The sequence below is a fragment of the Zingiber officinale genome, chromosome 11B, assembly GCF_018446385.1.
Source record: "Zingiber officinale cultivar Zhangliang chromosome 11B, Zo_v1.1, whole genome shotgun sequence".
Lineage (NCBI taxonomy): Eukaryota > Viridiplantae > Streptophyta > Magnoliopsida > Zingiberales > Zingiberaceae > Zingiber > Zingiber officinale.
This window is the reverse complement of record NC_056007.1, coordinates 32,651,345-32,795,523: the sequence shown is the minus strand read 5'-3', so window position 1 is coordinate 32,795,523 and position 144,179 is coordinate 32,651,345. Positions and strand designations below refer to the sequence as shown.

Genomic DNA, 144,179 nt, shown 5'->3' with positions numbered 1-144,179 from the left:
GAATTACAGAACTAACTTGGTAAGAGTATTAAGATACTTTGATCAGATCGAGGTGGAGAATACCTTAGCCATGAGTTTCGTGACTATCTAGCTAACTGTGGGATTCTATCCCAACTCACTCCTCCTGGAACACCACAGTGGAATGGTGTATCCGAAACGAGGAATCGTACCCTATTAGATATGGTACGGTCTATGATGAGTCACACAGATCTTCCTACTTTTCTTTGGGGCTATGCTCTAGACACGGCAGCTTTTATACTCAACCGAGTTCCATCCAAGGTCATGATAAAGACACCATATAGGATATGGACTGGGAGAGATGCCCAGGTGTCTTTCATGAGGATTTGGAGTTGTGAGGCTTACGTTCGACGTCAAGTCTCAGACAAGTTAGGACCCAAATCCGACAAGTGCTACTTTATTGGATATCTCAAGGAAACTAAGGGATATTACTTCTACATTCCCAGTCAGCACAAGGTAGTTATGGCAAAGAGTGGGGTCTTTCTAGAAAGGGACTTTGTTTCTAGAAAGACTAGTGGGAGTACGTTCGATCTTGAAGAAGTTCAAGATGCGGACCATAGCACTGAAGCCTCGATGGAAGTTGAACTGGAACCACAAAGTGTTGTGGATGATGTTGTTCCACAAGGAGTTGAGGAACAACAACCAGTTCAAGTAGACATACCTCTTCGCAGGTCTGATAGGGTACGTCATCAGCCTGAGAGATACTCATTTCTCTTGTCTAACCATGATGACGTTGTGCTCATAGAGGATGAGCCTACCACCTATCAGGAAGATGTGATGAGACCAGATTCCGAGAAATGGCTAGAGGCTATGAGATCCGAAATGGAATCCATGTACACCAACCAAGTATGGACTTTGGTTAATCCACCTGAAGGGGTAAAACCCATTGGGTGTAAGTGGGTCTTTAAGAGAAAGGCTGACATGGATGGACTTATCTATAAGGGTCGCTTGGTAGCTAAAGGTTTCAAGCAAATTCATAGTATTGACTATGATGAAACCTTTTCTCCAGTAGCGATGTTTAAGTCCATTCGGATCATGCTTGCTATTGCAGCATGTTGGTTGCTACTCGGAAAACCTAGAGGTTCCACTGTACAAAAATTTTGTACAAAAGTCTGAACCTTTTCCTAGCTACCATGTGTTCTTTTAAATTAAATTTTGGATCACCTGCGGAACTTAACACGTTTGATCCAAAACTTAATCTATTTGTTCTTTAAGGTTTATACTTGGATCTCCTGCGGAACTTAACACGTTTGATCCAAATCACCTAAGTTATTAATTCCATTAAATATTAATTTCCATAATTGGTTCCCAGTACTGACGTGGCGAGGCACATGGCCTTCTTGGATATGGGAACAACCACCACCGACTAGACAAAACCTTTTATGGAAAGCTAATATTTAATTTCCTAAAATAACTTTAGGTCAACCAAAAAGAACAATCAAATCACAAGGAAAATAAAAATAAAAGAACACAACTTCGAAAACATATTCGAAATACTAGAATCGTAAGCCTCTTGTATTTGGTATTATTTCCATAAATAACTAGCATGATGCGGAAAGGAAAAATTACTAGTTATACCTTCTAAAAAGACCTCTTGATCTTCTACCGTATTCCTCTTCTAACCTCGGATGTTGTTGTTGGAGTAACGATCTTCCGAGATGAGAACCACCAAGCACCTTCTTCTTCCTTGCATGTTTCGGTCACCACAATTCTCCAAGAGAAGTAGAGGTCCGGCCACCACCACCAAGCTCCAAGGGATGCAAGAAACAAAACCACCTTTCTCTCCTTCTTCTCTTAGCTAGAACCGGCCACCATCAAGAGCTCCAAGAGAGGTTGCCGCCGACCATAAGAAGAAGAGAAGAGGAAGAAGCTAGGGCCGGCCACCAAGGAGGAAAAGAGAGGAGAAGAATAATAGAGTTGATCACCCGTGAAGGCACCTCTACCCCCTCTTTTATAATCCTTGGTCTTGACAAATAAGGAAATTTTAATAAAAAATTCCTTAATTCTTTTTTCATAAAAAGAAAAATTATTTTAATTAAAAACAATTTTCTTCTTTTAATAATAATGGCCGACCACTTCTAATTCCAAACAAGGAAAATTTAATTCACACAAGAATTAAAACTTCCTAATTTGTTTCTAGAAATTTATAAAAATTTCTCCAATAATTTTTCCCTTCATGATTGGTTAATAAAAAGGAAATTTTATAAATTAAAATCTTTCTTCTAAACATGTGGATAATTTCCAAAGGAAAGTTATCTCTAAAAATTAAAATCTCTTTTCAATCTACAAATAAGGAAAGATATCAAATTTTTTCTTAATCTTTTGTAGAAACTAATAAAAGAGAATATTTAATTTTAAACTTCTTTTAAATTATTATCATGGTCAAAAGGAAAGTTTTCTTAAAAATAAAATCTCCTTTCAATCTACAAATAAGGAAAGATTTCAAATCTTTTCTTAATCTTTTGTAGAAAGCTTTAAAAGGAAAGATTTAATTTTTAAACTCTCTTTTAAAACTATGATATCCACATAAGAAATAATTTTAATAAAAATCCTTTTTAATATGATGTGGCCGACCACCTAAACTTGGGCTCCAAGCTATTAGCCGACCATAAGGCCAACCTTAGCTTGGGTTCCAAGCTAGCTTGGCCGGCCCTATTGGTTGGGTAAGAAGGTGGGTATGTGGTGGATATAAATCTCTATATACAAGAGGCTACGATAGGGACCGAGAGGAGGAATTGGTTTTGGTCTCCCGATGAAATTAAGCTTCCCGTGTTCGCCCCGAACACACAACTTAATTCCATCAATAATAATTCATTCCACTAAAGAACTATTATTGAACTACCGCACCAATCCCAAATTACATTTTGGGCTCCTTCTTATTATGAGTGTGTTAGTCTCCGTGTGTTTAAGATGTCAAATGTCCACTAATTAAGCGAGTTACTGACAACTCATTTAATTAATATCTTAGTCCAAGAGTAGTACCACTCAACCTTATCGTCATGTCGGACTTAGTCCACCTGCAGGGTTTAACATGACAATCCTTATGAGCTCCTCTTGAGGACATTCTCAACCTAGATCACTAGGACACAGTTTCCTTCTATAATCAACAATACACACTATAAGTGATATCATTTCCCAACTTATCGGGCTTATTGATTCATCGAACTAAATCTCACCCATTGATAAATTAAAGAAATAAATATCAAATATATGTGCTTGTTATTATATTAGGATTAAGAGCACACACTTCCATAATAACTGAGGTCTTTGTTTCTTTATAAAGTCAGTATAAAAGAAACGACCTTTAATGGTCCTACTCAATACACTCTAAGTGTACTAGTGTAATTATATAGTTAAGATAAACTAATACCTAATTACACTACGACCTTCCAATGGTTTGTTCCTTTCCATTATGGTCGTGAGTTACTGTTTATAATTTATAAGGTACTGATAACATGATCCTCTGTGTGTGACACCACACACCATGTTATCTACAATATAAATTAATTGAACAACTACATTTATCATAAATGTAGACATTTGACCAATGTGATTCTTATTTCTAGATAAATGTTTATACCAAAAGCTAGGCTTTTAGTATACACTCTAACACAGCATACCATGACTATGAGATATGGCAGATGGATGTCAAAACCGCGTTTCTGAATGGAAACCTGCTCGAGGATGTGTACATGACACAACCTGAGGGTTTTGTAGATCCACAGCATACTGGCAGAATATGCAAGCTATATAGGTCCATTTATGGACTAAAGCAAGCTTCTCGGAGCTGGAATCTTCGATTCGATGATGCAATCAAACAGTTTGGTTTCATCAAGAATGAAGATGAACCTTGTGTCTACAAGAAGGTTATAGGGGACATAGTTATCTTCCTCATATTGTATGTGAATGACATACTACTCATTGGGAAAGACATCCCTTTGCTACAGTCTGTCAAGACATGGCTAGGGACATGTTTCTCACTGAAGGACTTAGGTGAGGCATCCCGCATTCTTGACATACAGATCTATAGAGATAGATCTAAGAGATTGCTTGGACTAAGTCAGAGTATATATATTGATAAGGTACTCCTTCGGTTTACCATGCAGAACTCCAAGAAGGGATTTCTGCCGATGCCACATGGCGTGAGTCTTTCGAAGACTCAAGGTCCCTCTTCTAGAGAGGAGAGAGACCGCATGGGGCAGATCCCTTATGCCTCAGCCATAGGATCTATCATGTACGCCATGCTATGTACTCGTCCTGATGTCTCGTATGCTTTGAGCATGACGAGCAGATACCAGTCAGATCTAGGTGAAATTCACTAGATAACGGTCAAGAATATTCTTAAGTACTTGAGAAGGACTAAAGAATATTTCTTGATATATGGAGGCAATGACGAGCTAGCTGTAAAGGGTTACAGTGATGCTAGCTTCCAGACTGATCAGGATGATTATCGATCGCAGTCAGGGTTCGTGCTTTGCATTAATGGTGGTGCTGTGAGCTGGAAGAGTTCGAAGCAGGACACAGTCGCTGATTCTACGACAGAGGCCGAGTACATTACTGCATCAGAAGCAGCAAAGGAGACAGTTTGGATCCGTAAGTTCATTACTAAGCTTGGGATGGTTCCTAGCATAGCAGATCCTATTGATCTCTATTGTGATAACAATAGAGCAATTGCGCGGGCTAAGGAACCTCACTCACACCAGCGGACCAAACACATACTACGGTAATTCCATCTCATTCGAGAGATTATCGATTAAGGAGATGTGAAGATTTGCAGAGTACCCACAGAAGCTAATGTCGCAGATCCCTTGACCAAGGCTTTGGCACAGAGAAAGCATGATGGTCACACTAGGTCATTGGGCCTTAGAGCCTATACTGATTGGCACTAGTGCTAGTGGGAGATTATTAGTTAGAGCCCTAGAGTCAATCATATGATGATTGTTGTATGGACTCGATGTATCATATTCCTATATATTAATAAAAGCATTTCTTTATGGTTATTATACTTACTTGTATTGGTGCCAAATAACTAAGTATAATAGCGTCCTTAAGTAGAAGGTTCTTATCTATATCAATCAATTGGTTGAATTGATAGTGAGATGATATAGAGAACACTACTCTTAATCATTCCTAGTCAAGTATTAACATTCAGGGACAATGTTAATGCGATGAGACTAGCATGTAGGTCAACTCGATTACTTGATCTCACAAGTCATGGATATAGAGATATCAAGTTGACACATGGGTATGCATTGGAGAATGTATATTGAATGACCCGCCATGAGAAAGTATTATGGATCGTTATATGAGTGTCATATACTTTCTCATGTGACTATTAGTATGACTATCAGTCCTTGGACCTGAAGTCACCATAGTTCCCTACATAAGGAGTTGCATACTTTGGCTTCGTCAAACATCACCCGTAACTAGGTGGACTATAAAAGCGATTACTGGGTATGTAACAAATGCGGAGGAATGTGAGTGATGTAGATGGGATATATTCCTCCTATATAATGGGAGTGACATCATGATTCTTGATATAGTAAGACCACTAAGTGCATGGTCATGCCCAAATAAGTCAATATGAGATATTGAGCTCATTTGATTAGAGTGAGTCTACTTGGGGTTCAAGACATAGATTGATTAGAGGATGACACGGTCTATACCTCAATTAATCAATCTAGATATCAAGGATAGAAGGACATTGTCACATATTGTGAGAGTCACAATTAGTAGTCACAATGGTGATGTTGGATCTCAACATTCTTGTAACTTGGTTTGTAATGATGTGTTGCTAAATACCGCTCATTACTTATGTTTCTAAATGGGTTTAGGAGCATTGCCAACGTTACAAGAACTTATAGGATCACACACAAAGGGCAATTAGATGTAGATTAGGTTCATATGATGAACCAAGAGGATTAGGTTCATATGATGAACCAAATTGGATTAAGTGTAATCCAAATTAGATTAATTGAGTAAGACTCGATTAAGTTAGACTTGAGTTAGACTCAAGTGAGGCTAGACTTGAGTTAGACTCAAGTGAGACTTAATGATGATATTCATTAAACTTTGAATTCAATTATAAATGGTGACATTCATTGAATTATGAATTCAATTTGAATATTAGATTCAAATTTCGATTCAAATTATGAAGAGAAGAGGAGTTTCAAAATGGTCATTTAATGAAGAATGAATATTCATTAAATACTCATTAAGACTCATTAATGAGGCTCATTAATGGAGTTAATGAGCATTAAGTATTTTCATTAGATGAAAATACTTAAGTCATTTTACTCTTATTTTTTATTATGAACGGATCATCATTATTTTTCCTTTCTTCTAGTTCTCTCCCTCCCTCCATTGCCGAGCCACCCAAGAGTGCTAGCACACTCTAAGTGGTTGTTCTCCACCCATTGTCCGTGTGGATACGTATAGAGGAGTGTACGCTTGACACTCTCGAGATCCAGCAAACTTTTGGACGAGCGGGATAAGCGAAGGGCTTTGCAATAAGGGTAACGCTTCTTATTCATGTAGATCTAAGGTAGATCTAGGTTAGAAACATGTACATGATTTATTTTATGTATCTTCGCACGGACCCATGGCAAGACTTCGAGGTTTCCGCAACGCAAAAAGCGGTTTTTACGGTTCGAAGGTTCCAATAGGAAGATCGTACCGGTTCCACTATACAAAAATTTGTACAAGTCCTGAACCTTTCCTAACAACCTATTGTGTTCTTTAGAAATTAAATTCGAAATCGCAAACGGAACTTAACATTATTGATTCCAAATTTAACTTATTTGTTCTTAATGGTTTAGACTTGGATCGCAAACGATGCTTAACATTATTGATCTAAATCCACCTATGTTATAAATTCAAGTAAATATTAATTTCTATAATTGGCTTCCAGGACTGCATGGCGAGGCACTAGGCCTTCTTGGGTATGGGATTATCCACCACCGCCTAGACAAAGCCTTTTAAAGAAACCTAATATTTAATTTCCTTATATAACTCTAGGTTTAACCAAAAGGAATAATCGAATCACAAATTCGAAAAAACAAAACAAAAGAAACACAACTTCGAATATCTAATCTGAAAATCTAGAATCACTTGCCTCTTATGTTTGGAATTCATACAAAGAAAACTAGTATGATGTGGAAAACAATTACTAGTTATACATTTCTTTGTAAGCAATAACCTCTTGATCTTCTACCATATTCCTCTTCTTATCTCGGACGTTGTGTGGACAATGATCTACCGAGATGAGAACCACCAACACTTTCCTTGCAAGATTCGGCCAGCAACCTTCAAGCTCCAAAGGGACGCAAGAGCAAAGCCTCCTTTCTCTCCTTCTTCTCCTAGCTAGAACCGGCCACCAAGGACTCCTCTTGTGTTGATGCCGCCAACCACCAAGAACGAAGAGAAAAGGGGAAGAGCAAGGAGCTTATGGCCGGCCACCACCAAGGAAGAGAGGAGAGGAAAATAGAATAGAGTTGTGTCTCATGAAGGCACCCCCTCTCTCTTTTTTATAATCCTTGGTCTTGGCAAATAAGGAAAATTTAAATAAAAACTTCCTTATTTTCTTTGCCATGAAAAGAAAATTTTAATTGATTAAAAATAATTTCCTTTTCATAAATTAAGTGGTCGGCCACCTCATAGCTTCAAGGAAGGAAAGTTTTAATAACACAAGAATTAAAACTTCCTAATTTGCTTCCAAAATTTTAATAAAAATTTCTCTAATAATTTTTTCCTTCATGGTTGGTTATAAAAGGAAAATTTATAAATTAAAATCTCTCTATTAAAATATGTGGATGATTTCTAAAAAGAAAAGTTTTCTCTAAAATTAAAATCTTCCTTTCAATCTACAAATAAGGAAAGATATCAAATATTTTCTTAATCTTTTGTAGAAACTTATAAAAGGAAATATTTAATTTTAAAACTCTCTTTTAAATCATGAACATGGTTACAAAAAAGGAAAATTTTATCAAAAATTAAAATCTTCCTTTTAACTACAAATAAAGAAAGATATCAAATCTTTCACTTAATCTTTTGTAGAAAGCTATAAAAGGAAAGATTTAAATTTTAAACTCTTTCTTTTAAAATCATGATATCCACATAAGAAAAGATTTAAAATAAAATCCTTTTATATTTATTAGGGCTGGCCACAACAAGCTTGGACTCCAAGCTATGGTCGACCCCCTCATCTTGACTCAACCCTTGGCTTGGCCGGCTCAAGCTTGGACTCCAAGCTTGCTTGGGCGACCACCTAAGGGTGGGTAGGAGGTGGGTATACGGTAGGTATAATTCTCTATATATAAGAGGCTACGATAGGGACCGAGAGGAGGAATTGATTTTGGTCTCCCGATGAAAATAAGCTTCCCGTGTTGGCCCGAACACCCAACTTAATTTCATCAATAATAATTCATACCACTAAAGAATTATTATTGAACTACCGCACTAATCCCAAATTACATTTTGGGCTCCTTCTTATTATGAGTGTGTTAGTCTCCCTGTGTTTAAGATGTCGAATGTCCACTAATTAAATGAGATACTAACAACTCTCTTTAATTAATATCTTAGTCCAAGAGTAGTACCACTCAACCTTATTGTCATGTCAGACTAAGTCCACCTGCAGGATTTAACATGACAAACCTTATGAGCTCCTCTTGGGGACATTGTCAACCTAGATTACTAGAACACAGTTTCCTTCTATAATCAACAACACACACTATAAGTAATATCATTTCCCAACTTATCGGGCCTTTTGATTTATCGAGCTAAATCTCACCCTTTGATAAGTTAAAGAAATTAATACTAAATATATGTGCTTGTTATTATATTAGGATTAAGAGCACACACTTCCATAATAACTAAGGTCTTGTTCTTTTATTAAGTCAGCACAAAAAGAACTTACCTTAAATGGTCCTGCTCAATACACTCAGAGTGTACTAGTGTAATTTTATAGTTAAGATAAACTAATATTAAATTACACTACGACTATTTCAATGGTTTGTTCCTATCCATCTTAGTCAAGAGCTACTGTTTATAATTTATAAAGAACTAATAACATGATCTTCTGCGTGTGACACCACACACCATGTTATCTACAATATAAATTAATTGAACAACTATACTTAGCATGTAGACATTTTTGACCAATGTGATTCTTTATTTCAAAATAAATGTTTACAAAAGCTAGACTTTTAATATACACTCTAACATCCATATCACCAAGGTGCACCTTCCTTTCCGGAAGCTCAAACTTAAGAACTCCAAAGTTAAGTGTGCTTGGCTTAGAAAAATTTGAGGATGGGTGACCTCTTGGGAAGTTTTCCAAGGTGCGTGCGAGTGAGGACAAAGCACGCTGAAAGGACCTCCGGTGGTCTGTGGAGCTAGTCGTCAACCCGATGGACAATTCTAGTGGTGTTCCCGGTTCGGTCCGGGTGGAGCCCGCCCAGGCCAGGGCATTATAGTTATTGATGCAGCAGGTCAGAATTTCAATCCCGACATGTATGGTACAAGTTCTAGTTATCCTCCACCAGTTGAACAAATGTTTACTACTAATACATCACCTTTGGAGGAGGTAGATGTCACGCCCCAGAGGAGTTCCTGTCCGAAGAAATTTCGACATAACCTCCCCTGTACGGGTGACAATCTGAAGTATTTCTACAGGCATAATATTCCTCAGCCACAGGCGGCTGGAATAATAACAACAAATAAAAACAATCACCACGCAGTTTATATAGATATTCAACCTCTGGCTGTCACAAAACCAACACAACGGAAAATGACAGAAACCAAATACAACCAAACACAAAACTGCTAGTCGGCTAGGCTTACACAACCAACAACATAACACCCGGAAACAAAACCAGAACACAAATCGAAATACAGAAATTTCATATACCAAGATAAAATAACAGAAAGGCAGCGATATGTCTTCTGATGTGACGCGGGGACCAGCAAACAGGATGCTCCAAGCGACACCATAAATAACCTAGTACCTGAAAAAGATAGTGTCCACGGGGGTGAGTTCAACAACTCAGCGAATACCAATAGACATGCCTAGTAAGATATATCTAACAGCAATATACATGGAATACAGCTTCCGAATAATATATAGGAAATATACAAAACTGAAAAGTAACCAAGGAAGCTGTACTCACCAGGAACTCCTATCCTGAACTAAAGGGTCATCAAACCGATACGCAATATGTCTCCTGTATGTATGTCAAACAAATGCATCCACCAAAATGCAGCATATAAGTGCAACAAACACAAACAAATAAATGCAATCAATGCATGTGATGACCGTGCACTCTAACATCACTGCACCTGAACAGTGACCGAGTGGACGGAATGCTGTCGGAGTACTCCTGTCCTCTGACCCCAAATCATAAATGGGGGAGCTCAAAGCTCTCATCTCCCGGTACACGATGACGGGGAGGAAATCTCTGCCGGCTACCACGCTGAGTCACCTGACCAACGGAGCCAAACAGAGTCCACCATCTGCCGGCTGCCACGCTGCTACACTAAATGCCAAACAGAGCGGAACTGTCTGCCGGCTACCACGCTGAGTCATATGACCAACGGAGCCAAACAGCAGAACCGCCACACACCTGCCTGATATACCACTAAACCATGAGTGGGGGTGTGTGCAGTACATGTAACTGGCGATGGGTTCAACTATAGTGGAGCCGACAATCGCACAGCATGCAATCATGATGCATGACTGTTGGGTTCTTCGGGCCACGAAAACCGCTTTTTCGCGTCGCGGAAACCCCGAAGGACCCAAAGCCGTAGATCCGTGCAAAGATTCGTATACAAAATTCGAAAAACTATTTCTTGTACGAGTTCAAAAACTGATCTACTACTTAGATCTACGAGAAAAATATTTACCCTTGTAGCGATGCCCTTCGCGTTCCCGCTCGTCCAAATGATGCCGGATCTCAAGACCGTCAAGCGCCGGTCCTCTAGAAGTATCCACACGGACACACTAGATGGAGATGACCAAAAACCAAGGTGTGCTAGCACCTATGTGGTTCGGCCAAGGGAGGAGGAGAGGGAGAGGGAGAGCTTGAGAGGAAGAACACACAAGTGAATGAAACACGAATTTCTTCACCCAAAACAAAGTGGCCGGCCACATTTCAAAATTCACATTAATTGCATTAATTGCAATTAATATGAAACCATAAAATCACATTAATTGCATTAATTGCAATTAATATGAAATCATTAAGAGAGTGGCTTTGTCACTTCCATGAGGTGGCACCCATGATGATGTGGAACATCATTATTGGTCCACCTAATGCCAACTCACCAATGAGGTGGCAAAAGGTCAAGTCAAAATTGACCTTTTGTCTTCCTTCTCAAGTCAAGTCAAACTTGACTCAATCTCTACCATGGTGGATCTAATCCAACCATTTGATTCGAGCCAACTTAATATAATGAATCTAATTCATTAAATTAAATTGATTAAATGAGTCAAAATCTAAATTAGACTCATTTAACACATGAATCAACTTGAGTCGAACTCAAGTTAGCCCAATTAGGATTACTCTTAATCCAATTTGATTCATCAAATGAATCTAATCCTCTTGGTTCATCATATGAACCTAATCTCCACCTAATTGTCCTAAGTGTGTGACCCTATAGGTTCTTGTAACGTTGGCAATGCCCTAAACCCATTTAGGAGCATAAGTAATGAGCGGTATCTAGCAACACATCATTACTACCCAAGTTACAAGAATGTCGAGATCCGACATCACCTTGTGACTACCAATTGTGATTACTCACAAAATAATGACAAGTGTCCTTCTATCCTAGACATCTAGATTGATCAATATGAGGCATAGACCGTGTCATCCTCTAATCAATCTAAATCTTGAACTTCAAGTAGACTCACTCGATCAAATGAGCTCAACATCTAATGTTGACTCATTTGGGCATGGTCATGCACTTAGTGGTCTCACTCTATCAAGAATACCGATGTCGCTCCCGTCATATGGGAGGGATAGATTCCATCTACATCACTCACATCCCTCTACATAATTCGTTATATACCCAGTAATCGCCTTTATAGTCCACCCAGTTACGGGTGACGTTTGACGAAACTAAAGTACATAACTCCTTATGTAGGGATCCATGGTGACTTCAGGTCTAAGGACTAATAGTCATACTAATAGCCACATGAGAAAGTATATGACACTCATATAACGATCCATGATACTTTCTCATGGCGGGTCATTTAGTATACATTCTCTAATGCATACCCATGTGTCAGCTTGATATCTCTATATCCATGACTTGTGAGATCAAGTCATCGAGCTGACCTACATGCTAGTCTTATTGCATTAACATTGTCCCTGAATGTTAATACTCGACTAGGAATGATTTAGAGTAGTGTTCCCTATATCATCTCACTATCGATTCAACTAATCGATTGATATAGGTATGAATCTTCTACTCAAGGACGCTATTATACTTAGTTTATTTGACACTAATACAATTAAGTATAATAACCAAACAAATGCCTTTATTAATATACAAGAATATGATATACATGAGTCCATACAATCATCAAATGATTGGCTCTAGGGCTCTAACTAACAATCTCCCACTAGCACTAGTGCCAATCAGTATAAGCTCTAAAGCCTAAAGACCTAATGTGACCATCATGCTTTCTCTGTGCCAAAGCCTTGGTCAAGGGATCTGCAATGTTAGCCTCTCTAGGTACTCTGCAAATCTTCACATCTCCTCTATCGATAATCTCTCGAATGAGATGGAAACGTTGTAGAACTGCTGTGAACTCTGCCAGCTCATAGCACTACCATTCAAGCAAAACACGAACCTCGACTGCGATTTTTTTAATCATCCTGGTCGGTCTGGAAGCTAGCATCACTGTAACTCTTTACAGCTAGCTCATCATCGCCTCCATATATCAAGAAATATTCTTTAGTCCTTCTCAAGTACTTAAGAATATTCTTGACCGCTATCTAGTGACTTTCACCTGGATCTGACTGGTATCTGCACGTCATGCTCATAGCATACGAGACATCAGGTCTAGTACATAACATGACATACATGATAGATCCTATGGCTGTGGAACTACAAAAACCCTCAGGTTGTGTTATGTACACATCCTCGAGTATGTTTCCATTCAGAAACGCGGTTTTTGATATCCATCCGCCATATCTCGGAATCTGGTCTCATCACAGCTTCCTGATAGGTGTTAGGCTTATCCTCTATGAGCACAACGTCATCATGGTCAGACAAGAGAAATGAGTATCTCTCAGGCTGACGACGTACCCTATCAGACCTGCGAAGAGGTATGTCTACTTGAACTGGTTGTTGTTCCTCAACTCCTTGTGGAACAACATCATCCACAACACTTTGTGGTTCCAGATCAATTTTCATCGAGGCATCAGTGCTATTGAACTTCTTCAAGATCGAACGTGCTCCACTAGTCTTTCTAGAAACAAAGTCCCTTTCTAGAAAGACCCCGATCTTTGCCACAACTTGTCTGATGGAATGTAGAAGTAATATCCCTTAGTTTCCTTGGGATATCCGATGAAATAGCACTTGTCGGATTTGGGTCCTAACTTGTCTGAGACTTGACGTCGAACGTAAGCCTCACAACCCCAAATCCTCATGAAAGACACCTGGGCATCTCTCCCAGTCCATATCCTATATGGAGTCTTTATCACGGCCTTTGATGGAACTCGGTTGAGTATGAAAGCTGCCGTGTCTAGAGCATATCCCCATAGATATGTCAGAAGATCTGTGTGACTCATCATAGATCGCACCATATCTAATAAGGTATGATTCCTCCTTTCGGATACACCATTCCACTGTGGTGTTCCAGGAGGAGTGAGTTGAGATAAAATTCCACACTCAGCTAAGTAGTCACGAAACTCATGGCTTAAGTATTCACCACCTCGATCTGATCAAGTACCTTAATACTCTTGCCATGGTTCTGTACTTCATTCTTGAATTCTTTGAACTTTTCAAAGGATTCAGACTTATGTGTCATCAAGTACACATAACCGTATCTACTGAAATCATCAGTAAATGTGATGAAGTACCTATAACCGCCTCTAGCAGCAACATTGAAAGGGCCACATACATCACTATGTATGAGTCCTAACAAATCAGTTGCTCTCTCGCTATGCCCACTAAAGGGCGTCTTGGTCATCTTGCCTCGTAGGCATGACTCGCATATCTCATATGATTCTAAATCAAATGAGTCCAGCAAACCATCCTTATGGAGCTGGGATAAGCGCTTGTCATTTATATGACCTAAGCGACAGTGCCAGAGGTAGGTTTGGTTCAAGTCATTCGACTTGATCCTCTTGGTATTTATGTTATAGACAGGGCTCTCTAGGTCTAGAATGTAGAGTCCGTTTATCAGAGGTGCACTACAATAGAACATATCGTTTAAAAAGACGGAACAACATTTGTTCTTTATTATAAACGAGTATCCTCTCTTGTCCAAACAAGAAACTGATATTATGTTCTTTGTCAAGGCAGGCACATAACAACAATCGTCTAATTCTAGTACTAGCCCAGAGGGCAGAGATAGATGATAAGTTCCTACAGCAATAGCAGCAACTCGTGCTCCATTGCCTATCGTCAATGCTCTGCTATTCCTCAGCGCTTGTACATTAGTACAAATGTGCGAAGCACATCCGGTATCTAATACCCACGATGAAGAAATAGAGAGGTTGACTTCTATAACATTTATACCTGAAGTAGAAATCTTATTTCTCTTCTTCTTAAGATCTTCCAGGTATTCTTTGGAGTTCCTCTTCCAGTTCCTTGCTTGTCCTTGATATAGGTGACAAAGATGTTCAACCATATCGTAAGCGCTCATAAACTCATGTTGCTTCTGAAGCTCAAAGTTCATGGTTGCGAGCATAAGACAAGACACATCTAATGCGTCATCTTGATGCTTCTTATAAGCATCTCGGTCTGCTCGCGTGGCAGTGGCAGGAGGGGCCTCCGGAATGGGCTGCTCCAGAACGTACAGTTTACGTTCTTGGGTGAGAACTATTCTCAGATTCCTGTACCAGTCCAGGAAATTTGCTCCGTTGAGCTTGTCCTTCTTAAGGACAGAACGCAGAGAGAAGAAGTTCGTATTCGACGTCATGGTTATCTACAATAGAAAATTTGCAGAAATAAATATCATATTCTTTTAAATAATCTAATTAGGTCTTTAATTAAATGATGCTCCCACTGAATTCTATAATTCTTGTGGGACAAGATCCACATCATACTAACCCTTGAGTTAGCTTTGGCTAATACGCCCAAGGCTTAGTATGATCGGTAGGTAACGATTACCAATTACATCTCTATGCAACTCTTGTTTATAGAATCAATATCCGCATTTATATTAAAACTCGAGTTAGCTTTGGCTAATACGCCCGAGAGTTAATATAGATGTGATTTTGACCTATCTTTTCCAACCGTTGGAATAATGCCTATAGTTGACTCGATCCAACCGAGTAACTAGGAATACTCAATCTAATTGAGTTTGTATTCACCCATGCGTTGATAGGCGGGACCAAGATTGTCCCTCCGTACCCTACCAAGATAATATGTATTGCTCTGCTTTGGCAGATTCAACAATACATGTGATCGAGGTAGTGATAGGTATCACGGCACGGTTAGGCATTTAGAGTTGGTTCGATCTAGATCTAATCTAATCGAGAAGGATGCATCTTGTGCACGACTTAGATCTAATCTAATCGCAAGGGTGCATCATGTGCACGACTTAGATCTAATCTAATCGTGAAGGCACTAATTAATTAATTAACTATTAAACATGCATCAGATACATAAGCAATTAATTAATTAATCTATTTGTGATTTAGTCATGGCCCTACTACGATCTTCTCAAGCCAATGAGAAGATCGAATGGTCAACCTAGGGTCAACAGCTTCTCCAAGCTCCTCCCTTTGACCACCTTGTGTTGCTCGTGCCCGCCTCGGAACTCCGTCTCGTGTGGACCCTCCACCGCTCCAATTTGTACATTACAATTTGAAACTCGAGTTACATTCGAGTCTAAATCTAATTTACAACAAGAATAAAAGACGAGGCACGACGCGCAGGTCGCGAATAATAAAATAAATACAACACGCTAAAACACATCACGGCACGCAGGCCGTATTATGAATTACAACACAACCAATCATATTGGGTTTTGGGCCATGACTATCACAAAATTAATATATATAATTCAAAATTATATATTTTCTTATTTTCTGTAATTTTAAAAATAATTTTTTACAATTTTACAAGTAAAATTTCCCGACGGTCCCGTTTAGCGGTTTCGGGCGCAATCGCGGAACGGATCCCCTTGCGGGGCCCAGGGGTCCCGCCCCTACCCGCGATCTAACCTTTGCGATCCAACAGCGCCTAAACCCGCTGTCCCAAAACGATTTGGGCCGAGACATTACCGTTTCGGAAAAATCTTCCCGACGGGTTCGTTTTTAGCGATTTCGGGTGCGATCGCGGAGCAAATCCCCTTGCGGGGTTAGGGGCAGCGCCCCTACCCACGATCTAACCATCGTGAGTTGCTCCGTTGCGATCTAAAGGCACCCGAGTCCGCTGTCCCAAAAGATTTTGGGTCGAAACGAAGCCGTTTGGGAAAATTCTTCCCGATAGCCGAAGCCTACAAGTGCTGAGACACTTGTGCTTCGCCTATAAGGAAAAATTACCCATAAAAACATAAAAATTGAATTTTTACAGAAAATCACAGAAGCTTTTTGTTTTCCAAAAACCAAAAACTAACTCGTACAAGTCTTTGCACGTGGCTCTGATACCACTGTTGGGTTCTTCGGGCCACGAAAACCGCTTTTTCGCGTCGCGGAAACCCCGAAGGACCCAAAGCCGTAGATCCGTGCAAAGATTCGTATACAAAATTCGAAAAACTATTTCTTGTACGAGTTCAAAAACTGATCTACTACTTAGATCTACGAGAAAAATGTTTACCCTTGTAGCGATGCCCTTCGCGTTCCCGCTCGTCCAAATGATGCCGGATCTCAAGACCGTCAAGCGCCGGTCCTCTAGAAGTATCCAAACGGACACACTAGATGGAGATGACCAAAAACCAAGGTGTGCTAGCACCTATATGGTTCGGCCAAGGGAGGAGGAGAGGGAGAGGGAGAGCTTGAGAGGAAGAACACACAAGTGAATGAAACACGAATTTCTTCACCCAAAACAAAGTGGCCGGCCACATTTCAAAATTCACATTAATTGCATTAATTGCAATTAATATGAAACCATAAAATCACATTAATTGCATTAATTGCAATTAATATGAAACCATTAAGAGAGTGGCTTTGTCACTTCCATGAGGTGGCACCCATGATGATGTGGAACATCATTATTGGTCCACCTAATGCCAACTCACCAATGAGGTGGCAAAAGGTCAAGTCAAAATTGACCTTTGGTCTTCCTTCTCAAGTCAAGTCAAACTTGACTCAATCTCTACCATGGTGGATCTAATCCAACCATTTGATTCGAGCCAACTTAATATAATGAATCTAATTCATTAAATTAAATTGATTAAATGAGTCAAAATCTAAATTAGACTCATTTAACACATGAATCAACTTGAGTCGAACTCAAGTTAGCCCAATTAGGATTACTCTTAATCCAATTTGATTCATCAAATGAATCTAATCCTCTTGGTTCATCATATGAACCTAATCTCCATCTAATTGTCCTAAGTGTGTGACCCTATAGGTTCTTGTAACGTTGGCAATGCCCTAAACCCATTTAGGAGCATAAGTAATGAGCGGTATCTAGCAACACATCATTACTACCCAAGTTACAAGAATGTCGAGATCCGACATCACCTTGTGACTACCAATTGTGATTACTCACAAAATAATGACAAGTGTCCTTCTATCCTAGACATCTAGATTGATCAATATGAGGCATAGACCGTGTCATCCTCTAATCAATCTAAATCTTGAACTTCAAGTAGACTCACTCGATCAAATGAGCTCAACATCTAATGTTGACTCATTTGGGCATGGCCATGCACTTAGTGGTCTCACTCTATCAAGAATACCGATGTCGCTCCCGTCATATGGGAGGGATAGATTCCATCTACATCACTCACATCATTCCGCATAATTCGTTATATACCCAGTAATCGCCTTTATAGTCCACCCAGTTACGGGTGACGTTTGACGAAACTAAAGTACATAACTCCTTATGTAGGGATCCATGGTGACTTCAGGTCTAAGGACTAATAGTCATACTAATAGCCACATGAGAAAGTATATGACACTCATATAACGATCCATGATACTTTCTCATGGCGGGTCATTCAGTATACATTCTCTAATGCATACCCATGTGTCAGCTTGATATCTCTATATCCATGACTTGTGAGATCAAGTCATCGAGCTGACCTACATGCTAGTCTTATTGCATTAACATTGTCCCTGAATGTTAATACTCGGCTAGGAATGATTTAGAGTAGTGTTCCCTATATCATCTCACTATCGATTCAACTAATCGATTGATATAGGTATGAACCTTCTACTCAAGGACGCTATTATACTTAGTTTATTTGACACTAATACAATTAAGTATAATAACCAAACAAATGCCTTTATTAATATACAAGAATATGATATACATGAGTCCATACAATCATCAAATGATTGGCTCTAGGGCTCTAACTAACAATGACACTAAGCATAGCAAAACTGATCAACATAACCATATCCATTATACAAAATGAGTACTGGAAAATCGATGGTCACATACCAAGACCTAGAGTACACAGGTCAGATAGAACATCAAAAACCTATGTCCTGAACATAATAAGTATGGAATATCCTGATCAGCATAGAAAAATCCATATATACATAATATGGGTACCACAGTATCAGTGGGTCAAATCCACGGATCTAGGGTATACAGGTCCTCTATGGTATAACAACCTAGATCCTAAACATATCCCCCTTCCATAGCATATGTTCCAACAATATGCACAGATCAAAGCCACAAGGTCTAGGTACACGAATCATATATGATATACCAATAGAAATACACAATCCAGGCATGACATAAAAACCTAAGTATTAGATAATTTGGATACACATGCCAGAAACAAAAATCCAGAGCCTAATCCTAACCTCAGTAAAGCATGGTATGTCACTCTAGAAACTGAGATACTCATGTTAATAAGTTAATCATGGCAACAAATCACGAGATATAAGCACGGATACATCACAGGCGACAAACCTAACATGCTATGGATATCAAACAGTGGCATACCAAAGGCAAACATGTTCATTGCTTGTAGTTATAAAATACTATGCGTATCCAAATGACAATATCATAAAAGATAAGTCAAGAGGTACCCGCCTTCATACGTATGTCGTATCAACCGTCCTCAATAAGTCCAAGAGATCGCATCCAACTCAAATCCTTCACATCAATTTAATCCAAGAACACATAAACTAAGTCTATAATCCATTAGATTAGACTACACATTTATCAATGCTAACCACTCACCAGAATTGATGGCTCCACCAATGACGTATAGCTGGTATAACTCTCTGCCAGCGTAGATGAAATCACTGTCCCTCCCAAATCTGAGGACTCTACAGTTGCCTCGCGACCGAAACATCCTCCTGTCGATAACAGTGGTCAACACTAAGAGAAATTACTGCCCAACCAAACCATAAACTCTAAATTAGCAATCCTACACCCAATCATCACAATACTGAGATGAGATGCACAATCACAACTGAAATTTAGCAGTAAAATAATCTCCCTTACCACTTCAACCACTGCTAGGGCACGGTACAACAAAATGGGACCACAGGAACGACTTGGATGCTCTGCTTCTGTCCACGACCCGAAGAAGAAGATCTGTGGTCGGAGAGAACTGTAATTCCAGTGACTGTCCTAGAGGAGAGCAGCAACCGCGACCGTTAGTGAAGAATCAGAAGGAGAAAATGGGCTTGGTGGTGGCTGTCAGCATCGGAGTGGGGCGTCGGCTGAGGCTAGGGCAGAGGAGCGGCGGCGGCTGTGAACCCAAACTAGGGCACGGCGAGAGATCAACCAAATGGAGAAGAGGGTTTGGCAGAACCCTACGCCCACAATTAGGGCTCGCGGCCACCGGCGCTAGGGCAAAAAGGAAGGCCGGTGGCACTGCTCAGAAGTGCTTTACATTGCTGGCGGCAGGGGGAATGGGCTCAGACCTCACCGCGGCTAGGGCTTCGGCTTGGAGGTAGTTTCCGGCCGAGAGGGGCGACGGCGCATCCCGACCTCAGTGGCGGAGACAGAGAAGAAGAAAGGAAGAGAGAGGGAGGAGATGCTCAGCCGCCTACTCTCTGTTCCTTGGTGTCGCCGGCGTCGGGCAGAGAAGAGTGAGGCAGCAATGATTGCGGCGCCGATTAGGGCACATGTGAGAGGAAGAGAAGGCGCGCGCGCGCGGGGGGGGGGGGTGTGGGAAGGCTTGGGGTCACGACGACAGATGAGGAGAAAAACAAAATAAAGAAAAAGAAAACTAAAAGGAAAAATAATTCTTTTCCTTACTTAAATGGGGTAGCCTAAACAGGCTTTTCCCGGGCCCCGTTAACTCATTCGTACGAGTTCCGAAAAATTCTCGAAAAATTTCTAAAATTTCTGAAAAATTCCCTTATTAATATTTCTCTATTTTCCTGTATTTTACATTCTCCTCCACTAATAAAAATTTGATCCCCAAATTTCGTTATCTACCATCAGCTAGTACTAACAACAGGTAAAGTGTATATATTCTGAACGGTAAACTAAATCACATACCTCAAGTGAAAAGGTGGGGATATCGAGCTCGGATCGTATCCTCAAGCTCCCAAGTAGCCTCCTCGTCTAAATGATGCTGCCGTCCGACTTTAACCAGCCGGATAGTCTTGTTCCGCAACTAATGCTCCTTCCGGTCCAAAATTCGTACCGGAATCGGCTCATATGAAATGTCAGGCTGAACTGGAACTGGAATATCAGCCAGCACACGCGTCGGGTCGGGCACATATCTCCGCAACATAGATACGGGGAATACATCGTGGACTCCTGCCAGGGACGGTGGTAGTGCCAACCGGTAAGCTACCACTCCAACCCTTTCCAAGATCTGGAAAGGTCCAATGTATCGCAGAGTTAACTTACCTCTGAGGCCAATCTCTTCACCCCTTTCGTGGGTGAAACTCGTAGAAATACATGGTCGCCAATAGAGAACGCTAGGGATCTATGTCTCCAATCAGCATAACACTTCTGGCGATCCTGTGTCTCTAACATCCTCCGTCTGATAATACGGACCAACTCTGCCTCATGCTGAGCTCTATGAGGTCTCAACAACTGGGCCTTCCCAACCTCATCCTAGAGGATGGGTGTCCAACAAGATCTACCATACAACGCTTCAAACGGTGTCACCCGGATAGCCGAATGAAAGCTGTTACTGTAGACGAACTCTACCAATGGTAAATAATTATCCCAACTGCCTCCAAAATCATATACACAAGACCTCTGCAAGTCCTCTAGCGTCTGAATGGTCCGCTCTAACTGTCCATCTGTCCGTGGATGGAAAGCTGTACTGAATCGGAGCTGTGTGCCCAAGGCCTGCTGTAGACTCTGCCAGAAACGAGACGTGAACCGGGGTCTCTAACCGAAATGATAGTCAAAGGAACACCAAGTAATCTGATGATCTCCCGACAATACAGATCTACCAATCGATCCAGGGAATCAGTCCTCCGGATCGCTAAGAAGTGCGTTGATTTGGTTAATCGATCGACGATAACCCAAATCGCGTCATGCCTCGTCGTGTCCTCGACAATCCTACCACAAAGTCCATGGTAATGTATTCTCATCCCTACTCAGGAACAAGAATCCGCTGAAACAATCCGGCAGGTATTTAATGCTCAACCTTCACCTGCTAACAAACAAGATAGCTAGCTATAAATTTCGCGATGTCTTCCTTCATACCGTTCCACCAACAAGAACGTTACAAATCTTGATACATACAGGTCCCGCCTGGATGGATCGCAAATCGAGATCGATGAGCCTCCTGAAGTAGCTCCTATAAGACCGGATGAGACTGAGGTACGCATAATCTGCCTCGGAAGTATACAACACCCTCCTCGTCTCGTGTGAACTCGGTCCGTTGCCCGGAAGCTGTCTGGCTACTAATGAACTGCAAGTCCTGATCACCAGCCTATACCTCTCGGATCCTCGTCCTGATCGACGACTGAACAACCATGGTAACCAGAGTATCCTGCTCTGTCTGTCCTTACCCCTCAAGGCCCAACTCGGAAAAACCTTGAATCAAGTCTGTGACCACAACTCGGTGGCAAGCTAAAGTCCCTCTCGACTTCCCGCTAAGTGCATCGGCAACCACATTAGCTCTCCCCGGGTGATAGCTAATGCTACAATCATAATCCTTCAGGAAGTTCATCCATCTCCCTGTTGGAGATTAAGTTCCTTCTAAGTAACCAAATATTTGAGACTCTTATGGTCAGTGAGAATCTCAAATGTAACGCCATATAAAACAATGTCGCCAAATCTTCATGGCAAAAATAATGGCGACTAGCTCCAGATCATGTACAGGGTAGTTCTTCTCATGCTCCTTCAACCGACGAGAAGCATAGGAGACTACTCTATCGTGCTGCATCAGAACAGCGCTCAAACCCTGAATAGATGCGTCGGTGTAGAGGACATATCCATCCTCTCCAGAAGGTAAAACCAAAATCGGAGCCGACATTAGTCTCCGCTTCAGCTCCTAGAAGCTGGTCTTGCAATCCTCAGTCCAAGTGAACTTTACGCCTTTCCTGGTCAGGCGGTAAGTAGCATAGCAATCCGTGAGAAACCCTCAACGTATCTCCGGAAATATCGAGCCAAACAAAGGAAGTTGCGAGCCTCTTCTATAGACTCCGTCTACTCCCAACGGTAACAACCTCGATCTCCTGTGGAACCACGGTATACTCCTACTGGTCACCATGTGTCCCACAAAATCTCACAGAAGACAATCCCAAAACGCACTACTGAACTTCGCATATAGATGTTCCCATCGAAACATCTCTAGAACTATGCAAAATGGTGTGCGTGACTCACCGCGGATCCGAAATAGATCACAACATCGTCAACAAAGACAATGGAAACCGATCCAAACATCCTCGAACTACTAGAATCATCGAGTCCCTGAAAACATCTAAGGCACTGTAGCCTATATGGCAAAAATCAAGACACATGACATCCGTATCACAGACATCCCTATCCATAAGATCTCTGATAATAAGTCGGAAATCTAATCACCAACAACATAAATCACCAAGGAAAAGATCCTCTAGTGTGAGAGCAACGCTCCATCACACGAAATACCACAAATGTGGGAGCAACGCTCTACCACAAGAAATCCTCCATATGTGGGAGCAACGCTCCACCACAAATAATCCGAAAATGTATCTGCAATAGATATGGGAGCAATGCTCCGCTATAAGCAATCCGCAATAGGTGGGAGTAACGCTCCACCACAGACAATCCATAACATGTGTGGGAGCAACGCTCCACCACCAACAATACATAAGTGTCCAAGGCACCTAACTATCTTGCTAGAGACTGCACGAGATCTCTCTACCACAGATCACTGTGGTTAGCCTAGGGTATCACAATCCAGTAATCAAATCAAATCCATAGTCAACTATATCATCATCCTAGTGGGTCGGTCACCCACTAATAGGAGAATTAGTTGACAGGGTAATACAACTAATGTCATAATATAGACATTTAACATTCTACATTCTACATTCCACATAAGTAGACTCATCATGATGCTACCAACCATACACCTAACACACGTGCACACACAACATAGGTATGATCAACATAATCCTCTAATTAGTGCACACCCAACATACTCACAATATAGGTGTAAATCACCGTGATATCTCCAACAATACATACCGAACCCGTGTGCATATATCATCGTAGGTAAAATCAACAATACACCTCAAACAACACTCACATGACATATATCCGCCTATGCTAAGAGTATAATCAACATCAATTTCCAATAAAGCATACTAAACCCAGGTGCACTCATATATCAAACATAAGCAACAATATACCCCAGATACCACACCAAACACATCTGCTCATATCACAACTCAGATTAAATCGATAAGATATCTCCAATAAACCAACCAGACCACTCGGGTATAATCTACTAGAAACCCACAACAATCATGACTGGAAAAGTATGCACCCACTACATGCAATTAGACCGTCCATCAAAATGCTCCTACAACCCGTAATAATCGTCTGTACACACTACAGAGATATGCAGAATCAGCATATTTAATCCAATCTACCACACAAATCCTATGCCACCTTCTAAGTTATCCAATTAGGTACATACAGTCTAAAATTAAAGTACCCATGGAACAAGATACATCGATCCTCTATCGACTGACCAAACCGACAATAGTATATGGCTAATTCAGTCCTTTCCCACGTCAGTATAAGCTAGGTACTCGATGTGCTCAAGATATCCAACTAAGCACGAATAACCCAAGATTCAAGCATCTAAAAGTAAAGTAGGTCAATCCCCTACTGATCGGATCAACAAAACTAATCGGTCATCAACTAACTAATCAAGAACAAATAAAGCCTCTACAAGCGTCTAAGGTAAATCATCCCACGACTACCCCAAGTCAATATGTGTAAATCAGTTTTCTATTGACCGATCTAACCATAGTACAATAATCATCTACCGACGAAAACTAACTAAAGTATATCGGTATTCTACTGACTAGTCAACATAAATATGAAGGTACTATCTACTACACACTAATAATAACAGAGGCTGGTATGTGCCTCCATCTCCTAACCAATTAGTAGTAACAGAAGCTAATACTACTAATGGTATGATATGAAAAATCAGCAGAGACTATATTCCTTAATCTCTATTAAGGTCGATCAAGATCAGTGGCTATCCCATCACATATAATATGTGCTACAACAACCAGACAGATACTAATAAAGAATGCTAATACAGATGATAAACTGTAATATAGGGCATATACTAACAGAAAGGTAGGATAACAGTATATACCAACATACCTCCTATAGCTTGGAGATGTCCTGCTGCTGCCAGGTCCCAAAACCCGAAAAGTCACATCGAGAAGACAAAATCACGAAATCCGAAACATCGGAAATAAGACTCATAAACTGTGCTCTGATACCAAATAAATTAGTATCAGATAAATCTCAAAAATCCAGAACACATAGCAAGTATCGTATACCTGCTCTGATACCACTAAATTGTCACACCCCAGAGGAGTACCTGTCCGAAGAAATTTTGACATAACCTCCCCTGTACGGGTGACAATCTGAAGCATTTCTACAGGCATAATATTCCTCAGCCACAGGCGGCTGGAATAATAACAACAAATAAAAACAATCACCACGCAGTTTATATAGATATTCAGCCTCTGGCTATCACAAAACTAACACAACGGAAAATGACAGAAACCAAATACAACCAAACACAAAACTGCTAGCCGGCTAGGCTTACACAACCAACAACATAACACACGGAAACAAAACCAGAACACAAATCAAAATACAGAAATTTCATATACCAAGATAAAACAACAGAAAGGCAGCGATATGTCTTCTGATGTGACGCGGGGACCAGCAAACAGGATGCTCCAAGCGACACCATAAATAACCTAGTACCTGAAAAAGATAGTGTCCACGGGGGTGAGTTCAACAACTCAGCGAATACCAATAGACATGCCTAGTAAGATATATATCTAACAGCAATAAACATGGAATACAGCTTCCGAATAATATATAGGAAATATACAAAACTGAAAAGTAACCAAGGAAGCTGTACTCACCAGGAACTCCTATCCTGAACTAAAGGGTCATCAAACCGATACGCAATATGTCTCCTGTATGTATGTCAAACAAATGCATCCACCAAAATGCAGCATATAAGTGCAGCAAACACAAACAAATAAATGCAATCAATGCATGTGATGACCGTGCACTCTAACATCACTGCACCTGAACAGTGACCGAGTGGACGGAATGCTGTCGGACTACTCCTGTCCTCTGACCCCAAATCATAAATGGGGGAGCTCAATGCTCTCATCTCCCGGTACACGATGACATGGAGGAAATCTCTGCCGGCTACCACGCTGAGTCACCTGACCAACGGAGCCAAACAGAGTCCACCATCTGCCGGCTACCACGCTGCTACACTAAATGCCAACGGAGCCAAACAGAGCGGAACTGTCTGCCGGCTACCACGCTGAGTCATATGACCAACGGAGCCAAACAGCAGAACCGCCACACACCTGCCTGATATACCACTAAACCATGAGTGGGGGTGTGTGCAGTACATGTAACTGGCGATGGGCTCAACCATAGTGGAGCCGATAATCGCACAGCATGCAATCATGATGCATGACACTAAGCATAGCAAAACTGATCAACATAACCATATCCATATATACAAAATGAGTACTGTAAAATCGATGGTCACATACCAAGACCTAGAGTACACAGGTCAGATAGAACAACAAAAACCTATGTCCTGAACATAATAAGTATGGAATATCCTGATCAGCATAGAAAAATCCATATATACATAATATGGGTACCACAGTATCAGTGGGTCAAATCCACGGATCTAGGGTATACAGGTCCTCTATGGTATAACAACCTAGATCCTAAACATATCCCCCTTCCATAGCATATGTTCCAACAATATGCACAAATCAAAGCCACAAGGTCTAGGTACACGAATCATATATGATATACCAATAGAAATACACAATCCAGGCATGGCATAAAAACCTAAGTATTAGATAATTTGGATACACATGCCAGAAACAAAAATCCAGAACCTAATCCTAATCTCAGTAAAGCATGGTATGTCACTCTAGAAACTGAGATACTCATGGCAATAAGATAATCATGGCAACAAATCACGAGATATAAGCACGGATACATCACAGGCGACAAACCTAACATGCTATGGATATCAAACAGTGGCATACCAAAGGCAAACATGTTCATTGCTTGTAGTTATAAAATACTATGCATATCCAAATGACAATATCATAAAAGATAAGTCAAGAGGTACCCGCCTTCATACGCATGTCGTATCAACCGTCCTCAATAAGTCCAAGAGATCGCATCCAACTCAAATCCTTCACATCAATTTAATCCAAGAACACATAAACTAAGTCTATAATCCATTAGATTAGACTACACATTTATCAATGCTAACCACTCACCAGAATTGATGGCTCCACCAATGACGTATAGCTGGTATAACTCTCTGCCAGCGTAGATGAAATCACTGTCCCTCCCAAATCTGAGGACTCTACAGTTGCCTCGCGACCGAAACATCCTCCTGTCGATAACAATGGTCAACACTAAGAGAAATTACTGCCCAACCAAACCATAAACTCTAAATTAGCAATCCCACACCCAATCATCACAATACTGAGATGAGATGCACAATCACAACTGAAATCCAGCAGTAAAATAATCTCCCTTACCACTTCAACCACTGCTAGGGCACGGTACAACAAAACGGGACCACAGGAACGACTTGGATGCTCTGCTTCTATCCACGACCCGAAGAAGAAGATCAGTGGTCGGAGAGAACTCCAATTCCAGTGACTGTCCTAGAGGAGAGCAGCAACCGCGACCGGTAGTGAAGAATCAGAAGGAGAAAATGGGCTTGGTGGTGGCTGTCAACATCGGAGTGGGGCGTCGGCTGAGGCTAGGGCAGAGGAGCGGCGGCGGCTGTGAACCCAAACTAGGGCACGGCGAGAGATCAACCAAATGGAGAAGAGGGTTTGGCAGAACCCTACGCCCACAATTAGGGCTCGCGGCCACCGGCGCTAGGGCAAAAAGGAAGGCCGGTGGCACTGCTCAGAAGTGCTTGACATTGCTGGCGGCAGGGGGAATGGGCTCAGACCTCACCGCGGCTAGGGCTTCGGCTTGGAGGTAGTTTCCGGCCGAGAGGGGCGGCGGCGCATCCGGACCTCAGTGGCGGAGACAGAGAAGAAGAAAGGAAGAGAGAGGGAGGAGATGCTCAGCCGCCTACTCTCTGTTCCTTGGTGTCGCCGGCGTCGGGCAGAGAAGAGTGAGGCGCAGTGATTGCGTCGCCGATTAGGGCACATGTGAGAGGAAGAGAAGGCGCGCGGGGGGGGGGGGGGGAAGGCTTGGGGTCACGGCGACAGATGAGGAGAAAAAAAAAATAAAGAAAAAGAAAACTAAAAGGAAAAATAATTCTTTTCCTTACTTAAATGGGGTAGCCTAAACAGGTTTTTCCCGGGCCCCGTTTACTCGTTCGTACGAGTTCCGAAAAATTCCCGAAAAATTTCTAAAATTTCTGAAAAAAATCCCTTATTAATATTTCTCTATTTTTCGGTATTTTACAATAGAAGTATCAGGTGTTGATGAAACATATATTAAATTTTAAGTGTTGAGTTCTACTGATGAACCATTATGGGCTGGTTGTAACACTCACACAAATTATCTCTCTCCGCAAGACTGTTGAATGTCAAGGCTGAGTTTAATGTGTCGGAAGATTGTTTTAACAAGTTTGTTCAAACTTTTGAAGAGGCATTGTCGTGTGATAATATATTGCCCAATGATTTTTACAATATGAAAAAACTTATTAAAGAATTAGGTCTTCTAGTGGAAAGAATTGATATATGCGGAGATGGTTGTATGCTATATTAGGGAGATGATGCAGATGTAGATGTTTGTAAATTCTGTAATCAAGATAGGTACAAGAGCATCAGAAGAAGTCAACAACGACGTAAATCATACAATCAATTGTTTTATTTGCCTTTAACTTCTAGGTTACAAAGACTTTATGTATCAAAGACAACTGCTGAACATATGACGTGGCATGCAAATCATCATAATTAAGGAACTATTAATTCCTATTAAGGAACTTTATGCAAAGGTTTATTCCTATTGCTTTTAAGGAACTATTACCAAATTTTGAATGGGTATAATTACATAATTAAGTATTTTTCTACACAATATTTGTTCAATTGTTTTGAGACACTCACACATGGAGACGTTAGAGAGAGACATTCCAATTATTTTGTGTAATTTAGAAAGGATATTTCCACCCTTATTTTTTGATTCCATGGCACATCTTTTGGTTCACTTGCCATACGAGGCTAAAGTTGGAGGATCTGTCCATTTCCGATGGATGTATCCATTTGAAAGGTAAAATTTTCATCTGCTATATTTCGACAAATTGAATGCATAAAAATATACTCATTTTATTATATAATTAATCTACTATAATTTATTTTATTGCAATCAGATTCTTTTATCATCTGAAGAAAAAAATCAAAAATAAGGCACGTGTTGAAGCATCTATTGTTAATGCATATATTGTGGAGGAGGTAACAATTTTTGCATCATATTATTGTGAGCCTCATGTTCAAAACAAACAACAAAGACCAGGAAGAAATAATGAAGGTCCAATTGATCCCAATATAAACTCATTCTCAATTTTTAACTTCCTTAGTCGACCAAGTGGACCATGTAAGAAGAGATACTTAACTGGTCAAGAATGACGGGCAGGTTATACATATATTTTACTGAATTGTCCAGAAGTATCGTCATATTATGAGTTAGTATATATGCATATTTCATAAATGGATATAATTTTCATATTCAAGAATATGGAAAGGAAAAGACTACGATGAATAGTGGAGTTTGTGTTAAGTCATCCAATGATGGAGATGCAAGAAATGATTTTTATGGCTTACTGGATGAAATTATAGAGGTAGCATACCCTGACCTAGAAATGCGAGTTATTCTATTCATGTGTCGCTGGTTTGACCCTATCAAAGGGATGAAGGTGCATCCACAATATAATTTGGTTGAAATAAATCATAAGATTGTATAAAAAATATGAACCATTTGTGTTGACACAGCAAGTAATTCAAGTATTCTATGCTTCATATCCTAGTTTGAAACGTGACAAAATTAATTGGTGGGTTGTTTGTAAAACGAATGCACGGAAAAAAATTGAGGAACATTGGGAGGGCATTGCTTATCAACAAGAGAAAATTACTAATACATTTCATATAGAATAATATATTATTCCAACGTTACAAGATCCCACTGGAATAGTGATAAACGTGGATACAACTAGAATTGATGATGATGATGAGGAGGAGGAGGAGGAGGATGAGGAGGAGGGCAATGAATACTTTGAGTTTTTATAATGAGTAAGTTTTGTTATCTTAATATAATAAATTTATGATATTTTCAATTTGCAATTCCCAAAACTCATAACTCAATTAGTTTATTTGTCTCAATTATATACAAAATTGTTTCATTTTTAAATTTATATATCTTATTTGTTAATACTCTGTATTTTTTTATAGATAATTTAGAAGTTATATCTTATCATCTTCTCGGGGGTTCGTGGATTCACTTTTTTCTTAAGAAATATGGTAAGTTTTTTGTTTCATATTATTTATTATGAAACAAATTTATATTAAAATTTTCCTATGTTTGAATTTTCAGAATCTCTTTGGACGTGGTGGTTGCAGACGGAGAGCTCAGCATACAACACCTATAGATACTGTATCTATGCCCCCACTTAATTAGGCAGACACTACAAGACCGTCGCATACACCTTCAACAATACTTTCATGTACACCATCGCCTTCCCCTTCGGCTGTACCTTCGCCGATCAAGTCCCCAGTGGCCTCTTCCATTCCTTCCCGACATTTGATTGCTAAAAGACCAGACACTCGAGAGTCTATAGCCCCTTGTGGAGATTCATAAGTAAATTTAAAATATTTTATTTTTTCAACTTCCATAATTATTTAACATGTTTTTTTGTAAATTATAATAGGTTCGATAATTCTGTCCATGTTATTCACGAGATTAATCGAATCATGAATAACCATTGGAGAAGGGACTCAATGAGTTATACTAGCACTCCAACATCAACTAGAGAGTTATGGTGGAGTGAATTTAGGGTATATTTCATTTGTTTTATATCTTAAATGAAAGTAAATATATAAATAATTATTAGTTTTTCTATTACAACGATCATTCACTTGGGGCATGAGTGATGAGACGGAAATAAGAAGGATTTTCATGAAAAATTGTGGCGATCACATTCGCTATGTACTCAATCATGCGAAGTCAAAGGGGAAAACCCACCATTCATCACTGAGGAAACTGGATAAGGATTATCAATTATTGGGAAATTGAGGAGTTTAAAACAAGAAGTCACCAGAATAAAACAAAGTAATCTTTTAATTCTGGAGATATGTCTGCTACATATGCGGGAGAATCTATCAATATTGATGAGCATAGACGTAGATTGGCAATTTTTTAACACTCCCATTATTTTCTTAATCTATTTAACACTATTTAATTACCTTTAATCATCTTTTTTTAGTCCAAAGAACTAGGAAAGGAGCCTACATTTATAGAAACTTTTACTCACACATTTCAGAAAAATGATAAGACTTGGAGCGGGGACAGGGCTAGAGCAATCAAGGTTTGAATAAATTTTGGATCTAAATTTATAATTTAGCTTCTATTATTAATGTACCCGCTATAACTTTATAGTCTTGTGTTCCTAAATTAATGTTATTATAATTATATTTTATTTTTTATTACAATACAGGAGAAATATGATGAACTAGAGGCAGCACAAAGATATTCTAGTTCTGCTAGTATAGATATGGAGGGGTTTGAACTATCTGTTGGTACTGATTTAAATTTATGGCTACAGGTTAGTGGAGGGTCAAAAAAGGAGGAAAAATATTTGGAATGGGTTCTTTGAGCATAGCCCATAGAGTTGGCCATATATCTTCTTCCTCCTCACAGACCCAGCAAATGAATCACTTGACTGAAGAGGTTTCACAGTTGAAGGAGATTTTAAATGAAAGGGATGAAGAAATGAGACAAATGCGTCTAAATCAGGAATTGATTTTGCGACATTTTCAGTTAATTTCTACTCCAAGTCAGGATCCTCCCGGTGACAGTGATGATGGTGATCATGATGATGGTCATAGTGGTGAATCTTAGTTAATTTATGGTAAGTTTTATATTAGAATTTTTTAGCATGTATTATTATAGTTTTTTTTATATATTTTTATTTTACCTTGATACTTTGCATATTATGCCATGTTTTATATTTTTGATTTGTCTACTATTAATCTATGCAAATTTAGTTATATATATTTCAATACTTTTATTATGTCATAAACATTTGATACATATATTTTTGATTACATGATCTATACATTTTTATTATACTTAATTAAAAGTTTTATTTCATGTATGTTTCATGCAAATAAGAATAAATGATACTTTTTTGCTTTCTACTTCTTTGATATATTATGATAACCATGTATTAGGATACATCATCTCCAAATATTGAAAATTCATATAGTGTGCCACAAAAACTAGATAGTAGAATCATATGCATTCATTATTGAAATTCTTAGGTAAGAGAATATCTGCACTATCAAATGATCAATTGGATGAATAATTTTAAAAGCATAACATAACATGGTGACAAGATGAGGACACAATTGATTTTGACAAGACGTTTAACAAAAGAATATATAGGTGTATAAGAAAAAAAAAATCTTCGGATTGCAATTGTGAATTTTCTTATTTTTGCTGGTATGAACTGATGATATTACTTATTAACGGTGTAAAAATCATTTTATGTTAAAATTCTACAGCCCAACTATTTTACTTCCTCTATATTTATTTGGTTAATCTTTCCTGGATTTCTTGCTACTTCTAGCTATAAAACTCCACTTATGTGAATCCAAAGAGAAAGATATATTAAGAACCCATAACGAATGGAAGAAGAAAGAAAGAAAGAACTAAATCGATAAAATTGATGAAAAGAACCTTGACCCAATTCTTAGGAAAGCATGAACCTTAGTATAGAAGATGGTAGATGCCACAACTTTTGGATGGAGGTTGATAAATCTTCGAACGCCAAAAGAAAATACCTTGATAAGTTCTAATTCAAAGAAGAACCAACAAGTGAGAGCCTCACCGTGTTTAGATTGAAAAATATGTCAAAGATAAATGTGTGGTCATCACCTCCTTTATTTATAACTATAAGGTGACTAAAACCCCTAAAAGGCCAAAAGAAAACCTATTTAGTAAAGACTTATGTAGACTACTTAGTCATTTTAAACTTATGGCTTTATTACAACCCGAATAAAAGTAGAAATTGAGTCTAAATTAAGCCTACATATCCCTACTACATAGACATAAGACTTAAGTGCTAATTAAGCTCATCTAAGGCTGGAATTAGGTTGACTGTGCCGAATGACTTGCTCTTGGTCAAACATTCTTCAATGGTAGCTTTGGCCTTCACATCTTCCATTAGTACATAAAGTGCTTCCTTCATCTTTCTAGCCTTAGCCCTTATAATTGGGCCTCCATTGATGCATAATGGTGTTGGGATTTTCGAGCCGCAAAAATCGCTTTTTGCGTTGCGAAAACCTCGAAATCTCATGCCACCGGATCCGTGAGAAGATTAAAAGAACAAAAATTTTGTGTACTTGTTTTTCTATCCTAGATCTACATGGTTAAGAGATTACCCTTGTAGCGAAGCCCTTCGCGAATACCGCTCGTCCAAAAGTTGTCGGATCTCGAGTGTGTTCAAGTGGACACACCTCTATACGTATCCACACGAACAATAGATATGGAGAAAACACTTAGATTACGTTTAGTTGGGTGTAATGTAATCTAACTTGTAATGTAATCAAATTTGTAATGTAATGTAATGTAATCTTGATTACATTACTACGTTTGGTAATATAATGTATGTAATATTTGATTACAAGGGTGATTATATTCTTTTGTTTGGTATCCATTATTTTTTATAAGGAATGTAATTCATATTATTATAAAATGATAAAAATATCCTGCGACTTCTACCGACGGCCGTTGCATCTCTGTTGGAGCTTGCGTCCGATGATCGATGACGGTCAGCCGGCGACCGACGACCGATGATCGGCGATGACGACGACAACGGCCGGCAATCGACGGAGGCGGCGGCGGCGGTCGGCCGACGACCGGCGGCGGCGGCCGACGACCGGCGGCGGCGGCCGACGACCGGCGGCGGCGACCGACGACCGGCGGCGGCGACCGACGACCGGCGGCGGCGGCCGGCGACCGGCGGCGGCCAGCAGCGACCGGCAGCGGCCAGGGGCGGCGGCCGATGGGCGGTCAGCGACCAACGAGCGGTCGACTAACGTGGGGTATATTCGACATTCAAATTTTGGTTAAATAGTGACCTTGTAATGTAATCGGATTACATAGTATTTACTTTATAATTCAGATTACAAAATTTCACTACATTTTGTAATTGAGATTACATTACATTACAGGTTTAAAGTTAAAACAAACAAAATAATCAGCCTTGTAATGTTATCCTGATTACATTATAAGGCAAATTACATCCTACCAAACGTAGCCTTAGAGTGTGCTAGCACTCTAAAGGTGTTCGGCCAAGGAGGAGGAGAGGGAGAGAAGAAGAAGCAAGGAGGAATAATAATGATCGATAATGAAAATGAGAGTAAAAATGGCTTAAGTATTTTCATCTAATGAAAATACTTAATGCTCATTAACACCATTAATGAGCCTTAATGAGTATTTAATATTTTTCATATGGCCATTTTGAAACTCATTCGAAATTTGAATCTAAAATTCAAATTGAATTCCATTTATCATTGAATTCAAAATTCAATGAATATCATCATTAAGCCTCACTTGAGTCTAACTCAAGTCTAGCCTCACTTGAGTCTAACTCAAGTCTAACTCAATCGAGTCTTACTCAATTAATCTAATTTGGATTACTCTTAATCCAATTTGATTTATCACATGCACCTAATCCTCTAGGTACATCAAATGAACCTAATCTCCATCTAATTGCCCTTTGTGTATGACCCTATAGGTTCTTGTAAAGTTGGCAATGCTCCTAAACTCATTTAGAAGCATAAGTAATGAGTGGTATCTAGCAACACATCATTACTACCCAAGTTACAAGAATGTTGAGATCCAACATCACCTTGTGACTACTAATTGTGACTCTTCACAATATATGACAAGTGTCATTTTATCCTTGACATCTAGATTGATCAATGCGAGGTATAGACCATGTCATCCTCTAATCAATCTAAATCTTGAACTCCAAGTAGACTCACTCTAATCAAATGAGCTTAATATCTCATATTGACTTATTTGGGCATGGTCATGCACTTAGTGGTCTCACTCTATCAAGAATAACGATGTCACTCCCGTTATATAAGAGGATAGATCCCATCTACATCACTCACATCCCTCCGCATAATTTGTTACATACCCAGTAATCGCCTTTATAGTCCACCTAGTTACGGGTGACGTTTGACGAAGCCAAAGTATATAACTCCATATGTAGGGAACCATGGTGACTTCAGGTCCAAGGACTGATAGTCATACTAATAGTCACATGAGAAAGGGAGTCTTGGTCATCTTGCCCAGTAAGCATGACTCGCATGTCTCATATGATTCGAAATCAAATGAGTCCAGCAAACCATCTTTATGGAGCTGAGATAAGCGTTTGTCATTTATATGACCTAAGCGACAGTGCCAGAGATAGGTTTGGTTCATTTCATTTGATTTGAACCTTTTGATATTTATGTTATAGATGAGGTTCTCTAAGTCTAGAATATAGAGTCCGTTCATCAGCGGTGCACTACAATAGAACATATCATTTAAATAAACTGAACAACATTTGTTCTTTATTATAAATGAAAAATCTTTCTTGTCCAAACAAGAAACTGATATAATGTTCTTAGTAAGAGCAGACACATAACAATAATCATCTAATTCTAGTACAAACCTAAAGGGCAGAGATAGAGAATAAGTCCCTACAGCAACAGCAGCAACCCGTGCTCCATTGCCTACGCGTAGGTCCACCTCGCCCTTCGTCAATGCTCTGCTATTTCTCAGCACCTGCACATTAGTACAAATGTTAGAAGCACATCCGGTATCTAATACCCATGATGAAGAAATAGATAGATTGACTTCTATAACATATATACCTGAAGTGGAAGTCTCACTTCTCTTCTTCTTAAGATCTTCCAGGCAGACTTTGCAATTCCTCTTCCAGTGCCCGGTCTGACCGCAGTGGAAGAAGGTAACATCCTTGGTAACCCCTCCTTTAGGTTTCAGTGCCTTGCCTTTGCCCTTGGCTTGGGACTTTCCTTTGCCTTTAGGCTTACCCTTGCCTTTGCCCTTTTGCACCATCAAAATGGTGTTGGGCTTTACCTTCTTGAGGTTCAGCTCAGCAGTTCTTAACATGCTTAGCAGCTCGGGTAGGGGTTTATCAATTTCGTTCATGTTGTAATTCATGACAAATTGACTGTAGCTCTCTGGCAAGGACTGCAAGATCAAGTCAGTGGCCAGCTCTTGGCCAAGGGGAAATCCCAACCTCTGTAGGTTTTCTATGTACCCAATCATCTTGAGTACATATAGACCTACGAGAGTTCCGTCTTGCATCTTGCATTGAAACAGTGCCTTAGAGATCTCGAATCTCTCGTGCCTTGCTTGTCCTTGATATAGTTAACGAAGATGTTCAACCATATCATAAGCACCCATCAACTCGTGTTGCTTCTGAAGCTCAGAGTTCATGGTTGCGAGGATGAGACAGGACATATCTAATACGTCATCTTGATGCTTCTTATAAGCATCTTTGTCTGCTCACGTGGCAGTGGCAGGAGGTGCCGCGGGAATGGGTTGCTCCAGGACATACAGTTTTCGTTCCTGCGTGAGAACAATTCTCAGGTTCCTATACCAGTCCAGGAAGTTAGCTCCATTGAGCTTGTCCTTATCAAGGATAGAACGCAGGGAGAAGGTGTTCGTGTTTGACGACATAGCAATCTACAACAGAAAATGCAGAAAATAAATAATCATATTCCACTAATCATTTAATTAGGCCTTTAACTAAATGATGCTCCCACAGAATTATAAAACTTTTGTAGAATCGAGTCATGGACATGGTCAAACCACACTTATTAGATTCTAGCTATAATTCGTGCGGGCCAAGATCCACATCATACTACGCCTTGAGTTAGCTTTGGCTAAATCGCCCAAGACTTTAGTATAATCGGTAGGTAACTAATTACCAATTACATCTCTATGCAACTCTTGTTTATAGGATCAAGATCCGCATGTATATTAAAACTTGAGTTAGCTTTGGCTAAATCGCCCAAGAGTTAATATAAATGTGATTTGACCTATCTACCAACCACCGGAAAATGCCTATAGTTAAACCCGATCCAATTGAGTTTAACTAGTTTTACTCAATTTAATTGAGTTTGTACTCACCCATGCGTTGATAGGCGGGACCAAGATTGTCCCTCCGCACCCTACCAAGATAATATGCGTTGCTCTGCTTTGGCAGATTCAACAACAACATGTGATCGAGGTAGTGATGGGTATCACGACATGGTAGGCACTTTGAGTTGACGCGATTAAGATCTAATCTAATCGTTGATGTGTATCATATATGCGATTTAGATCTAATCTAATCGTGGTGGCACTAATTAATTACTCTACTCTAGCATGCATCACATACACACACAAGCAATTAAATTGTGATTAGTCATGGCCCTACTACGATCTTCTCAAGCCAATGAGAAGATCGGACAGTCAATCTAAGGTCAACAGCTTCTCCAAGCTCCTCCCTTTGACCGCCGCGTGTTGCTCGCACTCTCTTCGTAACTCCTCCTCGGGTGGACCTTCCACAGCTCCATTTTGTACATTACAAAGATGAAACTCGAGTTACATTCGAGTCTAAATTATTTTACAACAGGAAATAAAATAGATAGGCACGACACGCAGGTCGCGCATCAAATATACAACACGTACAATCACACAAAAATGGCACGCATGCCATATTATGAATTACAACACATGTATCCAATCCAATTGGGGTTTTTGGGCCATGACTATCACAAATACATAAATAATTCTAAATTATGTATTTTATATAAATTTTTGTAATTTTACTACTATTTTTACAATTTTATGAGTTACAATTTCCTGACGGTCCCGTTTAATGATTTTCGGGCGCGATCGCGGGACAACGCCCCTTGCGGAGTTAGGGGCAGCGCCCCTACTCATGAAATGAGTCTCATGAGTGTCCTACTATGATCTTACAGTGCCTTAAGCCGCTGTTCCAAAAATATTTGGGCGAAACCTTGCCGTTTCGGAAGGTTTTTCTCGGTATACGAAGCCTACAAGTGACCAAGCACTTGTTGCTTCGCATCTCCAAGAAAAATACTCATAAAATACATAAAAATCGTAAATTTATAGAAAGTTACAGATCTGTAATTTTTCATAAAAATTAAAATAAAAAATGTACACACTTCGAACGTGGCTCTGATACCACTGTTGGGATTTTCGAGCCGCAAAAACCGCTTTTTGCCTTGCGGAAACCTCAAAATCTCATGCCACTGGATCCGTGCGAAGATTAAAAGAACAAAAATTTCGTGTACTTGTTTTTATATCCTAGATCTACATGGTTAAGAGATTACCCTTGCAGCGAAACCCTTCGTGAATCCCGCTCGTCCAAAAGTTGTCGGATCTCGAGTGTGTTCAAGTGGACACACCTCTATACATAACCACACGAACAATAGAGATGGAGAAAATACTTAGAGTGTGCTAGCACTCTAAAGGTGTTCGGCCAAGGAGGAGGAGAGGGAGAGAAGAAGAAGCAAGGAGGAATAATAATGATCTATAATGAAAATAAGAGTAAAAATGGCTTAAGTATTTTCATTTAAAGAAAATAGTTAATGCTCATTAACACCATTAATGAGCCTCATTAATGAGCTTAATGAGTATTTAATATTCTTCATATGGCCATTTTCAAACTCATTCGAAATTTGAATTTAAAATTCAAATTGAATTCCATTTATCATTGAATTCAAAATTCAATGAATATCATTATTAAGCCTCACTTGAGTCTAACTCAAGTCTAACTCAATCTAATTTGGATTACTCTTAATCTAATTTGGTTCATCACATGAACCTAATTCTCTAGGTACATCAAATGAACCTAATCTCCATCTAATTGCCCTTTGTGTGTGACCCTATAGGTTCTTGTTGTTGGTGCAACCTTAGGTCAAGGTTGACCTGGTTGACCTGACTCGAGTTGACCTGACTCGAGTTGTGTTTTGATGTTTGACGATGTTTGACGAGAAGAGAGTTGTATTCTTGATGTTTGACAAGAATAGATGTTTGGGAGATTGTAGGTGCAACCTTAGGTCAAGGTTGACCTGATTCGGGAAAAGTCCAAGCAGGGAGCTTGGCACGCGAAAAGTCCAAGTATGGAGACTTGGCACTGGAAAAGTCCAAGTACGGAGACTTGGCACGGGGAAAAGTCCAAGCAGGTAGCTTGGCACGCGGAAAGTCCAAGTATGGAGACTTGGCATGGGGAAAGTCCAAACAGGGAGTTTGGCACGGGGAAAAGTCCTGGTGAGTGAAGCCAGGCAGTCGGAGAAGTCCTGGTGAGTGAAGCCAGGCAGTCGGGAAATCCTGGTGAGTGAAGCCAGGTGAAAATCCTAGTGAGTGAAGCTAGGTGAAAGTGAAGTCAGGCAGTGTGAAAGTCCCGGTGAGTGAAGCCAGGTGAAAATCCTGGTGAGTGAAGCTAGGTGAAAATCCTGGTGAGTGAAGCCAGAGTGAAAGTCACAGTGAGTGAAGCCGGGTAAGGGAAAATCCAGATGGATCAAGGGTGATCGGACATCTGGTGTGGAGAAGGTCAAGTAGGTCAAGGGAGTGCCCGGATACTTGACACGAAGAGAAAAGTCCAAGTGGGTCAAAGGGATTGACCGGACACTTGGTGGAGAGTCTTAGCGGGTCAAGGGAGTGACCGGATGGTAAGCATGATGTACCAACAGGTCAAGGTTGACCGGATGTTGGTTCGGGAGACTTGGGACTTGGTTTGGGCAAAACCAAGCTCGATCGATCTGCACCGATCCGATGATACGCTTATGTATCGATCGGTCCGTGATCGATCGATAACAAATGAAGGCAAAGCGACGGTTCGTGAGCTTCGATCGGTCCGGGACCGACAAGATGAAGCTCGATCGCTCACGACCGATCAGGTTGGCTGATCGGTCCATAGACCGATCAGAAATGAATAGAAAGTTGGGCAACTTTCTGAAACATTCGATCGGTCTAGGGACCGATCAGCCAGGCTCGATCGGTCCCAGCATCGATCGGGGTCTGGACCGATCGTGGTGGAGCTCGATCGGTCCACGTCGACCGCTGAGTCACAACGGGTCGCTCCGCCTTCTCCGTTGCTATGCAGGTTCGCAGGTTATAAAAGGAGATCAAGCCTTTGGTGCTAACTCTCTTTTTTCCTTCTTCCTGTCCCTAAGTGTTGCTGTGCTTGAGCTTTGTTGAGCTTCTCCAAAGCTTCGCGTGAGCTTCCGGCTGGATCATCTGCTGTTGTAGGCGCTTGGAGTTGTTGCTTCTTCCAGTCGACAAGAAGGCAAGATTGTTTTTACACTTGTATTGTCTTCTGCTTTCTTGTATTTCTTGTACATTCATCTTGTTGTTGCAAGAGTATTGTGGCGAGGTTTCTCCACCCATAAGGAGTTATTTTTAGCCGGTTTTCCGGGGACTCATCCACCGACGGATTGACTGGACTCGTCCACCTTACGGACACGCCGAGGAGTAGGAGCCCTAATCTCCGAACCTCGTTACATCGATTTGTTTGAGGTTTGTCTTCTTTTCCTTCGTTTCTACGTGTTATTTTCCACTGCGCTAACCTAGTTTGTAGAAACACGACGATTTGGTGTCGGCTATTCACACCCCCCTCTCTAGCCTCCGTACGAAGGATTCTAACAAGTGGTATCAGAGCAAGGTTGCTCTTCGTCGGATTAACACCCGGGGGAGCACAAGCTAGAGAATGGATCGACTCGGAGAAGACATCACGATTCCACCCTTCTACGAGTGCTGCGACTTCGCGTATTGGAAGGTAAGAATGAAGTATTTTCTTATGACTAACCTAGCAAATTGGAATTGTGTACAAGTAGGTTTTATTCCTCCGGTGGATAGAAAGGGAGAACTTCTCAAGAAAAAGAAGTGGACGAAAGAACAAATCCACCAATCCACAATCAACGACAAGGTAACGAAAATCCTTGAATTTTCATTACCTAGTGATATTTTGTGTAAGATAGGAGGATACAACAATGCCAAGGAGTTGTGGAACAACTTGGCAAAGTTTCATGAGGGGAACTCCACTTCAAGCCATGAAGAGGAGTCAAGTGAGCCAAGTAGCTCACATCATGGAGGAGAGGAATTAGAAGTTGAGGGCTTCTCAACATCTAAGGAAGAAGAGGAGGAGAGTTCTTCTTCAAGAATGGAGCAAGAGGAAGAAGCTTCTACCTCCGGAAGGGATGAAGAAGAGAGCATTCATCCATCCTCAACCCTAGGTAACTCAAGCAATTTAAGTTCAAATAAATTGCATATAATGTGCTTTGAGTGTAGGGAATTTGGGCACTACAAGAGCAAATGTCCAAAGAGGATTAGAAAGACTCCACCGGCGCCAAAGGTCAAGGAAGCCGGAGTCCCGACACGCAAGGGCAAGGAACACGTGGTGTGCTTCCAATGCAAGCGAAGGGGACATTATCGGAGTCAATGTCCGAGGGGGAGGCAATCTCACAAGGACAAGAGACCGAGCACGTCGATAGGGGGAGCTAAGGCAAACCCTAAGGTAACATTTAAGGCACATTCTTGCAATAATAATAAGACTCATGCTAGTAGTTTTATTGCAATTGTCAAGAATGATAAGCATGATAATCTTAGGAATCGATATATGTGCTTAGGTGCCAAGCATGTTAGTCTAGGTAAGGACAATGCTAGAAATGATAACACTAGGATTAACTCATCTAAGGTTAAGGAGAACCTAGGTAGAAATCCCAAATCATCTAGACATATGCCTAGAAATACCTCAAGGAATAATGATAAATTAAAACTTGAGGTATTAGAGAAGGAGAATCAAGTCTTGAGGTCAAGACTTGATACTTTGGAAAAGGCTCTTAAGAACTTAGAAAAGTCAACTCTAGGGTCTAAGGGTCAAAAACCCAAGTCAAAAGACAAGAGAGGTTTGGGTCACAAACCTAAGTCCCAAGTGGTCAAGCCCACTTATCATAATGTTCCATTCGATTATGGAACAAAATCTAGGGCTAGGAAGACCACCACCAAGGTCACAAGGGGAGTCACCCCTAGAGTTGATCTTGATGAGTCCCAAATGACCAAGGCTTTAAAGCCTAAGAGGGTCATTAGGAGGGTTGCTAGGGAAGTTATCCCTAGTGAATATTTAGTGAACCCAATGAGCTCAAATAGGTATTGGGTACCTAGGAGCATCTTCTCTACCCCATAGATGGGTTAGAGAGTGTCAACTCCGATTAGAAGGGTAGTTAACCCAACTTTGAGGAAATTGACACTCAAGGAGCATTTTCAAGGTTTTTGGGAACCTTTGAAAATGAAATGGAACAATCATTAATATTTACTCCTTGGAAGAGTAAAATGTGCCATCATGGAAAATGATGATGTTAATTTCAATTGGCACAATTTGGGAAAATCTAGAGAACTCTTGAGGAAAAATGAAACATGCCAAGATTTGAGGATAAATTTGATCTTTAAGTGGCATGAATGAATCTAGAGTTCAAGAAGTGTCAAAATTAGGATTTTGGCATATTAGGGCAATCAAGGGTTAAAGCTTAAGTATTAGCTAAGGCTAAGGATACTTAGATAGGTAATCTAGGTATGTCTTATTCATGCTAAATCTTGCCATGATTGTTTGCCCTCACATGTCATGACTTCATATTTAAGTTTATCTTTTGAAATGTCATGATAATGCTTAGGTTAGTTTTATGTCATATTTATTTAAGTTTCAAACTTTATGTCATGACATCATGACATTGGCACATGCTTCTATTTATGATATTATTTCATGCCATGTCATCATCTCTTGCATTAATGATCAATTTAAATTGATTTAAGGATAGAAACACAATTTGATATTGAGATCAAATTGATGTTTAGAAAATACATGAGAATCTAGCCTAAGATAACCTAAACCCATATCTCACATCAAAATTGACTTGGATGTGTTTGATACACCTTAGATGTGTGTGAGATATTAGGATCATGAGTTAGGATCAAGGTGCATAGTTCTTGTACCTAGATGAGACTAATTCAAGAAGGAGGATCATAGGGAAAGCTTATGTACAAGTCATGTACATTTAGCCCTAAGATTGTGGTCCTAAATTAAAGGGTTAAAAATCATTTCAAAATTGATTTGAAAAACCTTGATGAAGCCATTCTAGTGATAGCATTCATCATTGAACATTGTGATACAAAGTTTACTTAACTTTGAACTATTTCAAAGTCTTTTGAACTTTGTATCAAGATTGAAAAATGGAAGTTATTTTCATAGAAAACTATTTTTCCTTGACAGTATATGGTATGAGGAATGTATCCTCAAAATTTCATAATTTTTCAAATTTTCTAGAATTTGTTGTGAGTTTCTGAATTTCGGGAGAGAAGAAATCAGAAACCGCCTGATCTGAACTTGGATCGGTCACTGGCCCGATCCAGGGAAGGCTGGATCAGTCTGAGGACCGATCCAGAGGGGTCCTGATCGGTCCGGTGACCGATCAGGCGTGCTGAATTTGCTGAATTTCGACTGTGGTCTGAAATTTCAGCTGTGGGAGTTGAGTTTCGGGTTTCTAAAGGTTTGAAACTCTCCAAGACATTGTTGGTGCAATGGTCAAGGGGGAGTTGACCTTTAGGGGGAGTCTTAACTAATTGTCAAGGGGGAGTTGACTTTTAGGGGGAGTTTTTACTCCTTAAGATTTTTGAGGATTAGTGATATGGGATTGTCACTAAGTTGAGTGTTGAGTTTAGTATCAAGGGAGAAATTAAGGGTTTCAATGAAAGGTATGAGACTTTCATTAGGAAGAAACTCTTGACCTTGATTCCCTCTTTTTGATGTGTGTCAAAAAGGGGGAGAGATGTCCCAAGGGGGAGAGTGTAGGTTTTGGAAGAATGTTTAAGGAAGAACATTGGAAAACCTAAGTTAGGTTATCGGGTTAACCTAACTTGATTTTGGATTTTGTCAAACATCAAAAAGGGGGAGATTGTTGGTGCAACCTTAGGTCAAGGTTGACCTGGTTGACCTGACTCGAGTTGACCTGACTCGAGTTGTGTTTTGATGTTTGACGATGTTTGACGAGAAGAGAGTTGTATTCTTGATGTTTGACAAGAATAGATGTTTGGGAGATTGTAGGTGCAACCTTAGGTCAAGGTTGACCTGATTCGGGAAAAGTCCAAGCAGGGGCTTCACGAAAAGTCCAAGTATGGAGACTTGGCACTGGAAAAGTCCAAGTACGGAGACTTGGCACGGGAAAAGTCCAAGCAGGTAGCTTGGCACGCGGAAAGTCCAAGTATGGAGACTTGGCACGGGGAAAGTCCAAACAGGGAGTTTGGCACGGGGAAAAGTCCTGGTGAGTGAAGCCAGGCAGTGGGAGAAGTCCTGGTGAGTGAAGCCAGGCAGTCGGGAAATACTGGGGAGAGAACCGAGGGGAAAATCCTAGTGAGTGAAGCTAGGTGAAAGTGGAAGTCCTGGTGAGTGAAGCCAGGCATTCGGGAAAGTCCCTGTGAGTGAGGCAGTTGGAAAGTCCTGGTGAGTGAAGCCAGGCAGATTGGAAATCCTGGTGAGTGAAGCCAGGTGAAAACCCTAGTGAGTAAAGCTAGGTGAAAGTCCTGGTGAGTGAAGCCGGGCAAGGGAAAATCCAGATGGATCAAGGGTGATCGGACATCTGGTGTTGAGAAGGTCAAGTAGGTCAAGGGAGTGACCGGATACTTGACACGAAGAGAAAAGTCCAAGTGGGTCAAAGGGATTGACCGGACACTTGGTGGAGAGTCTTAGCGGGTCAAGGGAGTGACCGGATGCTAAGCATGATGTACCAACAGGTCAAGGTTGACCGGATGTTGGTTTGGGAGACTTGGGACTTGGTTTGGGCAAAAACCAAGCTCTGGACCGATCCAGTGATACGTTTGTGTATCTGATCGGTCTGGTGACCGATCAGATAACAAACAGAAGGCAAAGCGCATCGGTTCTGTGAGCTTACTGATCGGTCTGGGGACCGATCAGCATGAAGCCTGATCGGTCTCCACGACCGATCCAGCTGTGGCCTGATCGGTCCACAGACCGATCAGGAAACGAACAGAAAGTTGGGCAACTTTCTGTCGGTCTAGGGACCGATCAGCCCAGGGCCTGATCGGTCCCCAGACCGATCAGAAGGGTCCTGGACCGATCAGGGTGGAGCCTGATCGGTCCACGTTCGACCGTTGAGTCACAACGGGTCGCTCCGTCTTCTCCGCTGGCTTCTGTCTTCGCTGTGCAGGTTCGCAGGTTATAAAAGGAGATCAAGCCTTTGGTGCTAACTCTCTTTTTTCCTTCTTCCTGTCCCTAAGTGATGCTGTGCTTGAGCTTTGTTGAGCTTCTCCAAAGCTTCGCGTGAGCTTCCGGCTGGATCATCTGCTGTTGTAGGCGCTTGGAGTTGTTGCTTCTTCCAGTCGACGAGAAGGCAAGATTGTTTTTACACTTGTATTGTCTTCTGCTTTCTTGTATTTCTTGTACATTCATCTTGCTGTTGCAAGAGTATTGTGGCGAGGTTTCTCCACCCATAAGGAGTTATTTTTAGCCGATTTTACGGGGACTCATCCACCGACGGATTGACTGGACTCGTTCACCTTACGGACACGCCGAGGAGTAGGAGCCCTAATCTCCAAACCTCGTTACATCGGTTTGTTTGAGGTTTGTCTTCTTTTCCTTCGTTTCTACGTGTTATTTTCCGCTGCGCTAACCTAGTTTGTAGAAACGCGACGATTTGGTGTCGGCTATTCACACCCCCCCTCTCTAGCCTCCGTACGAAGGATTCTAACACTTGTAACGTTAGCAATGCTCCTAAACTCATTTAGAAGCATAAGTAATGAGCGGTATCTAGCAACACATCATTATTACCCAAGTTACAAGAATGTTGAGATCCAACATCACCTTGTGACTATTAATTGTGACTATTCACAATATATGACAAGTGTCATTTTATCTTCGACATCTAGATTGATCAATGCGAGGCATAGACCATGTCATCCTCTAATCAATCTAAATCTTGAACTCCAAGTAGACTCACTCTAATCAAATGAGCTCAATATCTTATATTGACTCATTTGGGCATGACCATGCACTTAGTGGTCTCACTCTATCAAGAATAACGATGTCACTCCCGTTATATAAGAGGGATAGATCCCATCTACATCACTCACATCCCTCCGCATAATTTGTTACATACCCAGTAATCACCTTTATAGTCCACCCAGTTACGGGTGACGTTTGACGAAGTCAAAGTATGTAACTCTTTATGTAGGGAACTATGGTGACTTCAGGTCCAAGGACTAATAGTCATACTAATAGCCACATGAGAAAGTATATGACACTCATATAACGATTCATGATACTTTCTCATGACGGGTCATTCAGTATACATTCTCCAATGCATACCTATGTGTCAACTCGATATCTCCATATCCATGACTTGTGAGATCAAGTCATCGAGTTGACCTACATGCTAGTCTCGTCGCATTAACATTGTCCCTGAATGTTAATACTTGACTAGGAATAATTAAGAGTAGTGTTCTCTATACCATCTCACTATCGATTCAACCAATCGATTGATATAGATAAGAACCTTCTACTCAAGGACGCTATTATACTTAGTTATTTGGCACCAATACAAGTAAGTATAATAACCAAAAACAAATGCCTTTATATACATAAGAATATGATACAATGAGTCCATACAACAATCATCATATGATTGGCTCTAGAGCTCTAACTAACAAATGGATCATCATTAATATCTAGAGTGGGTTGACAATGATCCATATCGTTAGCTTGTTGCTTTCTTTCTTTCACTCCATCATGTAAGACCTAAGCTGTTTTGAACGCATACCTCAACATTGAAACCCTACTATTTGATAATTAAAACAAACCCTGAGCAATATTTGTTCACCCTTTCCTTGTAACCCTTTCCTGTTAGTTAGAGCCCTAGAGCCAATCATTTGATGATTGTATGGACTCATTGTATCATATTCTTGTATATTAATAAAGGCATTTGTTTGGTTATTATACTTATTTGTATTAGTGCCAAATAGACTAAGTATAATAGCGTCCTTGAGTAGAAGGTTCATACCTATATCAATCGATTAGTTGAATCGATAGTGAGATGATATAGGGAACAATACTCTAAATCATTCCTAGTCGAGTATTAACATTCAGGGACAATGTTAATACAATAAGACTAGCATGTAGGTCAGCTCGATGACTTGATCTCACAAGTCATGGATATAGAGATATCAAGCTGACACATGGGTATGCATTAGAGAATGTATACTGAATGACCCGCCATGAGAAAGTATCATGGATCGTTATATGAGTGTCATATACTTTCTCATGTGGTTATTATTATGACTATTAGTCCTTTGACCTGAAGTCACCATGGATCCCTACATAAGGAGTTATGTACTTTGGTTTCGTCAAACGTCACCCGTAACAGGGTGGACTATAAAGGCGATTACTGGGTATATAACGAATTATGCAGAGGGATGTGAGTGATGTAGATGGGATCTATCCCTCCCATATGACGGGAGCGACATCGCTATTCTTGATAAAGTGAGACCACTAAGTGCATGGCCATGCCCAAATGAGTCAACATTAGATGTTGAGCTCATTTGATCGAGTGAGTCTACTTGGAGTTCAAGATTTAGATTGATTAGAGGATGACACGGTCTATGCTTCATATTGATCAATCTAGATGTCTAGGATAGAAGGACAATGTCACATGTTGTGAGGAGTCACAATTAGTAGTCACAAGGTGATGTCGGATCTCGACATTCTTGTAACTTGGGTAGTAATGATGTGTTGCTAGATACCGCTCATTACTTATGCTCCTAAATGGGTTTAGGGGCATTGCCAACGTTACAAGAACCTATAGGGTCACACACTAAGGGCAAATAGATGAAGACTAGGTTCATTTGATGAACCTAAATGATTACGTTCATATGATGAACCAAATTGGATTAAGAGTAATCCAAAGTAGGATAATTGAGTTGGACTCAAGTTGGTTCATGTGTTAAGTGAGTCTAATTTGGACTTAGACTCATTTAATTAATTTAATTCAATGAATAGAGATTCATTAAATTAAAATTGGCTTGAACCAATGGTTAGATTAGATCAACCAAGGGATAGAAGTGGTCAAGTTTGACTTGACTTAAGTAGGAAGATGAAGAGTCATGTTTTGACTTGACTTTGACTTGACCAATGCCACATCATCAAGGCCTCTTCATTTGGTCAAGTTTGACTTGACCAAATGCCACCTCATGGGAGTTACCAAGAGTTGTGACTCTTGATATTCCATGGGGGTTACAAGGTTTAATGTGGCCGGCCACTTTGAGAGTAAAATGAATGTTTTATTTTTCATTCAAGGTTAATTGATTTTCATCTTCTTCCTCTTGCTCACAATTCTTCTCTCCCTCTTCTCCTTCTTGCCGAGACCTTACTTGAGTGCTAGCACACTCTAAGGTTTCTTCTCCATCTCTTGCTTGTGTGGATACAAATAGAGAAGTGTCTACTTTGACACTTTTGAGATCCGGCGAACCAAGGACAAGCGGGATTGCGAAGGGCTTCGCTACAAAGGTATAAATGGTTTATCCTTATGTAGATCTACTGTAGATTAAAGTTTTTCAAACTCGTACTCGTATTTTCGTTCGGTTTTACCTTGCACGAGATCCGTGGCTTGGGCGATTCGGGGTTTCCGCGACGCGAAAAGCGGTTTTCGCGGCCCGAAAAACCCAACATTTCCCACCTCCCAAATTATGCACACAAATCCCATTTCCCAATTTACACATTGTATAAAAAATATTTTATGTTGATATACATAACAATATTCTCAGCTTGATTTGTTTTTAATCTTATATGATGCATTAGAGGCATATTAATGGTTTTTTATTTGTTTATTTTTGTGCCATTTTAATATTAAATAAGTTATTTGTATATTATTTAAATAAACAATGTTGCATTCGTAACCTATTCTTCTATTTTATTTTGATAACTATGCTTAAAGCATGATTGTGTGCAAAATAAGTAGAACTTTTTGTAAATGATTAACATACTTATCTAAATTCTTATTATAAATCAAGATGTCATTAAAATATACTACAAGAAAGTTCCCAATATAAGCATGCAAAATATGGTTCATTAATCTCATGAAAGTACTAGGTGCATTAGTTAGCCCAAATGACATGACTAACCATTCATACAAATCATACCTACTCTTAAAAGCAGTTTTCCATTCATCTCCCTCACGCATGCGAATTTGATGATAGCCAAACTTCAAATCAATTTTAAAGAAAATGCAAGAACCATATAGTTCATCTAGCATATCATCTAATCTAGGAATAGGATGATGATACTTTACTGTAATTTTGTTGATAGCCTTGCAAACAACGCACATTCTCCAAGTTCAATCCTTCTTAGGAACAAGCAAAACAGGAACTAAACAAGGACTCAAACTTTCTCGGGCATACCTTTTTCTCATCAACTCTTCAACTTGCTTTTGTAGCTCCTTCATCTCCATAGGATTGCTTCTATAGGCTGGTTGATTAGGAATGACTGCTCCTGGGATGAAGTCAATTTAGTGCTCTATTCCCCTAAGTGGTGGCAATCCATCAGGAACTTCTTCAGAAAAGACATCATCAAATTCCTGCAAAAGAGATTTAACAACACTAGGCAAAGAAGGGTTAATATTGTTAGTGTTGAAATAAGCCTCCTTATACAAAAGTACAATCATCGGCTGTTGAGAATAAAAAGCTCTCTTAACCTCTCTTTCTTTTGCATAAAAGCTCCCATTTTTACTCTCTTGCTCTATTTTTTGTTTCTTTTTCATTTTTTTTCTCTCACAATCTTTTCTTTTTTCACTCTTTTTTTTTTATCCTCAATTGATCTTCATATATTTGCTTAGGAGTTAATGGTACAAGAGTTACAAGTTTACCATGCATTTTAAAAGAATATTTATTTGTGAAGCCATCGTGCATGACCCTCCTATCAAATTGCCATGGTCTACCTAAAAGCAAATGACTTTCATGCATTGGTACTACATCACAAAGAACATCATCATGATACCTATCCACCAATGGATAATGAAACCAACACTTGCTTAGTGACCTTAACTTCCCCGCGATCATTCAACCATTGTAGTTTATAAGGTCTAGGATGTTTAGTGGTAGGTAAGCACAATTTCTCAACCAAGATAGTACTAGCAACATTAGTGCAACTTCCGCCATCTATAATCATACTACATACCTTCTCTTTGATGTGGCAACGGGTATAGAATATGTTGTCTCGTTGTTCTTCATCTTCTTCCTTCACTTGTACATTTAGAGCACGCCTAGTGACAAGGGTTTCACCTTCGACGGGATACTTTTCTACATCACTTTCCATTAATGGTGGCACGACATTATCATCTTCGGACTCACTCTTAATTTCAATATCACCATTTTCTTTCAAAAGCATAATTCTTTTGTTTGGACATTGTAAAACAATATGTCCTCTTCCCAAACATTTAAAGCATTTAATATCTCTATTTCTTGAAGATTGGATAGGTTCTTTACTTTTGACCAATGGAGAACCAGCATCTTTATTCTTCAAAAACTCGGTCTTACTCTTTGATGCAAATTTATCATCTCTTTTGTTCCAACTAGATTTCCAAGTGGATGAATTTTGACCATGCTTGATTGAACCCTTCCTTTTGACTTGCCTTTCAACTTTCATGGACATACGCACCATATTTTCCAGGTCCACATAATGTTGCAATTGTTAGTTAGAGCCCTAAAGCCAATCATATGATGATTGTTGTATGGACTCATTGTATCATATTCCTATGTATATAAAGGCATTTGTTTTGGTTATTATACTTACTTGTATTGGTGTCAAATAAATAAGTATAATAGCGTCCTTGAGTAGAAGGTTCTTATCTATATCAATCGATTGGTTGAATCGATAGTGAGATGGTATAGAGAACACTACTCTTAATTATTCCTAGTCAAGTATTAACATTCAGGGACAATGTTAATGCGACGAGACTAGCATGTAGGTCAACTCGATGACTTGATCTCACAAGTCATGGATATGGAGATATCGAGTTGACACATGGGTATGCATTGGAGAATGCATACTGAATGACCCGTCATGAGAAAGTATCATGGATCGTTATATGAGTGTCATATACTTTCTCATGTGGCTATTAGTATGACTATTAGTCATTGGACCTGAAGTCACCATGGTTCCCTATATAAGGAATTGCATAATTTGGCTTCGTCAAACGTCACCCGTAACTGGGTGGACTATAAAGGCGATTACTGGGTATGTAACAAATTATGCGGGGGGGATGTGAGTGATGTAGATGGGATCTATCCCTCTTATATAACGGGAATGACATCGTTATTCTTGATAGAGTGAGACCATTAAGTGCATGACCATGCCCAAATGAGTCAATATGAGATATTGAGCTCATTTGATTATAGTGAGTCTACTTGGAGTTCAAGATTTAGATTGATCAGAGGATGACACCGTTTATGCCTTAAATTGATCAATCTAGATGTCAAGGATAGAAGGACATTGTCATATATTGTGAAGAGTCACAATTAGTAGTCACAAAGTGATGTTGGATCTCAACATTCTTGTAACTTGGGTAGTAATGATGTGTTGCTAGATACCGCTCATTACTTATGCTTCTAAATGGGTTTAGGAGCATTGCCAACGTTACAAGAACCTATAGGGTCACACACAAAGGGTAATTAGATGGAGATTAGGTTCATATGATGAACCAAGAGGATTAAGTTCATGTGATGAACCAAAATGAATTAAGAGTAATCCTAATTAAATTAATTGAGTTGGACTCAATTTGGTTTATGTGTTAAATGAGTCTAATTAGATTTGGATTGATTGAGTTAATTTGATTCAATGAATATAGATTCATTAAATTAAATTGGTTTGAATCAAATGGTTAGATTTGATCAACCATGGGAGAGAAGAGGTCAAGTATGACTTGACTTGAGAAGGGAAGATGAAATGTCAAGTTTGACTTGACCAATGCCACCTCATTTGTGAGTTGGCATAGAGTGGGCCAATGATGATGTTCCACATCATCAAGGATAGTACATGTGTGTACCACCTCATGAGGGAGATCAAGAGTTGTGACTCTTGGTATTCCATGGAGTTTCAAAACCCCTCTTGAAGTGGCCGACCACTTTAAGTGGTGTTGAATATTTTGTGTGCTCATTCACTCCTTCTTCTTCCTCCTCTCATCTTCTTCTCTCCCTCTCCTCCACCTTGGCCGAAACCTTCAAGAGTGCTAGCACACTCTAAGGTTTCTTCTCCATTTTTTGCTCCTGTGGATACATATAGAGGGGTGTTCACTTGACACCCTTGAGATCCGGTAAATTTTGGATGAGCGGGATAAGCGAAGGGCTTCACATCAAAGGTATAACTTCTCTACCATGTAGAACTAGTGTAGATCTAGAATTAGAAAACATGTACATGAAAATTTTAATCTTCGCACGGATCCGGTGGCATGGAACTTCGGGGTTTTCGCAACGCAAAAAGTGATTTTTGCGGCCCGAAAGTGTCAACAACAACTCCACTACATTTGCAATTTCTGAATTCAAACCTTATAAAAATCTTGCCATGGTTGCTTCTCGGTCCTCCTCCACATTGGCTCGAATCATGGCAATCTCCATCTCCTTGTGATGTTCCTCTATATTTTTGGATCCTTGGGTTAGACTTTGTAGTCATTGGTTCAAATCTCGATAGTAATGTGATGGCACGAACCTCTTTCTCATAATAGATTTCATCTCTTCCCAAGTGCCAACGAGTCTCTCATTGTTTCTTCTCCTGCTTAGAATAATTTGATCCCACCAAATAATATCATAATTAATAAATTCAACATCAGCTAGTTTTACCTTCTTCTCTTCAGAGTAGTTGTGACAATCAAACACTAATTCAACTTTTTTTTCCCACACTAAATATACGTCTGGATCGCTTTTGCCTTGAAATGAATGAATCTTCATCTTGATATTTCCCAAGTTTCTATCAACATAATCATTCATTCTTTCTCTTCTACCACCAATTCTAGCATGACCAGATTTGCAACTAGAAACTCTATCATCAATGTCCTCAGATACGCCATCATCATCATCATTTTGTTATCATCAAGGTTATATTACCTTGAATTTCGTGTAGGAACTCTACTCTCTTGGCTATTTTGCAATCCCGAAATTACAACATCTTGTCTCTCTAATCTATCGAGGATTTGATTGAATCTGATTTCCAAGCGTTCCAAGTGTTGTCTCAAGGCTTGTTGTTCAAGTGTTTCTCTCGGTCTTGCTTCCTCTTCACTTGTCGTCATTAATGCAATCTATTGACACTCAATCACTCAACTCACTAATGTTAGCTCTTTAAAGAACTTAGAATGGTGGCAATTTCCCTATAAGCGTTCGTTGACTAATTTAAAATCCTAAGGGTATTAGGATAAAAGATAGGAATTGATATAAAAATACAAGTTGCATAATTAAAAACTGATATTAAGGATTGAAAGGAAATTTGCCAGAATTAAATCTTGGTAGAACTTAAATGTAAAATACGAAATTGAGAAATGCAAGTATACTAGGCAAGGCATTAAAGAAGATGCGGAGTATACTAGGTAAAACTTTAAAGAAAATACGAAATTGGAAAACGCAAATATACTAGGCAAGATTTTAAAGGAGATGCGGAGTATACAACAAGACTTTAAAGAAAATACAGAATTAGAAAATGCAAATATACTAGGCAAGACTTTAAAGGAGATGCGGAGTATACTAGACAAGACTTTAAAGAAAATATGGAATTGGAAAATACAAGTATACTAGGCAAGACTTTAAAGGAGATGCGAAGTATACTAGACAAGACTTTAAAGAAAGATACGGAATTGGAAAACGCAAGTATACTAGACAAGACTTTAAGGAGATGCGGAGTATACTAGGCAAGACTTTAAAAGAAATGCAAAATTAGAAAATGCAAGTATAGAAATAACAATTCTCTATACCCATCTTTTTTTTCTTTCCATTTTTTTAAATTTTCGTCCTTTTTTTTTGCTGAAAATATTTTTTTTCTTTTTTTTTTTTAAATTTTGGCCTCTTTTTTTTGTTTTTTTTTGCTGAATTTTTTTTTTGTTTGAATTTTGACCCTTTTTTTTTATAGCAACAAGATGAGTAAAAACTCACTAAGATTGAGATGATAACGGTAAGTAGATAATGTTGAACAAAATAAACAAAGATTCAAGCACAAAAGAAAAGGGATAATGAAATCAATTTAGAAAAACCAAAGCTCTGATATCAAATGATGTCAATCCAAAGAGAAAGATATCTCAAGAACCCACAACAAATGAAAGAAGAAAGAACCAAATCGATAAGATTGATGAAAAGAACCTTGACCCAATGCTTAGGAAAGCATGAACCTTGGTATAGAAGATGGTAGACGCCACAACCTTAAGATGGAGGTTGATAAGTCTTCGAATGCCACAAGGAAATGCCTTGATAAGTAGTTCTAATTCAATGAAGAACCAACAAGTGAGAACCTCACCGTGCTTTAGATTGAAAAATATGTCAAAGATACATGTGTAGTCGTCACCCCATTTATTTATAGCTATAAGGTGACCAAAAACCCTAAAAGGCCAAAAGAAAACCCATAGTAAAGGCCTATGTAGACTACTTAGCCATTTTAAGCTTATGACTTTATTACAACCCAAATAAAAGTATAAATTGAGTCTAAATTAAGCCTACATATCTCTACTATATAGACATGAGACTTAAGTGCTAATTAAGCTCATCTAAGGCTTGAATTAGGTTGACTATGCCGAATGACCTGCTCTTGGTCAAACCTTCTTCAATGGTAGCTTTGACCTTCACATCTTCAATTAGTACATTAAGTGCTTCCTTCATCTTTCTAGCCTTAGACCTTGTAATTGGGCCTCTATTGATGCATAATGGATCATCATTAACATGATCCATATCGTTAGCTTGTTCTCTCTTTCTTTGACTCCATCATCCACTGTTTATGTTGAAGTTCACTTAGATCTTCTAATGGTTAGTGGGTTTTGTGCAAAGTTAAAACTCACCTTGAAGAGATGAAAGAAAAGGAATTGGGATAATTGAAGCAAACTTATATCTCACCTTGGTTGATTTGTTTACCCCTCTCTGATCTTTAAGAGAACGACCAAGATTTCCTTGTAGCCTTTAGGAACCACAAGGAAATTTAAAGAATGAGAAAAGGAAAGATAAAGGCAAGGGGACATGACATTGAAAAGTTAGTTGCATAAGTTTTAGTTGTCTTATTTTAATATGATAACATTGATATGTTTTAGATATTTTTTTTGGTTATAAATGTTAGTTATTATTCATTTGTAATTTGATGTAGGAAAAGAAGAACGAAGAAAGGAAGAAGGCGCACGAAGCTTCCGAAGCATGACGATTAGTATTTTATTTTATGGTTTAGATGCTTTGAGGTATTTGTTGTTTGGATTATGAGTTGTTGAACCAAACTAGTTCTTGTTTTGATGTGTAAATATGATGTGTGTTGAGTTGACATATTTGAATGTTGATATGGGAGGTGTAGTTTTTATTATTTTTTGGATGTGTAGTTTTGTTTGTTTGGATGTGTATAAATATGATGTGTGTTGAAGTTTGACTAATATATTTTAAATTTGGATATGAGGATGATAAGAGATTTATAGATCATATTACGTAATAATGTATTTGATATGTAAATAGGATAAAGAAAATAAAAATCTAGAGAATTTTTGATTTTTTATTTTGGGACAAAATTTAGGACGAATTAGGGTTCGTCTCAAATTTGAGACGAATTTGGATTTGTCCCTAATTAGGGGCGAATTCAGGTTCATCCCGAATTTGGGACGAACCTTGGGACAAATTTTGGGGTGATTTTTGGGATGAATTTGGGTTCCTCTCAAAATCCCACACCGAATTACCCATATTCATCTCAAATTAGGGACGAATTGATTTGTCCCAAATTTGGGACAAACCAAAATTCGTCTCCAATTTGGGACGAATTTGGGTTCGTCCCAAAATTCAGGTTTACCTTCAATTCCCAAAGTTCGTCCTAAATTAGGGATGAATTTTGATTCATCCCGAATTTGCCCAAATTCGGGACGAACAAGACTCGTCCCTAATTCGAGACGAACCTTGGGAATTCGGGTAAACCCGAATTTTGAGACGAACCAAAATTCGTCCCAAATTCGGGGCGAACCAGAATTTGTCTATAATTTGGGACGAAAATCTATTTTCGTCCCAAATTTAAAGATACTATATGGTGTATATTTGCAACAAAATTTGTGACGAAAATTATAGTTGGTCGTAAAATTTGGGACGAATTATTTTTTTCGTTGTAAAATTTAGCAACGACTGATTTGGAACGAATATATTTTTATTGCAAAAAATTTTACGACGAAATTTTTTAGAAAATTTATCCCTAAAATCTTTTTTTTATAGTGTATAGAATTATTATTATTATTATTATTATTATTATTATTATTATTGTTATTTTTTTTTATAAGTCAAGCTTAACCATCAATCTATTAATAACCTTATATAAGGTATGTTTCCTTATTATTCTAATTATTACAATAAAAAATTACTCTAAATTATTTAAAATTACTATATAAAAAATATTCTTATATAAATATATTCTTTATCAACCTAATCAAAATTACTCAAACTTAATAAAATTATTTTAATTTAATCAAAATCAATTTAAAATTATTATAGCTCGGTTCAAAAGTCTTTACCAATTGATTTTAGTTAAGCTGGAATGATTTTGGTAAGTTTAAACCAATTTGATTAGAGTAATAAATAAAATGTTAGTATAATATTATTTTGTATAGAGTAATTTTTGAAAAGTTGAACTAAAAAATTTTATTTTAATATTAAAATAAAAATATTTTTGAGATGAACTAAAAATTATAATTTTTTTTCTTTTCTTTCCTAGTTCTGTTTTCTTTTTTTCTTTTTTTCTCTTTCAATCTTGCCTTCCTTGTTTTCCACGGAAATAATGCTTAATTTTAAGCAGTACGGTATGCGCGCGGAAAGAAGTTCTTATCATGATCCAATGGCTTACAAGGGCACGCCGCAAAAGGTATAAGAAAAAGGTTAAGAAGACGAATCAGTCAGACAAGCGACATGGAGAAGGCCTCTTCGGTTCTGGCTGCTTTGTTTGGGTCGCGGGAGCCTGCAGAAGCCGCTGCCACCGTCACCTCCATCTTCGTCTACCCCATCAAGTCTTGCCGTGGGATCTCCGTCCCTCAAGCTTGCGTCACCTCCACTGGTACTCCAACTTTTTCATCGAAAAATTGCCTTTTTATCCTCCCTTTTTTACCTCTTCCTGGGAATTAACAGGTCTTGATCTTGAAAGTGAGATAGTTTGACTGCGACTGGTGCTTATACTTCTCTTCTAGATTTGACAACTAAATAGCTCTCTTTTGTGGTATTTTTAATTGGTCGAATACGTTGGGGAGACTTTAGTTGTCCATCTTAATAGGTCTTTACTTTGGGTAATTGGGTACCCATCCACCTGAAGACAAAGACTAATAGGATATGTGGTTCTCCTTGATTTTAGTTAATAGACAAATATTTAAGCTAGATACATTCTAATTTGTGTCAGTGATAAGCAAACTGATGATTAATCAGTTTGGATGATTTGCTGTTGTTTTTCTCTTTTGGTTAATATTCATATATAATTGTTTCTTAAACAACGAGGTAGTTATGTTGGGCTCACAAGTGTTTTTGATCCCATCTGTTGGGACTGGAGGCCTTTAGCACCACTTGGTCAAATTTGCCGCCTCAAACTACACACTGTAGTGTAGACCCAAATTTGATCTTTTTAGAAAGTAGGATCACCACCACCACATGCCCACATTGTGAATCTTCACCTCCCATGGTTGAATAATGAAATCATACGGTAAGAACAAAAATGATTTACCATAGTTCATCATAAGTGTACTTCATAGAGAGATCCCAAATCTATATAAATATGAAAGAAACATCCAATAAGAATTAGATAAAACACTACCATACCTTCTACAAAAGTCCTTTCTATCTACCTTAGACTCCTCTCTAAATACCTGTATGGACAATGATAAAAACCATCACCACTAGCATTTTTTCAAACACCAAAAGGCATCTGGAATGCTCCACCTAACCAACTTGTGCACAATCAAAATCTCTCCTATATCATGCTTTAAAAAATCTAAATAATACTAAAATGATTATTTTTGGGCAATTTGATCTGATAGGGTTGCTAGCTAAGTTGGCCAAGTGCATTACATTGCTTGGTAGGGCAACTCAACCTCATCCAAAGCCCAGCAAGTATGAAAAAAATGAATTAAAGGAGCACACTCAATATCTTAAATTAACACAAAAGAACTTAAGGGAATGTACACAGTTATTTGTTTGCAAAAGATCTAGATTTATGTATCAAATGTTTGAGATGCTTCCCAATAACATCCCACCAAATATCATAAAACTCTATCGTCGAACCATATGAATTGGAGACTCATTTTTACCCAGTAGGATATTAGCACATCTATCTTCCAAAGAAATTGGTTCACCAAGCAACTCATATTTGGCTGGTTTCCATTTATGATGAGAGTATACAATCAATCTAGACCCTCAAAAACACAAAGGTGAAAAGAACTTTCTGAAATGAGTAAAAAGCGCATCAGCCATTCTGTCATTTGTGATGAGAGTATTCAATCAAGATAAAGCCTTGGCAAGACAAAGGAGAAAAGAATTTACTGAAATGAGTAAAAAATGCATCAAAGGTGAAAAAGAACTTACTGAAAAGAGTAAAAAGTGCACCAGCCATATCATTGTTGGATGTAAGATATTGTCATGGATTGTCTAGACCAATCATACTAGAAAAATCACAATCGGTGCTTTGGGTTGTTTGTTTCTATTACAAAACCAAAACGCCAAAAGATATGTGCTTTTTGAGTGACCCAACTGAGTTTGTAGTGACTTTTGTGAACGTTTCAGTTTGTAATGATGTGAATCCAAAGAGAAAGATATCTCAAGAACCCACAATGAATGGAAGAAGAAAGAAAGAAAGAACTAAATCGATAAGATTGATGAAAAGAACCTCGACTCAATGCTTAGGAAAGCATAAACCTTGGTATAGAAGATGGTAGACGCCACAACCTTGGGATGGAGGTTGATAAGTCTTCGAACGCCACAAGGAAATGCCTTGATAAGTTCTAATTCAATGAAGAACCAACAAGTGAGAGCCTCACCATGCTTTAGATTGAAAAATATGTCAAAGATACATGTGTGGCCGTCACCCCATTTATTTATAGCTATAAGGTGACCAAAAAAATCCTAAAAGGCCAAAAGAAAGCACATTTAGTAAATGCCTATGTAGACTACTTAGCTATTTTAAGCTTATGACTTTATTACAATCCAAATAAAAGTAGAAATATATCCCTACTACATAGACATGAGACTTAAGTGCTAATTAAGCTCATCTAAGGTTTGAATTAGGTTGACTATATCGAATGATTTGCTCTTGGTCAAACCTTCTTCAATGGTAGCTTTGGCCTTCACATCTTTAATTAGTACATTAAGTGCTTCCTTTATCTTTTTAGCCTTAGCCCTTGTAATTGGGCCTCTATTGATGCATAATAGATCATCATTAACATCTAGAGTGGGTTGACAATGATCCATATCGTTAGCTTGTTGCTCTCTTTCTCTGACTCCATCATTTCTCCTTTCCCCAAAAGGATTCACCCTCGAATCTTGATCACCTACATCAAAGGGAGAAAGATCAGAAACATTAAATGTATCACTCACATTATACTCACTCAAGCTTGTATGCATTGTCATTGATTCTAGCAATGACTTGAAATGCCATCTCCTCATGGATGCAACTTAGTACGACGTTTAGTAGGGAATCTTTCCTTCCTCATATGAACCCAAACTCAATCTCCGGGGTCAAAGATCACTTTCTTTTGTCCCCTGTCGGCTTGCGTGACATATTGTTCAGTTCTCTTTTCAATTTGCAATCGAACTTTTTCATGCAGTTCCCTCACAAACTCAGCTTTTCTGGTACCATCTAAATTGGCACGCTCAGAGACAGGCAAAGGTGACAAATCTAAAGGAGTTAAAGGGCTGAACCCATATACCACTTCAAAAGGTGAAAAATTAATAGTAGAATACACAAATCTATTATAAGCAAATTCAACATGTGATAAACAATCTTCCCAACCTTTTAAATTCTTTTGAATGATAACTCTCAATAAAGTAGATAAAGTTCGATTTACTACCTCAGTTTGTCCATCTGTTTGTGGATGACAAATTGTAGAAAACAAAAGCTTTGTTCCCAATTTTCCCTATAGTGTCTTCCAAAAGTAGCTTAGGAATTTTGCATCACGATTTGAAACTATGCTCCTTGGTACTCCATGAAGTTGCACAATCTCCCTAAAAAATAGATCCGAAATATGCTTAGCATTATCTGTTTTCCTACCAGGAATAAAATGAGTCATTTTAGAAAATCTGTCCACAACGACAAAAATAGAATCCATACCTCGTTTAGACCTTAGTAGTCCTACAACAAAGTCCATGGAAATATCAACCCAAGGTTCACTAGGAATTGATAAAGGTGTATACAATCCATGAGGTAAAGATCTAGATTTTGCTTGCCTACATGTAATATACTTCTCACAAAACTTGACTACATCTCGTTTCATGTGTGGCCAAAAGAAATGCTCTACCAACACTTCTAGAGTTTTTCTTACTCCAAAATGTCCCATTAGTCCCCCACCATGAGCTTCTTGGATTAATAATTCCCTTAATGAACAATTAGGAACACACAACCTATTCACTCTAAAAAGAAATCTCACATGCCTATAAAACTTCCTAAATACAGCATGTTCACAGACATCAAACATATTTCCAAAGTCAGGATCATTAGAATATAGATCTTTAATGTATTCAAATCCTAACAATTTAGTGTTCAAAGTAGATATCAAGGTATACCTTCGAGACAAAGCATCTGCAACAATGTTTTCCATACCTTGTTTATATTTGATCACATAAGGGAATGATTCAATAAACTCTACCCATTTTGCATGACGTTTATTCAACTTACTTTGGCTCTTCATATGCTTCAACGATTCATGGTCAGTGTGAATGACAAACTCTTTGGGTCACAAGTAATGCTGCCAAGTCTCTAAAGCCCTCACCAATGCATACATCTCCTTGTCATAAGTTGGATAGTTCAAAGATGCTCCGTTGAGTTTCTCACTAAAATAAGCATGAGATCGACCTTCTTGTATTAACACAACTCCAATACCTATTCCTGATGCATCACACTCAATTTCGAAAGTTTTAGCAAAGTTAGGTAATGCAAGTAATGGTGCAGAACTTAGCTTCTCCTTAAGTAAGTTGAAAGCTGAAACTTGTTCACTATCCCAATGAAACCCAACATTCTTTTTAACAACTTCAGTTAAGGGTGCAGCTATAGAACTAAAATTTTTAACAAACCTCCTATAGAAACTTGCCAACTCGTGAAAGCTACGTACCTTAGTTATCGTTTTTGGTGTTGGTCACTCACGAATTGCCTTAACCTTTTTCTTCATAAACTGCTATTCCCTTAGCACTAACAATATAACTAAGAAACTCTATTTGACTAGTGCAAAAAAAATATTTTTGAAGGTTAGCATACAATTTTTCATTTCGCAAAATAAGTAGAACTTTTTGTAAATGATTGACATGCTCATATAAATTCTTACTATTAATCAAGATGTCATCAAAATATACTACAACAAAGTTCCCAATATAAGCACGCAAAATATGATTCATTAATCTTATGAAAGTACTAGGTGCATTAGTTAGCCCAAATAACATGATTAACCATTCGTACAAACCATACCTAGTCTTAAAAGCAGTTTTCCATTCATCTCCCTCACGCATGCGAATTTGATGATAGCCAGACTTTAAATCAATTTTAGAGAAAATGCAAGAATCATAGAGTTCATCTAGCATATCATCTAATCTAGGAATAGGATGACGATACATTACCATAATTTTGTTGATAACCCTGCAATCAACGCACATTCTCCAAGTTCTATCCTTCTTAGGCACAAGCAAAACAGGAACTGAACAAGGACTCAAACTTTCTCGGACATACCCTTTTCTCATCAACTCTTCAACTTGCTTTTGAAGCTCCTTCATCTCCATTGGATTGCTCCTATAGGCTGGTCGATTAGGAATGACTGCTCCTGGGATGAAGTCAATTTGATGCTCTATTCCCCTAAGTGGCGACAATCCATCAGGAACTTCTTCGAAAGACATCATCAAATTCCTGCAAAAGAGATTTAACAATACTAGGCAAAGAAGGGTTAAGATTGTTAGTGTTGAAATAAGCCTCCTTGTACAAAAGTATAATTATCGGTTGTTGAGAATAAAAAGCTCTCTTAACCTCTCTTTCTTTTTCATAAAAGCTCCCTTTTTTATTCTCTTGCTCTATTTTTTTTTTTTTGTTTCTTTTTCATTCTTTTTTTCACTACTCTCATCCTTGCCTTTTCTTTTCTCACACTCCTTTTCTTTTTCATTTTTTTTTTCTCACAATTTTTTCTTTTTTCACTCTATTTTTTTATCCTCAATTGATCTTCATATATTTGCTTAGAAGTTAATGGTACAAAAGTTACAAGTTTACCATGCATCTTAAAAGAATATTTATTTGTGAAGCCATCGTGCATGACCCTCCTATCAAATTGCCATGGTCTACCTAAAAGCAAATGACTTTCATGCATTGGTACTACATCACAAAGAATATCATCATGATACCTATCCACTAATGGATAATGAAACCAACACTTGCTTAGTGACCTTAACTTCCCCGCGATCATTCAACCATTGTAGTTTATAAGGTCTAGGATGTTTAGTGGTAGGTAAGCACAATTTCTCAACCAAGATAGTACTAGCAACATTAGTGCAACTTCCGCCATCTATAATCATACTACATACCTTCTCTTTGATGTGGCAACGGGTATGGAATATGTTGTCTCGTTGTTCTTCATCTTCTTCCTTCACTTGTACATTTAGAGCATGCCTAGTGACAAGGGTTTCACCTTCGACGGGATACTTTTCTACATCACTTTCCATTAATGGTGGCACGACATTATCATCTTCGGACTCACTCTCAATTTCAATATCACCATTTTCTTTCAAAAGCATAATTCTTTTGTTTGGACATTGTGAAGCAATATGTCCTCTTCCCAAACATTTAAAGCATTTAATATCTCTATTTCTTGAAGATTGGATAGGTTCTTTACTTTTGACCAATGGAGAACCAGCATCTTTATTCTTCAAAAACTCGGTCTTACTCTTTGATGCAAATTTATCATCTCTTTTGTTCCAACTAGATTTCCAAGTGGATGAATTTTGACCATCCTTGATTAAACCCTTCCTTTTGAGTTGCCTTTCAACTTTCATGGACATATGCACCATATCTTCCAGCTCCACATAATGTTGCAACTCCACTACATTTGCAATTTCTGAATTCAAACCTTGTAAAAATCATGGTTGCTTCTCGGTCCTCCTCCACATTGTCTCGAATCATGGCAATCTCCATCTCCTTGTGATATTCTTCTATAGTTTTGGATCCTTGGGTTAGACTTTGTAGGCGTTGGTACAAATCTCGATAGTAATGTGATGACATGAACCTCTTTCTCATAATAGATTTCATCTCTTCCCAAGTGCCAACGGGTCTCTCGTTGTTTCTTCTCCTACTTAGAATAATTTGATCCCACCAAATAATATCATAATCAATAAATTCAACAGCAGCTAGTTTTACCTTCTTCTCTTCAGAGTAGTTGTGACAATCAAATACTAATTCAACTTTCTTTTCCCACTCCAAATATACGTCTGGATCGCTTTTGCCTTGAAATGAAAGAATCTTCCTCTTGATATTTCCCAAGTTTCTATCAACATAATCATTCATTCTTTCTTTTCTACCACCAATTCTAGCATGACCAGATCTGCCACTAGAAACTCTATCATCAATGTCCTGATACGCCATCATCATCATCATTGTTATCATCACGATTATATTGCCTTGAATTTCATGTAGGAATTTTACCCGCTTGGCTATTTTGCAATCTCGAAATTATAGCATCTTGTCTCTCTAGTCTGTCGAGGATTTGATTGAATCTGATTTCCATGCGTTCCAAGTGTTGTCTCAAGGCTCATTGTTTAAGTGTTTCTCTCGGTCTTGCTTCCTCTCAACTTGTCGCCATTAATGCAATCTGTTAACACTCAATCACTCAACTCACTAATGTTAGCTCTTTAAAGAACTTAGAATGGTGGCAATTTCCCTATAAGCGTTCGTTGACTAATTTAAACTCCCAAGGATATTAGGATAAAAGATATGAATTGATATAAAAATACAAGTTGTAGAATTAAAAATTGATATTAAGGACTGCTTAAATGGAAAATACGGAATTGGAAAATGCAAGTATACTAGGTAAGACTTTAAAGAAAATACAGAATTGGAAAACGCAAGTATACTAGGCAAGATTTTAAAGGAGATGCGGAGTATACTAGACAAGACTTTAAAGAAATTATGGAATTGGAAAACGCAAGTATACTAGGCAAGACTTTAAAAGAGATGCGGAGTGATATGGGTTATGATAAGTGGACCCTTTTGTAGGAGAAGGAAAGGTGATAATAAAGACAAGGGAGGTTGAAAAGGGCGAGATAAGGGACCGCTCGGAGAAAGTTGGACTCGGCAAGGGGATCGCTATGTGCATGGTAGACAGAGACAGATCGGACGTAATAGATCGGCCGGTCATGTAAGACCGGCCGAAAAAGACCGACCGAGTATGTTTGGTCGGTCGGATATAAAGGATCGACCCGGTGTAAAGAAAGTTCAACCTTAGGTAGTCTGGAACGTGGCAAAGTCACTTGAGTATATGAGTTGGGTAAGCAAAGACCGATCGAGCACAGGTACTCGACCAAGCATACGTGACCGACCAAACATAGAGAGTCGGCCGAGTGTAAAAGTTCTTAGCCTTGTACACAATAGACAGAGATCGGACGAACGTAATATACCGATCAAGCCTATAAGATCGGCGGGCAAAGGCTAATCGGGTTCCATAGATCGGCTGAACACAGATACATTTAGTCTCATATAACCCTTAGCCTATAACTGACTGAAGGAAGGATTATTGGGTAATAGTGCCTCCATAAGCCTGATTGGGTTGTCTTGGTTAATGATGTAGGGTCGGTCGTTCTCAATAGACCGTCCGAGCATGTGAGTTCGGTAGGCAAAGATCGATCGAGTGTAAGAGACCGATCGAAAGTAGAAGCACTTAGCATTTAAGCTATTCTGAAGGCCTATACACACCCGACCGATTAGTCTCGGTCGATAAGGCAAGACCGGCCGAGCGTAATAGACCGGCCGAGCGCAGAAGCATTTAACGACATATGGTTGACCGAAGGAAGGGTTAAAGGGCAATGGTGCCTTTATATGTCCGACCGATCAATCTCGGTCGGCAAGGTATGACCGCCCAGGTTCAATAGACAGGTCGAGTATAAGAAATAAATCGAACATAAAGGTTTTCAACCTTACATAGTCGCTGACATATTTATAATGAAGTCTTAGTCGGGTATAAATAACCGGTCGAGTATAGAACGTCGACTGAGATTAGTGCAGACAGAAGATATTCCTCATATATGCAAAATAAGCTTATGTGGCTAACCCTGGATATGTAACAGGTGAACCGTAACAATTTATAAACATATGACAACTTAATCAATTTGGCGGCAAATATCTTCTAGAATTCTCCGCAGGTATGCTAAACGACAAAGAAGGTACATCTGGGGTAAGAAAAAGATTCTTTAAACTATTATTACAGTTCTGGCTTATGTCATCTCTTAACAAACTTTAACAAACCGGGGTCCATCTCATGACTGTGGAGGTTAGATGAGGTAGAATAAAAAGGGGAATCCTCTCCACTGGCAAGGTACACAAGCATACACATTGCATCCAAATCAAATCCTAATTTTCATACTTGCTTCTTCTTTTTCTCGCCGGAGACTAATTTGAGCGTCGGAGGGCCTAGCCAGGGATTCCCACCTCGGTCTTAGGTCACTAACGCTTTGTCGGTTGGTCTTATCGTGTGTAAGAAGACGAGATCATCTCATCCATTGGATTGTAGAGTTTTTGCTGATCCCCGGGGTCACCTCGCCGGAATTCCTTTTTGCGAGGTATTATTCATAGGTCCGCTTTAGTTTTCTCGGATCGATTGTTTCGTATTAGAGCATCGGTAAGGTCTGCTATGGGTTTTTCGGATCTATCCCCGTCCATTGATATCAGAGTTATTATACATCACCACTCATCGTCGCCCGGTGCTTCATCACGCAAGCTCTCAGACAGGATCACGGAGTATGCTAGGCAAGACTTTAAAGAAAGATGCGGAATTGGAAAACGCAAGTATACTAGGCAAGATTATAAAGGAGATGCGGAGTATACTAGGCAAGACTTTAAAGAAAATACGGAATTGGAAAATGCAAGTATACTAGGCAAGACATTAAAAGAAATGCAGAATTGGAAAATGCAAGTATAGAAATAATAATTCTCTATACCCACTTTTTTTTTTTTTTTTTAAATTTTCGGCCTTTTGTTTTGCTGAAAATATTTTTTTTCTTTTTTTTTTTGAATTTCTGTCTTTTTTTTTTGTTTTTTTGCTAAAAATATTTTTTTCTGTTTTTTTTTGAATTTCGGTTTTTTTTTATAGCAACAAGACGACTAAAAACTCACTAAGATTGAGATGATAACAATAAGTAGATAATGTTGAACAAAATAAACAAATATTCAAGCACAAAAGAAAAATGATAACGAAATCGATTTAGAAAAACCATGGCTCTGATACCAAATGATGTGAATCCAAAGAGAAAGATATCTCAAGAACCCACAACGAATGGAAGAAAAAAGAAAGAAAGAACTAAATCGATAAGATTGACGAAAAGAACCTCCACTCAATGCTTAGGAAAGCATAAACCTTGGTATAGAAGATGGTAGACGCCACAACCTTGGGATGGAGGTTGATAAGTCTTCGAACGCCACAAGGAAATGCCTTGATAAGTTCTAATTTAATGAAGAACCAACAAGTGAGAGCCTCACCGTACTTTAGATTGAAAAATATGTCAAAGATACATGTGTAGTCGTCACCCCATTTATTTATAGCTATAAGGTGACCAAAAACCCTAAAAGGCCAAAAGAAAACCCATAGTAAAGGCCTATGTAGACTACTTAGCCATTTTAAGCTTATGACTTTATTACAACCCAAATAAAAGTATAAATTGAGTCTAAATTAAGCCTACATATCTCTACTGTATAGACATGAGACTTAAGTGCTAATTAAGCTCATCTAAGGTTTGAATTAGGTTGATTATGCCGAATGACTTGCTCTTGGTCAAACTTTCTTCAATGGTAGCTTTGACCTTCACATCTTCAGTTAGTACATTAAGTGCTTCCTTCATCTTTCTAGCCTTAGCCCTTGTAATTGGGCATCCATTGATGCATAATGGATCATCATTAACATCTAGAGTGGGTTAACAATGATCCATATCGTTAACTTGTTGCTCTCTTTCTTTGACTCCATCATGTAAGACCTAAGTTGTTTTGAATGCATACCTCAACATTGAAACCCTACTATTTGATAATTAAAACAAACCCTGAGCATTATTTGTTCACCCTTTCCTTGTAACCCTTTCCCACCTCCCAAATTATGCACACAAATCCCATTTCCCAATTTACACTTAATATAAAAAATATTTTATGTTGATATACATAACAATATTCTCTGCTTGATCTGTTTTTAATCTTATATGATGCATTAGAGGCATATTTAATGGTTTTTTATTTGTTTATTTTTGTGCCATTTTAATATTAAATATGCTGTTTGTATATTATTTAAATAAAGAATGTTGCATTCGTAACCTATTCTTCTATTTTATTTTGATAACTATGCTTAAAGCACGATTGTGTGCATAAACTACTTCTGTGGTATGATAAATTCTATTCCAGATACTGAAATCAATTTGCTGTATGTTACAAGTAAAGCAACCAATAAGGTTCCAAACTACTTAGTTTATTTCTGGGCACAGAATTTTGTATTAGTTGTTAATCTCAGTAAAGAACTCAAAATGATTATTACAATTGATATATTGTGAGCTAGCGTTCATAAATTTTGATACTCCCAAAATTTCTTCTAATCAATTTGGTGAACTTATGGTAGAGATACAATTGATTATCTATGTTCGTCCTTGATTTTCTTCATTCTCTGTAGGACTTCAGTGGGATCGGCAGTGGCTGGTTGTGAACTCAAAAGGAAGGGCATATACTCAAAGAGTTGAGCCAAAGCTTGCTTTAGTTGATATAGAGCTGCCAATGGATGCATTCAAGGATAATTGGGAGCCAACTGATCTCTCATATATGGGTGCATCATACTTGTCTCTATGTTGATTTTGTTGTTTTGATACTTAAAAGTTCTAGCATTGGATGACGAATACTAAGAGAATGTATAGTGTCTTTTGTTTTACATTTGTTGATTAGCTAATGTGACCCAAGTGTGCCAAATAACAGAGAGCCTTTGTAAACCTGTTCATACAAGTCAACCATCATTTTTTTTAAAGACATGTTTAGGACCTCAAGCTTTGGTGCATAATTAAAACAGCCTACACAAGCATGTTAGCTTGAGAAGTTTGTAATGTAAGAGACTATCATATGCCTCTCGGGAAGCACAGTCTTGATGGAACTAGTGGAAGCGTTCCAAAGATTAGATGGGTGGTTCTATAAATAAAACCTATATTATATGTATATGCTCTGTCCCTTATTAGCACCCCATGTACAACCCGTAATATTCCATTTTAGTTCATTATGTGGCTTATTTAATTTATGAAAACTTGTGTGTGTGTGTGTTCATTGTAATCACATTTCCATTTCTCCCTGTTCCTTTAGCATGGCTATGGCTATCTATAAATATCTTGCTTCAAAAACTATCAAGTAGATATGAAAGCACAAGATTCATTTATAATTTTCATTGTTATTTTCAGAAACTATCCTTTCATAGAAAAAAAGTAACACATTCTCTTATCATCCGTCGTCCGCTCTATTTTTCATCTTGATTATATTTTCTGCAGTTATAAAAGCTCCTGATATGGAGGCACTGAGGATTCCTTTGAATAAAAAGTGTGCCGCAGTTGATGACATATCTGTTTGGGAATGGTCGGGTTCTGCACTCAATGAAGGAAATGAAGCATTTGAGTGGTTTACGAAGTACCTAGGGAAACCAAGCCGTCTAGTGCGTTTCAACACTGGTAATTGTTTTATGGTGATCTTTCTATTGTTCTCATGATTATACTATTTAATTTTACTAATTTTTGTTGCTAAGATAAATTAAGATTAGGAGGATTTATCATAACGAGGGAACTAAGGTATCTTTTTCGCATCTGGCTCCTTTCTAGCCTGCATGGATAAGATTACTAGTCTCTTCTTTAGGTGCCTCAGTTTACCAAGTTACTCTGCATGTGTTATGTTAACTAGATCTGAAACGTCCATAGTTTTTTTTTAATTTTTAATTTTTTTACATATATATCCAAGCATGCGGAGGTCCCGAATCATAATTGCACTTACAACCATAACATACTCCCAATTTAACTAAATCATTTAAATAGTTCTTAACCCAAATAACTACTAGTAACATTCGGTACTGGTCATATAGTCCCAGGACTTATTCTTCGAACAAAAACATTTAACTACTGCAGAAACTAAACTGAAAGGTCTTTGGATTGTACTGCCATCGCCCGAGCTGGCTCACTGGTCATTGCCTCCTGCCTCATTCGTCCCATTATCTGAAATAGTTAAAATCTGTGAGTCGAGAGACTAAGCATATTCCAAATCGTGTTATGTAATAGTTAGCGCCTATATTCTAATATACTAAGGGAAACACATGCTAGGTAACTTAGGACTTGCCTACTGGCATCTCATGAACATAAGCATAGGCATTAGCATAAGCACGTAATAGACTTAATCATGAGCACATACATACAACCATTGACATAACCACGAAGTGTTGGTGAGCTCCCGGACTAAGGACACTGGTCAACCACATAGATTTGGTGAGCTCCCGAGCTAAGGATATCGGACACACTCAACCACATAGATTTGGTGAGCTCTCGAGCTAAGGACATCGGACACACTCAACCATATAGATTTGGTGAGCTCCCGGGCTAAGGACATCGGACACACTCAACCATGTTCATTACATAAATATGGACATAATTATAGTCATGCATCTAACATAAATTTGATCACTACTTGAACATGGACATAATTGTAAATCTTTACATAAGCATTCAAATTCATAACATAAGCTTAAGCATAGACTTGTTCATCAACATAGCATGAGCATGCATAGCAACTTAAACATGACATAATTGTAAACCTAAAAATAAACATGCAAATTCATATCATACATATAACCTACTAAACTATCATGATGTAAAGCAAGAGTAAGCACAAGCACACTAAGCAATTTCTGAAACTTATAAATTCTAGGAGCTAACATGGTATCATCTTCTAAATAAACAAAAGAACATAGGAATCTATAAAATCCGAACCTTGCTAATTATAGGAACTAACATGATATCATCTTCTAAAACAAATAGCTTAAGAACCTATAAAATCCTAAACCTATAAATTTATAGGAGCTAACATGATATCACCTTCTAAAACAAAAGAACTTAAGAATCTATAAAATCCGAAACTTACAAATTTCTAGGAACTAATCTGGTATCATCTTCTAAAACAAATGAGCTTGAGATTTTATAAAATCAGCAACTTAATATTTCTAACTATGATTTGAGCATGTAAAGCTCCCTATCTTCTAATGGTAATCACATGGGAAAACATGAAGCAATTGTGGAGTTATTATCAAGATGAATAACCTATAAAATCAGTGAATAAAACTCTTCTTAAATAAATCCGAAATTTAAAATTCCTACACTACAATTTGAGCATGCAAAGTTCTCTATCTTCTAAGGGTAACACATAGGGAGCATAAAGTAATTGTGAAGTTATCATCAAGATGAATAACCCCTAAAATTAGTGAATAAAATCAAATCCTTTACAATCCGAATCCACACCAAATTGTAGAACTAGCTAAAATAAATACAAGTAGAGAACATGCACAAACTTGTAAAGCAAAAACATGATGGAGAACCATTAAAATTTAGTGATGAAACTATCCGAAAAACAGAATTTAAACTCACAACTAAAGAATCCGAACTCCTCAACTTTTAGAACCCATTTAGAGCATCAAAACTATTGTTTCTATCAACTAGAATAAGTAAAGAACAATACATCATGGAGGGAACTCCTAAAAACAATGAAAACATATGAACATGAGGGTGGCTGAATTCCATCATTTAATAAAAACCAATTAGTACATCAAAACTTGCTAACTTTCAAGTAGAGGTGAGAAAGGAACTTAAACCATGATACCATCTTCTTAAAATGGAAAGGACATCAAGAACTATAAGATCCGAATTCCACAAATTATAGAAACTAATTAAAATATAATTCGAGTAGGGAACATGCCTTTAATCTTTAGTTACCAACTCCCTCTGCTTTGTTTTCTCTTGGAGCTCTACGGTGGAAGAACAATGGAGAGGGGGAGCATCTTAGGGCACGGAAAAACATAAGAAGATGGAGTTTTTGAAGGTAGGGTTTTTTAAAAAAGTTAGAAGCTTAGGACTGGCCTCTCTTTTCATTCTCCTACAAGAAAAAGAAACACTAGACCTAGTCTTATTGAAATTATCACATAGTAAATTTAAGAAAACGTTTAAATTTTATCAACTAAGTTATATAAATTTTTATACATATGGGTCATAAATTTTTTTTTATAGACTTACTGAGCCACATATATATTTTGTATCCTATTATTTTTCTTAATATAATTAATTAATCCAATTTTCATAACTGTATAAATTCTTAAATTAAATCTAAACTAATCAAATAAATCCTCTTAATTGAACCATTGGGTTTTTGGACACTACAACATCATTTCATCTCAACCACTTTATTGTCAACAATATAAATTTTCTTTTCAATATCTCCTTGTAGTTAATAGTTGGCAATATTGATCTTGCACTTGATCTTAGAGATGTTTTCCATTGTTCTTTTCAGATTTTGGATTTGGGTTTTGGCTTATCAAAAATTCATAATATTCCAAAAAGTATTAATTATCGGCCTGTGCTGGTGAAGGGGACTCGGTTGTTGGTGTTGAGTTGGGTAACAAGGAATGGAAATGGAATCAGTCTTAACAAAGCTTTAGCTATTGTTGAAGTGGTAGCAGGATAAGTGATGTGGCAACACATGTAGTTAGCATTGGCAGAAGTGGACACACCAACTAAGCATGTCGGCGCTATTGGAAGTGTAATTATATATTGGTAAAGATCATTTTGGTGTAGTGTTTAAAATGAAAGACAACCAATAGATTCTAGAATTAGAAAAATTGAATCAATTCGGGTAGAGGGAGACCAATGAGCACTCTATCTAATGACATTAAAAGTTATTTGAAATATTACCGGTAGAGTTGAATGAAGTGATGAGATTCAGGGAGCCGCCTCAAAGGTGTTGGGATTAATAGGGCTTAATGATAATGATTTTTTTTTAAAGGATATATATAGCTATCTATTTGCTCTCAGGGATGAGTAAGAGAGCATGGGAGAGGAAGAGAGAAATGAACAAAAAGGGAAAAAAACTATTATTTTTCATGTGTTTTTCTTATCCTTCTTTTAGAGGTGTTAGTGTAGCATATATTAAAGATATGTATGAGGATATAACGACAAAATTGAAGATTTCAAGCAGATTAACCGAAGCATTTCCATAAAAATAGAGTTAATCTTATTTTTTATACTAATCATGGACGAACTCACTGACACATTCAAGGCACAGTACCATAATGTATGTTGTTTGTAGATGACATTGTTTTGTTTCATGAGGCGCGTGAAGGAGTAAATACTAAACTCGAATCTTGACGAGAAATACTAGAAGTGAATTATAAAATAGATAGCTAAAGTGAGAGAGAGGAAGATAAAAGATCTTATCCAAATAAGATGTATTAAAGATGAATGCAATATGGTACTAGTAAATGTGGAGAAATAAAAAAGCGGTGGAAGAGTTATTTTCACCCATTTTTTAATAAAGGTTTAGGTGACAAATTTAATTGTATACAAATTTAATTATTTAATGTATAATTCACTTCAGAAGTAGAACCAACTTTAAATATGATGCAAAATGGAAAAGTCGTTAGAGCAAATGATATTCTGATAGAGGTATGAAAGTGCTTAGGAAAACAAGATATTGAATAACTTACAAAATTATTTAACATGATGTTGAAAATGAAAAAAATGTCTGATGGAGGGTAAGTACTCTAGTTTCCTTATATAAGAAAAAGGGAGACGTAGAAAATTGTACAAACTATAGGGGTACTAAACTAATGGGTCATACAATAAACTTTGGGAAAAGTAATAGAAAAAAGATTATGGAGGCTATGGTGATCGAAAAACAATTTGAATTCATGCCTGTAAGGTTGATAATAAAAGTTATACATTTTCTCAAGTAACTAATTAAAAAATTTCGGATGCAAAAACAAAATCTATATATAGTATTCATCGACTTAGAAAAAACTTATGATAGAGTCCTATGGAGAATTTTAGAAAAGAGAAGTGTTAGCGTAGCATATATTGAACTAATTAAGGATATGTATGAGGATGTAACGACCAGTGAAGATTTCAGGCGGATTAACTAAAGCATTCCAAATAAAGATGGGATTATCAAGGATGAATTCTAAATCTCTATCTTTTTACATTAATCATGAAGGAACTGACTTGACACATTCAAGACACAATACGTATATATTGTTTGTAGATGATATTATTTTGACAAATGAGATATGTGAAAGAGTAAATTCTAAACTAAAATCTCAATGGAAAATACTAGAAGTGAAAGGTTTTAGAATTTGGAATTGTTTAACAATATTAGACGTACAATTGTTAAGATAGGAAATGACAAGTTGCTTGGAACTAAGAGCTTTAAGTATTTAGAATCATTTTTTCAAAATGATGGAGGGATTAAGAGAAATATCTTACATAAAATACAAGGAGAGCGTCGAGTATTTTATGTGGTCATGAAGTACCTTTAAAATTTAAAGGAAGTTCTATAAAATGGCGATTAAACTAACTATGGTGCTAAATGTTGGAGTATGACTTGAGCATATGAGCAAAAGATGAGAGTTACGAAGATAAGGATGTTAAGGTGGATATGTGAATATATGAGGATGAACAAAATAAGAAATGATAGGATTAGAGAGAAAGTTGAAGTTGTATTTATTGATGGAAAACTTTGAAAAATACATTTAAGATAGTATAAACATGCACTTAGATGCCTAATAAATACTTCAGTTAGACCATGTGAAACTATAACAAATACACACATCAAACGAGGAAGAGGAAAACCAAAAAAGATTTGGTTAGCAATAATAAATCAAGGTAAAATTTATTTAAGTATAGATGATGATATAGTAGGAGATAAAACTTAATAGGATATAATGATCCATATAGCCAACCACTAAGTAGGATAAGACTTGGTTGTTGTGATTGTAATATTAGATGTAATGAGACAATTATTAAAATAGGAGAGACAAGTTGTTTGAAACTGTGAGTTTTAGTATTTAGGATATTTTTTATAAAAAGGATGGAGAGATTGAGAGATATTTTACATATAATACAAGTAGGATGGTTGAAATGGAGGAGAACGTCGATTGTTTTATATGATCCTAAAGTACCTGTAAAACATAAAGAGAAGTTTTACAAATCGACGGTTATACCTCTTGTAACATCCCTCACTATTTTTATTTTTTATTTTTTAGTATACGGACGCCCCCAATTACAATTGTACTTACAATTATAACATATTCTCGATTTAACTAATGTACATAAATAGTTCTTAAAACCATTAACTACTAGCAATAATAGGTACTGGACATACAGTTCTAGAATTTATCTTCAAAAGAAATATTTAACTAATGCGAAAACTAAACTGGAAGGTCTTCGGATTGATCGTCCTGAGCTTGCTCACCTCTCAATGCCTCTGCCTTATATATCTCATTACCTAAAATTGTTAAAATCTATGAGTCGAGAGACTCAGCACATTCAAACCATACTATGCATTAATTAGTTCCAATATCCATATGTTTAAGAGGGGAAACCGAACTTAACTAAATCTTTATTCATTGTAAAATATTTTTCTTGCATATGCGTACTAAAGCATGAATGTAACCACACTACATGCAAGGACATACACAGGAACGTGAACATAAGAGCATAGACGTGGGCATAGACATACATAGACATAAACATAAACATACATGAACATAGACGTGAACATGAGCATAAGAGTATAGACATGAGCATGAACATACATAACATAAACATATACTTGAACATAAGTATGAACATAACCCTTCATGGTTTGGCGTGCTCCCTGAGCATGAGTCCCTAGTTCATGCTACCGTCCCATACATGAAGGTGACTGATTTCTTAGGTAAGATTCTTGGGCTTGCTCGGGACATATCTTACCCGCCCCCTTGCTCCTACCATAATGAGACAATTATTGAGATAGAAGATGATGAGTTGTTTGAAATTGAGAACTTTAATATTTAGAATCTTTTTTGCAAAATGATGGAGGGATTGAGAGATGTCTTACATATAATATAAGTAGAATGATTGAAATGGAGGAGAGCGTCAAGTGTTTTATATGATCGTAAAGTATCTCTGAAACTTAAAGGGAAGTTCTATAAAATGATTGTTATATGGAGTTAAATGTTATGTTAACTCGAGCATTGACAGAAGATGAGAGTTGCAGAGATGAAAATGTTAAGGTGGGAGAATGTTAAGGTGGATGTGTGAATATATGAGGATAAACAGAAAAAGAAAAAAAAATATTAGATGAGAGTTGTATATATTAGAATGGTAAGGCGTATATGTGAACATATGAGGATGGACAGGATAAGAAATGAAAATATTAGAGAGAAAGTAAGGGAATGCATGAGGGAAAATTCCGAGAGACATATTTAAGATGGTATAAACATGTGCTTAGACAACCAATAAATACTCTAGTTAAGCGATGTGTAACTATGACAAATATGTACATCAAACGAGGAAGAGTAAAATAAGACAATTTATTTAAATATAGATCATGATATAGTAAGGAGTAGAACCTAATGTTGTAGAATGATTCATATAGCCGACCCCACCTAGTGGGATAAGACTTGATTGTTGTTGTAATATTAGATGTAATGAGACAATTATTAAGATAGAAGATGATGAGTTGTTTGAAATTGATAACTTTAATATTTAGAATCTTTTTTGCAAAAGGATGAAGGGATTGAGAGATGTCTTAGAATGATTGAAATGGAGGAGAGCGTCAAATGTGTTAGATGAACGTAAAGTATTTCTAAAATTTAAAGGGAAGTTCTACAAAACTACTGTTATACTTGCAGAGCATGGGCAGAACATAAGAGTTGTAGAGATGAAAATATTAAGGTGGGAGAATGTTAAGGTGGATGTGTGGATATACGAGAATAAACAGAAAAAGAAATAAAAATATTAGATGAGAGTTGTATAGATGAGAATGGTAAGGTGTATGCGTGGACATATGAAGATGGACAGGATAAAAAATGAAAACATTAGAGATGAAGTCGTGGTTGCATGAGAGAAAATTCCGAGAGACGTTTAAGATGGTATAGACATGTACTTAGACACATATAAATACTCTAGTTAGACGATATGTAAGTATGACAAATATACACATCAAACGAGGAAGAGAAAAAAACTTGGTTAAGAAAAATAAATCAAGATAAATTTATTTAAATATGGATCATGATATAGTAGGGGGTAGAACCTAATGTTGCAGAATGATTTATATAGCCGACCCCACCTAGTGGGTTAAGACTTGATTGTTGTTGTAATATTAGACGTAATGAGACAATTATTAAGATAGAAGATGATGAGTTGTTTGAAACTGAGAGCTTTAATATTTTGAATTTTTTTACAAAAGGATGGAGGGATTGAGAGATGTCTAACATATAATACAAGCAAATCGTAAAGTTATTCTAAAACTTAAATTGAAGTTCTACAAAACGACTATTATACCTGCTATGTTATATGGAGCTAAATGTTGGGCTAACTTGAGCATGGACAGAAGATGAGAGTTATAGATATGAAAATGTTAAGGTGGGAGAATGTTAAGGTAGATGTGTGGACATATGAGGATAAACAAAAAAAAGAAATAAAAATATTAAAGAGAAAGTCAGATTGAATCTATTGAGGGAAGATTCTGAAAGACACGTTTAAGATGATACAGACTTATACTTGTACAATCAATAAATACTCTAGTTAGGCGATATGAAACTATGACAAATATACATATTAAACGAGAAAGGCAAAAAAAAACCTTGGTTAAGAATAATAAAATAAGATAAAATTTATTTTAATATAGATAATGATATATTAAAGGATAGAACCTAATGATGTATGTATAAGGAACTATATAGCTGACTCCACTTAGTAAGAGAAGACTTGGTTGTTGTTGTTTTCTTATCTCCCTTTTTTCTTGCCTATTTTGGTGGTTACTTGCCAAATATTTTTCATGGTGATATTAGCTTCAAATTGGTTTTACTTTTTTTTTTTTCTTGAAGATGGATGATAAATTCATAATTTTATATAATTGATTTAAGTATTGTCTAAGAAGATTTGATAGACCATATGACCTAATTGTAGCTCTTAAAATGGGGATAGATTAAATAGAAGTTGCAAACTTAGTATAATTAATGATGATAACTAACATAACAAGTTAAAATCTTCTCTTACAATAACTGCAGACTAATTGAAGCTAACCTCATTATCCTGGAAAACCAAGTTATAGGTGTAGTTAGCTCAGAACTTTATATTACCTTTGTGTTAGTATTAGCCATAGTATCAATTATGAGATGATTGTAAGGTCTCATTTTGTATCATATATCATTATTAATAAAAGGCAAAGTTGGTTATTATATTTATTTCAGTTCAGTGCCAATTGAATAAGTATAATAATGTCCTTGGGTAGTAGGTTCTTATCTACAGTGTATCAATTAGTTGAATTGATAGTGAGATATTGTAGAGAACACTACTCTTAACTGTTCCTAGTCGAGCATTAATATACAAGGATAATATTAATGCATTGAGACTAGCATGTAGGTCAACGGATGACTTGATCTCACAAGTTATGGATATGAGATATCAGGTTGACACATGAGTATATATTAGAGAATATATATTGAATGACCCGCCATGAGAATATTTCATGGATCGTTATATGAGTGTCATAAACATTCTCATGTGACTATTGGTATGAATAGTCCTTAGACCTGAAGTCGTTACGGTTCTCTATATAAGGAGTTGTGTACTTTGGTATCGGCAAACGTCACCTGTAACAAGGTGGACAATAAAGTCAATCACTGGGTATGCAATGAATTATGCGGAGGGATGTGAGTGATATAGATGGGATCTATCCCTTCCATATAACGGAAGCGATATCTGTGGGCCCCTTGATTAGTAGGACACAAGAAAGCATGCCCATGCACAAATGAGTCAATATGAGATATTGAACTTATTTGATTGAGTGTGTCTACTTAGAGATCAAGAAACACAAAGGTTGATAAGAGAATGACACGGTATATGCCTCATTGATCAATCTAGATATCAAGGATAGAGGGACCAAGTCATACAACATAATAGCCACAGATAGGTTAGGTCGGATCTTGACATTCTCGTCACTTGGGTAGCAATGATGCCTTGCTAGATGCCCACTCATTGCTTATGTATCTAAATGTTGATTTGAGTACATTGTCAATGTTACGAGAACATATTGGGTCACACACAAAGAACAAGTAGATTTGGAGATGAGTTCATATGATGAATTATTGGATTAAGTCTAATCCGAATTAGACTTATTGAGTTGGACTCAATTGGATCTAATTGTTGGATTAAGTCCAATTCAAATTAGACTTAAGGAGTTAATTTGAATTAATAAAATAGTGATTCATTGAATTTGAATTGCATGAGGATTAATTGAGTAAGACTCGATTGAATTAGACTTGAGTTAGACTCAAGTGAATTAGACTTGAGTTAGACTCAAGTGAGGAGACTTGAGTTAGACTCAAGTGAGATTTAATGAAGATAATTATTGAATTTTGAAATTCAATTATTCATTTCATTCAATTTTCGAAATTGAATTTGAAATGAAGAGTTACACTCATTTGAAATGAGGAGTTATAAGTTTGGTCCTTAATAGAGTGTAAATGCTCATTAAGACTATTAATGCTAATTAAGTATTTTCATTGGATGAAAATACTTAAGCTTTTTGTTCTTCATTTTTGGGATAGATTCTCTTCATTCTCCTTGCTCCTCTCCTCTTGGCCGAAATCCACTTTCAAGGTTGCTAGCACAACTTTTCTCCTTTTGTGAGTTTGTGAGACAAACGAACTCTTGTTCGTGTGGATACCGTAGAGGCGCGAACGCGAGATCGTGTTGTGATCCGAGTTGTCGGAAGTCCGTGAGCACGCTACAAAGGTATAATCTCTCATGCTATGTTAGAAAACTTAGTATATGTAGGAATTTCTCTTTCCCTTCGCATGGATCTTCTGGAAGAAATATGTTTTTCCGCTGTGCGTTTGTATGTTTAGCAACATAATTCCTTACACTTTGCATGTAGAAGTGCAAACTGCATGTGGTATATATTAAGTATTTTTCATAGAATAAGCTCATGCTTTCTGCTTTGGATGATTTTCTGATAACTAATACAGAAGCTACTCAGAAAAGTTACTTATTATATCCAAATTGCATAACAATGGTTAAGTCATTGTCAAATTTGTAATTTTAGTTGCAAGATTGTCTTTTCAGCGGAATCCATTTCCTTTGTACTTGTTGTTTCCATGTATGATTGATGCATCAGCAGACGCTGATTTGAACTTCCATCTATTGATGGCTTAGAATTAGAAATCAGAGCTGTGGATCCAAACTATGCTCAAGGATACAAGACTCTGTTTACTGATGGGTTCCCGTTCCTATTAGCATCCCAGGTTAGGCACATATATACAATGGAACTGCATGATTGCAATCATTAGTTTGGAAAAATTCAGACTTCTATTCTGTGATATCATTTGCAGGGATCACTGGATGGTTTGAATGAACTTCTAGATGAACCATTACCGATTAATCGATTCAGACCAAAGTAAGAAACTATTATGCAGAAATTTAGAACCATATAGAACTCATTCTCATGTAATGTTGAATGCTACTGGAATAATATCTTAGAACTCTCTTGTTTGAGGTTTTGTGTACTCTACCATGAATATGTCCAACAATTAATCAAGTTTTGAGGAATTCACACTTGTAATTTCTTATTTTTTCAGCATCCTTGTTGATGGGTGTGATCCATTTTCAGAGGACCTATGGAAAGAATTAAAAATCAACAAATTGAACTTTCATGGTGTCAAATTATGTGCACGCTGTAAGGTAATGTGTCTCTTTGTCTGTCATATAAGTTATGTCTTAACTGATTCCTTGTTTCTGAATTATATTGTGTTAGTGTGTATTCTTAAGCATAAAAAATTAATTCATCATGTAGAATGTGCAACAGTCCATATCATAGCATCATGTAAAATATCATGCAGAAAAGGTGTTACTAGGGACATTCTGTCATCAATTTATGGATTGAAAATCTAGCCTTCGATATGCCAAAACATGATCCAATTACATTACATAGAGATGAATGCCTTTGATTGAACAATTCACGTGCAATGGTAGGGGCACATCTTTGATAGTGGAGCGATGGTAATGCTCACCTCTCGATATGCCAAAAAAACTCCATATTTGGGCATTCATTGTTGATAACATAAAATTCATCTACAAAGACCAATGGGAGATTGATTCTTTCATCATAATAAATACAAATTGATATTTTTCTATCACAAAATTTGGCATTTGCCTGCAATTGACATTGACATTGTGATCTACATATTAAATCCATAAAAGTACAATAATCATTAGCAGCTCCCGTTAAACTACTTTACACAAAGGTGAACCTCATATCAAGTAAGCATGCTGCCATTACATTTTATGCACCAATATTATCAACCTTGGAATTTCCCATGACTTCTACAACTAGGAGTCCATGCAGATATGTGAGTTTTATCAATTGCTTCATAGAAATTCTGCATCACTAAAAGTGATAGTAAAATGCTTGTCACAATCTAAATAGTATGCCAATAAATAAATGTATATGTTACCTAGTAAGAGAACAAATTTGAATTTGAACGGGTTTCAGGTTGGGTGGTCCTACGACCACGACTTTATTTTGCATGTTCACAATTAACATACAACCTTCAAAATTTTCTTGAAGCAACTTGAGATAGTTTAAATGTTGAAACCTATGAAATATCTCATTAACCAATATCATGACTAAGATAAAGAGGAAAATGGTAAACCCTTTCTCCACCATGACCTCCTTAGTGTCTATATTTTCATAATCACCCATTCATTGGATAAGTTGTTCTCTTATTTATTACTACTCATCCTGAAACATATGAAAGTAGAGACAAAACCGCATACATGGGATGTACCAGTAGCAATGATAGCATCAACGAAAATGATAACACTAAGCAAGATGTAATACCAAGCATGTATGATATAACTTATGCATGAAGATAATACTTAGCATGTAGCATATAACTTAGACATGACAATAATCTCACTTAACCAAGTAATAAGGATAAAAGTCATATCATGGTTTGCACGAATAATTGAAATAACATAACAACATCAACAACAACAATCAAGTGGGGTTGACTTTATGGATCCTTCTACGCAACTAAGCTCTATCTCCTATTATACCCTTATTTATATTTAAATGAATTTTATCGTATTTTATTGTTGCTAACTAAATCTTCTTTGGTCTTCCACTTTCTCGATTAATGTGTGTATTTGTTATCATCTCGTATTGCCTAACTAGGTATTTATTGGTTGCCTATGTACATAGAAGGGGAGCCTTGACGCAACGGTAAAGTTATTATTTTGTGACCAAAAGGTCACGGGTTCGAATCCTGGAAACAGCCTCTTGCAAAAAGTAGGGTAAGGCTACGTACAATGGATCCTTCCCCGGGACCCCGCATGACGGGAGCTTTGTACACCGGGCTGCCCTTTCTATATATATGACTGTACCATCTTAAAAAGAGTTTCTAAGAGTTTTTCCTCAATAGGTGTCACCACAACTTTCTCTATAATATTTTCATTGCTTATCTTGTCTATCCTCGTATGTTCGCACATCTACCTTAACATCTTCATTTTTGCATCTCTCATCTTTTGCTTGTGTGTTTGCTTCATACCCCAACATTTAGTTTCATATAACATATTAAGTGTAACTTTCATTTTGTAGAATTTTCCTTTAAACTTTAGAAGTACTTTACTATCACAAAATAACACCTGACACTCGCTCCACTTCAACCTTCTTTTTTGTATTTTATAAAAACATCTCTATTAACCTGTCGATTATTTTGCAAAAACGATCTTAGATACTTAAAGCTCTCATTTATCGGTAACTTGTTATCCTTTAGCTAATAGTTTCCCTACTATGTCTAATACTACTAACTTAAATTTTATATATTCAACCTTAGTATTTCTTGTCAAGATTTGAGCTTAGAATTTACCTCTTCACGTGTCTTATCAACTAGAACAATGTCATATGAAAATAACATGCACCATAATAACTTGTTTTGATGCATCTAGTAAGTTCATATATAACTAGTATAAAAAGATATGAATTTAGAGTTGATTAACCTTATTTCACTTTTGTCATTAAATTCTCATAAATATTCTTAATTGTTTCAATATACATTGCACTAATACCTTTCTTTTCCTAATTTTCTACATAATTTCCCTTAGGACTCTATACTTTTTCTAAGTTAATGAATACCATGTATAAGTGTTACTTCTTTCCCGATACTTTTTCAGTTCATTGAGGACATGTATGTCTTCTATCGTCAACGTTTTAGGAGGAATTTAAAATGATTTTTTGATGACCTTAACCTTACTCTCCTTAATCTTTACCTATCGCTCTTTTTCAAAGTTTTATAATATGACTCATTAGTTTAATGTTCCTATACTTCACACAATTTTATACATCTCATTTGTTTTTTTATAGGGGTACTAGAGTACTTACCCTCTATTCATTAGATATTTTATTTTTAGGTTGACCCACCACGTGTCATACCTGATATAGACAAATTAATGTCTCCGGGGCTATGGTGCCACAATAGCACATCCAGGTTGTCACTCAGACACCCGCGGTTTGATCCCAGTTATGACGTATTTGCAGGAATTTTTCCTCCAAATGGGGGGCGCAATCAAAGGATGCTGGGCTTCTGGGCTGGCCGTCGCGTGCACTTCCCAATTTACCCTGGTGGCCGGTGAGAAACTTCCGTAGGGCCGGACCGGTCACCCCCAGGAATAGTCAATGAGGTTCACTGATATTATCATTTGATACAGACAACTTAATAAGCAATCACAGTATCGATATCAACAATTATACTACCTTACTTCCTATAATTTGGAGATGTCACTACCTGATCCCAAAACTCAATAAGTCACTTCAAGGAAACAAACTACGAAATCCGAAATATGGAAAATAGACTTCGTAAACCTGTAGCTCTGTTACCAATACATTATTACGCCCTAGAGGTGTTCCGACAGAACGGACAGTACCCCTAGTGACAATGTACGATACAACATGATATGAGTCTACCACATGGACAAATACAAGGTGGAAGATATAAAACAAAGTAACAACAGTATAGAGGGATCTACATAATCCCCACAACATAGAAAACAGAAATGACTGCGAGCAAACCCGGCTTAACACAACAAACCACATAACCGAATAAAGGTAGCCATAAGGCTAAAATCCACAACCAAGTCAAATTATTACATAACCAAGTCCACAAACCAAAGTGCTAATAAAGCAGAAGGAAATATAACATAGAAAACCATTCTCAAATGTGATGTGAGAATGATGGTGAGTCTATATCACCACCTGCTAACCGAGGAAAATAAAGTACAACAGGGTGGTGAGTCTACATGACTCAGCAGATAATAGATAAATAATCGTGCATGGTCAAATGTGTAAGGAGATCAAAGTATATAGTCTCATATGTAGGAATTATGTACACAATAATAAATGACATAATAAATGCGCATATTCGAACTGATCTAACACGTAAGGTATAATGATCAGTAACTGGGGATCTGCAATAAATTTGCTTGTATTACATGAGCAACATATAATAGTATATACATGTATCATAAATGAACATGTATGAATAATGTCAGGTATATGCAACAACCATAGCTTAAACAAATGTGAGATATCTCATACATATGCACAATAGTATCACCAAGATATCCAACACGCATCATTTGCATATAATCATGTATACCACGACATCTGAATGGCTTGTCGGGTAGGATGCAGAGTAGCTATTTATCTACATAATAAGAAGGTCATTGTCTGCACACAACTTTACTACCACTACCCCGAATGGTTGAGTGGGCATTACATGATAAGCTACACCCAATTCTAGCTATCATTACCCCTGAGTGGCCTAGTGGGCAGTAAATATGACTGAGGACTATCTCAACCACAAGGAAGATATAGTCCGTCAGCATGCAAGCAATGCAATGATGTGTACGATGCTAATATTAATGACTCAAACATCGTCATCATCAATGCAACAATATGGTAAACATGAGTATATCTAGATCATGATCTATCAATCACATATATCTATATGTGTGAAAAGATCCAACATGTATCTACTAAATTACATGTACATATATCTATACATGTAAAAAGATTCAACATGTGTCTATTAAATAACATGTATAGTAATAGTAACACTTGTAGTTCACACCATACACGTGTGTACGACTATAATATATGAATAATCAAATATGGTAACTCTTATAGTACACACCATACATGTGTGTACACTACAACATGTGAACGATCAACATGATAATTTCTATAGTACATACTATTCATGTGTGTACGCTAGTATGAACATTCAAAGATAAGATTGTATGAGCAATAAATAAATCATTTCTAAGATTAAGTATGAAATTATCAAACTTAGATAAATATGAGTAGAGTCGAGGTAAAATTAATCTATTCCATAAACCATCTCCATGCACTAAGGTCAATAAGGTCATGAAGAAATATACGCCTCAAACATAGTTTGTGTCAAATAACTTCCACGTCGAGACGCTCGTCTCAATTAGAGTCCTGCCAAATTGTACAATTTAGCTAATCACTTATGCAATAGGCTAAATCAAATTCTAACCTAATTAGGAAAAACCTTAATTGAATAATCATTAATTAACCCTAATTAATGATTAATTTCAATTAATCCTAATTTCTTGATTAAATTTGATCTAACCCATCATTAACCTTAATCTAATCCATCCAAATGATTAGATTAGGTTTAGCCATAATATCATCCTTAATACTCACCAAATTCTGTGGTGGTTGATGGTGGCTCATGATCGGAGAGTGACTCATGGCTGGAAAGATGATTGACACTATGAGAAGGTTGCTGAAATCCAAGTGTAGCCAGAGTTGCGGTGACCAGAGCCGAGGAGGTGGAAAGACAATGACTCAAGAGGGTTGTCAACTCCCTACTCGTGGTCGTAGCAGGGACCTCTAGAGTAGGAAGTATGGCCGAAATTGCTAGAGCGGGGTTGGTAGGTCGACGACACTGGGTGGCCGTGGTCAGTCCTCTCGGCCCGCAAGGAGATGAGTGGCCGGGAGGTTAAGGTTGTTGTTGTCGTGAACCACTTCTCTTGCTCGCGTGGGCAATGGAGATGGCCAGCAATGCTGCAGCTGGCCATGGATGTCGACGTCGATGTTGGCGAAAATGCAAGAGGAAACAAAATGCGGTGGAGTTAATTCGGTAAAAGAGAAACGAAATATTAGGTCATAGTAATCTAAAGGTATTTTTAAATACTTAGGGTTTACTTACTTTTAATTAACCTAAACTTAGTGATGGAGTCAAAGAAAAAGAGCAACAAGCTAACAATATGGATCATGGTCAACTCACTCTAGATGTTAATGATGATCCATTATGCATCAATGGAGGCCCAATTACAAGGGCTAAGGGTAGAAAGATGAAGGAAGCATTTAATGTACTAATTGAGGATGTGAAGGCTAAAGCTACCATTGAAGAAGGTTTTACTAAGAGCAAGTCATTCGGCATAGTCAACCTAATTCAAGTCTTAGATGATCTTAATTAGCACTTAAGTCTCATGTCTATGTAGTAGGGATATGTAGATTTAATTTAGACTCAATTTCTACTTTTATTTGGGTTGTAATAAAACCATACGCTTAAAATGGCTAAGTAGTCTACATAGACCTTTACTAAATGAGCTTTCTTTTGGCCTTTAAAGGTTTTTGGTCACCTTATAGCTATAAATAAAGGGGCGACAACCACACATGTATCTTTGACATATTTTCAATCCAAAGCATGGTGAGACTCTCACTTGTTGGTTCTTCATTGAATTAGAACTTATCAAGACATTTCCTTATGGCGTTCGAAGACTTATCAACCTCCATCCCAAGGTTGTAGCGTCTTCCATCTTCTATACCAAGGTTCATGCTTTCCTAAGCATTGGGTCGAGATTCTTTTCATCAATCTTATCGATTTAATTCTTTCTTCCTTTGTTCTTTCATTCGTTGTGGGTTCTTGAGATATCTTTCTCTTTAGATTCACATCATTTGGTATCAGAACTTTGATTTTTCTAAATCGATTTCGTTATCCTTTTTCTTTTGTGCTTGAATCTTTGTTTATTTTGTTCAACATTATCTACTTATTGTTATCATCTCAATCTTAGTGAGTTTTAGTCGTCTGGTTGCTATCAAAAACAAAAAAAGGGTCGAAATTTAAAAAAAAATTCAGTAAAAAAAAGGGGCTGAAAATAAAAAAAAGAAGGTGGATATAGAGAATTGTTATTACTATACTTGCATTTTCCAATTCTGTATTTCTTTTAAAGTCTTGCCTAGTGATCCTGTCTGAGAAGCTTGACAAAATGGAAAGCTGGGGAGAGAACTTACTCCTGATGAAGAAAAATACCTGAGGACGCCCGATCCGAGAAAACCAAAGCGGATCAGGAAGAATAAAGTCACAGAACATCTCCTTGTGCAAAGACCCAAGGACAGAAGGAAGGATCCTGTGAAAAATACCAAGATCTGGAGCTCCGACGACTTCCTGCGCACAAGAGACCAACCAACACTATCGTCAGTGACCTAAGACCGGGGTGGGAATCCTTGGCTAGGCCCTCCAACGCTCAAGTCAGTGATCTCTCTTAGTGTGGAAGGAAAAAGATGAATAAGATGAACAGTGATTGAAATTAGGGTTTGTAATGGATGGTTGTGAGTGTAGTGAGCGTGAGCATACCTGGCCAACGGAGAGGATTCCTCTTTTTATATCACTTCATATAACCTCCGTAGTCATGAAGTGGATCCCGGTTTGTTAGAATTTGTTATGAGATGACGTAAGCCATGTACTTGCAAAAAATAACTTTTAAGGAATCTTTTTTGTACCCCAGATGTACCTTCTTTGTCGCCTAGTGCCTGTAGAAGAGTCTAGAAACATTCTTCCTGCCAAATTAGTAAACCTGTTATACAATCACATACTACATATATCTTCATTAAGTTATTTATGAATATTCTTGAAATATTTATTCTCGTCCTGTCTTATAAGCTATATGGAGATATATTTATTGTCCATACTTGCTTACCCTGTTTTTATTATGTTACAAACAGTTCGATCTTATATTATGATTTGTATCGGACGGAATTGAACCTAAGTTATGTCCGAGCGAGTGACTACTATTGTTCAATATACGTCCTAATCGTCTGATAATATATTATAGATCTTATAAGGCCTTGTATCTTTTCACATCCAGATGTACTAATTTAGACAATCTTAAATTATCTATCTTAAACGCTTAAACCCTGCCCATATTGGCCTACTTTTCTTAAGGTATTATCCCGGCCGATATTGATCTATCCTTCTCAAGGTATATTCCGGACGATATTAGCCTACTTTTCTTAAGGTATTATCCTGACCGATATTGGTCTATCATTCTCAAGGTATATCCCGGGCGATATTAGCTTACTTTTCTTAAGGTATTATCTCGGCCGATATTGGTCTATCATTCTCAAGGTATATCTTGGATGATATTAGTCTACTTTTCTTAAGGTATTATCCCGGTCGATATTGGTCTATCCTTCTCAAGGTATATCCCGGATGATATTAACCTACTTTCTTAAGATATATACCGGCCGATACTGACCTATCCTTCTCAAGGTATTATCCGGCCGACATTAGCCTACTTTCTTAAGATATATACTGGCCGATACTGGTTTATCCTTCTCAAGATATTATTCAGCCGACATTAGCCTACTTTCTTAAGATATATACTGACCGATACTGGTCTATCCTTCTCAAGGCACATTCCGGACGATATTAGCCTACTTTTCTTAAGGCATTATACCGGCCGATATTGGTATATCCTTCTCAAGGTATTTCCCGGCCGATATTAGCGCTTGCTTAATTCTGTTATTTCCTTTCTCCTTCTCACCGGGGACCTACTAAACCTAACCCATATCACCTAGTATACTTGTATTTTTCAATTTCGTATTTTCTTTAAAGTCTTGTCTAGTATATTCCGCATCTTCTTTAAAGTCTTGCCTAGTATACTTGCGTTTTCCAATTCCATATTTTCTTTAAAGTTTTGCTTAGTATACTCTGCATCTTCTTTAAAGTCTTGCCTAGTATACTTGCGTTTTCCAATTCCATATTTTCTTTAAAGTTTTGCCTAGTATACTCCGCATCTCCTTTAAAGTCTTGCCTAGTATACGCGCATTTTCCAATTCCGTATTGTCTTTTTAAGTTCTGCCAAGATTTAATTCTGGCAAATTTCCTTTCAGTCCTTGATATTAGTTTTTAATTTTGCAACTTGTATTTTTATATCAATTCCTATCTTTTATCCTAATATCCTTGGGAGTTTAAATTAGTCAACAAACGCTTATAGGGAAATTGCCATAATTCTAAGTTCTTTAAAGAGCTAACATTAGTGAGTTGAGTGATTGAGTGCCAACAGATTGCATTAATGGCGACAAGTTGAGAGGAAGCAAGACCGAGAGAAACACTTAAACAATGAGCCTTGAGACAATACTTGGAACGCATGGAAATCAGATTCAATCAAATTTTCGACAGATTAGAGAGACAAGATGTTGTAATTTCGGAATTGCAAAATAGCTAAGTTGATAGAGTTTCTACACGAAATTCTAGGCAAATAACCGTGATGACAACAATGATGATGACGTATCTGAGGACATTGAAGATAGAGTTTCTAGTGGAAGATCTGGTCACGCTAGAATTGGTGGTAGAAGAGGAAGAATAAATGATTTTGTTGATAGAAGCTTGGGAAATATCAAGATGAAGATTCCTTCATTTCAAGGCAAAAATGATCCAGATGTATATTTGGAGTGGGAAAAGAAAGTTAAATTAGTGTTTGATTGTCACAACTAGAAGAGAAGAAGATAAAACTAGCTGCTGTTGAATTTATTGATTATGCTATTATTTGTTGGGATCAAATTATTCTAAGCAGGAGAAAAAACAACGAGAGATCCGTTGGCACTTGGGAAGAGATGAAATCTATTATGAGAAAGAGGTTCGTGCCATCACATTACTATTGAGATTTGTACCAATGACTACAAAGTCTAACCCAAGGATCCAAAACTGTGGAGGAATATCACAAGGAGATGGAGATTGCCATGATTCGAGCCAATGCGGAGGAGGACCGAGAAGCAACCATAGCAATATTTTTACAAGGTTTGAATTCAGAAATTGCAAATGTAGTAGAGTTGCAATATTATGTGGAGCTGGAAGATATTGTGCATATGTCCATGAAAGTTGAAAGACAACTCAAAAGGAAGAGTTCAATCAAGCATGGTCAAAATTCATCCACTTGGAAATCTAGTTGGAACAAAAGAGATGATAAATTTGCATCAAAGAGTAAGACTGAGTTTTTGAAGAATAAAGATGCTGGTTCTCCATTGGTCAAAAGTAAAGAACCTATCCAATATTCAAGAAATAGAGATATTAAATGCTTTAAATGTTTGGGAAGAGGACATATTGCTTCTCAATGTCCAAACAAAAGAATTATGCTTTTGAAAGAAAATGGTGATATTGAAACTGAGAGTGAGTCCGAAGATGATAATGTCGTGCCACCATTAATGGAAAGTGATGTAGAAGAGTATCCCGTCGAAGGTGAAACCCTTGTCACTAGGTGTGCTCTAAATGTACAAGTGAAGGAAGAAGATGAAGAACAACGAGACAACATATTCTATACCCGTTGCCACATCAAAGAGAAGATATGTAGTATGATTATAGATGGCGGAAGTTGCACTAATGTTGCTAGTACTATCTTGGTTGAGAAATTGTGCTTACCTACCACTAAACATCCTAGACCTTATAAACTACAATGGTTGAATGATCGCGGGGAAGTTAAGGTCACTAAGCAAGTGTTGGTTTCATTATCCATTGGTGGATAGGTATCATGATGATGTTCTTTGTGATGTAGTACCAATGCATGAAAGTCATTTGCTTTTAGGTAGACCATGGCAATTTGATAGGAGGGTCATGCACGATGGCTTCACAAATAAATATTCTTTTAAAATGCATGGTAAACTTGTAACTCTTGTACCATTAACTCCTAAGCAAATATATGAAGATCAATTGAGGATAAAAAAAAGAGAGTGAAAAAAGAAAAGATTGTGAGAGAAAAAAAATGAAAAAGAAAAGGAGTGTGAGAAAAGAAAAAGTGAGGATGAGAGGAGTGAAAAAAAGAATGAAAAAGAAACAAAAAATCTAGAGCAATAGAGTTAAAAAGGGAGCTTTTATGCAAAAGAAAGAGTGGTTAAGAGAGTTTTTTATTCTCAACAGCCGATGATTAAACTTTTGTACAAGGAGACTTATTTCAACACTAACAATCTTAACCCTTTTTTGTCTAGTGTTGTTAAATATCTTTTGCAGGAATTTGATGATGTCTTTCCTGAAGAAGTTCCTGATGAATTACCACCATTTAGGGGAATAGAGCACCAAATTGACTTCATTCCAGGAGCAACTATTCCTAATCGACCAGCCTATAGGAGCAATCCTATGGAGATGAAGGAGCTTCAAAAGCAAGTTGAAGAGTTGATGGAAAAGGGTATGTTCGAGAAAGTTTGAGTCCTTGTTCAGTTCTTGTTTTGCTTGTGCCTAAGAAGGATGGAACTTGGAGAATATGCGTTGATTGTAGGGCTATCAACAAAATTACGGTAAAATATCGTCATCCTATTCCTAGATTAGATGATATGCTAGATGAACTATATGGTTCTTGCATTTTCTCTAAAATTGATTTGAAGTCTGACTATCATCAAATTCGCATGCGTGAGGGAGATGAATGGAAAACTACTTTTAAGACTAAGCATGGTTTGTACGAATGGTTAGTCATGTCATTTGGGCTAACTAATGCACCTAATACTTTCATGAGATTAATGAACCATATTTTGCGTGCTTATATTGGGAACTTTGTTGTAGTATATTTTGATGGCATCTTGATTTATAGTAAGAATTTAGATGAGCATGTCAATCATTTTATAAAATGTTCTACTTATTTTGCGAAATGAAAAATTGTATGCTAACCTTCAAAAATGTTCTTTTTGCACTAGTCAAATAGAGTTTCTTGGTTATATTGTTAGTGCTAAGGGAATAACAGTTTATGAAGAAAAGGTTAAGGCAATTCGTGAGTGACGATAACTGAAGTACGTAGCTTTCACGGGTTGACAAGTTTCTATAGGAGGTTTGTTAAAAATTTTAGTTCTATAGCTGCACCCTTGACTGAAGTTGTTAAAAAGAATATTGGGTTTCATTGGGATAGTGAACAAGTTTCAACTTTCAACTTACTTAAGGAGAAGCTAAGTTCTGCACCATTACTTGCATTACCTAACTTTGTTAAAACTTTCGAAATTGAGTGTGATGCATCCGGAATAGGTATTGGATCTGTGCTAATACAAGAAGGTCGACCTCTTGCTTATTTTAGTGAGAAACTCAGCGGAGCAACTTTGAACTATCCAACTTATGACAAGGAGATGTATGCATTGGTGAGAGCTTTAGAGACTTGGCAGCATTACTTGTGGCCCAAAGAGTTTGTCATTCACACTAATCATGAGTCATTGAAGCATTTGAAGAGTGAAAGTAAGTTGAATAGACATTATGCACAATGGGTGGAGTTTATTGAATTATTCCCTTATGTGATCAAATATAAACAATGTATGGAAAATATTATTACAAATGCTTTGTCTCGAAGGTATATCTTGATCTCTACTTTGAATACTAGATTGTTAGGATTTGAATGTTAGAGTGTATACTAAAAGCTTAGTTTTGTTATAAACATTTATTTTGAAATAAAAAATACATTGGTCAAATGTCTACATTTGTATACTAAGTGTAATTGTTCAATTAATTTATATTGTAGATAACATGGTGTGTGGTGTTACACACAGAAGATCATGTTATCAATTCCTTATAAATTATAAACAGTAACTCACGACTAAGATGGAAAGGAACAAACCATTAGAATAGTCGTAGTTTAATCAGATATTAGTTTATCTTAACTATAAAATTACACTAGTACACTTTGAGTGTATTGAGTAGGACCATTTAAGATAAGTTCTTTTATATTGACTGAATAAAAGAACAAGACTTTTGTTATTATGGAAGTGTGTGCTCTTAATCCTGATATAATAACAAGCACATATATATAGTATTTATTTCTTTGACTTATGTTGATGTTCCGCAAGTGTACGGAAATGTTCTAATTAATAATAAAAGATATCGTATCCACAAGGACTGGTATAAGTACTAAAGATATCTCAACGCGAATTAGCTAAACAACAAATCAATGGATTGACAAAAGCAAAGTACAACTATACAAAGTAAAACATAAAAACTAAAGAATAAGAAACAAGAATAAGGGCTATGATAAAGGTATGTTCTAGGAGTTTCAGTTTCTTTGTAAGATTATTCAATGTAAATGATCTACCAAATCTTATTTCTCAATTGTCCATCATTTGTAGGAGGTTGCCGGTTCCCTCTTGCAATAGACAACCGGCTTAGGACTGAAATCTATACCTAAATGTGATCAATTAGGAATGAATCTATGTTGTCCTTACACGAGCTTGCCTGTTACGTACGTCCCTCGGATAATCAACATAAGAATTTATCACTCCTCAACGACATCAAGATATAAGATATGAACACATATAATCTATCCTACCCCCTTGAATAACCCTATTTCACCCTCAAGATCATCTCTCAAACGTCCTTACACGGGCTTGTTTCTATCACGAACGCCCCTCAGAAAATCGAATGAGAAATAATCTCTACAAGATCCACAAGGTATTCAAACATTCAATCAAAAATGGACATTAGGTCCAAATCACAACATTCCACACAAGATCAAAGAGATACAAAACATGACAAAATCATTGAAATAGGAAATTGGCAAATTCACAAGAGTTTTACATCAAATATTCATTACAAATACTCCCTCTATCCTAGAATAAGAGATCTAATCCATAGAACGAGGAAAGAAATCCGAAAGCAAGAATATTACAAGCAATTTGATCCCCAAATTCAAGAAAGAAAGGGAAGAAAGGCTTATCTACGATGAAGAACGGTCTTCGGATCTAATCTTTGCTCCCGGAGTCAAAACGTTGAAGATCTTCCCTCGAATCGCCGGAAAATCCCTCCAAGAAGATGGAGGAACGCCCAAATCTTGATTTCCCCCAAAGGGGAGAAGATCCCCCTTTCAAATCTTGAAGAAAATTTTATATAGAGGGGTTTGGGCGCCACACAACCCCGAGACACGGCCGTGTGAAGCTCACATGGCCTGTTCTACTCCCTTCTCTGCCCGTCTCACATGGCCGTGTGTGAGACACGGCCATGGCCTGCTCTGCCACTGCTCCCCTTGCACGGTCGTGTAGATCTACACGGCTTGCACTGCCTCCGGCTCTGGAGCTCTTGCACGGCCGTGTGGTGCACACGGCCAGGGTGTTTTTGGCCTCTGGAAATGTTGCACGGCCGTGTGTGTCTACACAGCCGTGCACTGCTTTATCTCTGGAGTGCTTGCAAGGCCGTGTGGTGTACACGGCTTGGCTCTATAGACACACACGACCGTGCACTGCTTTATCTCTGGAGTGCTTGCAAGGCCGTGTGGTGTACACGGCTTGGCTCTATTGGCTTCACAACTTGGCACAGTCGTGTAAAGATCACACAACCATGACCAGTCCCCTTCCTGCTGCAGCCACACGGGTGGTGATCTTCACACGACCTGGGCAACCCCCCATAGCAGGGCCGTGTGACACTCAAGGATGGTGCCTTCCTCTTTTGTAATTTTTGCCTCGGACATCATTTCTTCTCCAAAATCGACTCTTGTGTACAAAAAAATGCACAAAAACAGATCTTCGAACAAAAAGTGTAAATATGCTAAAAGCAAAGGTGGAAGTACGGAAATGCATAGATAAAGCACGTGCAAAGTATGTGAATGTGCGTCAAAACATGCTAAACAAGAGTATACAATCTACGCACATCACCCTAGACTTAAACCTTTGCTTATCCTCAAGCAAAATGCTGCAATCTAAATTCATATGTTCTACAATGCACTCATATCCCTAATGTATTTTCCTAACTCTATAAAAAAGTTTCATTAACAAGCATGATTATGAAAACAAGTCAAGAATGACTCAAGAATAAGTATCTTGTGCACAGTGCATTAAGTAACTCAAATCCTTCAAGTTTCAATCTTCGTCCTAGTCAAGTCGTCATCAAATTTGAGTTCCTAATGTTTCCGGTGATAGACACGTAACCGGTGATAGACACTTACATGCCATACACTTGGTTCATATTTCTCAATCAACCCAAGGTCTCAAAGGCGTGCTCAATCTAAGAGAAATTAAGCAGTCATTTCCCCAATAACCTAACTCGGTCTCAAAGGGGTGACTTGCTAGATTTCACTCACGACAACTATTTTTTATATCCCTTATTCAATTTTTTTAATTTTTTTTTTCACTTTTTTTTTCATAAGTATTTGCATTGTGCAAAACTTATTTACAAATGTACTTTTAACACAATTGTTGGGATATTTTGATTTTTTCCAAATGAGCTTACATGACTTGAGCCTCATCCAGTAACTAAAATGAAGTTTGAGAAATCACCATGGAAACCAAGTACTAAACAAACAAGATAAATCATGACTATTTTAATGATATCAACTATTCAAGCTCAAGTATAGTGAAGTGAAGGTAAGATCCTTAAGGTCAAGCAAAATCTCAAACTTATCTCCATATGATACTTAGTTTATTTCATGCTACCCAAGATAGAGAAAAGAGGTACACTAAGCATACTACTAGCATCACTTAAAACATCATGAATTTAGATAATAAACGTGCTAACATTTTTACTAAAAGATAAGAAAGAATATAAGTGAAATTTGATGTTCTCAAGATGTATGCCACAAAAAATCAAAACAAATGCAAGACATAAGCCAAAAAAAAAAAAAAAAACAAAGCAAATCAAATGTATCTAATGCATCCTCCCAGACTTAAATTTTTCATTGTCCCAATGAAAACTAGAAATGATATATGGAGGAGATTTATGATGTTTGGAGAAGTTACTAAGTGATGAGCTCCAAATGGTTGACATTCATGTTTTTAAAGATACTCCTCTATCCAATGCTCACATTCCTCCACAACTTTGAAATCTACAAACATAAGATAGATAAGAAAAATTAAGTAGAGGATACAAGTTTATTATAAGGAAAGAAATGAAACTAAAAAGAAACTAGAAAATGAAAACAAGATTGAACTTGGGTTGCTTCCTAAGAAGCGTTTGTTTAAGGTCATTAGCTCGACCACCTTATTAGATTTAACACCCTCCTACCAAGGGCTCTTATTATGGAAGGAGCTTTCAATATATGAGTTAAACAATGAAGTATAGCTCTCTCCATCATCGTCTTCATTAAAGTTCTTTCAGGTGGTCGAAGACGGTTCAGTATGAGCTTCCAATTATTGGCCTCTTGAAAATCTATACACCCAAAAGAAAAGCAAACCTCCCACAAGCATGTAATATAAGAAGGAACTAGAATCGTATTAGTATGAATTGAGTATGTATCAAAAAATGAATCACATCCAACAAAATCAATTATAGGTACATCTATGAAGTTTTCTAAAATATCACTAGAAATACTAACCTTGCATTGTTGAGATATACCTAAAAGTTCTAAACATGTGGATGTGACTTCTTCAGAATTAAGTACTGGTTCTGGTTCTGGCTCATGTGAAAGTGCCTCTAAAAGTGGTGATTCTTGGGGCTTTGCTTCCATTGCATAAGTCCCTACACATTTATCATCAACCAATTCCATTCTTACAAATTCCATTGTATCAATTGGTTGTGTGACCAAAGGAGTTAATCCTTGGGACATTTCCTCCATAGTACATGTCCTACATTTTTATCCACCACATCATCATCATAAGTAATGATGAGTCCATTAACATCAATATCATCAATAGAGGAATCAATAGCTTTATTGGAATTTTGTAGTAACAATCATAGAGCTTAGATCCCCCGTTGTATCATTATTTCTTCAGAATCTTGTGTTGTGGTCTTCATCCGACAATGAGTGGGAAAATTTTGGTCTTGGGAGTCCTCCCAGTTAGTCGGCTCATCTGGTAGTGAATGATATAGTCCATCTAATGCAACTCTGATGGACTCTGATACACATGGGAAGAATGCTCAACATTTTGTATATATTTATAGTCCAAATTTTGATGGTTCATCCAAAAGTGCTTGACATGTTGAGGCATGTCAGAGTTCTGCTGCTGGAATAATGACTGCTCACTCTGCTCTAGAATTAGCTGGGGTTGAAGGTTCTGAATTTGATGATTTTTCCAGTCATAGCCATAAGTATCAAGAACTTGCTCATAGGTATCTTGACGTTGAGGTTGAACCAAACACTGAAGTTCTGGAGTTATAGCAGTCTTTTGGAAAAAGTGACAAATAACAGCGGGATGAGATGTGCTACCACACACTCCACAAAGGAATTCAAACTCATAGTCATTTGAATCATTATATTCATCAATGGAAGATCTTGCTATTGTGCTAATGAGTGTGAAAAATTCTCTTGAAGCCTTGCTTGACATGTTAGTGCTCAAGATATCTAAAAAAAATTTCACGAAAAACTAAAAATGCAGAATTAAAGACAAGAAATAAAATGCAAAATGAAAACAAGAAAGAAAATGCAAAAAGAGAAAGAAAAATTTATAATCTTCTAATGATCTAAATATCATGTTTAAGTTGCAAAAGAAGAAAATTAGGAGATACAAATTGAATTACAAAGATAAAAAAGAATTATTAAGAATTAGTAAGGTATAAAAAATGAAAACAGAATTCTAAAGATTAGATTCAACTATACAAATGAAAAGAAAAGTTAGGTTTAGTCTAACTCAATTGATAATCTCTAATGTTATAACGCAGTCTCCGGCAACAGTGCTAAAAACTTGTTGACGTTCCGTAAATGTACGGAAATATCGTAAGTAATAATAAAAGATATCGTATCCACAGGGACTGGTATAAACACTAAAGATATCTCAACGCGAATTAGCTAAACAACAAATCAATGAATTGACAAAAGCAAAGTACAACTATGTAAAGTAAAACATAAAAACTAAAGAATAAGAAACAAGAATAAGGGGTATCATAAAGGTATGTTCTAGGAGTTTCAGTTTCTTTGTAAGATTATTCAATGTAAATGATCTACCAAATCTTATTTCTCAATTGTCTATCATTTGTAGGAGTTGCCGGTTCCCTCTTGCAATAGACAACCGGCCTAGGACTAAAATCTATACCTAAATGTGATAAATTAGAAATGAATCTATGTTGTCCTTACACGCGCTTGCTTGTCACGTGCGTCCCTCGGATAATCAACATAAAAATTCATCATTCCTCAACCGCATCAAGATATAAGATATGAACACATACAATCTATCCTACCCCCTTGAATAACCTTATTTCACCCTCAAGATCATCTCTCAAACGTCCTTACACGAGCTTGTTCCTATCACGAACGTCCCTCGGAAAATCGAATGAGAAATAATCTCTACAAGATCCACAAGGTATTCAAACATTCAATCAATAATGAGCATTAGGTCTAAATCATAACATTCCACACAAGATCAAAGAGATACAAAACAGGTCAAAATCATTGAAATATGAAATTGGCAAATCCATAAGAGTTTTACATCAAATCTTCATTACGAATACTCCCTCCATCCTAGAACAAGAGATCTAATCTATAGAACGAGGAAAGAAATCCGAAAACAAGAGGATTACAAGCATCTTGATTCCCAAATTCAAGAAAGAAAGGGAAGAAAGACTTATCTACGATGAAGAACGGTCTTCGGATCCAATCCTTGCTTCCGGAGTCGAAACGTTGAAGATCTGCCATCGAATCGCCGGAAAATTCCTCCAAGAAGGTGGAGGAACGCCCAAATCTTGATTTCCCCCAAAGGGGAGAAGATTCTCCTTTCAAATCTTGAAGAAGACTTTATATAGAGGAGGGGTTTGGGCGCCACACGACCCCGAGACACGGCCGTGTGAAGCTCACACGGCCTGTGCTACTCCCTTCTCTGCCCGTCTCACACGGCCATGTGTGAGACACGACCATGGCCTGCTCTGCCACTGCTCCCCTTGCACGGTCGTGTAGATCTACACGACCTGCACTACCTCAAGCTCTGGAGCTCCTGCACGACCGTGTGGTGCACAAGGCCAGGGTGTTTTTGGCCTCTGGAAATGTTGCACGACCGTGTGTGTCTACACGTCCGTGCACTGCTTTATATCTGGAGTGCTTGCAAGGCCGTGTGGTGTACATGGCTTGGCTTTATTGGCTTCACAACTTGGCACGGCCGTGTGAAGATCACATGGCCATGACCTGTCCCCTTCCTGCTGCAGCCACATGGGTGGTGATCTTCACACGGCCTGAGCAACCCCCCATGGCAGGGCTGTGTGACACTCAAGGATGGTGCCTTCCTCCTTTGTAATTTTTGCCTCGGACATCATTTTTTCTCTAAAATTGACTCCCGTGTACAAAAAATGCACAAAAGCAGATCTCCAAACAAAAAGTGTAAATATGCTAAAGCAAAGCTGGAAGTACGAAAATGCATTGATAAAGCACGTGCAAAGTATGTGAATGTGCGTCAAAATATACTAAACAAGAGTATACAATCTACGCACATCAACTTATCAATGGGGAGATTTAGTTCGATAAATCAAGAGGCCCGATAAGTGTTACGCAACCGCAAGTGTATGGTTTCGTCATCAGTAATAAAAATATCGAATCCACAGGGACTGTTGATTAAACACTAGAGATGTCGCAAGGTAAGTTATCTGGACGGTTGAAAGCTTGCTTTGGCGTTTGCAAACTAACGAGGGTGATTGAAAAGGGAAAGAGAAGGATGAGAGAAAGAGAAAGAACTGATCTTGGATGGAATGAGCTTCGGAGGATGGATTCTAGGATTTCGGTTTCATTGTAATACTAGGAGATACTATATAGATTGCTTAGTTTCCATCCCCTATGTCAATGTTCTTGTAGAAAGTTAGATTGGCCAGTATCCCTAAGTATCACGTAGAGACATTCCCTGTAAAATCATGTAACGGTTAACCCCCCTGTCACGAGGGCGCCTCAGTAGATCACTGGGATACATATCTAGTAAAGAACAATAAGAATAAGAGTATAAGTTCGGTACGGTTACCTACTTATGGAGGAATTACCTCTCCTTTCAAGAGAATATCCTAGACGTCCGTGAACGGATTACTCTTGTCACTAGGGCCCCTCGGGTATACGATCTAGAGCACTCTCTTTACGAGAGCAGTAATTCCTAAGGGATTGTCTCTCCTTTTGAGGGAACGTCTTAGACGTCCGGAAAGGGTTACCCCTGTCACTAGGGTACCTTGGTCAATACGCTCTAAGGTATCCCCTTTTCGGGATCAACAATCCTCCATATCAATCAATCAAAGAATAAAAATATAAACATCTCACATAAGCATGAACAAGAATTGACAAGTCATCGTATTGAAACAAAGTGAATCTACATAGTTCTACATCTCCATCGCATTACAAATATTCCCTAATCCTAGAAGAGGACGTCTACTCCATTGTGGGGGAAGAACAACCCCAAAACATAAAGAAGAACATACTTACAACACTTGATATGAGAAGGAAGGGAAGAAGCGATGCTTGTCGAGGTTTCCGATGTCTTGGAGATGCTCCCTTGCTCTAGAGATGGACGGAACATCGAGGGATGACGGTGGATGAAGCTCTAGGGTTTCCCCCGAAGGAGAAAACCCTTTCCCAAGGAGAGGGACGAAGTCCCCGAACCAAAGATGATGCAAGAATAGGGTTTTTGACCCTTTTGTATCTCCTCTAAGCTGCCCAGGAAAACCAAGATTACGGGGCGTCCGGTAAACCGAGTTTTTCACCCATTAAATCAAGTTTTCTCGTGATCTATCTTGAACCAAAGTTGTAGTTCTTGAAATTATCTTCAATCTAATACTTGGATCGAGCCCTGGGTCCAACCGAGCCGAAAGTTCTGGCGGATCGAAGTTTGGTTTGTAGTTTGGGCGGAGGTCCAATTGAACTCGCGGCTGGGAGGCACGACCGTGCTAAATCATTTAGCACGGGTAAACAATTCTTTCTCTCTGTTGAATCTGAAGCAAAGTTGTAGATCTTGAAGCCAGCTACGTTTCGGTATAAAGAACATCCCGAAACTCCAACGGAGCGCAAAGTTATGGCCGTTTTACAAACGGTTTGTAGTATGGCCAGAATTCAGCACGGCTCTGTTTTGGCGTGGCACGACCCGCGTTCTTTGTCGCATGGCCGTGTGAATTCACACGGCCGTGACCTTTTTCTCCACTGGAATGTTGGCATGGCCGTGCCATTTGGCACAGCCGTGTGCTGCTTAGCCACTATCATGGGGCACGGCCGTGCAGGGTTGCACGGCCATACCTTGCTTGGCTGCTGGTGGTGAGGCACGGCCGTGCAGGGTCGCACGACCGTGCTCTGATCCCTCTTTGGATTGACCACACGGCCGTGCAAGGTTGCACGATCGTGCTCTCTGCTTTATTTTGGTGCGTCGACAATTACCGTTTTCACTCTAAAAGTTGTCCCTGTCAACACAAAATCAAACAAAGAGCAGATATCCGAACAAAAGAGTATATATGGTGAATACATGCTAAAAGAGACGATCATGCAAGGAATATATACGTATAAAGCAAGTGAATGTGCGTCAAAACATGCATAAACGATCATACTATTTACGCACATCAATAAGTTGGGAAATGATATTATTTATAGTGTGTGTTGTTGATTATAGAAGATAACTATGTCCTACTAATCTAGCTTGATAATGTCCCCAGAGGAGCTTATAAGAATTGTCATGTAAACCCTGCAGGTGAACTTAGTCCGACATGACGATAAAGTTGAGTGGTACTACTCTTAGAGCTAAATATTAATTAAATGAGTTGTCAGTAACTCATTTAATTAGTGGACATTCGATATCTTAAACACAGATTAACACACTCATGATAAAGAGGAGCCCATATAGTAATATGGGATTGGTGCGGTAGTTCAATAATAACTCTTTAGTTTAATGAGATATTATTAATTAACTCAAGTTGGGTGTTCGGGGTGAATACGGGAAGCTCAAGTTTATCGGGAGACCAAAACCAATTTCTCCTCTCGGTCTCTGTCGTAGCCTCTTATTTATAAAGTCTTATACCCACCATACCCACCTTCTTACCCACCTTAAGGTGGCCGACCAAGCCTAGCTTGGAGTCCAAGTTAAGGCCGACCAAACCAAGGTGAGTTGGTGGCCGACCCTAGCTTGAACCCAAGCTTAAATGACCGACCACATTAAAATAAAAGGATTTTATTTTTTAAAATTTTTTCTTATGTGAAAGCCATGATTTTAAAAGAGAGTTTAAAATTTAAAGTTTTCTTTTTATAGTTTTCTACAAAAGATTAAAAGAAAGGTTTGATATCTTTCCTTATTTGTAGTTAAAATGAAGATTTTAATTTTTGACAAAACTTTCCTTTTTTGTAACCATCCTCATGATTTTAAAAAGAGAGTTTTAAAATAAATCTTTCCTTTTATAGTTTTTACAAAAGATTAAGAGAAAAGATTTGATATCTTTCCTTATTTGTAGATTGATAGGAAAGTTTTAATTTTGAGAAAACTTTCCTTTTTGTTGTAATTATCGACATGTTTTAATAGAGAGATTTTAATTTATAAAAGTTTCCTTTTATAATCAACTATGAAGGGAATTTTTAAAAGAGAAATTTTTAATTAAAATTTCCGGAAACAAATTAGAAAGTTTTAATTTTATGTTTAAAACTTTCCTTTCTTGGAGGATTAGATATAGCCGACCACATTAATAGAGAAAAGGATTTTTAATTAGTTAAAATTTTCTTTTCAGTGGCAAGGAAAATAAAGAAGTTTTTGTTAAAGCTTTCTTTATTTGCCAAGACCAAAGAATATAAAAGAGAGGGTAGAGGTGCCTCACCTAATAACAATACTTCTATTATTCCTCTCCTCTTTGGTGGTGGCCGACCCTCATCTTTCTTCATCTCCTTTTATTCTTCTTTGGTGGCCGGCGGCATCAACTCTTGGGGAGTCCTTGGTGGACGGATTTTGCTTGGAGAAGAAGTAAAGAAAGGAGGCTTTGTTTCTGACATCCCTTGGAACTTGTGGTGTGGCCGAACCTCATTTTCTCTTGGAGTTCTTGTGGTGGCTGAAACTTGCTTGGAGAAGAAGAAAGTTTGGGTGGATTCTCGTCTCGGTAGATCGTCGCCCACACGACGTCCGAGATAAGAAGAGGAATACGACAGATAATCGTGAGGTCTATAAACTATAAAAGGTATAACCAATTATTAGTTTCCGCATCATAACTAGTTCATCCTTTTATTTATATCTTGAAATACCAAACACAAGAGGCTAATGAATCTAGGTAATCGAATTTATGTTTTTCGATTTTGTGTTTCTTTTGATTTTCGAACTTGTGATTCGATTGTTATTTTTGGTTAAACCTAAGATTACTATAAGGAAATTAAATATTAAATTTCGTTGAAAGACTTTGTCTAAGGAAACCAAATTACGTGTTGGCTCTAAGAGCCTCCCTCCACAACGGATGAGTTTGTTTGTGGATCATTAGATCAAACTTCCTTTATGGATGGTTATAGAAAATTATTTAGAATGTGTGTGATCTTCTCCAACTGAAGGGGCACAATTCTATTTAATGGACTAAGGATCAAGTAATGATATACACTTAGACACATTTAATAGTATCCTCCCGAACGGAGTCATTGCTATTATTTGTGTGACCAAAGGAATACCAACTATTAATTTTATTTGTCATAAAGTTAGGATAACAAGATAATAAAATTAATGGGTAAGACCGTCCTCTTACAAATGTTTGATTTTGTATACGTCAACACTAATATGACATGCAAAATTCACGGTGCTTTGAGTTGTTGGTAAATTTAAATAGTATTGTTCGAGGAATTAATATTATTTTAAATTTAGAGTGTTGACCAAAACTTATTTTATGATTCTTAGGATGACTTTCAACTCACTGACTATTATACTGAAAGAGAATAAACTTACTGGTCCCAACTACATAGATTGGAAAAGAAATCTGGACATTGTCCTAACTAACTAATGAAGGCTATAAGTTTGTACTGTTAGAGACCTGCCCCGATGCACCTAATAGCGATTCTAGTGAAGAGGAGATTGAATATCATAAGAAATGGATAAAAGCAGATAAGATGACGCGGTGTTACATTTTGGCTTCAATGTCAAATATACTACAACATCAGCATCAGGACTTACCAACTGCTTATGATATGATGAACAATCTCAAAGAACTCTTCGAATACCAGAATCGGGCTGCTAGGTAAGAGGCAATGAGAAAATTAATGACAACCACCATATCAGAGGGGACACTCGTCAGGGATCATATCCTAAAGATGATGACTTATTTGAACGAAATACAGATCCTTGGAGCTGAAATCGATGGGAAAACCCAGATCGATATTATTCTCTAAACGCTACCCAGAAGTTTTGAGCAGTTCCGCCTGAACTATAACATGAACAAAAGGGCTTATACGTTGGCGGAACTTCTGACAGAACTTCAGACAGCAGAGGGTATATTTCGTCATAGTTCTCAGATTCACTTACTACTTCTAAGTCGAAAGGCAAGAAGAAGAAGAAACAGGTGACTTAGCAAAGAAGGTGAAAAGATCTCTAGGTACTAGACCTAAAGCTGGAGTGAAGAAGCCAAAGGGCAAGTGCTTCATCTGCAAGCAGTCGAGACATTGGAAGGCGGGCTGTCCTCGTAGAAATAAGAACAATAGAGGTATATCTTTTTCTTTTGTAGTTGAAACATGTTTAGCGGTATTATATACCAGTACCTGGTGTGTAGATACAGGAGCCATTGATCATGTCTGCAATACATTGCAGGGGTTCCAGGAAACCCGAAAATTATATGAGGGAGAGATAACGGTCTACATGGGCAATACTACAAAAGTGGCGACTGTTGCAGTGGGAGACGTCTACTTATCATTTGATAGGAATATAAGTTTGGTTTTGAGAAATTGTCTTTATGTACAAATTTTTAGAAAGAATTTAATTTCAGTTTCTAAATTGTTTATGGATGGATATTCTGTTTCTTTTGATGACAAAGTAGTTATCAAGAAAAATAGAGTTATTATCTGTTCTGGTACATTAGTAGGTAATTTGTATACTTTAAATTCAATTTCTCTCACAAAGCAACAAATGGAAATTAATAACACATCTTCTAATTCTAATAAGAGAAAGAAACCTTCGGAAATGAACCAAACATATCTTTGACATCTAAGGGTTGGTCATATTAATTTGAGTATGATTCAAAAGCTTATAGCCGATGGACTCTTGGGTTCATTAGTGTTGGAAAACTTTTCAACTTGTGAATCTTGCTTGGAAGGTAAAATGACCAAGAGACCTTTTAAGACCAAGGGGTATAGAGCCAAAGATGTGTTAGAACTGGTTCATTCTGATTTGTGTGGTTCTATGTCTATCCAGGCAAGAGGTGAGTTCAAATATTTTGTATCTTTTATAGATGACTATTCGAGATATGAGTACATTTATTTAATGCGCCGCAAGTCTGAATGCTTTGATAAGTTCAAAGAGTACAAGGCTGATGTGAAGAAACGTAATGGTAAAAATATCAAGACACTACGGTCTGATCGTGGTGGCGAATACCTCTTTGGAGAATTTAGGAATTACTTATCAGAGGTTGAGATTCAATCCCAATTGTCTGCACCTGGTACACCCCAACAGAATGGTGTGGCAGAACGAAGGAATAAGACTCTTATGAAAATGGTTAAATCGATGATGAGTTATTCAGAATTATCAAATTCGTTTTGGGGATATGCTCTGGAAACAGCAATGTACATTCTGAATATGATATCTTTTAAATCAGTACCCTTTACTCCCATAGAATTATGGAATGAGCATAACCCTAGTCTGAGTCATATTCGGATATGTGATAGTCCAGCACATGTGCTGAAGGGAGATACTGACAAGTTGGAATCACGTACAGAAGTTTGTCTGTTTGTAGGATATCCTAAGGGAACGAAAGGTGGTTTATTTTATAATCCTAAAAATCAGAAGATCATTGTTAGCACCAATACTCGATTTTTAGAGGAATATTATATAATAAACCATAAGCCCATGAGTGAAATTGTTCTAGAAGAAATACGAGAGGACACGTCTACTTTAGTACCAACAATGCAAGATGAAATATCACAAGAAACTGTAACACGTATCACAAATGATACACAACAACAGACAGTGCCTCGTCGTAGTGGGAGGGTTGTTAGGCAACCTGAAAGATTCATGTTTTTGGGAGAGTCGTCGGACTTGGTTCCAAGTAAACATGAACCTGATCCTAGAACATATGACGAAACACTCCAAGATATAGATGCAGCATCTTGGTAAAGAACGATGAATTCTGAAATAGAATCTATGTATTCTAATAAGGTCTGGGAGCTTGTAGAACCACCAAATGGTGTAAAAGTCGTTGGATGAAAGTGAATCTACAAAAGAAAAAGAGGAACAGATGGGAAGGTGAAAACCTTCAAAACAAGGCTTGTTGCGAAAGGGTACACTCAAAAAAAGAGAATCGATTATGAGGAAATTTTTTCGCCGGTGGCCATGCTTAAGTCTATCCGGATACTCTTATCCATTGCCGCTCATATGGATTATGAGGTTTGGCAAATGGATATTAAGACAGCTTTCCTTAACGGAAGTCTTGAAGAAAACATTTATATGAAGCAACCAGAGGGGTTTATTGGAAAAGGCAAAGAGCATCTAGTGTGCAAGTTAAATCGGTCGATTTATGGACTGAAACAAGTTTCAAGATCTTGGAACATCCAGTTTAATGAAATAATCCAATCATATAGATTTATTTAGTGTCCGGATGAGTCTTGTGTATACAAGAAGTGTGATGGAAACGTGGTGATATTTCTTGTACTATACGTAGATGACATTTTATTAGTTGGAAACAATATCAAAGTGTTGTCGGAAGTAAGGGTATGTTTGTCCAAACAATTCGATATGAAGGACTTAGGAGAATGCATACATATTCTTGGGATCAAAGTAATAAGGTTCATATATCGATACAATCCTTGCTCGTTTTAGTATGTAAGACTCCAAGAAAGGTTTTCTACCTTTTAGGCATGAGGTAGTTTTATCTAAAAAGATGTCTCCGAACACATTAAAGGAGATAGAGGAGATGAACGCAGTTCCTTATGCTTTGGCTGTCGGAAGCCTAATGTATGTTAAGTTGTGCATGAGACCGGATATCTGTTTTGCCGTGAGCATGGTTAGCAGATATCAAAGTAACCATGGACAAGGACATTGGACTGCCGTAAAACATATATTAAAGTACCTGAGAAGGACTAGAGATTATATGTTGGTTTACCAAGCAGATGATTTGCTCCCTTTGGGTTACACGGATTCTGACTTCTAATCAGATAGGGGCAATAGTAAGTCTATATCAAGATATGTGTTTACTTTAGGAGGTGGAGGCAAAGCATAGAGGAGTGTTAAACAGAAATGCGTTTCAGACTCAACCATGGAAGCTGAGTATGTGACAGCCTTTGAGGCAACCAAAGAAGTTGTATGATTCAGGAACTTTTTGATGGACTTAGATGTGATCCCTGGTTTGCCCAAAATCATCACAATTTATTGTGATAATAGTGGTGCAGTAGCAAACTCGAAGGAACCACGAGCTCATAAGGCGAGTAAACACATTGAGTGCAAGTACCACCTGATACGAGACATCGTAAAGCAAGAAGAAGTTGTTGTCGCCAAGATTACATCAGCAGATAACCTGGCAGATCCTTTCACTAAGGCCCTTTCGGCGAAAGCTTTTAATCTACATGTTGAAGGAATGAGAATCAGCATAGTCTTTTAGTATAGTGGGAGATTGTTAGAGTGTATACTAAAATCCTAGTTTTTTGTAAACATTTATTTTGAAATAAAAAATTACATTGGTCAAATGTCTACATTTGTATGTTAAGTGTAGTTGTTCAATTAATTTATATTGTAGATAATATGGTGTGGTGTCACATACAGAAGATCATGTTATAAATTCTTTATAAATTATAAACAGTAGCTCACAACTAAGATGGAAAGGAACAAACCATTGAAATAGTAGTCGTATAATTTGGTATTAGTTTATCTTAACTATAAAACTACACTAGTACACTTTGAGTGTATTGAGTAGGACCATTTAAGGTAAGTTCTTTTATACTGACTAAATAAAAGGACAAGACCTTTGTTATTATGGAAGTTTGTGCTCTTAATCCTGATATAATAACAAGCACATATATCTAGTATTTATTTCTTTGACTTATCAATGGGTGAGATTTAGTTCGATAAATCAAATGCCCGATAAGTTGGGAAATGATATTATTTATAGTGTGTGTTGTTGATTATAGAAGGAAACTGTGTCCTAGTAATCTAGGTTGATAATGTCCTCAAGAGGAGCTCATAAGAATTGTCATGTAAACCCTGCAGGTGGACTTAGTCTGACATGACGATAAGGTTGAGTGGTACTACCCTTGGAGTTAAATTTTAATTAAGTGAATTGTCAGTAACTCATTTAATTAGTGGACATTCGATATCTTAAACACAGGGAGATTAACACACTCATGATAAAGAAGAGCCCATATAATAATATGAGATTTGTGCGGTAGTTCAATAATAACTCTTTAGTGGAATGAGATATTATTGATGAACTCGAGTTGGGTGTTCGGGGCGAACACTGGAATCTTAAGTTCATCGGGAGACCAAAACCAATTCCTTCTCTCGGTTCCTATCGTAGTCTCTTATTTATAAAGTCTTATCCACCTTAAGATGACAGACCAAGCCTAGCTTGAAGCCCAAGCTAGGGGCCGACCAAACCAAGGTGAGTTGGTGGCTGATCCTAGCTTGAACCCAAGCTTAATTGGCCGACCACATTAACATAAAAGGATTTTATTTTTTAAAATTATTTTTTACGTGGAAACACTATGGTTTTAAAAGAGAGTTTAAAATTTAAATTTTTTCCTTTTATAGTTTTCTACAAAAAATTAAAAGAAAGGTTTGTTATTTTTCCTTATTTGTAGTTAATAGGAAGATTTTAATTTTTGACAAAACTTTTCTTTTTTGGAACCATCCTCGTGATTTTAAAAAGAGAATTTTAAAATTAAATATTTCCTTGTATAGTTTCTACAAAAGATTAGGAGAAAAGATTTGATATATTTCCTTATTTGTAGATTGATTGGAAGATTTTAATTTTGAGAAAACTTTCCTTTTTGTAATTATCGACATGTTTTAATAGAGAGATTTTAATTTATAAAAGTTTCCTTTTATAACCAACTATGAAGGTAATTTTTAAAAGAGAAATTTTTAATTAAAAATTTTCGGAAACAAATTAGGAATTTTAATTTTGTGTTTAAAACTTTCCTTCCTTGGAGGATTAGATATGACCGACCACATTAATAGAGAAAATGATTTTTAATTAGTTAAATTTTCCTTTTCAGTAGCAAGGAAAATAAAGAAGTTTTTGTTAAAGCTTTCTTTATTTGGCAAGACCAAAGAATATAAAAGAGAGGGTAGAGGTGCCTCACCTAATAATAATACTTCTATTATTCCTCTCTTCCTTGGTGGTGGTCGACCCTCATCTTTTTTCATCTCCTTTTCTTCTTCTTTGATGACCGATGACATCAACTCTTGGGGAGTCCTTGGTGGACGAATTTTGCTTGGAGAAGAAGTAAAGAAAGGAGGCTTTGTTTCTGGCATCCCTTGGAGCTTGGTGGTGTGGCCGAACCTCATCTTCTCTTGGAGTTCTTGTGGTGGCCGAAACTTGCTTGGAGAAGAAGAAAGCTTGGGTGGATTCTCGTCTCGGTAGATCGTCGCCCACACGACGTCCGAGATAAGAAGAGGAATACGACATATGATCGTGAGGTCTATAAGCTATAAAATGTATAACCAGTTATTAGTTTCCGCATCATAACTAGTTCATCCTTTTATTTAGATCTTGAAATACCAAACACAAGAGGCTAATAAATCTAGGTAATCGAATTTATGTTTTTAGATTTTGTGTTTCTTTTGGTTTTCGAACTTCTGATTCGATTGTTATTTTTGGTTAAACCTAAGGTTACTATAAGAAAATTAAATATTAAATTTCGTTGAAAGACTTTGTCTAGGAAGTGGTGGATGCTCCCATACCCAAGAAGACCTAATGCCTCGCCATGTTTAACCTGAAAGTCAATCTCTGAAATTAATATTTAATTGAATTTATAATATGGGTTGATTTGGATCAATAATGTTAAACATCGTTTGCGATCAAGTCTAAACCACTAGAACGGATAAGTTGATTTTGGATTAATAATGTTGAGTTTCGTTTGCGATTCCAAATTTAATTTCTAAAGAGCACAATAGGTTGTTAGGAATGATTCAGGACTTGTACAAAATTTTTGTACAGGGGAATCGGTACGATATTTCCAGTAGCAACAAACATTGAATATATTAAAAATCTATATTCTAATGATCCTGACTTTGGAAATATATTTGATGTCTGTGAACATGCTATATTTAGAAAGTTTTATAGTCATGTGGGATTTCTTTTTAAAGTGAATAGGTTGTGTGTCCCTAATTGTTCATTAAGGGAATTATTAATCCAAGAAGCTCATGGTGGGGGACTAATGAGACAAAAACTCTAGAAGTGTCGGTAGAGTATTTCTTTTGGTCACACATGAAACGAGATATAGTCAAGTTTTATGAGAAGTGTATTACAAGTAGGCAAGCAAATCTAGATCTTTACCTCATGGATTGTATACACCTTTACCAATTCCTAGTGAACCTTGGGTTGATATTTCCATGGACTTTGCTGTAGGACTATCAAGGTCTAAACGAAGTATGAATTTTATTTTTATCGTTGTGGATAGATTTTCTAAAATGACTCATTTTATTCCTTGTTGGAAAACAGATGATGCTAACCATATTTCGGATCTAATTTTTAGGGCGATTGTGCGACTTCATGGAGTACCGAGGAACATAGTTTCAGATCGTGATGCAAAGTTCCTAAGCTACTTTTGGAAGACACTATGGGGAAAATTGGGATTAAAACTTTTGTTTTCTACAACTTGTCATCCATAAACAGATGGACAAACTGAGGTAGCAAATCGAACTTTATCTACGTCATTGAGAGCTATCATTCAAAAGACTTTAAAACGTTGGGAAGTGTTGAATTTGCTTATAATAGATCTGTGCATTCTACTATTAATTTTTCACCTTTTGAAGTGGTACATGGATTCAACCCTTTGACTCCTTTAGATTTGTCACCTTTGTTTGTCTCGAAGCGTGCCAGTTTAGATTGTACCAGAAAAGCTGAGTTTGTGAGGCAACTGTATGAAAAAGTTCGATTGTAAATTGAAAAGAGGATTGAATAATATGTTACGCAAGCCAACAGGGGACGAAGAAAGTGATCTTTGAACTCGGAGATTGGGTTTGGGTTCATATGAGGAAGGAAATATTCCCTACTAAACGTCGTACTAAGTTGCATCCACGAGGAGATGGTCCATTTTAAGTCATTGCTAGAATCAATGATAATGCATACAAGCTTGACTTACCATGTGAGTATAATGTGAGTGCTACATTTAATGTTTCTGATCTTTCTCCTTTTGATGTAGGTGATCAAGATTCGAGGACGAATCCTTTTGGGGAAAGGGGGAATGATGGAGTCAAAGAAAGAGAGCAACAAGCTAACGATATAGATCATTGTCAACCCACTCTAGATGTTAAAGATGATCCATTATGCATCAATGGAGGTCCAATTACAAGTGCTAAGACTAGAAAGATGAAGGAATCACTTAATGTACTAATTGAAGATGTGAAGGTCGAAGCTACTATTGAAGAAGGTTTGACCAAGAGCAAGTCATTCGGCATTGTCAACTTAATTCAAGCCTTAGATGAACTTAATTAGCACTTAAGTCTCATGTATATGTAGTAGGGATTTGTAGGCTCAATTTAGACTCAATTTCTATTTTTATTTGTGTTGTAATAAAATCATAAGCTTAAAATGGCTAAGTAGTCTACATAGACCTTTATTAAATGAGCTTTCTTTTGACCTTCTAGGGTTTTTTGGTCACCTTATAGCTATAAATAAAAGGGGTGACGACCACACATGTATCTTTGACATATTTTGAATCCAAAGCTACTATTGAAGAAGGTTTGGCCAAGAGCAAGTCATTTGACATAGTCAACTTAATTCAAGCCTTAAATGAACTTCTACATAGACCTTTATTAAATGAGCTTTCTTTTGATATTTTAGGGTTTTTTAGTCACCTTATAGCTATAAATAAAGGGGGTGACGACCACACATGTATCTTTGACATATTTTGAATCCAAAGCATGGTGAGGCTCTCACTTGTTAGTTCTTCATTGAATTAGGACTTATCAAGGAGTTCGAAGACTTATCAATCTCCATCCCAAGGTTGTGACGTCTTCCATCTTCTATACCATGTTCATGTTTTCCTAAGCATTAGGTCGAAGTTCTTTTCATCAATCTTATCGATTTAGTTCTTTCTTCCTTTCTTCTTCCATTCGTTGTGATTTCTTGAGATATCTTTCTTTTTGGATTCACATCACTTAGTTAATTTGCATCCTTCCTTTTTAATATCATTCGGGTTTGATTTTTAATGCCGAAAAATTTCTAAAAGTTTCCATAAGATTATACCTTAATTAACCCTTATTTATTTTTAATTGTCATATCTCACAAATGCGGCCACTCTCTTCTAAAAGTAGACGCAAAAAAAACTTTTTTCCAACGATGGTTATATTATTGAGGTAGGAGGTCTTATTTACCACCATCAGGACCCTTGAAAGTAGAGGAACACTAAGACCCTGCAATAGCATTTTGTCATTTTGACATAGCACCTAAGGTCTTGATTAAGAAACGAAACTTCCCTTTTTCTTCACCCAAACATTGCACAATCATACAAGTACGATGTCACATTTTTACTCCCTTTTCAGAGCCTCATAAGATATCTAAATCCTATGAATTTGGGGTACTAGGATGCAAGCAATCATAACTCCTAGTGGCAGTAGCCCTTGAGGAAATTCAAGAGCCCTACTCATAAACCATAAATGGAGCCCTATGCTACTGTTACAAGGTTAGACCTTAAGAGTCCTATTCCTCACTGTAGGGTTCAATTAGATTTGAGCAACTACCTTGAAACCCTATTATCCACTATTACAGCCATAGTAAGTGATACGGTGCATGATTGTGGGGTCAGTAAGATGATGTGATTAGGAGTCAAGACCATAGGAGGGTCAGGAGTCAAGCTTATGTGGAGGTCAGAAGTCAAACTTACGTGACGGTCAGAAGTCAAGTTTATATGGAGGTCAGAAGTCTAGCCCTCGTGGAGATCAGAAGTCAAACTTGCGTGGTCATGATCAAAGTCTCAACTGACGGGACAGTCAAAGGATAAGATTGCAAGTTGGACAAGATCCAGCATCGATAGCAATGAAAAACTGGGTTCACATGCCAGGTATAACGGAGAACGGGGCTCACAGGCCAGGTATAGCTAAGGACTGAGCCCACAGGCCAGGTAAAGGCTAGGAAAGGGAAGGCCTCTGGCGCAGAACAGACCTGGCGTACAGGTCGAGACATACGAACCAGGGATAACAGTAGACAGAAGCAGGTCAGAATACAGACCTGGCGTACAGGTCGGGACATACGAACCAGAGATAACAGTAGACAGAAGCAGGTTAGAATAAAGACCTGGCGTACAGGTCGGGACATACGAACTAGAGACAACAGCAGACAGAAGCAGGTCGAAATACAGACCTGGCGTGCATGTCGGGACATACAAGCCATGGATAACAGCAGACAGAAACAGGTCGAAATACAGACCTGGCGTGCAGGTCAGGACGTACAAGCCATGGATAACAACAGGCAGAAGCAAGTCGAAATACAGACCTGATGTGCAGATCGGGACGTACAAGCCATGGATAACAGCAGGCAGAAGCAGGTCGAAATACAACAATAGACAGAAGCAGGTCGAAATACAGACCTGGCGTGCAGGTCGGGACGTACAAGCCATGGATGACAGCAGACAGAAGCAGGTCGAAATACAGACCTGGCGTGTAGGTTGGGAGGTACAAATCCTGGATTATGAAGGACAGAAGCAGGTCGGTTTACAGACCTTGCTTACAGGTTTGGACTTGTATCCTCACAGCATGGGATAAAGGGATCAAAGAGCACCGGTTGGAACTCAAGATTAGTGGAAGCAGATCGATGCACACAGGTCAACATTTATAGCCTTATGACTCAGGGTACATAGATCGATAAAACGTACAGGTCGGGATGTGCTAGCCAAGGATACAGGTCAGGATTTATATCCTCATGGTTCAAGATAAGCAAAGTTGGAGGTAGGCATACAGGTTGGGACAAACGAAATCAGACGTACAGCTTGGAAGTAGGGATAAACAGAACCGCACTAAGGTATACAGGGCGCGACACGTAATGCCCATAAGAGACAAGACCAGTTAGGGTTTGCAATAGGAAATGCATAGGATAGGGTTCAAAGCACAAGTCTAGAGGCGATGTCAGATCGGGGTTAGCAAGATATCAGAACGAGGTTAGCGTAGTAATCACAAGTGGAGGATGTCAGGCACTACAAGACAAGCAAGGGAATCGTAACTGTCTGTCAGAGAATAATCAGTGTGTCAGGGAATATGCTAACAGTCGGGGCTCATTACTCCTTTTGGTTCTGTCGTCGGCCTATGAGGAGGTGTCGCGTGTCATTCACCGCCGGACAAAGTCTGACAGCCGACAGTCCCTGACACCCGCCAAACTCCAGAAACATCCGTTGCAGTATAAAAAGGGATGCTTTGTCCCTTATGCAGGTAGGCTCACTCGTCATTTCTTACTCGTCTTTACTTTTCGTCCTTTCTCTGTGCTTCTGGGGAAAAAGTACCTGACTTGAGCGTCGGAGGGCCTGACCCGGGGACTTTTTCCCTGGTTTCTGGTCTCTAACGACTCGTGGGCTCGTTTGAGTGTGTGCAGAGCTCTAGCATCATCATTCCGGTCATCACCCTTCGTCATCCGTCCGTGTGAACCCTTCCGGAGGGTGCCAGGTAGATCGGACGCCACAACGACTTTTCGTCAACCTCCAGTACATCGAGGCCCGCCTTCATCCGACTCAGCTTCCAGACGGGATCAAATTTGGCGCCGTCTATGGGAATACAACCACCTGTTCCGGAACGTGAAGATGGAGGAGTTTGACCGCATCAATGTCACCATGATCGCAGGAGAATACGAGCTCTTCAAGGAGGCCAAGAGGCGAGCGACCTCCGAGAAACAAGTAACTGTCTCGCGACCGCGCCAAGCTCCTGCTGAAACTTCCAAGGAGCCCATCCCTGTTTCAGATCGGGGCTTTAAGAGAAAACAGCCCGAGGGGTTTCCCCAGGTTCCTTATCGTGAGCCTGACTTGGGGTATTATCAGCTAGGACCCCATGGCCCCAGCCTTAAGAAAGAACAGCCTCAAGTCTCTATGACTGAGAGTTCCTTGCCCAGAGACTCGAGGAAAGGGAAGGCTCTCGTCATACCGGAAGTGTTCCCAGAAGATCCGGACGAGAGAGTACCCTTCTCGGCCAGGAGTTTAAACGAAAAATTACCTAAGGGCTACAGGGCTTTGTCGATCGGGGAATATGACGGGAGCAAAGACCCGGAGGATCATCTACGTAAGTTTAAGAATGCAGCCCTGTTGCATCAATATAGTGATGTTGTCAAGTGTCGAGTTTTCTTAAATACTCTATCTGACTTGGCATTAAAGTGGTTTGATGGACTACCACAAGGACCTATCACCTGTTTCTTGGATTTCAAAATGGTCTTCATTCGTCGTTTCGCTAGTAGCAAAAAATATCAGAAGACGGATCATTGCCTTTTCGCTCTTAAGCAAGGGCCGACCGAGCCTTTAAGAAGTTACATCAACCGCTTCAACCAAGTGGCCCAGGATGTCCCCACCGCCACTTCAGAGATTTTGATGAGCGCTTTCTTCCACGGATTAGGAGAGGGAGAATTCTTTAGAGATCTCATAAAAAATCCCGCTCGGAATTTTGATGAGATGGTGGAAAAAGCTGCTTGCTATATCAAAGTAGAAGAAGCATAGGCGGCCCGGAGGAAAGCCGAGAGACCACCTCCATCTGTCAACAAGTCGGAAAGGAGGATACCTCAACAACCCCCACAACCTCTTTCACGTGCTAGAGAAGCCAGACCTACCTTCTAGCCCGGTCCGGAGGTTAGACCGGCCCCCTGAGTCGCAGTTGTGCACGCTCCCCGATTTGGACTGTGGAACACTTGGTATTGCACCTTTCATCGATCTCGTACTCATGACATTAATCATTGTCTCCAGTTCGCTCGGGACTCTAAGCGGGCTGCCGAGTTAGGCTTACCGTCGTCCGAGCTAGCCCCTCAAGTACTCAAGTTGATGGAAGAGCAGCGAGCCGCAGCTGAACAGGCCGGGCAACCCCGCCCCGACCTAGCCGGGCCCAGTACTCATCAAGCAGGCCGGGGGGGGGGGGGGAGAGCCAGAAGGCATGATCTCTGGAGGGCCAACCGATGGAGATTCGGGGAGAGCACGCAAGTCCCATGTGCGTCGCTTGGAGGTCCACACTGTTGGATGCAGTCAGGAGCAGACTTCTGGCCCTGTAATCAGTTTCGGGCCGGCAGACCTGGAAAGTCTGGAGCTGCCTCATGATGATGCCCTTATCATCAAGGCCATTATTGCCAACAGCCGAGTGGCTCGGGTTTTTGTTGACACCGGGAGCTCGGTTAATATACTGTTCAGAACTGCATTTGAGGAGATGCAGATCGATGCCACTGAACTCCAGCCCGTGGCCACCTCTCTATATGGATTTACCGGCAATGAAGTTAAACCAATGGGTCAGATTAAGTTGGTCATATCTCTGGGCACCGAACCATTGGTGCGCACTAGGAGTAACACTTTTATAGTGGTTGATTCCCCCTCCTCTTATAATGTCATCCTGGGAAGGCCCGCCCTGCATGAATTTTGGGCTGCTGTTTCTACCTTCCATCAAAAAATCAAATTTCCCGTTGGCGAGCAGGTCAGGAAGTTAAGGGAGAGTAGAAGGTCTCTCGCCGATGCTATATTGATATGGTCCGGGTGGAGGCTAGGAAGAATAAAAGGATGCAAGATGGTGGCGTCAATGCTGTCCAAGAAGAGCCTTTGCCTATGGCTGAAGAACCCATCCCCTGGGAGGAGGTACAACTATACGCTGAACGCCCTGAAAGTCTAACTCGCATGGCAAGCGACTTGCCTTCTCCTCTCAAGGAAGAATTAGTCCAATGCTTGATCCGTAGCCGGGATGTCTTCGCCTAGTCTACAGAGGAGTTACCCGGGGTCAAGCCTGAAGTAGCAGAGCACAAGTTACATCTACTACCGGACTCCAGACCGATTAAGCAAAAGAAAAGGAACTTCTCGGCTGATCAGAACAAAATAATCAGAGTCGAGGTGGATCAGCTCAGGAAGGTAGGCCATGTTCGAGAAGTGCAGTTCCTATCCTGACTCTCTAATGTGGTCTTAGTAAAGAAGCTCAACAATAAGTGGAGAGTATGCATAGACTTCCGAGATCTCAATCGAGCTAGTCCCAAGGATTGCTATCCTCTGCCCCGGATAGATCAGATGGTGGACTCAACTGCCGGTTGCGAGAGGATCTGCATGCTGGATGCCTACTAGGGGTATCATCAAATCCCCTAAGCGGTGGAGGACTAAGAAAAGGTTAGCTTCATTACGGTTGATGGCACCTTCTGTTATACTGTCGTGCCCTTCGGTCTCAAGAATGTAGGAGCCACTTACCAAACGATGATAGATAAGATCTTCCGAGAGCAGATCGGGCGCAACGTGGAGGTTTATGTGGATGATATACTCATTAAGTCTCCTTTACTCGTGAATCTGATCAAGGATGTAGAAGAAATCTGCAAGACTCTCTGGCAATATGGGCTGAAGTTGAACCCATTGAAATGCTTGTTTGGGGCTAAAGGAGGGAAGTTCTTGGGCTACCTAGTGACCGAGCGGGGAATAGAAGCTAATCCAGAAAAGGTTCGGGCACTACGTGATATGCAAGTTCCCCAGAATTTGAAGGAAACGCAGAAGCTGATCGGCAGAATAACAGCCCTGTCAAGGTTCATTTCCAGATCTGCAGACCGGGCTGCTCCTTTCTTCAAAGTGCTCAAGAAGGCTTCCAAGTTCCAATGGGATGAAGAATGTACTCGAACTTTTGAGGAGCTGAAAAAGTATTTGGAGGCTCTGCCATCTTTATTCAAGCCGGTTGTCAGAGAACCATTATGGGTCTATTTATCTGCCACCCCTGAGGCCGTAGGAGTTGTGCTTGTTAAAGAACATGATAATGTACAACGGTCAGTGTATTTCTTCAGTCATCTATTAAAAGGGGCCGAGTCTCGATACACGACCCTTGAGAAGTTGGTTTATGGATTGGTTTTTATGGCTCGACGGTTAAGACCCTACTTCTTGGCACACCCACAGTTCTGACCAATAGCACCATGGGAAGAGCCCTGACTAATATAGAAGTCACAGGTCAGCTTATCAAATGGGCGACGGAGCTAGGAGAATATGACATACAATACCAGCCGCGCACAGCCATCAAGGCGCAGGCCTTGGTAGATTTTTTAACAGAAATTCATCAGACCAACTCTGAAGAAACCTGGAAAGTCTATGTGGATGGATCGGCAACTCACCAAGGAAGCGGGGTCGGAGTCTTGTTGATATCTCCTCAAGCGGATATACTTCAGTTGGCTGTCAGGTTGAATTTCTGAGCCACTAACAATGAGGCAAAATATGAGGCTTTGTTGGCAGGATTGCAGGCAGCCCGGCACGTAGGGGCAGCCCGGGTAATCATCTACTCGGATTCCCAGTTGTAACTCAGCAAGTGACCGACAACTTTATGGTAAATTGTGATAAGTTACAAGTATATCGGGAAGCATATGAGAAGATGAAGGAAGAATTTGCAGAAGTTACAGTAACTAAGATCCCCAGGGCAGAGAATGAGAAAGTGGATGAGCTAGCAAAGATGGTCAGTTCCTTAACTACTTGGGTGTTGGACCGGTCAACGACACAAACTTTCCTTATAACTCAGATAGATTTGCAAAACAATAGGGAAACAACTATTGATTGGCGGACACCTATGATTAGTTATCTTAGGCAGGGTATCTTACCGAATGACCCAGAGGAATCATGGCTGGTTAGGAAACAAGCCCATGCCTATGTCATGATCGGGGATCAACGATACAAGAGGTCTTTCTCTATGCCCTTACTCAAATGCCTAGGTATGGAGGAGGCGGACCAAGACTTACGAGAAATACATCTGGGATGCTGTGGCAGTCATGTAGGCGGTCGGACATTATCTCGCAAGGTACTTCTGGTCGGGTATTTCTGGCCTACTTTACAGAGGGATGCTCACAAGCTGATAAATACCTGTCTGTCCTGCCAAAAACATCAGAATTTGACATACCGACCATCGGCTCTGCTAAGAACGTCTATAGTCTCGTGTCCCTTTGATCAATGGGGCATGGATATTGTGGGACCATTTCCAATAGCCCCAGGTTAGAAACGCTTCTTGTTGGTAGCGGTAGATTATTTCTCTAAGTGGGTGGAAGCGGAGGCCTTGGCCAGGATCACAGAAGATGCTGTCATCCAGTTTCTATGAAAGAATATTCTCTGCAGGTTCGGCATTCCGCATAAATTGGTATCAGACAATGGGAGGCAATTTCAAGGGCAAAATATCCAGGCCTGGTGTAAGGGGTTTGATATAACGCAAGACTTCACTTCGGTGGCATACCCACAAAGCAACGGCCAGACCGAGGTGGTCAATCGAGAAATAGTACGAGGTCTGAAGGTTAAGCTGGATCATGTGGGAGGTAACTGGGTAGAAGAGCTGTCGAGCATCTTATGGACCTATCGTACAACACCTCGAGAAAGCACAGGGCTGACACCATTCCATCTCATTTATGGAAACGAAGCGGTAGTACCTATAGAGATTGGAGTGCCGTCAGTCAGGAGGACGTTATACGATGAAGGAAATGCAGAGCGGCGACTGGCTGAGCTAGATCTCATCAGTGAAATCCGAGAGAAGACAGCAGCTAGACTGGAGGCCTATAGACAAAGAATGAGGCAAAATTATAACAAAAGAGTAATTCCTCGATTCTTTGGAGAAGGAGATCTGGTCTGGAAGCAGGTTAAGTCTGTGGGAGACGTGGCTAAGTTAGCACCACAGTGAGATGGGCCTTACAAAGTCATCAAAAAATTATCGTCCGGAGCTTATTATTTACAAGATAACCATGGCAAGAAGTTAGATTGACCTTGGAGTGCAAACTACCTGCGACCTTACAGAGTTTAAAGAATCGCATAAAGAAGAAGAGGCCGGGCTGTCAAATGTTTGATAGACCGGGGTGACAGACCAGGGTTAAAAGTAGACCCAATGGTGCAGTAATAGGATATGTTAGAGCGAGAATTGTATCTCCTAATATTTCTTTCAACAGACTAAGAAATTTCAGCAAGTTAAACCTCAAAGTGCAAGTGGATGTGTAAGAAGAAAAGTAATAAAGTATTTCACAGGAAATCATTAAGTCACATTATGTACAGGCAGTCAGTGATGATCATTTGAAAGGAGCAAAGATATCATCCGGAATCTCTTTAAGGATCCGGTCATGATCTAAAAACTCAGCAGGAGGAGCTGATTTTAAGTAGCCATGTTCGTAGAGTTGTCGCAGAGCCCCAGCCGCACCATAAATAACAGCTGTGGAGAAACGTTGCCCTGCTTGTGTACAAAATTATGGAGAGCGTGGGTACAAGTCGCGACTCTGTTTGCAGCGGTCATTCTCTCCTGCCTTATAGACAGTCAGGGCTATAGATACTCCCTCTACAGTAGCCCGGACCTGAGCTAGTTCAGTCCGGACGGCTAGAAGTTCTGTCGCTTGAGACGCTAATTGGGCCGCCTGGGATTTTAATCTCTTGTCCTGCTCTTGTGCAAGGGTTTCTGCGGAATGCAGTTTCTGGGTTAATTGGTCAACGGCTCGCTGATGTACCAAAGCTTGTTGCTCCGAGCGCTGCTGGTGTACAATGTCAATCTGACTCTTTTCTTCTTGAATGTCTTTGAGCTTGTGGTTGGCCTGCGCCAAGGATACTTCCAGATGGGTATTCCTTTTGGTCAGGTCCTTTATTTCGGCTCTCAAGGCATAACTAGCCTGCGCAGGGTCATTTAACTGCAGCTCCAATTCTGCTACCATGTCTCGCAGCACGTTGCTCTGGTAATGAGCGGTATGGAAGGATTGGTTTATTATCAGGGACTCTGCACAAGCTTGGGACATAAAGGAAATATCTGATAAGAGCGGGGAGGATAATAGTTGCTGGGATCATCAAAGCTTACCTTGATATACAACTCTGAGAATCTATCAATTTGGGCAGGTGGCGGCAAGAGTTCCATCTGCTGCATACTTTCTTCCCATAAAGTGGTCAAACGACCTTTCATTGTGAAGGAGCTGGTGGGAACATCCTGCCGTGACCTTAACCCAGCCTCAGAAGGGGCAGTGGTATGGTAATGGTGATGAACAGGTGGTGGTGGCTGTGAAGGCCCAGCAGTTGAGCCAGAAGGAGCTGAAGGGGGCACATGAGAAGGCTCTAGAGGTGAGGTAGCTGGTGAAGGGCGATGTGAGGGGCCAGCTTTAGTGCTCGGATGTTGTTGCGAGGTGGAAGGTTGAGCTAGCGGAGGCTCGGCCGGAACCTCGGGTGGATCCGGAGGAGCATCTGCCCGGCTTGGGATAGGGGTAGTGGTTGCAACAGGAGGTGAAGGAGGGACAGCGGAAGGGCCCGAGTCTTGGCTAAGATCGAGGGCTCTACGACGAAGTCTGTGAGCTAAAGGCCGGTCATCCGAGTCGGAATCCTCAGAAGGCAATCGAACCCTGCGCCGAGAAGCAGAAGGGGTATCACGACTCGAGCGGTCATTTACAGAACGTGCCTGACGAGCCGCATGAGAGACTTCTCTGAAGGCAGGGCTGGTGTAAGTTACGTTGGCTGATCTTCGACCACGGCCGCCACCAGGGCTAGAAGTCGGTCGAGAAGGATTAGTTGATTGAAGAGGCGTCGTGGCAGATGGCCGGGCTGTAGGCGAGGCTCGGGGATGAACAGGAGCGGCCGGCCGGGATATAGACGAAGTTCTGGGACGAGCAGAGGAGATAGATCGGGCAGTAGACGAGGCTTTGCGAGGAAGACGGGGTCGGGGGTTCGCAGAGGTAGCCATACCGACCTGGGCTGAAATCGAGTAGGGGAGCGATCTCCTCTCTAGAATAACTCGACCGCGCCGCATTATCTCCATATCACTTATAGGAAGAGGTTGAACTTCTGAGGCACGGGTTAAAACATCAGCTGTACAAGACAGAATAGGGAGTTAGGTACAGTAGGTAAAACAAAATGCATGAAGTCATAAAAGCATCAAAAGAGAAGCTTACCCAGGGAGTGAGGTGTTTCAGAAGTAAGGTAGCTCAGATGGAAATAGGACAACAGTTCCTCAGATAATAAGCGCGTTAAGTTCAGCTGCCATCCTGCTAAGCGAGATGAAGCCTCTATATAAGAGGTGTCAAGATGAAACTCCCCCAGTGGCGGGGTCGGGGGAAGTAGCGGTTGCCATTACAGGGCCATTCTACCTCATGGGGAAATCGAATGAAGAAGAACTTGCTCCTCCAGTTCATTCCAGAAGGCTGTAGGGGTGAAAAAAAGCAGTCCGAAGGCGCGGCTGGAAGCGGAATGAGCCTTCTTCGTGCCGACGAAGGGTGAAGAAGCAATGGAATAGGGGGGCGGACCACGATAGCTCGCATACTTCGCAGAGTATTACAAATCCGCAAAGGAGTTTTATAGAATTGGGCGTCAACTGGCCCATGAGAATTTTGAAGTAGTGACACACCTCAGCGAAAAAGGGGTGAAGAGGGAGACGAAGTTCGGCAATGAATTGTTCTTTGAAGAAGGTGCAATAGCCGGTGGGAGGAGTAGAAAACAGGTGCACTCCAGTTGGGATAATTGCGTGAGTGTTGTCAGCAATTCCATAGTTATAGCGCAGATCGTCTAGGTCTAATTCATCGAAGGTGGATGAGCCAGGAAAATACATCGCCACCAGAGAAGACAGATGAGAGGAAGATGCCATGTGAATAGAGGTAGACGGAGAAGAAATCAAGCTGGAAGCTACCGACGCAAAAACAGAGATTCAGTAGTAATGGATTCAGGCGGGAAGAAGAAGATGTGAAAAGTCTGGAGGCAAAAGCGAGGGGAGATTATTTATAGCTGCTGGGCGTAAGGGTAATTTGGTCAGTTATCATCCACCGGTCCACAACAATTGGCGGGAGCAAAAAAGGCCGCTGGATCATCTTAGAAAGTAACGCCCAAGGGTATATCTGGAAAAGTGTTGGTGCGAAGTACGAGGAGATAGACTTTGGGAAAAGACGCAACAGTTATAAGTGTCCTATGAACTCTTAACCCTTGATTTCCCGTTCTGGTCTTAACCCTTGATTTCCCGCTCTGGTATTATCTTATATTGGATTAAGATGGAAAAAGCAGACTAGGATGATTGGCTAAGCCAGGCTAAGCTAGGGCGGTCAACAGGAAAAGGAGAGTGAAACAGGTCGGGGTAAAGTAGGGAACCTCGACCGGGGCCAGTTAGGGAACCTCGACCGGGGCCAGTTAAAACTTGAACCAGAAGGTCGAGGTACACATCCATATCGCCGTGGTCCATACCGGTCGGGAAATGTACAAGGTAATTGATAAGCAACTAACGAGCTAAGGGGAAATCAAAAATAAGTAGTCATATCATAACATATCATAAAAAGGGTCTTATACAACAATAAGTTTGGAAATGCAAAATCGTCGACAATCTTTTAGCTACATTGCCACATCAAGGTTCAACATCAGTAGGAGGCGCGGGGAGGAGAAAGAGGTCGTCGTCATCCTTGAAGGTAGGATACGACCCGACAGGAAGCTCGTTCATCAAGCGAGCAGTATCCAGGAAGTTTTCCGAAGGGGCGGAGTGAAGCAGACCCTGCTCAAACATTTGACGAGCCCCGCCGGCCACGCCGCAGCATAGCATAAGGTTCATCAAACCTCCTATCTTCCTCGAAAAGAAAGGAGATGTGACGTAGGATAGTCTGTACACTCTCAGACGACTAGCTTCACCTGCTTGATAATCTGCCAGCTCTGCCCGGGCCTTCTCAGCATTGGCTTGGGCCAAAGCCAAATCTTTTTGACTCTGGGAAGCATTCTCCTGAGCCTTCAAAAGATCGGTCTGCAGTGATTTGATTGTAGTTTGGCTGGCCTCCCAACGACTTTGGATGACTTGTTCCCAGTCGGCGCTGGAGGCTAGTTGACCCTGAACATCTGTTAAGTTTTTCTGAAGAGTCTCTTGAGTTTCTTGTAAACTCTTTAGATCAGAGGATAGAGTAGTCAACCGAGCGTCCTTCTTATCCAATTCAACCACGAGCGAGCGACGCCGCTCCCCCTCAGAGGCCAGTTTGGACTCGCTGGTCTTCAGAGCCGCCTCCAAGGTTTTTATTTTATCAAAAGCTGCATGAGAGATGTTTCGGGCAGACTCGGCAGACTCCAATCAATCGAAGATACCCCGCCAAGTCCCCGGGTGTTGGGTTGAGTGGGTTGCGGGGAGTAAGCGGTAGCTCCAATTCTTGAAGGCGAGCCTTCAGCACCTTATGCTCCCTCTGCAAATTGGCTGCGTATTGAATCGCACTCAGGCCGGCGGAGCAGGCCTGCATAAGACGCAGAGGGAAGGATTATAAGGAATTCCAGAGGAAGAGCCCTGAGAAAAGAAAAACTCACAGAAATTATCTGGCGAGAGGCGTGATCCAGCCCCTCCATCGACAGATTGTTCCAAAACCTTCGATTGCCCGACCGCCAGGACGCGGCTAACTCGCCGTGTAGCTGAACTAAGCCAACAGCGGGAGGAGCCTCTTCCGCAACTTCTTCGGCGGCATCAGGCTCGGTGGAGGAGGGCAAGCGCCAAGAGGTGGTGAAGGCATACTTTTTGGGAATTCTCCCCTGGGATCGAGAAGTGGAGGCCGGAGCGGATACAGGAAGCGAGGCGGATAAAGTTGCAGAGCTCCCGGGTTGGTCCATTACAAGAAAAGGGATCTGTCCGGGAGAGAAGGTCTGAGCAGGAAGAGAGGCTTGCTCGGGAGTCATAGCCCGACCGAGTGTCTGGACTGATATTCTAGGCGACAGGGTGGGAACCTCTGGTCCCAGAGCAATCTCCCGGTCGGGAGTAACAGCCTTGGCCTCGGAAGATTGAGAGGCTGTGGATGAACGCTGGCCAGAAGGAAGAGGAGGAGATGCCTGAACCGCGGGAATAACCCTCTTCCTTTTGCGCTGGAGGCATAGTCGTTTAGCGGGAGGGGGAGAAGCGGCTCGTTCTTCCTCGGCCTGTTCTAAGGTTGCAAGGTCTTCCATAGAGGCAGCATCCAGGGGAAGAGTGGGGGGAGCTTCCACCTGGGTTGGCGCAGTAGGGGCAGATTGTGAGGAAGCTGCTAAGCCCTGTTTAAGCTCCAGGCTCAGAGCTTTCAAAACGGCGAGAGATTGTTGTTTTATATTTGAAGAATAGGCCCGGAGCATAGCAGCCTCTACAAAGTGAGAAAGTGATACCTCAGTTAGCGAAGAATAACAAGAAGAAAAACAGGGTCTTACCTAATGGAGCCCCTATCTCTGCAGGAACTGGGCTGAGCTCGAAAGAATGCAAAAAGTCTTCCAATAGTATTATTATAGACAAGCGAACGCTCACGCCTTTAGTTTTTCTGAAGCGGCGTCGCAGGAAGACTGATGTTGGTGCACAGGGAGGTTAGTAGGAATGTCAGAGCGCCATTGGGGTGGCTCGACTAAGGGCCCAGGGTAGTCTAATAAAGAAAAAAAATGAGATTTCTAACCTTTGTTGAAAGAGGGCATGCCAGAGAAGAATTTATAACCATGTCTAGCTTGCACCATGAATACCCCTGGTTCAGATCGTTTGAAGGAATAAAAAATGATGAAATAGCTGAGGTCAAGGGGATTTGATATATGCGACACAGAATGACGGTGCCATATACAACTCTGAAGAAGTTGGGAGCAAATTGAGAAGGGCAGATACCAAAGTATTGGCTCAGGGAGGAGATGAATGGATGTATGAGAAAACGAAGGTCTCCTAGAAGCTGGTCCTTGAAAACAGTTATGAAGCCTTCAGGAGGGGATGAGGGATGTTCGCTGGGTGTGGGGACTTGAAGCTCGTAATCCTCGCTAAGTCTCAGATTAGACCGGATCACGGACAGGTCATGGTCGTTTATGTCAGAAATGTAATAAGAATACCAAAAGGAGGCCTTACCATCCGCCATTATCAAAGTGAGGAAGGTTGAAGAAGAAGTCAGTCGAAAGGGGGAAGCACACCAGGCGTGAGGAGTCGAGAAGGGGAAGGGCTAAGACACCAGAGACAGCAAAACAACGAGGCGGCGAAGGTAGTCGAAACGCTCAAGACGACGATGGCGGACTGCCTTTAGGGCTTATAAAGGGGGTTTTCCTGGGGAATATCGAAAGATGAGTCGAGTATATTTTTGGGTAAAGCGCCCAATGTCGTCCGATCATAAAACGACATACTCTTATGGGAAGTCGTGTACAAAAAGGAGCGGAGTCGGCGGCGTCATACGGCGTAAGCAATAAACGCGTGGGACATGTGTCACCCCCCTAGGAAGCGTATTAATGATAGATGTGATAAGGAAATCATGAGATGAAGCGGGCGTACGGAAACGTCTGCCATGCGATCTTCTCTGGAAGCAGCGAAGAAAATTGGTGGAAAATAAATTCGAATGTTGCAAGGCTACACGGCGTCACTTTCCTGAGGGCTGAGTAAGATTTTAATATTTTTTATCTTCACAATACGTCTGATACTGTATATCTCTTGACTGCAGACGAGGTCAAAGCGGTCCCTTCAAGCAATCCCTGGTCGGGAACTCACTTCCAGGTCGGCAACATCTGTTCCCGAACGGGCTTCCCTAAGAAGTCCCGGTCGGTTGCCCCAGACTCTCGCCCCCCCCCCAGTGCGAGTTATAAGTGAGTATGACTCTCACGTCCAACGACCTTCCCGGTCGGTTGTTCCAGACTCTCGTCTCAGGGCGAGTTATAAGTGAGCATGACTCTCACGTCCAACGACCTTCTCGGTCGGCTGTCCCAGACTCTCGCCCCAGTGCGAGTTATAAGTGAGCATGACTCTCACGTCCAATGATCTTCCCGGTTTGTTGTCCCAAACTCTCGCCCCAGTGTCAGTTATAAGTGAGCATGACTCTCACGCCCAACGACCTTCCCGGTCCGTTGTCCCAGACTCTGGCCCAGTGCGAGTTATAAGTGAGCATGACTCTCACGCCCAACGACCTTCTCGGTCGGTTGTCCCAGACTCTCGCCCCAGGGTGAGTTATAAGCGAGCATGACTCTCATGCATAACGACCTTCCCTGTCGGTTGTCCAAGACTTTCGCCCCAGTGCGAGTTATAAGTGAGCACGACTCTCACGCCCAAGGACTTCTTTTCTCGGTCAGCACTCCTTATATTCGCCGAAGCGAAGCAAAATACAACAAGCCAAATTCTCGGGCCTAACCGATCAGTAAGTCGTATTTCCTGAGTTTTTGCTAAATATGAAATTTCACAGGCACATTCTCAAGTGTCTCAGCTGCTCCAGCCGGTGGATCATATGTTCTGAGGTAAGAGAAAGGTGGGGTAAGCAGGTTATCCTTATTATTTTTGCTAGTTAGAAATGTTAGAGAAACGCAGGTGTTTTATAGAAGCATAATAATACTCGAGCAAGAGGGCGTGGGGCTACATCATGAGTGGAGCCCAAAAAACAGGTTTTATTTCGTTAACAGGGTGAACATTTTTTAAGGGTTTACATTGCTACCAGATCCAGAGACTTGATCTTTCCTGGCCAGATGAGCTTGAGCTCTAGTTAGATCTTCCTTAATAAGAACGATGACGCGCTTCAGTTGCCCAATAGTCTCATCTCTGATCCGTCCTTCCTCTTTCAGGAGAGCCACCTCGTCCTCATGCTTCATCTTCAAATAGATAATATAGTGAACTTGGCTCTGGAAGTTCGATTGAGCTTTCAGCTTGAGAGCAGTTTCGGCCTGGGTTCTGGATTTGGCGGCCAGCCAGAGGTTTTCCATTTCATGAGTAAGGGACGCTTGAAGATCCCTGCTCGCAGCCATCTCCAGCAAGACTTCCTCTTTTTGAGCCAATAACTCCGTCAGATGGGCAATTCGCTGAAGCAAAGAAGCAAGTTCGCTGGCTTCTGTTGCAGGTTCCATGGAGGCTTGATGCTCTGTTAACAAGAGGATAGCTTGAGGCAAAGAGGAGAAGGGTATACTCAGACCTTTTATAAGGAAGGAGAAGGTGAAGGGATTTCCTCGGAACTTGAGTTGATGCTTGGAGAACAGTGTAACATTTATAGAAGAAGAATAGGCTCGGAAGTTGAAGAATCAATATACACACAGAACAATCCCGTTTATCTCCTAGGACGGCGAGAAATTTTGAAGAAGATAGACGGAAAATAGGTCGGCAGAGGATGAGAGAGCTGGGTCAGGTAACAAAGGGACTTGGGTCTAGTCAGTCGGACTAGAGCCTCCTTCGACTAGACTTGAGGGGGAGGTTTGTGATATGGTGCATGATTGTGGGTCAGTAAGATGATAGGTTAGGAGTCAAGACCACAGGAGGGTCAGGAGACAAGCTTATGTGGAGGTCAGAAGTCAAACTTACGTAGCGGTCATAAGTCAAGCTTACGTGGAGGTCAGAAGTCTAGCCCCCGTGGAAGTCAGAAGTCAAGCTTGCGTGGCCATGACCAAAGTCTCAGCTGACGGGGCAGTCAAAGGAGAGGATTGCAAGTTGGATAAGATCCAGCATCGATAGCAATGAAGAACTGGGTTCACAGGCCAGGTATAGCGGAGAACGGGGCTCACAGGCTAGGTATAGCTAAGGACTGAGCCCACAGGCCAGGTAAAGGCTAGGAAAGGGAAGGCCTCTGCCGTAGAACAGACCTGGCGTACAGATTGAGACATACGAACCAAAGATAACAGTAGACAGAAGCAGGTCAGAATACAGACTTAGCGTACAGGTCGGGACATACGAACCAGGGATAACAGTAGACAGAAGCAAGTCAGAATACAGACTTGGCGTATAGGTCGGGACATACGAACTAGAGATAACAGCAGACAGAAGCAGGTCGAAATACAGACCTGGCGTGCAGGTCGGGACGTACAAGCCATGGATAACAGCAGACAGAAGCAGGTCGAAATACAGACCTAGCGTGCAGGTCGGGACGTTCAAGTCATGAATAATAGCAGACAGAAGCAGGTCGAAATACAGACCTGACGTGCAGGTCGGGACGTACAAGCCATGGATAACAGCAGGCAGAAGCAGGTCGAAATACAACAATAGACAGAAGCAGGTCGAAATACAGACCTAGCGTGCAGGTCGGGACGTACAAGTCATGGATAACAGCAGACAGAAGCAGGTCGAAATACAGACCTGGCGTGTAGGTCGTGGAGGTACAAACCCTGGATTATGAAGGACAGAAGCAGATCGGTTTACAGACCTGGATTACAGGTTTGGACTTAAATCCTCATAGCATGGGATAAAGGGATCAAAGAGCACCGGTCGGAACTCAAGATTAGTGGAAGCAGACCGATGCACACAGGTCAGGATTTATAGCCTTATGACTCAGGGTACATACATCGATAAAACGTACAGGTCGGGATGTGCTAGCCAAGGATACAGGTCAGGATTTATATCCTCACGGTCCGTGATAATCAAAGTTGGAGGTAGGCATACAGGTCGGGACAAACGAAGTCAGACGTACAGCTTAGAAGTAGGGATAAACAGAACCGCACTAAGGTATACAGGGCGCGACACGTAATGCCCATAAGAGACAAGACCAGTTAGGGTTTGCAATAGGAAATGCATAGGATAGGGTTCAAAGCACAAGTCTGGAGGCGATGTCAGATCGAGGTTAGCAAGATATCAGAACGAGGTTAGCGTAGCAATCACAAGCGGAGGATGTCAGGCACTACAAGACAAGCAAGCAAGGGAATCGTAACTGTCTGTCAGAGAATAATCAGTGTGTCAGGGAATATGCTAACAGTCGGGGCTCATTACTCCTTTTGGTTTTGTCGTCGGCCTATGAGGAGGTGCCGTGTGTCATTCACCGCCGGACAAAGTCTGGCAGCCGACATTCCCTGACACCCGCTAGACTCCAGAAACATCCGTTGCAGTATAAAAAGGGATGCTTTGTCCCTTATGCAGGTACGCTCACTCGTCATTTCTTACTCGTCTTTACTTTTCGTCCTTTCTCTGTGCTTCTGGGGAAAAAGTACCTGACTTGGGCGTCGGAGGGCCTGATCCGGGGACTTTTTCCCTGGTTTCTGGTCTCTAACGACTCGTGGGCTCCTCTGAGTGTGCGCAGAGCTCTAGCATCATCATTCCGGTCATCACCTTTCGTCATCCGCCCGTGTGAACCCTTCCGGAGGGTGCCAGGTAGATCGGACGCCGCAACGACTTTTCGTTAACCTCCAGTACATCGAGGTCCGTCTTCATCCGACTCAGCTTCCAGACGGGATCAGTAAGGATTGAAAACACCAATCACAAACCCTTAAAACTCAACAAAGCATCACAACGGCACCTTTAGAATTCAAGCACAAAATTTAGGTTACACAAGTTAGGAAAAGATGCGCAAACAATTTAGTGCAGTGAGTCACTTCCTAAGCCACCATGATATCAACCCTATTAGATGGATGTTGCCCCAACAATGAGAGAAAATTTTACCTCAAGATTGGATGTCAATATTTTGCTGTGACTTAGTTCTTTGTCAAAAACACCAATTAACTCCTAACTGCTGCCTTAAACAAAAAAAAAAAAACTCAAGGGCTTAGGGAAAATTTTGGATTGATGACCACGGAAGAAGTCTTGAAGACTTACCCCTAGAGGTCACTTTAGTCAAAAATCCATCTGTTCCTCTATTTACTAACTGTTCAATGCAAGGGAAGGAAGAAGGTTTGGGCAATAACTTCTATTGCTAACTAAAAATCACTGTCAAAACTCAACATCGCTTCCTTGATACTGCTCGTCTAGAAAAGAGCAGCTATTGAAGTGAGATGGAAGACAAAAAGCAATAAGAAGAGTTTGATTCTTTGCCCCTACTTATTTCTATGATAGTTGAAATGTTGTAGCCCAGTCTCCCGAGTTTAACACAGATATTGCAGAATACATCTTTCTTAATTACCCTCTTGTTTCCCGATCCTAATATTTTATCAGTTTTTTAACATTTGTTTTCAATCTAACTGCAGGGAGCCTCAAAGCATTAATTAATAATGGTTTTTTATAATCCTTTACCTCATGATTCCTCCAATCCTCTCTCTTTCCAAATCCAGAAAAAATAAATGATCCATGTTTTTTTACTTCATAATGTTTTCAAATGGAAAAAGGATCCCATTCAGTGCATGGAATTAACTGGCAATACCTTCCCTATTCCAGGATTTCCCTTTCTGCACTATCAGTGTTGACCATGCTCCTTCTGCATCAACAATCTACATAGTGCCCCTTCTTTTGTGCCCCTGTACTTGTCGCATTGCAAAGAACCTCTGTCTCCTTAGTTCTCAGAATCCTGCCTCTACTAGGAACCGTTCCCTGCCAGTGCACTGCACCAGCCAGTGCTTCTGCTGCTGCATGTGCACCACTTTCCCGCTTTGTATAATGCACAGTAACTTCTGCGGCTGCCCAGTTTGCAGGTGATCTATCTGCTACTGTCCAGCATATGAGCCACTCTCAATCTGTGCCCAACCCCCTGGGTCACAAATTTGAGCATTCACAGTGAATGTTTAACTTCACCTTACTGTCACAAACTCGACTTTTCAGCGAAAATTACTCAAATATTTCTCTAAATTAGTATCCCTTGTGGTTTTATGCAGATACCAACTATTAACCAAGAAAATGGTGTCACTGGCAATGAACCAACTTCAACTCTGATGAAGTTTCGGTCAGACCATGCCTTGAAGTTAAAGAAAACACAGGGGAAGGTAAAATCTGTCTGTAGTTTGCCTTGATTCCAAGTAAAATAGACATTCACCAAAGTTTTTATAACCATAATTTCCATAAACAGTGCTATACTAACCAAAGGCTGTCAATGATGATAAAAAACTAATGTAATTCTCCTTTATTTGTTTACAAGATAAACCTACTTAACATTGTGAGATCTGAAAATTGCAGATGTTCTTTGGACAGAATTTGGTCTGCAAGGAATCACTCTTACCCCCCAGAGGAAGTAAAACTATTGTAGTTGGAGATCCTGTTTTTGTGCTTCAAAAGTACTCTTCTAATGTTGATGCTCCAATCTGAGTACTAGGGAAATTGGTACTTTGGTAATTTACTAGAAGACTATTTAGCCATTTGTCTATTGGTAGACCATAATAGTAGTTGGCATATAAGCATGATGCAAGTCAGCATGGTAATTGATTTTCTGTCAACTCTTTACAAGCAAGAACTGTATATTGTGAATAAGCAAATATACACTTTTTTGGAAACATTTCTAAGGATATATTGCAAATAAAAGGATAAACTTTGTGGATATTGTGACTATAATGAAGTTTAGAGATAATTTATAATGTTGAACTCTATTGGCAATTAAATTTCCCCTAGATTTAGTTCTCTGGAATTACATGTTCTTATTGATGCCAAGCTTCCTCTTAGTAAGTTTTTAGTTCAAGGATTCACAAAGTACCATATGGTTCTTGATATCTGATTTGTTGTTTTTCTGAGTATCCTTTTTGACGCCAACTAATATTGCACAGATATGAATGTCTAAACAACACGTTTATATATTCTTCATAAACATTTTCAATTCAATCTTTAGCAAGTTCTGATAGTTTTGCTAGTTTAGGAATGCTTGCTGAGTTGGCCATGTTTAGATACTTATATTGATTCATAAAAGTTTTACTTTGATATATGAGGATCCAGACCAGTATCCTGACAGGACAGGGTATGTTGGAAAAAAATGATTTCTTTTGTGGTTCAATTTAATCAGGCTGTTTTGATGATTTAGTACTATGATTTAAGTTAGGTGTGCAATTGATGTTGGCGCTTCAAGTGTACACGACTCGTGGCAATCAAAATTAGTAGATCCAGGTGATTAGATTAGGCATTTCGGATCAGGTAGCAGTTGAGGTCAAATAGATTGGATTGAGAGACTTCAAGTTTAGGTGCAAATTGAGGAGTTGGGATGTCGGACATTGCGGATCAAGTGTGAAGCCGAAATCGGGCTTGGAACTCGAGGCTGGTTATCAAGCTTTTGTATGAACACCCAAAGACATGCGAGTCTTGTAGTGAATTAAGTGGTGTAGTTTTGAGTTTGTCTTCGGGCATAGATTGTTGAATGAATTAGATTAGCTTCTAGATATTATTTATTATCTAGGGAGCTTCATCTTAATACCATAAAGGGTGTTTAATATGTTGTCTTGAACTTTGGGGTTGATCTAAAGTGGTTAGAGGGTCAAATAAATTGAGATAGTCCTTAAACCACCTTTAGGCACATGCTTGGTCAATCAAAGGGGTTCATAGGTCGACCTAAGCACCTATGATCTGTTAGGACCGGTGACATCGCTAGAGTGGGGGAGTGAATATTGATTCGCTTCATTTGATTGATTATTCGTGTATCCGTTTATAAAAGATTAGTACAAAGTGAAAATAAGCAAAATAATATAAACAACAAAACACAAGCACAAGAATTGTCTGACTTTACATGGTTTGGAATATTTGATTTTTTTTTCACGACCTAAGTCATAGTGGTAACACTATTATTCTATTTTCTTGCTAGACACCTTCTAAAGAAGAAGCAACCTCTTATAAACTTATTTTTACAAGCAACACAAGTAAGAATACAATAGAGAATAAGAACAATGCAAATGAAACAACTTTACAATAATAAATCTTTACTTTGATCGCTTTACAACAATAGCTCGAAACCTCCGCAAAACATTTTTTTATAGGGTTGCTATCATGATTGGATTCCACCCAATAGTCGACTGTTTAAGCACCATCAGTTGATTGCTTTACTATAGATTCGAATAGTGTTTTGTTCTATTTGTCCAACAACTGTATTCATCTCAGCAGTGGTCGACTGCTCCTTTATCATCAATCGACTAATGCAAATCAATACCTGGATCGATTGCAAAATATTCTATTCGCTCTGTAATGTCATTAGTCGAGTTCTTCACTTGATTGATGTAATAGTCGATTGCTCATTTCACAACCCCCTCAAATTCCGAACATTCGGGCTCATGTAACTGTTCCAACCTCACTAAGGTTGAAATCTCATTTTACCTAATATCCGTCGATTGCTCACTAAGACTTCAACATAACTAGGATTTCACTCGCCTAACATTTAGTCAACCTTGACCTTTTAGAACTTCATCTGTTAAGTATTTGATCAATCTTAACCTATCAGGATTTTACCATTGCCAAATTCCGATGCTTCTTGACACTTCCCTTCTTGTGCCTAACATCTGGTCTTCCATGATTTGTCAAGACTTTACTTACACATGACCAATATTCAATTCTCCATGACCTATTCGAACTTTTATTCACACGCCTAACATTCAGTCTTCCATGACCTATTAGGATTTCACCAACATGTCTAACATCCGATCCTCTATGATTTGTTAGGACTTCACCTAACATTGTCAAGTGTTTGATCAATCGTGACCCACTTGGACTTCTCCCATGCTAACTCCCTATTATACTTCCAATCGTTAAATATCTGATTAATCATGATTTACTTGGACTTCTCCACTATTAAGTTTTTGATTAACCTTGATCTACTTAATGTCTTGCTCAATCATCAATCATTGAAATCCAAATCAAATTTGATCAATCTTGATCCGAGATCAATTACACCAACAATCTTTCTTTCCAACAATCTCTCCTTTTACTTAACATCTTGCTCTCAGCCATTAATATGTGCTCTCAACCATCAAACATGATCAAATATCGAAATCCAATAATCTCCCCAACTTGAGCTTCGTTGACCTTGACCCAGGTTGATTACACCAAAATGGTCAATCAAAGGGTTTTACCTTCACCAGAATTTAACGTTGAAGTCAAATATGGAAATCCAATAATCTCCCCAACATGAGCTTGGTCAATCAATATGTGCTCTCAACCATCAAACATGATCAAATATCGAAATCCAATAATCTCCTCAACTTGAGCTTGGTGGACCTGAGGTTGATTACACTAATATGATTAATCTAAGGGTAAAGATTACACCAATATGGTTAATCTAAGGGTTTTACCTTTAACTAGAATTTAACGTTGAAGTCTCCCATGGTTATATTTGGCAAGTCGGACAACACAAGTCTATGTGGTCACTGCAAGTGTCTAGATAGGGCAGTTAAGCCTGCTTTAGAGGCTTTGTTGGATTCTCTGGCATCTAATGCTTACACGAAACACTTGTATCATCCTCGTATCCACTTTCTTTCACATGTATTTCCATTGCAAATTTTAACACTCCACACAATCACACTTGCTGCTAGCATTCTTGTTTGAGTTTATATTTGTGCAAGGAGGTTCAAAAAGCTGAATTAACATTCAAGGTGATGGCTATGGATCGATACTCCATCACACTACCACTTTAAACCACATGTCTACCAATTTTCGACGGAGTCAATTTCAGCTGTTGCAAGAGCCGAATGAAATTTTACTTCATGGCTGAATTCAAAATATGGAGGCCTGCCAAGACAGGTTATAAAATTCCAACAAATGATCATGGAAACTGATTAAAAACAAATGAAAAACAAAGCCAATCTTGGAGTGTGGATTATCAAAAGATGATTTGACCAAGGTTGCCCACTTCATGTATGCAAGGGACACTTCGAACAAGTTTTTCAATCTTCATGAGATGCCTTTCCAATAACTAGAAGAAGTTGTTGATTCCAAGGAATCCCAACTTTAGAAGGAAATATAGGAGGATCAACATCCCAACTTTAGAAATACATTTTGAATCTTTGTTTAGTGAGTCGTCAACATCCTCTAGTAGTTGGTTTATCATGTTAAAAATTATGAATCATGCTTGTTTTCACATGCTTTTTATGCCATGAATGTTGCTCGGTTGATTTGAATGAGTTGTAGAAGTTCCATTATATGTTGTGTATTTGACACAAATTTGTCACCCAATTGACACAAGTTTCGTGTACATATTATTTTCATGAATTATATGCTTTACTTGCTAATTTACATTTTAGAATACATGATTACATTCCTTTATCTCATATAAATACATTTTGAATGTAAAACATGGTTATTATCACAAACTTGACACCTAGCGGTTTGGACTTAAAACTTAAGTACAAGTTGTTAGAAATGCGAATGGACGAAGAGGTGAGAAGAGAAAGGATAGGAGTTTTATTGCAAATAAGAGTTTAGTCTCATATTAGAAATTGTAAGGTATATTGGCTGATTTATATTGATTCATATATATTGATGATGTGAATAAATACAAAGGGAGAGATCCTCTCTCATACGTGGGTGAGTAGGGGGTACAAATTCAGAGTCCGGATTGCACTGAATCAAGTTGACTCGTGTGCGAGCACGACCTATGCATGTCGAATGCTGGACTAGTCAGGGTAAAAATTTGCTAAGTGAATGAATCAATGTTTTACCATATAAATCTTTTTGCTACTTATTTAAATGCAATGTAGAACCTGTAAACGGTTGAGTGATGATCATTAATCGATTATAAACGTTGCCCATTGTTATAAGCTCTTATATAAAGAGGCTAGTGATCACAGACAAAAGACAAAAGACAAAAAAAAAAAAAAAAATTAAAGCTCTCCAATTATATTCCCCCTCCTCTTCTTTGTTGTGTATCTCTTGGTCGCTAGTATACCCATGATAGCAGTCGGGTATCATCCAGTTCACCGTGACCACCAGTACTTTTTGGGAATTATGGTTAATCATTGTATCCTAAGAAACAGATGACCCGAGAAAACCTTGAAGCACAGCTAGAGATGGGGTGAATCTGTTTCAAGGAAATTACGTCCATCATAGACCTCAGTCCCCTCTGTCGCTTTGCCACTTGGCCGCTCAACCCGCTCAGCCACTCGGTCGCTCTGCCGCTGGGCCGCTTTGTCGGTCTGCCACTTGGCCGCTTTGTTGCTAGGCCGCTCTGGTAGAAACTAGTCCTCGCTGATAGCCTGAGATTATCTGTTCAGGTCATCTCGACAGATAAGTTGAATTTAATTTGGTATAATTTTAATTTGGCTAATTCCTCAAAATTTCTGGTAGACTATCCAATAATCTTGAAACATATTCAGTTCTGGTGAAATGATCACAGAACAAAGTGTTGAAGTGCAACAGATTCAACACATCAAGGCCCCCTTCGCTTTGATTAGAACTGTGTCAATCAACTACGGGGAAAAGCCAGAGAAGTTCACTGGATTGAATTTCAAGAGGTGGCACCAAAAGATGCTTTTCTACTTGACCACGCTTAATCTGGCTCGGTTTTTGACTGAGGATCCTCCCAAGCATATGAGGATGCTGATGTTCATACCATCAGCGGAGGCATTGACTTATTTTAAGTTCATTTATCGAAATTACATCCTCTACCTTGTCGACTTGTTGTACATCGACTATATTTAAGTCTCGGCTATAGACTTCCTCTCAGTCTCAAGGATACACTCCCTTTCAGTTTTGGCTATAGACTCCCTCTTAGTCTCGATGACAGGCTCCTTTTCAATCTTGGCTATAGACTCCCTCTCAGTCTCTGTGACAAACTCCCTCTCAATCTCCGCTGCCATTATTGGCATCATCTATGTCTCAGCCCCATTTTCTAATGCCCTCTCTCTGCATTTAATCCCGGCAGCATCTTAGTCTTGGTCTTAGATCCTAATTTTGTCTATCCTCAAGGCAACTCCACATTAATATCACCTTTTTTGTCCTCAAGACAAGGCACCGATTCTTTGACCGTAGCTACAAATATTCCCAGACGTGTGTCACCCTGACAAAGGGTGAGTAGTAACGAGGTTGGTAGATATGATCTTCTAGATACCTCCTAAGAACACGTGGTGCTAGATGAGCGAAGCAACAACTAACAACTATTGAATTTGGTCCTCTTGCCATCTTCCATAATGATGATATTTTGGCTGACATGGGGATGTTTTCTGGAGAACCATATAAGCACTTGCGAAGGTAATAACAAAAGATCTCCCAACTTCTCAAAACCTTAGACCAGGTTTTACCCTTCTTCTCCATCTCCTTCTTCTCACATATCAACTCAAGCCAACCCTAACTTGAGCGTCAGAGTTGCTTCGGGATCCATCTCACGGCCAGTCTAACTCTCTTTTATGGTTGCTCATCTCAGTCATTGGTGATCTCCGGAGAAAGTGGGTGTCAGCGAGTTTATTGATTGGTGGCTTGACCATCCATAGTATTTAACTGGAACAAATTAACGACATTGTGGGAACTCTAAGACAAGACACTACGATGATTAACACTAGAAGGACCGCTAACAACTGTGACTCTGGTAGAGAGAAAAGTCACGATGAAGTGGTAGCTATCACTAAAGAAAACATCAATGAAATGACCTTTAAGGTATTGCAGTGAATACTACAACAACACGCCTTCCTGCAACTACTAATAACGGGTGCTCCTCCTCTTGTGGTGGGTGCACCTCTCCCGGTTAATATACCACTACCCTTCGTGGGGGTTTAGCTAGCCATGGTGTCAATTGATTGGGGTGTGACTCTCCTAAGCGAGGGTTCACATGAATTTTGAGTGGGAGAGATGCCTCCTCGTGAGTGTAAAGGAAAGACTCTCATTTCCAATGAAGGGAGTGTTCAAGGAATACCTTTCTCTAGAGAAGTTCTTGATCAAGAACTTCCTCGCCACCTTTGGTAGCCACAACTGGGTGAATACATGTTATCATCAAACCCTGAAAATCACCTTTATGATTTTGAGAACAGCTCCCTATAGCATCAATACACAGATGTGGTTATGTACTGAGTCTTCCTGACCACCTTGTTGGCCTTGGCCCAACATTGTTTAGTTGCCTCCCCTTCTCCTCCAACTCCTTCGATATCTTCAAAACCGCTTTCCTATACCAATTTGCTAGTAGCAAGAGGTATCAAAAGACGCATCTCAACCTATTCACCATGAAGTAGAAGCCTCGGGAATCCCTTTGAGAGTACCTTCAGTTGTTCAACCAAGTCGCGTGGGATATCCCCTTGACTCATTCAGAGATCCTGACTAGTGTCTTCTCTCAAGATTTGGTGGATGGAGATTGTTAGTGAGAGCCCTAGAGCCGATCGTGTGATGATTGTTGTATGGACTCGATGTATCATATTCCTATATTTATAAAGGTATTTCTTATGATTATTATACTTACTTGTATTGGTGCCAAATAACTCAGTATAATAACGTCCTTGAGTGGAAGGTTCTTATCTATATCAATCGATTGGTTGAATTGATAGTGAGATGATATAGAGAACACTACTCTTAATCATTCCTAATCAAGTATTAACATTCAGGGACAATGTTAATGGGCTGAGACTAGCATGTAGGTCAACTCGATGACTTGATCTCACAAGTCATGGATATTAGATATCAAGTTGACACATGGGTATGCATTGGAGAATGTATACTGAATGACCCGCTATGAAAAAGTATTATGGATCGTTATATGAGTGTCATATACTTTCTCATGTGACTATTAGTATGACTATCAGTCCTTGGACCTGAAGTCACCATGGTTCCTTACATAAGGAGTTGCATACTTTGTCTTCGTCAAACATCACCCGTAAATGGGTGGACTATAAAGGCGACTACTGGGTATGTAACAAATTATGCGGAGGGATGTGAATGATGTAGATGGGATCTATCCCTCCTATATGACGGGAGTGACATCATGATTCTTGATAGAGCATGGTCATTCCCAAATGAGTTAATATGAGATATTGAGCTCATTTGATTAGAGTGAGTCTACTTGAAGTTCAAGACATAGATTGATTAGAGGATGACACGGTCTATGCCTCAATTGATCAATCTAGATGTCTAGGATAGAAGTACATTGTCACATATTGTGAGAGTCACAATTAGTAGTCACAATGGTGATGTTGGATCTCAACATTCTTGTAACTTGGGTAGTAATGATGTGGTGTTAGATACCGCTCATTACTTATGTTTCTAAATGAGTTTAGGAGCATTGTCAACATTATAAGAACCTATAGGGTCACACACAAAGGGCAATTAGATGGAGATTAGGTTCATATGATGAACCAAGAGGATTAGGTTCATGTAATGAACCAAATTGGATTAAGAGTAATCCAAATTAGACTAATTGAGTTGGACTCAATTTGATTCATGTGTCGAATGAGTCTAATTTAGATTATGATTCATTGAGTCAATTTAAACCAATGAATAGAGATTCATTAAATTAAATTGATTTGAGTCAAAGGTTAGATTTGAAGAACCATGGGAGATAAGAGGTCAAGTTTGACTTGACCAAATGCCACGTCATGGTGAATTGGCATGGACTGACCAATGATGGTGTTCCACATCATCAAGGTTACATCAATGTGTGCCACCTCATGAGGGAGACCAAGAGCCATGACTCTTGGTATTACATGGAGGTTTAAAACCTCTCATTTAGTGGCCGACCACATTAGTTGTGAGTGAATTCTCATTCAAGGCTTCTTTTTCCTCTTCCTCTCTTCTCTTGCTCTCCTTCTCCTCCATTGCCGAGACCTCTCAAGGGTGCTAGCACACTCTAAGTGGTTCTCTCCACCTTTTGTCCGTGTGGATACGTGTAGAGGAGTGTACACTTGACACTTTACGAGATCCGACAACCGTTTGGACGAGCGGGATAAGCGAAGGGCATCGCTACAAGGGTAACACTTCTTTCATGTAGATCTAAGGTAGATCTAGTGTAGACAAACATGTACATGAATTTTTATTTATCTTCGTACGGATCCGTGGCTAGCTTCGGGGTTTCTGCAATGCAAAAAATAGCGGTTTTTGTGGGTCGAATTGCTAACAGTGGTATCAGAGCCACGTGCGATACATGTACATGTTTTGTATTTGTTATTATGAAAAAGTTTCAAATCTGTAAGTTTCTGTAATTTTTCTATTTTATGGATTTTGTGAGTATTTTTCTCGTAGAAGCGAAACAACGAGTGCTTGGACACTTGTAGGTTTCGAATACCGAGAAAAATCTTTTTTAATGGCAAGGTCTCGCCCAAACAAAAAAAAAAATTTTGGGACAGCGACTTAAGGCGCTTTTAGATCATTTTGGGACACTTGCGATATTCATTTCGCGAGAAGGGGCGCTGCCCCTAACCTCACAAGGGGTATTGTCTCTCGATCGCACCCGAAAATCTCTAAACGGGACCGCCGCGGAGTTGTGACTCATAAAATTGATAAAAATAGTAGTAAAATTATAGAAATTTATGTAAAACACATAATTTAGAATTATGTATGATATTGTGATGGTCATGGCCCAAAACCCCAATTTGATTGGTTTAAAATTATGTTGTAATTCATAATATGGCCTGCGCGCTATTTTAATATTGTGCGTGTTGTATATGATATGCGACCTATGTGTCGTGCCTCCTTTATTTATGTTTCTATTGTAAATAGACTTTAGACTTGAATGTAACTCGAGTTTCATATTTGTAATGTACAAAATGAAGCGGTGGAAGGTCCACTCAAGAAGGAGTTACGAGCAGGATGCTGTCAACACATGGCGGTCAAAGGAGGCGCTTGAAGAACCCGTTATCCCTAGGTTGACCGTCCGATCTTCTCATTGGCTTGAGAAGATCGTAGTAGGGTCATGACCTCATCACAATTTAATTTGCTTGTGTGTATGTGATGCATGCTAATGTAGGGTAATTAGTGTCTTAATGCGTATATGATACACATTCATGATTAGATTCGATCTTAATCAAGTCAACTCGAAATGCCTACCAAGTTTTGATACCCATCACTACCTCGATCATTTGTTGTTGTTGAATCTGCCAAAGCAGAGCAACACATATTATCTTGGTAGGGTGCGGAGGGACAATCTAGGTCCCGCCTATCAAAGCTTGGGTGAGTATAAACTCAATTACATTGAGTATAACTAGTTAACTCAATTAGATCGAGTAAAAGTATAAGCATTTTCTGACGGTTGGATAAACAAGAGTTGCATAGAGATATAATTGATAATTAGTTATCTACCGATCATACTAAGTCTTGGGCGATTTAGCCAAAGCTAACTCAAGGCGTAGTATGATGTGGATCTTATCCCACGAGAATTATAGCTAATTGGTATGAATCTAGTAGTGTGGTTTGATCACATCCATGACTTGATTCTACAAAAGCCCTATAATTCAGTGGGAGCATCATTTAATTAAAAGCTTAATTAAATGATCAGTGGAATATGATATTTACTCTCTGCTTTATTTATGTTGTAGATTGTCATGTCGACAAACATGAACACTTTCTCCCTGCGTTCTGTCCTTGACAAAGACAAGCTCAATGAAGCTAATTTCCTGCATTGGTACAGGAATCTGAGAATCGATCTCACACAAGAAAGAAAACTGTACGTCCTGGAGCAGCCCATTCCGGAGGCACCTCCTGCCACTGCCACGCGAGCTGACCGAGATGCTTATAAGAAGCATCAAGATGATGCATTAGATATGTCATATCTCATGCTCGCAACCATGAACTCTGAGCTTCAGAAATAACACGAGTTGATGACTGCTTATGATATGGTTGAATATCTTCGTCAACTATATCAAGGACAAGCAAAGCACGAGAGATTCGAGTTCTCTAAGACACTATTTCAGTGCAAGATGCAAGATGAGACTCCTGTAGGTCCATATGTACTCAAGATGATTGAGTACATAGAGAACCTACAGAGGTTGGGATTCCCACTTGGCCAAGAATTGGCCACTGACTTGATCTTGCAATCCTTGCCAGAAAGTTACAGTCAATTTGTCATGAATTACAACATGAACGAAATTGATAAGCCACTGCCTGAGCTGCTAAGCATGTTGCGAACTGCTGAGCTCAAACTTAAGAAGGTAAAGTCTAACTCCATTCTAATGGTGTAAAAGCATAAAGGTAAGGGCAAGCATAAAAGCAAGGGAAAGTCCCAAGCCAAGGGTAAAGGCAAGGTAATGAAACCTAAAGGAGGGGTTGCCAAGGATGTTGTCTGCTTCCACTGCGGTCAGACCGGCCACTGGAAGAGGAACTGCAAAGGATACATGGAAGATCTTAAGAAGAAGAGAAATGAGATTTCTACTTCAGGTATATATGTTATAGAAGTCAATATCTCTATTTCTTCATCGTGGGTATTAGATATCGGATTTGCTTCTCATATTTGTACTAATGTACAGGCACTGAGAAATAGCAGGATATTGATGAAGGGCGAGGTGGACCTACGAGTAGGCAATGGAGCACGGGTTGCTGCTGTTACTGTAGGAACTTACTTTCTATCTCTGCCCTCTGGGCTTGTATTAGAATTAGATGAATGTTGTTATGTGCCTGCTCTCACAAAGAACATCATTTCAGCTTCTTGTTTGGACAATAAAGGCTTTTCTTTTATAATAAAGAACAAATGTTGTTCCGTTTATTTGAAAGATATGTTCTATTGTAGTGCACCTCTGATAAACGGACTCTACATTCTAGACTTAGAGAACCCATCTATAACATAAGTACCAAAAGGTTCAAGTCAAATGAAATGAACCGAACCTATCTCTGACATTGTCGCTTAGGTCATATAAATGAGAATCGTTTATCCCAG

The 144,179-nt window shown here is 39.1% G+C and overlaps 1 protein-coding gene and 2 long non-coding RNA genes across 3 annotated transcripts; 1 reads left to right on the top strand and 2 right to left on the bottom strand.

Moving 5' to 3' along the window:
* Positions 1-19,412: 19,412 nt before the first annotated feature.
* LOC122033406 lies at positions 19,413-19,856 on the bottom strand. Its single transcript, XR_006126530.1, has 3 exons — positions 19,825-19,856; positions 19,558-19,676; positions 19,413-19,470 (listed from the first exon to the last, which is right to left on the bottom strand). It is a non-coding gene; the product is annotated as an uncharacterized LOC122033406 (long non-coding RNA).
* Positions 19,857-27,178: 7,322 nt separating this feature from the next.
* On the bottom strand, positions 27,179-27,636 carry LOC122033380. Its single transcript, XR_006126522.1, has 3 exons — positions 27,591-27,636; positions 27,324-27,442; positions 27,179-27,236 (listed from the first exon to the last, which is right to left on the bottom strand). It is a non-coding gene; the product is annotated as an uncharacterized LOC122033380 (long non-coding RNA).
* Positions 27,637-57,427: 29,791 nt separating this feature from the next.
* On the top strand, positions 57,428-132,971 carry LOC122033676 (mitochondrial amidoxime reducing component 2-like). The gene is made up of 8 exons (XM_042592791.1): positions 57,428-57,625; positions 68,649-68,798; positions 69,502-69,678; positions 80,455-80,543; positions 80,631-80,695; positions 80,877-80,979; positions 132,316-132,423; positions 132,614-132,971. The coding sequence occupies exons 1-8, from the start codon at positions 57,481-57,483 to the stop codon at positions 132,740-132,742; spliced, it is 966 nt and encodes a 321-aa protein (XP_042448725.1). The 5' UTR covers positions 57,428-57,480; the 3' UTR covers positions 132,743-132,971.
* The last annotated feature ends 11,208 nt before the right edge of the window (positions 132,972-144,179 follow it).

What these genes read in the sequence shown, in the direction of transcription:
- LOC122033676 (XM_042592791.1), top strand. Translation starts at nt 57,481, where the DNA reads ATGGAGAAGGCCTCTTCGGTTCTGGCTGCTTTGTTTGGGTCGCGGGAG. An exon ending in AATTATGTGCACGCTGTAAG is followed by an intron (nt 80,980 to 132,315) that starts GTAATGTGTCTC and finishes GGTTTTATGCAG; the next exon opens with ATACCAACTATTAACCAAGA. An exon ending in TAAAGAAAACACAGGGGAAG is followed by an intron (nt 132,424 to 132,613) that starts GTAAAATCTGTC and finishes TGAAAATTGCAG; the next exon opens with ATGTTCTTTGGACAGAATTT.